The sequence below is a fragment of the Phacochoerus africanus genome, chromosome 5 (assembly GCF_016906955.1).
Source record: "Phacochoerus africanus isolate WHEZ1 chromosome 5, ROS_Pafr_v1, whole genome shotgun sequence".
Lineage (NCBI taxonomy): Eukaryota > Metazoa > Chordata > Mammalia > Artiodactyla > Suidae > Phacochoerus > Phacochoerus africanus.
Genome location: NC_062548.1, coordinates 114343043 through 114487221, shown reverse-complemented (window position 1 = coordinate 114487221; position 144179 = coordinate 114343043).

Sequence of the window (144179 nt, the reverse complement as noted above, 5' to 3'; positions counted from 1 at the left end):
GGCTCTGGAATCCTCAGCGGTTGATCTGGACCTTGTCCTCTCTCACACTTATCATTATTATTAGTGTTAATTCTTAAGGGAAGCCGGAGAATGTCTGACCTTTGTTTGGAAAGAGAGGAATTTTGGTACAAGGGACTCCAGCTTCACCAAGAGCAGTAAATACAGGGGAAGGAAGGGAGAGACACACCCTGCCGCAGCCCCATCCTGCAGAGATGCAGGGTCTGCTCAGGCCTAGCGGCTGGGTAGAGACCAAAGTTCTACCCATGCTGGAGGGTCTGGCCTCTCCAGCAGCCCAGCTCCTGGAGACATGCTGGCCTCACAGAACTTCTCTTATCCCGGGCCAGGCCCCTCCAGGGGTAGAGTCAGCCCAGCCCAGTGTGGGGGGGCATCACTTGGGTATATGGGGACCCTCTGCCCCTCTGGCAGTTGAGCAGGGACTGTGAGAAGATGGGCTACAATGTGGGGGGTGGGGGGTGGGAGGTGCCAGTTTAAGCTGGGTGTGGGGGCAAGGTGTGGTTGAGGAAGCAGGGCCACAGGAAATGAATTAGAAAATGGGCAAGCGTCCCAGGGCGCAATCCTGGGCGAATGACACAAGGGTCCCCCCGAGTCTCCGCTTCCTGTCTTAAAGAGGCTCCGGTTTTCCTTACCCCTCAAGGAGTTCTGCACCTGACACACAGTAGGTTTCAACAAACACTTGTTGAATCAATGGATTATTATTGTCGTTGCTGTTACTCTTATCTTTCAGCTAATCCTTCATTAAAGCTCTCATTTTAAAAATCAAAAAGTGAGGTCAGCCCTGGCCTGATTTAATCATTCTAATGCCCAAGAGGGTCTGAAGAGGGAACTGTGTGGGAGCACCCGAGGGCAAGTGGGGGGCAGGGGCAGCAGCTCTGGGCAGTGCCCAGAGTCTCTCGCCTGGCCAGGTGGGCAGCAGTGGAACGGAATAGCGGGCGGTACCTTGGTGGTCCTGGGGCTGGGCATCCTGTAAGGCTTTGACCTGCCACTGGGGCATGTGGCGTGACAGTGAGCTTTGGGTCCAGCCACAGAAGCCATTCTCGAAGTTGCAGTAAAAACCAGCCGGGAGTTTACCTGCAGGGAGAGCACAGGGGCACGGTCATTTCCAGGGCTGCTAAAAGCTAATTATGCCAACATCAAGTCGAATTTGCCAGGCAAGACCAGATTATCCTTGTTAGTAACAGCTCCCCAGCCAGACCTTCAATGTCTAATGATGCTCATAGTGAAGAGAGGCCCAATTCCCAACTTGTACACGTACTGCTTTAGAATTTTCTGGTCTTCGGAAAACAGTACAAATAATAAAAACCTCCACAGCATGAGTATTGTTAACCCAGTTTGACGTATGACCAAACAGATGCTCAGAGATGTTAAGCAACCTGACCACGGTCACAGTGCCAACAACAGGTAACCTGCTGGGATGAACCCAGCTCTTCTGCTTCTAAATTCTGTGCTCTTTACACAGATCCACTATGACCATGACCCTGAAGAAGCCGGCGTGCAACTCACTGAAATACATTTCCCAGGGTCGGCAAGATGGTAAGAATGAGGTGGTGGCAGTGGCAGTGTCGGCAGGGAGTTGGTCTGGGTCTCTTCGGTCACCCTTGTCTGCAGAGACACCTACTGCTCAGAACTATCTATTTGCTCCCCTTTATGTTCCAATCCCCTTGCAGTTAAGTGAAGCCACATGACATGTCAGTGGCAGCGATGTGTGTTTATTCCGGATTGAGGCTGTGAAAAGCTCCAGCGTACTTCTCAGCCTCTCTCCTCCCCTGGGGAGGCAGCCAAGGAGAGTTCTCATTGTTCCTGGGGGCGCTGCTGTGTGATGGTGGCGCTCCTGCCAGCAGGAGATCCTGCCGGGGAGAGTTCCCTCCCACCCTAGCCCTTGGTGGACAAGTACTGCAAATGTTATGTTAACCACTGAAATTTGGGGATGGTTTATTACTGCAGCATAACCTAGCCTATCCTGACTAAGCAACCCTGGTCCCAGGGGCCCCTTTATATCATCTGTTGGCTCAGCAAAAAGGGCCTTGTTATGCTTTTCTCTCCAAGAGCCTGACCTCAAGTCCCATTAAAGAGGCCACAGTCAGCTCTACAGACCATATATTTCTCCACCGCCACAGAGGGAGGAGGGCAGGAGAAGAGGGGCAGAGAGCCCACTGTCTCCAGCCTGCTGTGAGGATGGCCGCAGGGAGGGCTCTCTGGCCCATTCCAGGCTATCCCGATAGTGCCCAACAGCCCCGCCAGGCTTGTCTCCACGCGGGAGCTCTTGGGCTGGACCCGCTGCTCTCAGTGTCCTTCCTCTGTCGCGGGCTTCTTGGCAGCAGCAGGCTGACAAAGAGGACCCTAACGTTTCCTGGCTGTGACAGCACCTTAGTGAATTATTACTCATTTCCCCCTGATTCTCTGTGCATTTCGCATGGAGGCAGAATTATAAATTAAAACAGGCTGTCACTGACTTTGAGCATCTCTTCCCATTTATACCCCCCTGAAGAAATCATTCCCCCCTCAAGCCCCGCATGTTCCTCTGATTAAAAATCCAAAAGCTAAGGAGATCTTTCTGTTTTATTTTTTATGCCCCCCTCAAGGGATCTCACATTCACTTCTTTTGCAAAAACGAACTGGTAGCTGGAAGTGACCTTCCACGAAGTGTCCTTCACGCGCATGCTTTAAACTGGGGACCGTGATAGAAAATTCCAGCAGGCGATGGGCTCTCGGTAGAAGGAGGAGGCAGGGCTGAGCTGGGTCGGGACCACGTCTGGCTTCCTCCCTTCCCTTTTAGGAGGTGGAGGCGGAGAACGTAGCTTGACTTATGGGTGCTGGCACCTCATGAGCACCAGACACCTGGGCTCTGGTCCTAGCCTCATCACTCTCGGCTGTGTGACCATAGGCAAGTCACTTCCTTCCTGAGTCTCAGCTCCCTCGTCTGTAACATGGGGTAATATTAGTGTGTATTTCACCGGGCTGTTTTGAGGACAAAGCAAGGGAGAGGGTGTGCAAATACTTTGTAAACAGAGTGGAGCAAACACAGAGCCGTGGTGGCATCGCTGATTATCATTCATACCTGGGACAGGGAAACTCATCAGGGGATGGGCTGAAGCAGCCCTACTGCCCGAGGGGGCAGAGGCAGGTCCCGCAGCTGCCTGTCTGGAAGTGCCTATGTCTTCCCCTGGCACAGGAATGAGGAAAGCCATTGCGATTCTCCACCCTCTGGAAGCCCATCCCCATCTGAGCTTGGTAAAGGAGCCAGGGTGAGCTAGGACTGGAAACCCCTTTCCTTTTGGCTGACTGAATAACAGGAGATAAAGTAGGCAAAAATAGTTAGGTCAAGGGACAATTTATGTGACAATTAAAACCTTGAAGAGTGAGCGCGGCTCCAAAGTTTCCACTACTGTAAGCACATCAGGCCTCGTGCTCAGCGAGAAGCAGGTCCTGAGAAAGCTGGGAGGGCGGTGTCAGCAGGAAGCCCCTGGCGGATCAGGCTGGGCTGGGGACACTGCAGAGCACAGCCTTGGCGCTCAGCATCAGCGCTAGTGTGTCACCCTCTTTGTTATTTATTTATTTATTTTTGTCTTTTTACCATTGCTTGGGCCCCTCCTGCAGCATATGGAGGTTCCCAGGCCAGGGGTCTAATCGGAGCTGTAGCTGCCGGTCTACACACACCACAGCCACAGCAATGCAGGATCCGAGCCATGTCTGCAGCCTACACCACAGCTCACGGCAATGCCAGATCCTTAACCCACTGAGCAAGGGCAGGGATCAAACCCGCAACCTCATGGTTCCTAGTCGGATTCGTTAACCACTGAGCCACGACGGGAACTCCTGTGTCACCTTCTTTGATCATCCCTGTCTCCTGCCTTCCACCCCAAGGGCCCACTCAGTGCTTGGCATGCCATAAGACCTCAGTTCTTATTTGCTGAATGAAATGAGTATGGGTTCAACCCCTAACCCTTTGCCACTCCAAATGTACTTCAGGGACCAGCCACATTTGCATCACCCGGGAACTGTTAGAAGTGCCAAAGGGCAGGTCTCCCCTCCCCGCCCCGCGCCTACTGAATCAGAATCCGCGTTGTCAGTGCTCTCCAGAATGACTCCCGTGCACCCTGATAGGAGTCTGAGACGCACTGCTCTAACCCACCCTCTTCTGGGGCTGCGGCCAGATCTTTAGTTGGCGGGACGACCAAATCGGCTGTGTTTGGGTCAATCAATCCCACAACATTTGGCAATTATGACACCTGATTCCACTCTAAGAGAGACAAATTGGTAGAGTCATAGAGATGTGACCTCAGCAGGAGCTGCCAAGTATAAACTCCAGGCCAAACGACATTACTTCTTTCCTTCCTGTGAGACGACTCTGTTAACATTTTTGATAAATATGTGTTATACATTTCCTTGAAAATATAGAGCCATGGGAAAAATGCTCGAAGAAATACATCAAAATATTATGGTTATCTCTGAATGTCTGAGAGGGAGGATTATGGGCATCGTTATTTTCTCCTGTGTACTTTTTTGATTTTCCAAATATTTTACAACCAACATGTTTCATTTTACAATAAAGAAGTATACTTAAAAAAAAAAAAGGATTTTGCCTGACAGGAAGAGAATCCCCACCAAGCAGATGCGATTACTGAGTACCTGGAGGGGAAGGGAACGGTCTGCAAAACCCAGCGAGTCAATGACCCATCCAAGGGATGACGTGGGGCCACCCGGCCCTTTTCTGGGGCACTGCATGCCACTGAGGCCATTGCTCAGGACACACAGGAAAGCTGAAGACACCCTCAATGCGTTACAGCATCCTGGGATGTAAACATGGGTTGGCGATGTTGAATGAGAAGGAGGGAAGGTGGACGGTGGGTGAGGGCTTGGAGGATGGGGTGTGAACGGACCCATTCACATTTGGATGGAGAAGGACAAGGGCAAGGCCAGGTCCATTTCAGCTCCCCACTCATCCCAGCCAGCAAAGCTGCTCAGGGTCAAGTCTGATAATCTGATTGAAACTCTAGTGTGTATGCGGAATTCTTCATGGGGGGTGGAGGCTAGGAGTTGATAGAATACAACCTGCTTTTTCCCTCTGAGTTCCAGCCACGGCAGGGCTTGATGGAACACCCTGGCTCATGCTTAGTGACCGTCACGGGGGTTCCTTAGAAGACCTGGGCATCCGCACAGGCTCAAAGTGACCACCTGCTCAGAGAAAATGTTCTAATAGGCTCCAGAGCACTTGGGAAGGACCAGGTGAGGTCAGGAGCATTGTCCTTAAAGTATCATAGCCATCAACACATCGGCAGGCATCATGTTCCAACTCATATTCCCAATGAGGAAAGTGAGGCCTGGAGAGTGGAGATGAATGATCTGAGTCCCCCCAGAAAGGTGGTGGCAGAGCCCTGGATGCCCCCTGCCTTCTCCTGGCCCCTTCCTCCTGGGTGACATGTAGCTGGGCTGTGCTAGAAAGCACTGGAAACTCACAAAACAAGTGAGTCTGGCTTGCAGTGGCTTGGCGTGTGGGCTTTGGCATCAGACTGGGTCTGAATCACTGTTCAGCCACTGGCTAACAGTCTGATCGTGGACTCCTGGCTCCTCACCTCTAAGAAGGGTGTAATAGTCTCACATAGATTGCTGTGAGGATGAAATAAGTTAAGACATGAAGACTGTTTGGAGAAGCTCCTGGCATATCGAAAATGCTCAATATATGTTAGCCATTACTATTTCTACTGTTGCTATTATCTTCTTGGGGACGGTTTTCAGAATCAATATCAGCCAGCGTGATAGGGAAAACTCAAAAATGCCAGAGAGAATGGGGCACACAAAACAGGAAAAGGATATTTTGCTGAGAGTACTGCCACGATCAGAATAGGAAAAAGATCAGAATAATTCTCCTTCTAATTGAACTTCTGTTAACTGACTTCTGTAGCGAAGAGCTCGGTGGGGGTGTTCTTCAGGGCGGAGCTGTCATCATGACAGCTGGTCAGAGCAGCTTTTCAAGTGTAGCTGAAAAGGCCCAGGCACCTGCCCTCCTCAGGGGAACCAGGCTGCCCTCAAGCTTGGAGTTGGCCCTGAAAACCCATTATTGGCAAGCCCCGAAATGATGGGAAAGTGCCTCGAGCCCACAGTAAAGGGCTGGATCCTACAGGCTCAAAGCTCCTAATCATGGCTCTGTTCCAGGCATGCTGTGTGACCCTGAACAAATCAATTACCTTCTCTGTGCTTTCATTTTCCCAGTTGTAAATCAGGGCATGGACTGCCCGACCTGTATCTCAGCTGGGAAGTGGGTATCAAAAACTTTAAAAAGGCCAAAGCAAAATCACACAGCTCAAAGGTACTGCTGAAAATACTACTGCAAAATATAACTAGAGAGACACACACAGGCCCCTGTTTGGAGCAGCAAGGGTGGGCCCGGCTTCCTCTTGGTCCACGTGCGTAATGAGAGCCTTGTTAAGAAAACCACGAGCAGAACAGTGTGGAACAAGCAAAGGGCTTAGCTGCAACTCTTTACTGAGCTTTATCTAAACAACCACAATTCCACACTTGGAAAACTTCACTGGAGAGTTTTGTATAAAAAGAAAGATTTTCAAATTGAAAAATGGATTTCCTCATTGCTTTGAAGGCAATGAGGTCCTACTGTACAGCACAGGGAACTATATCCAATCTCTTGGGATAGAACATGATGGAAGATAGAATGAGAAAAAGGATGTATACATATGTATGACTGGGTCGCTATGCTCTACAGCAGAAATCAGCACAACAGTGTAAATCAACTATACTTGAATAAAAAATTTAAAAAATTTTTTCCTAAGGGAAAGTCTGTCCTGCAAGTGACTTGAGGGACACCATTAACTTTGCAAAGCTATCTGGCAGCCCACTGCATCTTGGGGCCAGTGTATCTGTGAGCAGGAGCGTTCGCTGGGGTGTCTGGGCTGCACAGCTCCCCAGGCTGCTGCAGCGTTTCCCCACTGTGACTACTTTGTTTCACTCCCTGCCCCTGTGCTGGATTTTCAGCACTTGGAGGACAGGGGCTGTCTCGAATTCTGCTCATCTGTGCTCCAGGATCTAGGGCACTTTTAAGCTCCCATTATATGTGTTCTGTAAGTGTCTGTAGTTTCGCTGGAAAAAACCTGTGGGGTTTTTGTCCTTGCCAGGCAGCTGCTGAGAACACTGTCTTCAAGTGGAGTGAGCACCAGGCTGACCGTTTTAACTGCCCCAACTATCAGGGAGACCTCAGCAATTAGTTTCCTCTAGGGAGCCCAGGTTTCCCAACTCATCTATTCATTTCAACCAACAAAGATTCGGTGTGCTCCTATGCTGCACCAGGAATTATTTGAGGTCTTGGTATGGGGCAGAGTACCAGACCAGTCTGTCCACTGTGAGGGAGACAGATATGGAAACCACCTGCATGAAATGTGATGGATGCACACCTGCTGGGACAGCTAACATAGAAAGACAGGTAACAGTAAGTGTTGAGGATGATATAGAGAAATTGGAACCCTTATACCCCACTGGTGGGAGAGTAAAGGTGCTGGAGCCATTCTAAAAGACAGCGTGGAAGTTCCTTAAAATGTTAAATATAGAGTTATCATATGATCCAGCAATTCTGCTCCTAGGTAGGAAGTGATCATAGAGTTATATGAGCCAGCAATTCTATTCCTAGGTAGGAAATTTCATTTCCAATGGAAATGAAAATATCTGTCCACACAAAGACTTGCACATGAATGTGCATAGCTGCATTCTTCATGATAGCCAAAAAGTGAAAACAACCCAAATGCCCATCACTTGATGAATGACTAAACAAAACGTGGTACAGCCATACAATGAAATCTTATTTGGCAATGAAAGGAATGATGTATTGATATATGCTACAACACGGATGGACCTCAAAAACATGCTAAATGAAGAAGTGAATCAAATGTTTTCTTAAGTTGGTCTCCCAAGGCTATAGAAATAAAAACAAAAAATAAAACAATGGGACATGGGAGTTCCTGTCGTGGCACCGCAGAAATGAATCTGACTAGGAACCATGAAGTTGCCAGTATGATCCCTGGCCTCGCCCAGCAGGTTGAGGATCCGGCATTGCCGTGAGCTGTAGTGTAGGTCGCAGACGTGGCTTGGATCCTGCGTCACTATGGCTGTGGCGTAGGCCGGTAACTGTAGCTCTGATTTGACCCTTAGCCTGGGAACCTCCACATGCTGCAGGTGTGGCCCTAAAAAGCAAATAATAATAGTAATAATAAATTTGAAAAAAACCCAGTGGGACATAATCAAACTTACAAGCTTTTAAACAGCAAAGGAAACCATTAAAAAAAAAAAAGACAACCCACAGAATGGGAGAAAATAATTTCAAACAATGCAACTGACAAGGGCTTAATCTCTAAAACATACAAACCACTCATATAACTCAACGGCAAAAATACAAACAACCCAATTGAAAAAATGGGCAGAGGCCCTAAATAGACATTTCTCCAAAGAAGACATATGGATGGCCAACAGGCACATGAAAAAATCCTCAATATCACTAATTATTAGATAAATGCAGATCAAAACTATAATGAGGTACCACCTCACACTGGTGAGAATGGCTATAATTAATAATTCTACACATAACAAATGCTGGAGAGGGTGTAGAGAAAAGGGAACCCTCCTAAATTGTTGGTGGGAATGTGAATTTATACAACCACTATGAAAAACAGTATGGAGGTACCTCAGAAAACTAAATGCAGAACTACCATATGATCCAGCAATCCCACTCCTGGGCATATATCTGGACAAAACTTTCATTCAAAAAGATACATGTACTCCTATGTTCATTGCAGCACGACTCAAAATGGCCAAGACATGGAAACAACCTAAATGCCCATCGACAGAGGAATGGATTAAGAAGATGTGGTACATATACACAATGGAATACTACTCAGCCATAAAAAGAACAGAATCATGCCATTTGCAGTAACATGGATGGAATTAGAGTTGCTCATACTGAGTGAAGTAAGCCAGAAAGAGAAAGACAAATACCATCTCTTATCACTTATAAGTGGAATCTAAAATATGGCACAAATGAACCAATCTACAGAAAAGAAACAAACTCATGGACATAGAGAACAGACTTGTGGGTTGCCAAAGGGAGGGCAAGGCGAGGGAGTGGGATGGACTAGGACCTTGGGGTTAGAGAGGCAAACTATTGCATTTGGAGTGGATAAGCAATGAGATCCTCCTGTAGAGCACAGGGAACTAAATCTAGTCAGTTGTGGTGGAAAATGATGGAGGATAATGTGAGAAAAAGAATGTATATACCTGTATAACTGAGTCAATGTGCTGTATTGCAGAAATTGACAGAACACTGTAAATCAACTATAATAAAATTTTTTTTTGAAAAGACCACATATTATATGATCCCATTTATAGGAAATGCCCAGAATAGGCACATCTATAGAAACAGATGGAATCAGTGTTCGTGTAGGACTCATGGTGGGTGAGTGAGCAGTGGGGTGGGGGGGGATTGGAGGGAAATGAGGAGAGATTGCTAGGGGGTTCTTTTTGGGGTGATAAAAATGTTCTAAAATTAGATTGTGGTAATGATTGCACAACCCTGTAACTATACGAAAAACACTGAGTCATACACTTTAAATGGGTTGATTGTATAGTGTGTAAATTATATCTCTAAAAAGCTGGAATAAATGTTACGTGGATGGATTAGGGCGTGCTTCCAGAGGAAGAAGAACCAGTTGTACTTGTAGGAAATAGAAGAGGTTTCCCAGAGGGCCCGGCTCTTGAGGTGGGTGATGAAGGGACAGATATGACTCGAGAAGGGAAGGGTCAGTCCAGAGAAGGGAAAGAACAGAAACCAAGGCAGGGAGGCGTGAGGGCGCTCAGCAGTGGTCTGATCTGGCTGGACCTGTGGTATTTGGAAGGTTGGGAGGACGAGAGAGGTAGGGTGGATGATGAAAGAAAGGCTTAAAAAGTGAGGGCTCACGTCATGTGACGGAGTTGGGCTTTAGCCTGCGCATTTCTCTACGCACGAGGATGCTGAGAGCATAACTTATGAGATCTTGCTTGCTTCTTAACTTATATGACGTTTTAAGGCCATGGGTCTGGGCCCTGTCTTTTGAAGACAGTGTGTGTAGCTTTTGAAAGTCACCACTGAGAGGAAACAAGTGGCATTGGACATAAGGGAGGTTGTACAAGCTTGCGTGCCTCAGGTGGTGGGGAGGTGGGGGATAGGGCCCTGGGGTGGGGTGGGCTGGGCTGGGGTGGGAGGGGGCAGCCCCGTCTACTCACTGCACAGTTGGCCCTCGTCTTCTCCCTGGGCACAGTCCTGATGGAAGTCGCAGGCCTGCCCGAGCTGGAGGACTGTCCCGTTCCAGCAAGTGAAGGAACTCTGCAAGGCCATCTTGGAGCCCAGGGACGTTCCTGGAGGGCACAGAGACACACATCCCCGGTCAGCTTGGGGGGCAGAGAGAGCACGCCCCCCCCCATGACATTCACATCTCAAGGCCTGACTGAGTCACCCGGAGTCAACGCAAGGAGGCTGCGAGGAAGCAAATGTGAGCTGTGTCCTGTTTTATTCACACCTTATGATTAGGCCTTGTTTCTCACCATGTGTTTTCATGAATGTGCATGTTTCACACACCAATTACTTGTCATTCCCCAAATATCTTTTACAGTTTCTTTTACTTGCCTTCATTTGAAAAATATATGCCTATTGTTCAAAGTTCAAAACCAGGGTAAAAATCAGCAAAACAATGCCCAGAATCCCACTACCCAGAGGCCATCATTTTTAACATCTCAGTAGATTTCTCTTTGTCTTTTTTTGGCCTATACTTTGAAAGTGTATATAGTTGTGTCATATGTATATATCGCTTAAATTAATCAAAGGTCTATCACAAGCTTTTCCAAGGGCTTAACAATTCCTCATAAAAAGATTTTTTAGCGGCTACAATATTGCGTGATATGTACCATCATTTGTTTCAACATCATTCAATGATTGGATTGTTAGTTAGACTGTTTATAATAACACTTTGAAAACATCTTTGAGCATAAACCTCTGCCTGCCTTTCAGATTATTTTCATAGGATAGATTCCCAGAAGTGGAATTACTGAATCAAAGGGTATAAACATTTTAAAGACCCTTGATACATATTGCCAAATTGCTTTCTAGAAGTTAATCCAATTTACACTCTCACCAGCTGTGTTCATACATGCATGTCCCTCTTACTAGATCCTGGCCAACCTCGCCTATTATGAATTTTAACTAAAAGTGTTTCTCTGGTGTTTTATTTGTATTTCTTTGATAGCGAGGGTCAATATTTTTTTCCCACATGTTACTCGCTTTATTTTACTCTTACAGGGAATTGCCCCCTTCCTTTTGCTGATTTCTCAGTTAGGTTCTTCATGCTTTCCTATTGAATTGTATGAGGTTATTACAAGGATGTGAAACCATTTATTACATGCTCAGCTCCCCCCCGCCCCCCAGTATTTTACGTGCATTTTCATTCTGTTTATAATCCATCTTGATACCTGGGAGTTTAAAATTTGTACAGAATCCAAACCTATCCCTATTTTCCTTGGTGAGTTCTTCTTCTTCTTTTGTGCTTTGGTGGGTTTGATCCATGAGGGTTGGGAGGTAATGTGTTGGGGTGGCCTCCATAGTCTTTGGGTTGCTCTCTCTTGCTAAGGTTGCCCTCTCATTAGGGAATGTCTTCCCTAACTCTCTTCTTTCAGCAGCGGGGATGCAGATCTCACGCCCTCATCTGTGACATTTTCATGGATTCTCCCACTCTTCCCCAGTCCATGCACCACCCTTTCCCTTGGGCTTCCACAACACATTACTTCTTCTTGCATTTCACGTGGAGGACAATCTGAAGTGATGTCATAACTAACCGTTTGGATGCCTGGCTTCCTTACCACACTGTTAAGAGACTGGAAGGGAGGGATCAGGTCTTATCTTCGTGTACTGCAACAGTGCCTGTGTAGACAGATTGCCTCACCCCAATATTTGGGAATGGAACTCCACTATCTATTACTGTGGAAGCCAGCACCATGTACATTTTATTCTTGAGAATACAAAGGCTCAGAGTGGCTACACGGTTTGCTGAGAGATTGGTGGAAACCCATATTTTTACACCTTGTTCTCTATTGTTTCTTTGTACCGTGTTTGTCTGTGGGGTCTCCTCCAGGTGATGGGTGATAATGGGTATGAAAGGGCAGAGAGTCAGTATCCTTGCCCTCTATCACAAACCTGGACAAAGGAGGGGTCCGGCTGTGGGAGGGGAGTGCTGCTTTCGCTCTCTGGATGCCCCAGCGTCTATGCCCAGGGCCTTTCTGCCCAGAGAAGCCGTCACCCTCAGCCCTGCTTCTACCAGCTCCTCCCCATCTCCTTTCCCCAGACAGAGGCTCACAGGCTCCCTGGCACATAGCCTCTCCCATACCAGAGGGAACTTTATGCTTGTGAGGGATTCAATTAGACAGACGCCTGGTACTCTGATCTCTACTGCCAGCCCACACTCAAAACTAATGAGGTGCAACAAAAAACAACCACTCTGTCTTCTCGAGTTCTTTTTTTTATGGGGCCCGTAAATTCCAAGGAGGGACGTACCCTTGCCGAATGGTTTTAATCAAGGGCCTGAGTTTCCTAAACAGCATCATTTCTGTGGTTGTGAAATGATTGTTCTGGCTTGTGGAATAAGGTAACTGGAGGCCCTGGATGGTCCCAGCCTGTTCCAAGGCAGCGAGGATGGGGCGAAGCTTGGACAAGAAGAGCCAGCACCCACTTCCTGCTGGCACTTCCCGATGCCTTCCAGCCACTGGTGCTGGTCACTCTTGGAAACCACTGAAACACCAAATGCCTTAATCACAGAAAGGCTAGGGAGAGTTAAGGTCAAGCCACTCCCGGGGGAGTTGGTGCTTGGGGATCTTTTGTCAGTAAGTGTCTTCTCTATGGAAATTTATTTATTACCTTTGAAAGGCAATTCTTCCCAGAACAACAATACCAGTCATGGGGGCAGTAAACTCTCATCATGCCTTACCTATGCCCAGCATTTTAATAGCTTACGATGTGCTTTTCTAATCGTTCCCTGTTCGAACCTCAGAAAAAGCTGGCAGAAGAGCGATTATTATTCCCATTTGATTAATCAGAAGACTGAGGATTCAAGGGATTAGATAATGCAGAGAAGAATACCTTCTAAGCAGTAAAGCACTACAGAATGTAACCAGTTACTGCTAGCTGCTTTGCCTGAGGTCTCACTGCCTGTAAACCACAGGGAAGGTGCAGAACCCAGCCTTCCACCTGATCCCAGGTGGAGTTCGCCCATCACCTGGATTAGATCGCCTGCCGGAGCAGCAGCTTGACTGCCCGGAGAGTCACCTGGGAAGTTAGAAATGCTGTTGGTGTTCAGGCCCCATCTGGACAAATGAAACTGGTATCTCTGGAGGACGGGCCTTTGGCACTGGTGGTTTTAAAAGCTCCCTGGTGATTATCACAAGCATAGGATAGAGAATAACCTGGGAGGGCTGGAGGGTCTGCCCCCGGGCACCTGTGTGCCTTAGGTGGGTCTTTTACCTCCATGGTTCTCCACTTCCCCCTGGTACAGTGAGGGCGTGCCCTCCAATCCAACCTCCAAGACCCCTTTCATCTTTGACATCCCGCTTCTGGGGTTCTGAGCAATGGTTGTTGGTGGCTGTTTACAGGGCTGACTTGATATAGTCAGTGCTGTCTTTATTAATGCTGGCTGTTTAATGACTCCCATGGAGCTTCTGCCAAGTCACTCACCCAGCAAGTTTCCCTTGGCAGCCTCAGGTTGGCTTTTCCCATCTCAATCATCTGTCATTTGCATCCTGGAGCATCTCTCCTGAAACAGCAGGCCACACTTGCCTGCCCACTTATCTCCTCGCTGGGTGAGGTAGAAATCAGTTCAGCTTTGCACCTGAGACACATATGGCCCAGGTCAGGTTACATGAGCTGCTGCTCGACACCACAGGTGACTTATTGGGTTCACTTACTGGCAATGAGTCCTCCCTAATTGCACATTCAAAACAGAAACCCACATATACTCCTCTCCTCCAGTTGTGTCTTGGAGATTTGATGCTACAAAATCTACACGACTTTCCTAATTCAAATTTATTTTTTAAACGAATGTCAAATTTTAGGGCACTTAATTAATTTTTAATTATGGTGATTTATGTGGCATTAAAAACAGGCACATTTGTACCAGCCTTTGGGCCGTCTCCCACCTGCTTGCTCTTGCTTCACTGATGACGCTCGTTAGGGGGGGAGAAATTGAGGGCTGCATCGGTGAGGGGGGCTTGCTCTTAAAGAGAAGGGGAGATGATGAGGGGGAGGAGGCTGGCTTCTAGAGCTTGGGGAGGTCAGGAGCGGGTCTGGAGCCCAGAGGCTGGGCTGGGCTGGGCTTCCATTGGCCAGTGGAGACTCCCTATTTTGCAGGATGAGGAGAATCAGGTGCTCAAGGGTAAACAAGCCCAGAGACAAGAAAATGGATGGTGACATGACGAGAATGTAGTCAAACACCACACACAAGCTCACCGCCGCCGCTGCCGCGCTGACGTTAATGGGGGTGTTGGAAGGCCTGAGAACTGTGTAAATTAATCCTGGCAGAGAGCAGTCCTGCTATGGGCTTTGGGCCTCGTAAATTGTAGTCTGGACAACCTCATTAAAGAACTGGCATCTTGGATTCCTACTCAAAATGTAAATCGGGGGTGAGATGGGGGTGGGGAAGAGTCTGGCCAGGCAGGGCCCAGTGCGCTGGCTGAGGAAGCCCTGTGCTGGGAGTTGGGAGAGCTGGTTCGAGGCCTCACCCTGCCACTAGCGCATGAGCAGGTCGCTCCTCTGGGCCTCAGTTTCCTTGTTTGTAGACATTCCACAGCCAGCCAGTCGCATTTGCCACGAGCTTAGGCTATTGCCTTGATGGTGTCTGCAGACCCTCTCAATCAAAGTCGCACAGGGCCCCCCTGCAGACCTACAGAGGCAGAATACCTGGGGGTGGGACTCTGGATCCGGCATGTTCCACAAGCTCCCTAGGTGATAACTGGGGGCACCCAGAACCTCTAGTCTTAGGGAAATTGAGGGATCTTCAATTTCTTTTCCCCTTGGAAGGATGTTAAGCCTTCCAGCAGCACCCACTCTCTCACGGTGACAATTCCTTCCTAGGTCCAGGGTTCTCAGAGTTCCTTTCACTCCTAAATTCCGTTGCTGTTATTATTATTACTCTAGCAGGCCTAAGGCACCACTTTGTTTATTTTGGGTTGACGAGACCCCTAAGGTGCCAATAAATTAATACGAGGTCCCAGTCTCCTCTTCTACTAGCCAGGGGTATGAACTCTGACAGCTCACAGGCTTTTCTTTTTGTAAATCGGAGAGGGTGTCTAATTTGTAGGATTTTTGTGAGGACCAAAGGATACCGTGTACATAAAACAATATGTGGGGTTCTCATGAGCTAATTTTAGAGAGCATCCCATGGAGGGTGGGTGGGAAGTGATCAGTGAAGGGGTTGGACAGACCAAATTCTGGGGGCAGAGAACACCTTTGGGGATCCTCTACAGAGTCAGACCCTTTCAGCAAAATGGCAGAAACAAACCCAACATAAATAGTAGCTACAAAGAGTAACTGCAATGGTGAAGCCTCAAGATTATTTGTCTCTAGACTCGAGTTAGCTTTCTAAGCCCAGCTCCCTTTAGGTCCTAATTCTAAATCTTTGCTGGTTGCCACAGCACTCAGTCCAAATCGAGGCTCTGCACATCTGGCCCAGCCCACTTTCCCAGCATCGCCGTGTTCCTCTGCATCTTTAGCTAAAGACCATGACTTGCAGTTTCTTACACATGCAGCCATGGCTATGGCCTTTGCGTAACCGGATGCGGTGGGCTGGAATCATCTTCTCCGTCGGAACCATTCCTCCTAACTCAGATGTCACTTTCCCCAGCTGCTTGTTCTTCTCTCTTAAAGAGAGACGCATGCCTCCCTCTGGGGTGCTCTGGCAATCGCTGTACACTTTAACCGTGAACTCATCTCCCCCATTGGGCTATTACGTCTGCATTGCCAGCTTCTCCCAGTAAATTCTAAATTCTTTGAGGCAGGGGGTCCGTCTTACTTATTTTATCTCCTGGAGAGTGCCTGGCATGTCGCAAGCGCTAATGAAGGTGTGTTGAAGAAGTGCAAGATAGATCACCACGTTTAAGTAGAAGAATGGGGTGAGGTAGGATTTCCTTGCATTCTGGAAATTGCTAATTCCTTGAGGTTACACTGTAGAAACGCCACACACACAACCTCCCTTTCAGTCTGGATTATTGAACAACTATGTTCAGAGCTTCTACTAAGAGCCTGGGGTTAAAGTAGCGAACAGAGGGTGACATGGGTGACCCAGATTGATTGGGCCACATGAGTCCTCTCTGCGGTCTCTTTTGAGCTGGTCCTGAAGAATAAGAGAAGTCAGCTGTGTGAAAAGGTTGTGGAGGAGCAGGAACTACACTGCCAGGGGTGGGAGAGGATGCTAATGACCTAGAAACAAAGCATAGGCCAGTGTGGCTCAAGAGGGTCACAGCAGACCAGGAGGGTCATGAAGAGCAGCTGGAGAGGGAGGCGGAGGCCCCATTAGGCAGGATCTTGCACCCTGTGGGAAGAGGCTTTTGGAGTTTTGAATTTTGCTTATGGAGTTTAGAGCGGATATGGAAAATAATTTGATTTACTTTTAAAAAGGGCCATTCTCCGGTGGCTACAGCTCCAACTAGACCCCTAGCCTGGGAACCTCCACATGCCACAGGAGCGGCCCTAGAAAAGGCAAAAAAAAAAAAAAGCCATTCTGAGTGATTTAAGGAGAATGGATTGAAGAGGCCCATAGAAGTGGGAAAACCAGTTTGCAGGTCTTTGTAATCAACCAAGCAAGTGATGAAGGCATCCTGCCTGTGCCTGGTGATGGTGGAGCTGGAGAGACGTGAGTGACGTGAGTTTTGGGTTGGAAATGACCCTGACCGGGCAAGCTGATGGCCTGGAGGTGAGGCTGAGGGAAAGGGGACATCAAACTCTGAAACTATGGCTGCCAGCTGACATGACAGCCACTGAGGGCTTATTTCAAAATCCCAATTCCTCAGACAAAGCCAGTCTTCACATAAACTTAGGAAGAGCCACAGGATTCCTGTAGGCCATCAGTTGGAAAGCAGGGTTTCATTTTGTAGTTGAGCTCTCTGAAGAAATTAAAAATTTTCTTATCACTTGGTAGCCTCGATGCCCCTTGATTTTGTTGCATAGTCCTTTTCCCAAGGTTCCTCTATGCTATATTTATCTTTACTGCTTTGCTGAAAAGACACAGCAATACTTTTATTTTAATGTTATAAATGACCTCTGTACACATTTCCCATTAATCTCCCGGAAAAGCAATGACATTTAACCATTCTGCATCAGAGCTCCCCATATCCTAGGAACTGTGGAGGAGGGGAGAGTGGAGGAGTGGAGAGTGAGGCTGCCTGGGATTCTGGTCTTGATTCTAGCCTCTCAAATGCTGGTAAACTGTTTTTAGGGGAGTGATGTACCAGGTAGTTTAATGCTAAGACAGGTACAGGGGAATGAGATGGGACCTGAATATCAGAATTCGTGGTTTAGCCCCTGGGCTGGGCAAAACTCCCATCTCTCTCAGAGGCTGTTGGGGTCAAAGGAGATGGTTATGGAAAAGCACTCTGTAAACCACTGAGTGCCAGCCAGTGATTAAGAGTTTATGTTTATCATTAACCTCCTGACATTCATATAGGATCCCCCCAAAGCCACCAGAGGCTCGCCTCTCACTTCCTTTGTCCTTACGGAAATGTTACCTTCTCAGGGAGGCTGTCCCTGGTGACCTTAACTGAAGCCGCTCCCCTGACTCCACCCTAGATGCTTCTGGTCTCCCTTGCTGCTGTGTTACTTCTCCTTGCTGCCTACACTTGGGCACTACACACTTTCCTTAGGCGCTTTGTTGGTTGTCTTTCTCCTCCACTAGCATTAAAGGGATGGAGCTTAGTCTGCATTTTCACTGCTGGATTCCCAGTCCCCAGAACAGTGCCTGGCTCTCAGAAAGAGTCTGTTAAAAGAGGAGATGAATACATGTGCTTTAAGAAATAATTTTGGGCAACGGTTTCAGAAGCAGGATTTAGGTTTTATTCTCAATGTAGAATCGGTATTTCTGAGAAAAGGCCTTATACAGAGGAGTACGTCATGTGTCCCAGCCTCCGTGGAGACTGTGTCCAGCCATATGCAAACCCAATCAGGTAAGAGGCTCACGGCAGTGATCACGGCTTCTCTGTCTACAGACCGTGCTCAGCGCCACCAAGCCAATTCGGGATGATGGCTGCACCCTCACACGCACAAGAAAGCACTACCTGGGGGATGGGGGTGTTGGTGAAGCTGCAGTAGCCTGGGCAGTGGGGACCTTGCCACACATGGAGCAGGGCAAGAAGTGAGGGCCAAGTCACAGGAAGTCACGAGAGGTCGAGAGACTGTCAGAAAGTACTTCCCATTCCAGGCTCAAAACTAAGAGGGCTGAGACCAGGCCCTAAGCTGTCAGTGTTCCGTGGATGGGCTGCTCCCTGTCAGAGCCAAGATGAAGCAGGGTTTCCTTGAGGAAATGTGAAGAGGTTCTGTGTCACTCAGTTTGATAGGCAAGGAAATCTGGAAGCAGGTAGCGTCTCTTATGAAAAGATCAAGGTCACTTGCTTTGGCTAGGAGTCCAGAATCTCTGTCCATTTTTTGGTTTTTAGTTCTTTTCTAAGACTCTCATGTTGGCGTCTGACCTTCTCAAAACCTCAAAATTTGGAGAAATCTAGGGAAGAATGAAAGCTGCATGACAGGCAGGGAAGAAGAATAAAAAGTAATAATAAGAAAAATTATGGTCAATGGGTACCTATTATGGTACCAGCCATTTTGTGTGTGTATTATCTTTCACTTGCCTCTTTGAAGGGACATAACTGAAATTTACATGAAGATGAGTGATTTTTAAATAAGGAAAATAGCAAGTGTTGGCAGGATGTTGAAAGAAACTGGAACCCTATACACAGTTGGTGGGAATGTAAAATGGTACATTCAATATGGAAAACAGGATGGTGGTTCCTCAAACATTAAAAATATAATTACCATATGATTCAGATATTCACTTCTGGGTATATATTCAAAGGACCTGAGAGCAAGGTTTGGAAGTTATTGGTATATTCACGTTCATAGCAGCATTAGTCACAACACCCAAAAGGTGAGAGCCACCCGAGTGGCCTTCAGCAGATGGATGGATAGCTAAAATGTGGGGTATGTATACACACAACAGAATATTATTCAACCTTCAAAAGGAAGGAAATTCTGAGACACGCGAGAACGTGGGTGAACCCCAAGGACATTGTGCTAAAGTGAAACAAGCCGGTCCCCAGAAGACGGATACCGTATGACTCCACTTACATGAGCTATTCTGGGTAGCCAAACTCATAGATATTCAAATTCCACAAATAGTGGAATTCTGGTGTCCAAGGGATGGGGAGAGGGAAGAATGGGGAATTGCCGCTTCATGGGTACAGAATTTCACTTTTGCAAGATGAAAAAGTTCTAGTAATTGGTTGCCACAATATATATATTGGCCCCACCCTTGGCATATAGACGTTTCCAGGCCAGGGACCGAATCTGAACCACAGCTGGAACCTGTGTCTTAGCTGCAGCAATGCTGGATCCTTAACTTGCTGTGCCACAGCGGGAACTTCAACATGAATATTTTTAACACTCCTGAACTGTACACTTTAAAAGGGTTTTATGTTACATGCATTGTATCATAATTAAAAAATCCAAGAAGATGATTATACTGGTCTTCCTAATTATGATTATCAGCCTATTGACGATGTTGGCCTTGAAAATAAGCCCTCATTAAGATGGCAGGGCAAGAAGACATCAATACGGCCTAATGAGAAAAGCCCATTGCAGTGGCTCTCCAAGGAGTTCAGGCTCTTTTTCTTTCCTCTTCTTTCAAATCCTCCTTCTGTTTGGCTTCCAGTGGAATATGCTGGGGCGTGAGGCAGTGGATGCAGCAAGAATGTACTGGCCTGACGGTGAGGAGGCCTCAGATCGGCAATGACACTGCCATGCACTAGCTGAGTGATGCTGGAGCAGCCATGTGTCCTCTCGGCCTCAGAGTCCTTATCTGTGAAGTGATGGGGTTGAACCAGGTGAGTGGTAAGGGGCTCCCTCCCCACTGCTGTGGGTCAAAGTCTCAGCTGCCAACAGGGAAGAGTGGAGAAGAGTTCCATATGCAGGAGGAGGGCACTGGGCAGGCTGGGAGGAGCAGGGGGCCTGGTAACGGTGATAAATGTGAGTGGCAATTGGGAAAGCCTGCAGGGAGACTCCTAGATCAGCCAGAGTCCCCTCAGCCTCCACTCTTGCTATTTAATGTGGGGCACATTATACAGAGGGCTGCTGCTGGCCCAGCAGGTCCACAGGCATGCAGGGCTCCATTTCCACTTTTATGAGTATTTCCTGAACACCTGGGGGGACTCTGGCAGGTACTATATGTTTGAGAGTGACGTGCTATGGAACAGAGTTTACAATTTCTTTTAGAGAAAATAGGTGAGAATAGAGACAAGATTTGATGGAAGAGATCTGTGTGGACACCTACAGGACTGTTCATGCCCACAAGTCTTAGGCAGACCTGCCAAGTCGCAGGGGCACAGACATACGTGTTCTCTCTCAGTTCAGGAAGGATCCAGAGAGGAGGCGGTTCTGCTGCGGAACTCCTCGGAGTGTGAGAGTGACCCATTTTAGACGGATCTGATGGAAAGTTTTAATTGCTGTCCTGCATCTCCACTGATGTTTGCAATTTGCAAAACATGTGCAGAGGCTGAGCAAAGAGGACTGGTTTGAGACCAAATCTGAGTTCTGACTTCACCACTTGGTCTTTCTTACAAAGTAGTCGATTGCCTTGAGCTTCAGCATCCGCCTTGCAGGGTTGTTTCAAGATTGAGAGAAGCTACGGGTAAACCTGAGTGCCTCATACATAGGTGGTGTTCAATAAATGGCAGGTGATGAAGAAAACGTAGTCTGTACTCCTGGGGCCACCCTGTAAGTCAGGGCAAATAGGTGGACAGACAGTCATCATCAAGATCCTCACCTTCCGCTAAGTGTTCAAAGAGGTGTGTGCTGTGACAGTTTTAGAACCAGTCTGCACATTCTTTAATAACCCTCTTGAGAGGCTTATTGGGAGGTGGGGATCTCTGTCTCTGCCTCTTGAATCTGGGGGGTAGTGGCTTGTGTCTGTTTGGACCAATTGCATATGGTAGAAGCTACCATGTAACTTTTGAGGTGAGAGCATAAAAAACCATGCAACGTCCACCTTGCTTATGGATATACCTGGCTGTGGAGCCCAGAGCCTCCGTGTAAGAAGACTGACCCCTCCAAGCCTACCATGCTGGAGAGGTTGTATGCAGGCACTCAGGGGACAGGCCCAGCTGAGCCCAGGCTCTCTGCCGTCTTTGCCAAAGCAGCAGACAGACAGCAAAGCCATCTTGGGCCCTGCATGTCAGTTGATCCGCCAGCTGAATACCACTGTGTGACCTCTATCAATGCCATGTGGTCCCCCCAAATTACCTAGTTGAGCCCTGCCTGCACTCCTGGCCCACCAGATGGTGAGATCTGATAGTTTTTGCTTTAAGCGGCTGCACTCTGGAATATCTGGTACTCAGAAGCAGACAACCGGGGCATATGAACGGCACACAGAGGAGAGGTGTCTGACTATGGGGTAAAGGGAGGTTCTAGAAAATAGGCAACATTCAAGTTGTGCTCCAAGAAAGGGCAGGAGTTCACCCAGCAAGGAGACAGGACAAGGGAGCCCCAGGAAGAGGACAGGATGCTCAGGGAGTAGCAGGTGGTCTGGGGGGTTGAGACAAGCTGGAAAAACAAACCAGAAGGAATTTATGAAAAGCCTTGAATGAGTGACAGACCAGTGAGGTCAGGCCTCACATGCATTATCTTATTCAGACCATACGGCAACTATACGAAGTGGCTGTTATTATCTCTTCTGGGTAGATAAGAGCCCCCTTCCCCTCTCAGCACACATCTGCCTACTGGTGGATGATTGCAGGCCCTGGCTTCAGAGGAGGCTGCTTTGCACTGGCTTCCCCTTGGGGCTCTTGGCTGAAGTGCTTGGCACCGCCAAGGGGACAGGACAGGTGCCAGGTGGGGGGAGGGTGCAGGCTCAGACCACAGGGCTTTGGGCAGCTCTGCAGTCTGATCTCTGCATCTTCACCTGCATCTGTATACTCAATATGATAGCATGTTCATTTAGCCATTTTTTATACTGCTGTCTCTGAAATGCAGGAGTCAACGGGGGATTAGATTTTAGAAAGATGGGCCACATCAAATTAGCAAAGATTTCAAAAGAATATTCATTACCAGCAAGTGGGTTGGGGACTTTTACACACTGTGGGTGAGAACGTGAACTGATAGAACTTTTCTAGAAATGTTTGGAAATAGGTTGCAAGAACCTTAAAAATTTTGTTCAGACTTTTAGACCCCAAAGTTCCCCTTCTAGGAAATGTCTTTGGTGAAATGGAGAGTTATAAGATATTTAGACCCAAAGTCTATCATAAGCAGATGATAATACTAAAAGTAAAAACAAAGAAGTAAGAAATTCAATGATAGGGGAATGGTTATAAAAGTTGACGCACCTGTATCACACAGGGGATGTTTCTAAAGAATTTTTACTATCATGAGAAAGTTTTCATGATAAATTAACTGAAAAAAAAGAAAACCCACCTGTATCTAAGACTATTGGAACAGCATGGCAAAACCCGCTTATACACAGAAAAAGAACGACTAGAAGGAATAGATCAAATTGTTAACCAAAGTCACCTCTGACCTGGAGGATTCTGAATGCTTTGGGTTTTCTTTTTTCTACCTTTTCTGATTTCTGTAATCTATAGTGGGCATGTGTGACTTTTATAATAGAAAAAAGGCAGTAAAACTCTCCCAAAAGAAACATGAGAGAGTCAATCCACCCTCTCTTCCTAGACCAATGCCTACATTCTAAGGAGATCAATTTGCCTGGTGTTTCTATTCATGAAACTTTTTTTTTTACTTTTTTTTTAGGGTGCACCTGCAGCATATGGAGGTTCCCAAGCCAGGGGTCCAATCGGCATTGCAGCTGCCGGCCTATACCACAGCTGCAGCAACTCGGGATCTGAGCCTCGTCTGCAATCTATATCACAGCTCAGGGCAACGCCAGATCCTTAACCGAGTGAGGCCAGGCATCAAACCCGCATCCTCATGGATACTAGTTGGGTTTCTTACCATGGAGCCACAACGGGAACTCCCCATGAAGCTTTTCAAACACTTTCACATCCTTTATCTCATTAGTTTCTCACAATCACTCCAGGAGGCAGGCAGGGCAGGAATTCCATGCATTTTATTTTAGGTGGGAAAAATGATGCTTAAGAACGTACCATCCGAATAGAGTCTTTTATTTTCAGGAATCCACATCTTATTCACATCCCTGACCCACACCTAAGGAACTCCTGCGGGTACCATGAGCTCCATAGTAGGTGGGGATGGGGAAACAGACCTTATTCATGTCTGGACCACCAAGCTGTTGGCCTTTCTCAAGGCTACTGAATGCTTGAGATGTCTACGGCGGTCTGGCAAGGCTTCTAAATCATGGTTTAGACCCATACTTCCGACAGAGGCACAAATTGCTACTTCGCACTGCAGTGAATCTCAACATCTGATTTGCGTTGACAGCTAAATTAACAAATCAACTAAACTCCGATACATTTTATGTCCTCTCTTATGCCAGACTGAATGTGTTCCAGGCATAATACGGTGCAGAGGAGTTAGGATTTACTGGCTCAGGGGTAAACTGTAAACTATTCATCGCCTCCATTTCACTCACTCAGCTAGGAAGCAATTCCTGCCTCCATCTGTCAGTCTCTGAACTGGGAAGAGATGAATGAATCAGAGGCAGCTGACCTGGCCTGGCAGTCCCCAAGAGCTGGTCATTCACTCTGCAACACACTTCTTGGGCCTCTGTGACAATGAGTGGGATAATTTCACTCCTAATTCTGCCCTGCTGGTCAGATTTGGTTACATCTGCCCCCATGACTTCACTTTCCTCTTCTGAAGAGCAGTGACTCAGAATAATAAAGATCTTCATTTGCATAGCACTCTTCATTTTTTGAAGCCCAATAACAAAGTATCTCATTTGATAGGGATGACAACCCTATGACATGTTACTGCATACCTCCATTTTACAGATGAGGATGCTGAATCAAGGTCAGATAGGTTGTAGGGGGTAGAGAAGGACTAGAATCATGATTTCCTGGTTGCCAGTTCAGCACACATTCTAGAACCTTCTAGAACATTCTACAGGTGAAGTTTCTTACCCTGCCCGAAGAGAAGGACCTTATTATTCTTCTGAAGCCCTGGCACCCTCCCTCTGCTGGAATCTAATTTTCCAGGAGGGCTTCTGTGTTGGTGGAGGACACACTGACCAGGCAGTATGACTACTAGCCAGTCAGCTGGCAGCACCTCCATTTTTTAGATTTAAAAAATTTAAAAATATACAAGGAGATCCTGCTGAATAGCATTGAGAACTTTGTCTAGCTATTCATGTTGCATCAGAACAAAGGGTGGGGAAAAAAATGTAATTGTAATGTATACATGTAAGGATAATTTGATCCCCTTGCTGTACAGTGGGAAAATAAAAAAAAAAATAAAAAATTTAAAAATAGTGGCAATATACCCATAAAATTTGCCATCTTAACCATTTTTACATGAACAGTTTGGTGGCATTATGTACATTCACATTGTTGTGTTACCATCACCACTATCCATCTCCAGAACTCTCTTTAGCTTGAAAAAATGAAATGTAACCATTAAACACTAGGCTCCCTCCCTAAGCCTCCAGAAACTAGTTTTCTACTTTTTGTCTCTATGAATTTGACTAGTTTAGGTAACGCATGTAAGTGGAGTTGCAATATGTGTCCTTTTGTGTCTAACTGACTTCACTTAGCATATGTCCTCATGGTTGCAGCATGTGTCAGAATTTCATTCATTTTTAAGGTATTCAGCCTCATTATTCAAAGAATTCATTGCATACACATATCACAATTTGTTTATCTACTGATGGACACTTGGGTTGCTTCTACCATTTGGCTATTATGAACAATGTTGCTATAAACACTGGCATAAGAATACCTGATCATGTCTCTACTCATCTTTTTTTTTTTTAAAATGGCAGAGTAAGTGGGTGGCCTACATTTGCTGACTCATCATCACAATAATTTTTCAGGACCTCGCCCCCTTTCTTTTTTTTCCTGTCAACCTTATTGAAGAATATTTTATGTATAATAAGTCACATTCATTTAAAGCATAAAAATTGATGAAGCATGACAGTAACATACACCTGTAATTCCATCACATAATAAAATACAGAATATCTCCATCACCGCAAGACATTCCTCCTGCTCCCTTGCAGTCCATCCTTTCCTTCCATCCCTGGGCCCGGTGACTGGTCTGCATTTTGTCACTCTAGATTCGGTTGCATTTTAGATACATGGAATCATGTGGTATGGACTCATTCTCCTTTTCAGTTCTTGAGCATGCCACCCATTAGGTTTAGAGGCCAGACCCTGAAGGCTGGGTTGGGAACTGCAATGGGGAGGTTACTGATTGGGGCTAATGTCTAGATGTGAAGGGACTCATGACAAACTTCCGAGAAGCCAATCAGAGCCAGTGGCCAATGCCAGCTTCCAGGCTCAAGCCTAATGTGAAGGATTGGTGTGGCCAGATCCTTCTGTGTGGTTTTTTTTTTTTACTTACTCTGCAAGCCATTATGCAACTAATCTAGAATCTATTTCCCTCAAATTTTAGGGCCCCTGAATCCTATATCCTTACCTCAAAGTAGTGAGTTCTCAGAGGGGCCAGAGAGAAGAGAAAGTGACCCTATGTGGTCTGTGATAGCTCACCTGATGCTCACAGCAACCCAGCAATGTATGTTTCACTCTCTCCCTAATCCAGATGAGAAAGCATTTTCAAGGATCTAATAAATTGCCAGAGACCACTCAACAGCTTGGATCTGTCTTTCAGGTTCCAAAACCTGGGGTGGAGGGCTCCTCCCCTTTCCCCTCCCTCCTCATGGTGGAGATGTCCCTGATGATACAGACAGGGGACAGCAATGGTTTTTCCACTAAAGCCAGTGCCAACATCCTTTGGTAGCATTTCCTGCTCACTCCAGGCCAGTGTCAAGCTTTCCCGACCTGCATCATGAGTCAGATCTGCATCCTTGCAGGCACTGGGACCTTGGCAAAACCCAGCCCTCCTGGGGTTTCTGCCTGGCAGCTGCAGCTCAGCTCTGAACCCTGTGTTCTTCAACCTAAGCTCTGCTGATAATCCTCTGGCGAACCCAGGGCAGATTCCCCCCAGTCAAAGCAGCTACAGAGTCACCTCCACATGCTGTGTGAGACTATAGAGATAAATGAAACACAGTATGCTCTCTGGCCCTGAGTTCCCAAGTCAGATAAGTCAATATTGTTGGGGGGAAGCCAGACTAAACAGAAAGTGTGCCTACTTGCTTCTGATCACATCCTGGTTATTAATTAACCTGGAACTAACTACCTGTCAGAGCAGATTTCCCTGCTTAGCAATGAAGGTGGGAGCAGTTCCATCAGCATTTGGAAGAAATAGCAAATAGGACCACTGAAAATAATCATTTTGTTTGGATGGGGTGGGATGGGGGTAACAGCTGATTCTCTAAGCTGCTAGGGTCTGACCTCAGCTAAGACCTTGGTACCTTTCTTAGAGGGCAGAAAGGAGATTTAGGTCAATTCTGGGCTCTAAGCAAAAGATTTGGGGAAGCCTGTCTCCTCTTACATTTAAAAAGACTATAAAATAATTATTAAAGAACCGGGTTATGGTCCCATCTACTCCTAAGATGCAGGGGTTACTTGGGCACCAGGGGATAAGGAAGGGGCAATAGTGGGGTTTTGGGGGGGAGAATTTAACTTCTATTGCCTTTCAGCCTCCAGCCCTGGGAATAACAACTGCTCAGGAGCTGGGCTGCCATAAAGCTAACCCTCCACATCTGCAGGGTGCCTTCCATGAGTCACAGATGAGCTCTGCATCTGAAACTGCAAATTAAGAAAGTGGTGCTTGAATTTCAACATGCATCAAAATCATTCTTAAAGCCTCCAGAATCCTTCACAAAGTAGATCTAGATCCTGATAACTTGTACTTCTAATTATGCAAATTATCATAGTGTTTGTCCTGTAACCTCATCTCGAGAGCCTCTGCTGTAAGGGTTTGGCTGCAAGGAACAGCTGTGGGGCTTTTCTGTGTCACCCTGATGGTCTTCTCATTAACTTGATGTGGGCTGACAAACCGGTCCCTGGGGACGGGGGAAGTTTGGAGTGAGGGAGTCTACTCCTTTCTCTCAGAGAAAACACAGCCTCGGCCAGGTTGGGCATGGGTTGCAAGTGTAAGTTACAGGATTCTGCCCCTATCCCAGTGAGCCAGTCTCCACATCTCTCTGAAGCTGATCCGGCACATCTACACAGCCAGATGGTTCCCCAGGGTGGTCCATCTGGGTCTGCTTAGGAGAATGAATGAACTGCGTCTGTAAAGAGCTGGCAGCTCTCCAGAGAGGGCATCTCAGCACAATCGCCATCATAATAAATGCTTTCCATTCATACGGCACACTGTGGGTCCTCAGGACACCCAGGGGCCTCGGCTCACTAGGGCTTTACAACAACTTGGACAACCAAGTTGGCAGGAAACAAGGTGAGAAGGTGGCCATGTATTAATAGCATCATTCTATGCTGAAAAGTTGAAACTCCGCGGTACCAATTCACAAAGCCAGTTGGGACATCTCGGTTAGCCAGCTGGTAATAGGACCAGAGTTCTTCATACAACAGCAACACTAATAGCTCATATGGTCAATGTCATGGTTTCTAAAAGCACTTTGAGACATGTTATAAGATTTAGTCTTTGTAATAAGTCTGTGAAGTAGTGATAAAGCCACTAAGAGGCTTGGTTCTTGTCCAGATCACATAGAAGGAATGAGGCAGAGTGGGTCCTGAACTGGGCTTTGGATTCAGGCTGCCAGAGCTTGGCTCTTGGCTCCACCATGCACTGGCTCTGCAAGCTTGGGCAAGTGGCTTATGCTCACCCAGATTCAGGTTCTTAGGTATATAACAGGGATAGTAAGAGAAGCTTCTGCATAAGGTCTTTGTGAAGAACAAGTGAAACAGTGTCCATTCAGTTCTCAGTGGTGCCTGACCCGGAGGAGAGCTTGATGAATGATGCCTGCATTACTATCATCCCACAAGAAATGGTTACAGGGCTGTCATCGCCCTAAGCGCAGAGAAGAAAATGGAATCTGCCTTCTTCTGTGAGGCTTGCTGGGTCCTAATTGCCAGGAACCAGTGGTTTCCCTGGCCCACGGCACAACCCGCCCCTTTACTCTTGACCCCACTCAGACTGGCGTCTTGCAATAGGCCTTAACCTGAGTTTTGGTCTCTGTTTGTGGCCTCATCCAGGGAAAGTCATTTCAAACTGCTTGCTTGTGATTGCTGCCTCGTAGGCTGAGATTCATGGGGCCACATTGGCTTAATAGTCCATTACGAATCACAGTGGGGAAATCAGAGCACATTATGTGGAGGCAATTGACATGATGTCTGCAGGGGTAGGGGGCAGTGGCTGAAGAGAGAAATTTGTTTATACATAAAACAACTCCACATCCACAAAGCAGGGTTCCGCCATACTGGGGCTGTTTTAAACTCTCCAGTGCAAAAATTGCTGGCAGTCTGTTTCCTGGCTGGTGGTCTCTCCTTTCATTATTTCCAGCTCTTGAGGAACACCTTGAAGGTGTCATGAAGGATGCGTAGAGGCTGGCCAGGCGATAGCTCATGGAGAGGGACCAGGTCATCAGGGAGAGGGATGGAGATACGGTTTATGCACTCAACACCTGGAGATATGGTGAAGCATGTGGGTGAGACTCTAAGCTGGACAAGGAGAACTAGTGCCTTCAGGGTCCTTGTCACCACGGTTACTTGAGAGGGCTGGTCGGAGGGACCTGGCTGAGAGCATCCCACAGGCAAAGCGGAGTAGGGACCCCAGAGAATGATTGCGAATTGGTAAAAGTATGTCTGGCAGGCAAAGCTGATGGACTACTGATTATAGGGAAAAGGCTTGGGCAACTGGCTTACTCATTTCAAGTCTTGCTTTTCATATCTATAAAATAAATACTCCCTGTCCTGCATACCCTACAGGATTGCCGGGACCAGAATCGTCCTGTTACAAAATTCCAGGGCATTCTCTGTGAGGTCTACATGGGCACCAGGTTGAAGTGATGAGATAGAAGCCACAAAAGCCCCAACTTCCTATACCCTGGGAGGCCACCAGCTTCATGTCATCTGATTGAACCAGGGACAGCCAGTTCCTAGGTTAGCCATAGCCTTTGAATTACGTGGTCCGGCTCAAAGAAATAAGCTAGGGAACTTATTTCAACTTGGGAAATCTGACCAAACACGTGGAAAAGCTCGATTTATGGCATCAATTGCAGCTGAAAATTCTTGAAGTGGCATCAGGCTGGAGAGGACAGGATGGGCCAGGTGCTCTTCAGTTGCTTCAGGGGGAGCCTGAGGTGGGCTGAGGGAGGCAGGCACCTGTTCCTTAAGTAGAGGGCTGGGTGGAAGAAGAAGAGAGGGCTGCCACTCAGTTGAGGCTGATCCACGTGAAGAGCAGATGTTGGCTTTAAAAGCCAAGATCGCTCCCACTGAGGACCCTGCAGCCCTAGCTGTTCAGACCCTCCTTAGCCTGGCCCCAGGGTAGTCAGCCCTACCATCACCCTAGGCTTGGCAGCCCCTGCCTCTTCTAGCGTCTCTCAGTGAAAGGAGGTAGAAATTACGACCTTCTCAGAGCCGGGAGGTGCAGTTTTATGAAGAGGGCAGGGAGGGAAGAGTCAGCCATCTGGCTCCTGGTCCCAGGGTGCCGGCCATCAGCCATCCCACTTCACGTCTGTCTGCGCCCTCCCCGCCTCCACTGAGGTGGAGCCGATAAGGAGCTTGGGGAAGAGCAAAGGAGATGCCTGTGTGAAAGCCCTCGGTCAGCCTCATGAGGGACATGGATTTATCACTGTTTCCAGTTGAGGTAAGTCGGCAAGGAAGAAGGGCAGAGATGCTTTTAAAAGCTAGGTGGGGGCCAGCGATACAGGAGGGGCCCTGTGCGCCAGTCGCTAGCTGGGTGGACCACCAGGTTCCGCAGGAAGTGCAGCCGTGGGGCTGCTGCTCGAGGCCACCCCTTGCTCGCCCACATTGCCCCCCAAATGTCACAGGCCTGCCCTGTGGCGGGTCCTGTGTACGTTAAAGCGAAGGCACAGAGGACAGCATGTCAGGTGGGAAAACTGAGGCCCGAAGGGTTGTGTGAGATCTGAGGCTGGCTAATTAATCAGCGAGTAGCAAGTCGGGCACTTCAGATCCATCTGTAGAGTAGTGACCCCAAGGCACTGAGACTGTGATGTGTGAGAGGAAGAGGAGAGGCCAGAGGCTGGTGGCTGGGGGGCAGTGAGGAACAGGGGCTAGGGGAAGGGGGCAGTGCCTGCGGGAGGGGCATCTGGGAAGGGAGAAGAGTGAGAAGGGGGTCAAGGGAATGGAGGTGAGTGGGCAGGATCACTCATTCACTGTCACAGCTGGCAAAGGGCTCACCAGGCTGCTCTCTCTCTTTCCAGGGCATCTGGCTCTGGGCACCCCTGTCTCTGGGCCAAATATACCTAAACAATTGTTCTGCCCAGATGAGGAATCGGAGGCCCAGAGAGGGAAGGGGGCTTGTTCTGAGTCCCCTCGTATTAGGGGTTGACGTAGCCCCAGTTTAGGATTCCGGATTCCAGGTTCTGCCTCAGTGACCTCCCATTCCTCCCAGTCGCCCCCTGCCCCACTGTCAATTTTTCTTTTTCCTTTTTTTTGTGTTTACATTTGCAATTACTCCAATTTCTAGGAAAGAGAAAAAAACCAAAACAAAACAACCCAATGTGATTGAAGAGAAGACTCATCCTGGAAGTTTCCACCCTGGGAGCACAGAGCTTTCATTGTCTGGCGCTGTGCACAGCGAGTCCCCCTCTCTAGAGGGCAGAGGGCAGGGCGTTTACAAGGTGCTGTCTGCCCTAAAGCCGCCTGTCTGCACAACAGGGGAGAGGTGTTTTGTCCATTACACACTTGTGTTGAGCTGTAAATGACCCCGAGGCAGGGAGCTGAGGTTTCAATATTTTCTGGTGGAGGAGGTCACGGTCAAGTGAAGGAATCAAGGAAAAGTATTTTACTGCAAACTTTCTCTTACGTTGAAATTGCCGACAACAGACCATTTTGGACCCAAGAACATCACAATTTCACGTGACTCAACCTAATGCGCACGGACGCTGCTGAATTCTTCATGAACACCCCACAAGGAAGACAATTCACTGCCCTTTGCCTGACTAGGCTAGTGAGACTCAAAGGCAGGGAGAGAAATGAACCAGTGCTCAAACGTTCTACAAAGGACAGCCACTCGGCCCCTATTTACAGAAGAGCCTTAACTCTGAGACGGAGGCACTTCTTCCACTTACGGCTCAACCACCTGCACTGTCCCCCCCCCACCAACACCTGCACCTTTTGTGCAGCCTTCAGGTGGTCTCAGGTGCCAGCCGCAAGGTCTTTCAGAATTTTATTACTGAGTGTGTAGGGGCCACAAAAAGACTGGAAGCGTGTCCAAAGAAGTCAGCGGGTTGTGAGAGGCTGCTTCTTGCGCTGGCTCTGCAGCAGTCTGTCCTGTCTCAAGCGTTCGGGTTCTCTCCATGCTGCGTGGCCCCTTCCCAGCCATGTCTGAAGGGCAGCCCCTCCATGGGCTAGCCGAGCACCCATGATTTGGGTGACCTTGCTCGAAAGGCCCACCTGAGCCAGTCAGACGCCTTTCTTCAGAGTTTAAGAATTGAAACTCAGAGGCTTTGATTATCCCTGCTTCGTGGGGCAGAGGTGAGGTGCTCTCACACCTCCTGCGACAAGTGATGAAGAGTCCCTTGCTTGTCGCCTGCAACATTCTGGTTCCAGTCTCAGGCCATGAATACCCTTCCAAGTGCTCCCATTTTTCTTGGTGGGGATGTGCGTGGGTGTCTGATACCTGCCCTAGCAGCGGACTGGTTTTGGAGGCCTTTGCCCAGCCCAGGAATATTTTGCCATGTCTCTGATGAATAAGCTTAATCCTTTCTATCGTATGGAGCTCTCATGGGTATCATTTCACTGGATCCTACAACATGCCTGTGATGAAGGCCGAGGTGGGCATCTTAGTCTTATATTCTCAGAAGGGGAAACAAAGTCACATGCAGGGCCTCAAAGCCAGGTGCCTGGCTTTCCAGTCCAGCGCTTTTTGACGTGATGTCTCTGGCTCCCACGTTTCCTCCAGTAGGATAAACCCTGAGTTTGTAAGTCCAGGACTCTCAGCCCATCCTGGCCTGTGTTACCCTCATGTGTGCATGCGCACACGCACGCCCTGTCCTTGACGGTCTGCAGGGCACACCATTATGCCCTGCTCTTCTCCCTTGGCTGAGGCTCGTTGCCCAATGGGCCTGAGCAGTAATTGAGTGGCTGCACTCGAAGGGAAAGCCTTTGAGCCACAGGAAGCGGTTCTGCTGATGCAATCTCACCTAATTAAGAGCCACGGAGCTGTCAGACACACTGCCTTATGGATTAGACATAAAACCAAGACCCTGAACTCTCCAAACTCTTTTCTTCTTGCTCCACACCCTGCCCATTCCCTGATGTTTGTCCAACATTTGGGGAATCTTGCATTACCCCGAGGTAGAACATACATACAAAGCCAGAGCTCGGAGGGACCAAGGTTCTCTGGGCACACTAGGCTCCTCAGTCCTGGGCCATGGTGTGCTGAAGAAGCCATGTGCCTACTACATCTCTTCCCAAGTCCATGTCCAGTGACTCAGGTGGTATTTTAAAAGTGGCCATGATTACCACAATCCAATGATCATTGTACAACTGGGAATGCAATAAATTCATTGAGTAATAATAATAAAACAAATTGGCCATGATTACATGGAGAACAGACTTAAGGTTACCAAGGAGGAGGGGGAGGGAGTGGGATGGATTGGGAATTTGGGGTTCATAGATGCAAACTATTGCCTTTGGAATGCATAAGCAATGAGGCACTGCTGTATAGCCCTGGGAACTATATCAAGTCACTTATGATGGAGCATGATGATGTGAGAAAAAAGAATGTATACATGTACGTGTGACTGGTCACCTTGTTCTGCAGTAGAAAACTGACAGAACATTGTAAAACAGCTGTAATGGAAAAAAATTAAAATCATTAAATAAAATAAAATTGGCCACGGTTGAGAATGATTACTCTGCGGAAACTGGCAAATACTAAAATCAGGTACCCCCCCGTCCCAGGCCTCTGGAGAGGCAGTTGTTAAACACATGCCAGCTAATCACTACCCAGGGTCCCCAGAGGTACCATGAGCACCTGCGTGGGGAGTGTGGGTACAGGCTGAGGGGGCAGAACTGCAGACCCCTCAGACCTGAGGCAACCCAGGGCACCCTGCTTTTGTCTGCCCCACGGAATAAGAGTAGTGACCTCTACCAAGCACTAAACGTGTGCCACGTTCTGTGCTGAGGCTTTACAGGTACTGACCCACTTTAATCTCCTTATGACCCTAAAAGTAGGCCACCTTATTAACTGCCTTTTTTGCAGATGAAGAAAACGAGGCTCGGTGAGGGCAATTAACTCACAGCAGAGCACACAGCTAGTAAAGGCGGCACCAGAATTTGAATTCAGGCAGTCTGAGTCTTAACTCTCACTCTTAAGCTCTTTGCTCTATTGCTTCTCCACATTAGATTTAATTGGGGGGAAAAATCCCAGGTTAAGAAAATGCTAGAAAATTAATATTTTCACGAAAGTTTTAATTGAGGGCCCTGAATATTCCTTCCTACCCTCCTGCACGCTGCTGCCCTTGGTTCTAAATTTAGTAAAAGCTGCTTGCTCTGAGTTGCCTGAATCAATAAATGATACATATACTTCTGAAGCCCCATGCTTGCTCTATTCCTCCTGTCTGATTTTGGGACGGGAGACTGAGCAGACCCACTGGGGTGGTTCAATCACTCAATCATGCTGAAAATGACATCTACATAAATAAAGAAAATCAAGCACACCATCTGGGCTCTGCACACAGCATGGGCTCCCGTGCAGCTGTTGGGCGCTGTTTATTCCGGGCTGTCTTGGACAGGGAAGGAGAGACCTGAGTTCAGCTGAGGGTAAAGAATCTGTCAGGTTCCTGGATATAAACCCAAACCTATTACTGCCCAAAGCCTTCCCCAACATCTGGACGCCCTCTGGACTCTCCCAAACCTACCTCTCCTCAAATTCTCCAACTCCCACTCTCAGGACCCTCAGACACCCCCACCAGTCACAAGCCCCTGCTTCTCCCCCCATCAAATTGAATGAAAAGAATGTCGGGCCCATGGCTGTCACTTTGTTCTTACATATGAGTTCTCGTGCCTCTTAGGTTCTCTATATTTAAAAGTAGGGTAATGAGCCACCACGTGGGAGAGGGCGAGGAGCATGAGATAACCCACCCAACGTGCTTGGCGCGGGGTCTGGCACCTGGCCAGGACTAAATACGGCTCGGCGCTGATGAAGGGTGATGATCACGTTCAGGCTTTGCCCTCCTCCCTTGTCACCATTCTCACGGTTCCTTCACCTGGACGGCCCTCCACATCTCTCGGCCCAAAGTTCTGCCCCCTGGCAAGGCCCAGGTCACGAGGTTCTTTAAAGGCTTGAGTGGCTCTTCCAGGGAGAAGTGATCGTTGTTTTCTTTCACATACTCTATCACAACACTACTTCCGGCTCCTAGAAAGATCAGTTAAATTACTTCTGAAGTCTCAGCAGTCCTGGCAGTCTTTGCATGGCAGATGGTTTTGCTATTTAGGGTCACGCCATGGCCAGATTCGAATCTCATTCTGTTCTCCTGGTCACAGGGGAGTGCGGAGGCCAGTCCCCTGCCCTCCCTCTTCACACGGGGTACTCAAGGCACGCTGCGTGAAGTGTGAGCTCCGGTTGGGATTCCACCTGGCATGTTCTTTTATGCCAACAAGTCTCTTTTGCAGAGTCTGCAGGCTGACCTAGCAGGCTCTCTTGGAGGGGTGGGTGGAAAGGGCTCTCTTCTTGCGGGTGGTGGTCGAGGGTGTATCTGAGAAGCTATCCCTCCCTTTGATGTCTGGGGAGCTTAACGATATCTCATTGGCTTGGTCATTTCCTGGGTCTTTAAAATACAATAAGTACTAGTTATTGACTCTCTCTATGTACTCATCACTGTGCGAAATGCTATTTACTCCACTCAGCATCTCTGTGAGATAAGCACTATTATTATCAGTATCTTACAGATGGATGAGTTGAGGCGAAGAGACGAAGAGGAACGGACCAAGTTCACAGCTGCTGGTAAGGAGCATGATGAAGACTTGGGATCAGACGGTCAGACTCCAGAGCCAGAGCTCTTAACCAAAACGATACTGAGTTTGGTAGCTCTGAAGTTTTGTGCATCTGTCTGGATGTGCTATGAACAACTTAGGCAGATGTGGGAAAAGATTCAATGATGGGCTCTGTTCTTTGAAATAGGAAAAGATGTATTCATAAGATTTTTATCTTATTTATTTGGAAATTTAATTCTCTGAATGATGACTGATAGGATTCCTCACATTCTATAACTTGTAATAAATGTTCTAGTCTAAGGTGAAAAGGAAAGCTGGAGAAAGATCCCTCACTCAGATAAATATTTGCACCTCGCGGGGACCGTTCGGGGTTCAGCCTGCTTCTGAGCCGGGCTCTCCATCTTGTCTGTCTCCAAATAAGAACAAAAGTCCCCGGAGTTCCGCCCCGGGGAAGCAGTCTGGCTGACAGGAAATTTTTCCAAGGGTTCCAGAGGAACCATTTCCATCTTAAGTTTGCTCGAGCGTCAGCAAAGTCGTTTGTGCACCAGCTCCACTCGAATGTGGATTTACTCTGCCTACGGGTGCCCACCTTTCTGGGCAGCTTCTCGTCTGCATCTCCACAAAATCAACGCTGTGTGGTCTCAGAGAGAGGCAGGCATCGATGCCACCTCTCCCGTTCGGAGTCGCCTGCTCTCTTTTCTGTTCCCACAGCTTGCCCCACGGTGGCACTTCATTCTCCTATGACTGGTGGTCGTATATCCTTCTTGACGATGCCATGAGCTCCGTGAGGATCAGCCATTCCCTACTACGCACGTTCCCAGGTGATGAATACGTATTTGGGGCTTAATACGTAAACGGTTCCAGTATAGGACCTCTTCAACTAAGGGGTGAACCCCGAGAAATAGTCTAGGCATCCCTAGAAGGATGCGCCAAAGCAGAATTTCAAAGGAGCCTTTCAATTCGCACTGAGGTGCTGGCACTCAGCAGCTGGGACTGGGGTCTTCTGTGGATCAGCAGATCAGGGCTTGTACTGCTGACAGTCCCCACACCTTGACAAGGGGATAATTTAGGCTGGCCTACCGCTCCTCTACCCCAGATCCTAACCTCTGTCCCCTTCAAGCTCCACTGACGCCGCGCAAGTGCAATGTGGCTTTCAGATTGCATCCCCCCTGCCCCCGTCACAAACACATACACACCAGGGTTGCTGGCAGGGTGGCAGGGTTGGTGTCCCAGCCTTTTCAGTGAGGAGCTTAGTCAATTAGCCCAGAAATCCTGTTCCCTCTTCACTGGGCACTTTCCTGCGGTTGGGCCAAGTCACGGTATTTCATTAGGATAATAAAAGGAAGAAAGTCAAACTCTCAGAATGTGAAAATCTCTCACATAATAAAAGCTGACTGGTAATTTATGGCTGTTCCACCTGAGGGTGACTTTGGGATCAATACACTCTCTAGTGGGCCCTCCCGAGACTCAGTGCATAGAGGCTCTCGGTGTCATTAGTGGGCTGCACCAGCCAGCTCACCTCCCCAAAGGTGGCCAGTGCCACCCAGCTCATCCCCAGACTAAAAACTTCCCGAGCAGACTGTCTGGTTGGGTGTCTCACTGCCTCCACCCCTCCTCTCTGTCTTGGAGACAATTCCACCCACCACAGAGTTTACGCGGCTTGGCCCTTTGGTGGCACCTACGTCTTTGCAGACTTTGTCCAGGTGTTTCCTCACTGCTGGGGGGAAGAAGATGTGCCTTTCAACTCCCTTCTCACGTCCAGGGTGGTGGTGTTCCCAATCTGAAAGCCCGATCAGATTGACAAGCCGTGAGTTACGGCTTCTCTGGCTTTCTTGAATGTCCCCGGCCTTCTGCAGTTCACTGACCTCCCTGCTCAGGCAGAGTCCACACAGCCATGAGGGCATTTTCTGGGTCCCAGTCTCTGTTTCAGTCTGAGGGGGCTCCGTTTCCTTTCTTTCGGGGTAATGAGCTGCTGCAGAGTCTGCATGCTGTCCTGAACTGGCCATCCAGTCCTCCCCCATCACAGGCCTGGCCTCCGCGCAGAGTAGGAGGTACAAAAGGCGCGTGTTACCCGGAGCTTCTTACACAAGGCTTGCCCCTGCACACAGTGGGAACTTTTCTCTAAAGTCATGTATTAAACTTATATTTTCCAGTGACTTCATGTTAAGGTTTTATTCATTGGGCATCTTCCCCGTGTACGGCTCTGTGGAGGGTATCAGGTGCTGCAGAAATACAGAGATGATCCATAGACTCTTATCCTCAAAGAGTAGCAATCTTAAGGGCAGATGTGACAGGAGCACAAATAACAAGGAATTGTGGTAAAACATAAGGAACATAATGGGGGTAAAAATAAAAGCCCTGCAGACATTTAGAGAAGGAAAAGTTATTTTGAGGTTGATGAGATGGATTAATTATGCTTAATTTATATGCTTTATAGCTGAAATGCTTGTGTATGAGGTTTGTTTAAAGAGGGGTGGTAGGAAGCCCATTTGTTCTGAGCTCTTCCAAGAATCACGTGTTTCTCTGAATTCCCCGCTCTCCACACACCCTGTCACTGGGGCCTGGAACCAAAGAAGCTGCCAGGGGCTCAGTGAGAAGACCGGCCACATCTGAGGGAGGCCCCCCCGAGGCCACGCTGTCAGAAGTCGAGCAGCAGAGTCACCCGGATCCCCTTGCTGGAGAGACTCTCTTAGGAGCTGTGGGGAAACTGTTGAGCCTCAAATCAATACCCTTGATTGGCAAAATAGGTCCCTTTGCTGTTAGCAGCGGTGACAGCTTTCAGCCGGGACATAAACCAATTGTTAAAGACCCCTCAGCATTATTCACCAGGGTGGGAGAATTGGTTTTGGTATCCGGGAAAAACAGCCGTTTGGGTAATTACATTCTGCTTCCCCGACTCTCCTCTAACGCATTAGCGGGAGATAATATTCCACATTCTAAGTCCAGAACCATCCCACAGAGCTGCTATTAAACAGCTGTCACCTTCCTCCCTATAACTGGATGCATTTCTCTGCAGGAAGAATGACTCCCGGTGTGTGTGCGTGTGTCAGCTGCATCAATCCTGGCATGCAGGAAATGGACTGCCAAAGGCAGAGGCAATGCATTGTAGTGGCAAAAACACGGAACTAGTTGTTGGGAGACCAGATTCTGGTTTCAGCTCGGTTGTGACTTGCTGTGTGACCTTGGGTCAGTCACTTAATTTCTCTGGTGCTTAGGTTTCCTAAGCTTCGAAGTAAGGAAGCTGGGATAGGTGATTCCCAGGAGATCTGCAATTTGGGCTCACTGGCTGGGCTCTTTTTCAACAAGGCGTGGGCGCTACCTGCCTTTTACTTTGGGCTGGAAACTCTCAAAATGGCTTGGCTGCATGTGCCTTGGATACTGTGGTCCACCTGCTGCCAGCAACCCCAGAGAGTGAAGGCTGTGGAGGCTCTGGGCTCAGGTCCTTTGTTCCTCACTGACTTATGGCCTAAGAAGACTAGAAACAAATTGCACTGGGCTCAACCATTCCCTCGCGTCTTTGCTTTCCAGGATCTGTGTCAGACCTCTGGCCCCACTGAAGGAACAGGAAATTAGGGAGAGAAGGGTGGAGAGAGGTCACAAAGGCTCAGGGGTAAGAGAGCAAGTGGGAAGGGCTGGGAAATGGAGGAGAAACTGAGATGGGAGAGAGCGGATAGAAAGGGAGAGGAGGGATGGGCGGGATGGAAAGCGAGAGTTAGAAGAGAGCAGGCGAGAGACGGACAGGCTTGGAGAAGGAGGCCAAACACAGGAGAATGGCGGAGGTCATGGAAGGAAGCGCTGGGAGTTTAAGAGATCACTTCCTCCTTCCTTCTTTCCTTCCCACAAACACTTACTAGCAACGCACAGTCTAATACACAATATTCTACATCAATAGTCTAGGTGCTAAAGATGTAAACATGAGCAAAACATGGTCCTGGCAGGCAAGGGGTTCGCAGTATATCAGGAGGAGGCAGAGAGGTTAATGCGTGGAAAGGGTATCATAGGAGGGATGTGTAGGTAGCAGTGGGAGTGTTCTCTGCTTGGTGGGGAGAAAGGGGGTAAGGGAGGCTTCAGGGAACTGTGTGGGTCTAGTGAGGTGGGAAGAATGTCTGTGCTCTTCTATATGCAGCTTCCCCGCTACAGCTTTGTTGAATTATCTTCACAAAAGCCCCTAGTTAGTCACTCCATCCTCTGTATTTCCATGGTGCTGTGAAACAACTTTATCTGCATTCACCTCACTGCATTACAATCACTTCCTTCCAGGTCTATCTTATTCACACTAGACTGAGCTCTTTAAAGGCCAGGAAACCTGGATTAATTGATTTTATATTTATACTGCCCAGGATCCAGCATAGTGCCAGCAAACCTCCAATGCCAAAAGAAATAACAACCCCCTCCCAATGCAACACCCCTAAAACAATAACAAAAACCACATCGAATGAAAGTATTAGTCATCCATAATTTTGCTTCTACTGGTCCCCATTTACATGGGTTACCACAACAACTAACTTTCCAGCCAGTATTCCCATCACGTCACTGCCATTTTGTATGGAAAAGGAAAAGATGCTTCTCCGAATGCTTTTATCAACATCTATACCTGGCCTTTCCTCTTTTCCCCTCCTGTCCCTTCCTTTCCCTTTTGCATCTGCCTCTTACCCTCTCCAGGGATCCTGAGTAGAAGTGGGTGAGTTTCAGTTTCCCTTTGACTTGGCTGTCTATTGACTTTAGCTAAGAGTGAGGGGTTTCAGGGATCTTGTCTCAGCACAGCCTGGGGTGAGCACTAACATAATGAATGAATGGCTCTAGGAATGCTTGTTTCCTGGGAGCACAGAGCCCACTTTGGCTTCCTTATTCCTGGGGGCCCTCATCCATTGCTGCTGGGCTGTATTTTGAAACTAGTCAATCTGGGGAATTAGAGGCATGGCCTTTTCCTTGGAGTGTTGCTTCTCTGAGTTCATGCCACTCAGCCCCAAAGAAGTCAGTCTCTTAACTTCAAAGTTAAGTGTAGGTAGAGGCACCTGCCCTCCTCCCTCACTCCCTCATGAAACCTTCACTTCTACTGGGACCTGTCCTCTAGGGCTATGAGCTCCTGGACCACTGTCACCTCTGGATCTAGGGGGCAGGTTTGATGGTTGTTTAGACTATACTTGGCTTGGCCTACATATAGGTTACTTAGTCTATTTTTCTTAGGTTAATTGTGTTTTTTAATCTTTGTACACAAGCCTAGGGACCTCAGTGATGGACACATTCTAAAAACAGAAATACATAACTCTTCAAGTTGTCATTCCCACTCTGAAAGCACAATTCTTGGAAAGCTGGTACAATTCGAGTCAACAATTCACACTCAGTCATCTCTTCAGAAAAGTTATTAGGAGACGTATAGAAGAAACCAGATTGCAATCTCTTTGCGAAAAGTATCAGGAGAATATAATACAGCTGGAAATTGGGGTCCTGTTGCTGCAAACTCACACCCCCTCCCTTATGAGACCTGCTTCTTCCTCTCATCTTGGGAATGAGGTCATGAAACTCTCTAATAGTCTCGCTGAAATAAACCTAAGCCCTTAAAAATGTCACCCAACCTCACAGTCCTTCATTATTATGGGCCATAAACACATATTCAAAATTGGAAAAATCTAAACATTACGGAGTTAATGTTCTACACTGAATTGCAGCCTTTCATGATTAGTGATTAATTAAAGGAAGGTTTTCCATCCAGATCCATATGTCTAAGACAGCCACCCCACCTCCATGGCAGACACATGATGTTCTCAGATCTGGAACAGAAATGCCCAGCTCGGGTAGTGGTCACAGTGTCTCATGGACGAGATAGCTGAAAAGGGACACAGAGTGGCATGAGGAGAAATGGTGATTTCTCTGAGATGCAAGGCAGGTATTGAGCTAGGGAAGTTGGTTGTCACTGCTTGGGAAAGCTGGAAGCCCCTAGCATACTTGCACTATCAGCTCTGAAAGAAATCCTGCCAGTTCTTTCTGAAGAACACACTGTCCTTGAGGAAAGAGCCAGCTATCATTCCTTACAAGTGCCCTGGTTTTCACTGTCAAGGAAACAAGGGATCCTTGCCAGGCTCTTCCCTAGCAAAATGAACAAAGGAGAGCTGGGGCTAGAGTCATGGTCAGGAGGCCTCCCAGTGGCTGGATGAAGCTGCTCTGGTGGAGATGGAAAGTGGAACAGAGAGCGAGGGTGGGTAATGGAGTGACCCTAACATGTTGCTTGTTCTCATTCATTCATTCACCCATTTATCTTTCTTCCATCAAGCACATCTTTACTGAGGACTTTTTAGGCTTCAGGCATTGGGCTATGGTGTGAGCTGGTAGGACCCATTTTGGTGAGTGGGGGTTGGAGAGGGGGAGAAATATAGAACTCTAAAGAGAGAAGGAAGAGAATTTTTTGAAAATTTCCTATGCCAATTTGTTACACAGGTTGTCTTATGGAGTCTAAGACCATCTCTGTGAAGTTGATATTATAACAATTTTCATTTTATGAAAGTAGCCAATGCTCAGAGAGGCTGAGCTAGGTAGTGCTATGTGGCTCCAAAATCTTTTTCATTGTAGTGCACAGTGCTCAGAGTGTAGCATCTTGATGGGCAGGAACACATTCTTATGGTTGCTGGATGAATCACGAGTTGGTAGACTAAAAGGGAAGTCACCTGAAGCCATGAGCGTGGATGCCTTAAGGCTAGTTAGTGCCAAATGAACTGTTTAAATGATGCTGCTACAGGAAGTGCTCATGGATGCTACTGGGGGATGAGAGAGTTGTCATGGTCCCTGATGAATGGATGGGGCTGGGACCAATAGAATGACCACCCCTGGCCTTTTCAGAGGACAAGTTGTTGATCTGGTAGGTTGGAGGGTAGGATTTAGCCAGAGGCCAAGATGGAGAAGGCTGGGCAGGCAAGTTGGGGCAGAGAAGAAAGAATTCAAGGTTTTTTGAACTTGACTCTACAGGTTATAGGAATCTCAAGCAGGAAATAAATGAAGAGGTGCTTTCAAAAAATGAACTGGCCATCACAGAAGCCAGGGTGGGTTTGCCTTAGGTCATGATCTTTTGTCAGGAGAGACTATTGGGTGAACCACAGAGACATACACAAGTTCAATGGGGCTCTGAGCCTGACTCAGGACGACAAGCCACGTGCAAAGGAGCAGGTGTTGGCTGGACCATCTTAAGATTTTAAAGTATTTGGAGTTCTTTGGCTCCCATCAAAATTGTTGTGGGAACTTTTCCCATGAAGGTCATTAAAAACGGCCACAGATAGCTCTCCCCAGGGATTCTTTAGCTGGAAGCACAGTTGGGCAATTGGAGTCAGGGGGTGTGATAATATGATAATATTATCATGATTATGACCATTATGATTCAAAACATGACACTGTTTAGGGGCATTGTCTGAGGTTGCTTTTTTCCCTGAGCTTTGGAGACCTGCGCCCTCACTCTCCTCCATTTAAAGGGAGTTGCTATTGCTTTCTCCAGGCACTGCCTTGGATGGAGGAGGGAAATTACACTTGAAAATACAGATTTTCAAAAGTAAGATCTGGACTTTTTGAGAGTGAACCATATCTTCGAGTCAAAAAAATCTGATCCTTGCATCCCTGGAACCAACAATTGATAGGCCTTAAATGACGTAGGTAAAGACCGCAGCATGAGGCATAACATGCAACGGTGTGGAATGGATGCCCTAGATTGGGAACAGACAGAAAAGGAGACCAAGCAAGTGGCCCTGCTCGGGCAGCAAGATCTGTGCATTTCCTACCTAGGACCTGGACTGGTCAGGGTTTGGGAAAGAGACAAAGATGAGAAAGGGTCAGAATTTGCAAGCAAGATGTGTGTGCTCTGGGTTAGTGCTAGTCTGCTTCAACAGGGCCAGGAGAACGGAATGAGACAGCTGGGAGGTTGAGGGTAGAAAGGGCCCTGAACCCAGAGCAGCATGCGAGGGCTTCAAGAGCCTCACTGTCTTCCCGAGGAGAGCCCAGAGGTGGCTGAGTAGGTGTGGGCAGAGCTGTAGAGGCTTGTGGATGGAGCAGGAGTGTTCCTTGTGGATCTGTAAGCAAGGACTCCCCCCTTCAGCCACACTCACGGGCCTGGCTCGATGACCAAGGACCAACAGGCAGTGAATGGATCTCTTACACAGACCGGAGTGGATAGCTCTTTCCTTACCAGCTGGCACAGAAGCCTTCAATTTTTACTTGCTCCCCAGAGGAATGGGAAGACCAAAGGGGAGAAATCTGAACTATCCAAAAGGGACAAAGAAAATTTCTGTTCAGAGTTGACATTAAGAGTTGAATTTAGATTAAGCTGTTTGCCAGCCATGGAAATGGGGAGGGCGGGTCCTCCTAAGAACCAAGTGAAGTTTAATTTTTAAGTTTTGCACATGGACTATAAAACTCACACCCTCTATGTGATGTTTAAAATCCTTTCCAGTGGGCTGATTCTCTTGTATCATAACTGGTCTGGATTTTCTTTCCCCACCACAGCCCTCTTCTTAAGTACGCCATTTCCTGGGGCTCAAGATGGGCTGGTCCTTTCTTTGAAAATACAAGCTGAGATATAAGGTCCCATTATGCTTATTAGCCATTTAATAGTCTATCAGGATGCCATGTACTCTGTTTGGTTCAATTAAGACCACTGATGGAGCATCTGGTCTGTGCCAGGCTCTGTGCTGGATGGTGAGGATCCGGGATGAGGCTCCTTGGGGAGTAGGGACCAGAAATGTAGATGTTAAAGTTATATTCCAATCTTTCCAATGCTCAGAAGTAGCAGGGAGAGACTGGAGGAAAAATGGGATAGGACGTAAAAAATCACGACTTGGCCACTTGGTAATTTTAGAACACTAACTTCTTTGGATTTCAGTGTGCTAACCTGTAAAATTAGCAGGAGAAGAAAGACCAAAAAAAAAAAAAAATCCCTTTAGGCCCTGTCCAGATGCTGAATTATATGAAACCTGTGATTTTCAAAAGTGAAGAATTGTAGAGTTAACGGAAGCCCCAGAAGGCAAGAGAGTTGATAGAATACAGCAACTACAAGCACACTTGTAGAATTGCTGGTCGATTCTCTTGTAACATCTTCAGAGCAGCAGCCACGTCCTACCTTAAGCAAATCACACGGAGGTGAGTATATTGATGGTCACCAACCGGGTAGTTCTAGAAGCATCTGGGACCCAGAGAAGGAGTTTCTAGATGGTGTGTACTGGAAGGTTCACTCTAGCAATAATAACAATAATAATAGCAATTATTATTATTATTGTTATTGTTTGGCAGGAGAGAATCTGGAATTTATTTATTTATTTATTTATTTATTTATTTTTGTCTTTTTGCTATTTCTTGGGCCGCTCCTGCGGCATATGGAGGTTCCCAGGCTAGGGGTCAAATCGGAGCTGTAGCCACCGGCCTACACCAGCGCCACAGCAACGCAGGATCCGAGCCGAGTCTGCAACGTACACCACAGCTCACAACGCTGGATCGTTAACCCACTGAGCAAGGCCAGGGACCAAACCCGCAACCTCATGGTTCCTAGTCGGATTCGTTAACCACTGCGCCACGACGGGAACTCTGAGAATCTGGAATTTAAGTTTATGCTATGGGGTGTGTTTTGTCTTTGCCTGCACTTACAAAGTAGAACGTCCATCTAAAATAAAGCAAATATCTGAAATCCTCTGATTTATTGATAGATTTGCCTTGTTTACAATTCTAGCTGCTGATCTCAATTTTCCACTCTACTTTGCATTCACAGACACTTTTCCACATTGCTCCCCATTGACTCATTTGTTCATTCACTCATTCAACATTCTACAGAAATTCACACAGCCCCTGTTGTATGCCAGGCTTTGATCCAAGTGCCAGGGATGCAGAGATGAGGCGGAAGGCATGCAACCTGGCAGGAGGGGAAAATAACAGAAGCTAAAGTCAGATAGGCCATATGGTACTTGGATGATTCCCCCTGAGCCCCATGAAGCCTTGCTGGAGCTCTGTGGCCAGAGCCCTGGCCCCCTCTCATATGATCCTTAAAGAGGCTGTCCGCATGGGAACCAAGGGCTGGGGTCGGGGTGTGGTGGGAGGAGTTGTACACCTGACAAAAGAGTCCACTAGTAGTGACTGTGTGACTCCTTTGCTATTTTTTGTCTCTGAAAAGAAATAGCCAATGATTAAAGATGCAGGAACCTCATACATCAGTGAGAACTCTGATGAAGTTGCACCAGATAATATAATAATGTGGAGGTGCAACTAAAGATTTTTAAAAATCTAAAAACGCCCAAAGAATTTGGGTTCTTTAATAAAGTCTCAGCATTGATTCTGGAAGCTTGGATTTCCATTGTGGAGCCCATTTTCCAGGTGATGGGGACATGGAAAGCCCACTTAATGCTTTTGGACAGATCTGGTCCAAGGAAGGGAGATTCCACCTTCCTTAATCACTGCAAGCTCAGAACCTCCAAGTCTGGCCCAGAAAGAAAACTTCATGGTGGGGATGCGGGCTTTGCTCCCTCCCTTCCTCTTTATTTTCTCCCTTCCTTCTTCGTTTTCTGAGATTTGTCTTTTCCTTGGAGAATCCTAAGGCTCACTGCTGCCATCTTCAATCTGGTCTCAGGAGTGCCATTTAAACCCTTTGAAACTGTGGCCAGTGCCCAGACAAAACCCTTGGAGTACAACCCAGATAAGCTGGCAAGTTAAACGCAACTTTACTAAAGACTGAGGAAGACCTCGGTGTGCACCACGCACTCAGGCCCTGGCTGTGCTGACCCCAGAAGAGAAGAGAGGTTTTCCAACCCGGCTAGTTTTCCTTCCTAGCTTCTCCTGTCTTCCTACGCAGCCACTGCAGTCTCCGCTCCACCACCCAAGAGCTCACTCCAGTTTCATTTCTTGACCCCCAGAGGAAAATGCCAGACCCTCTCATCTACCCAGATCCTTGCCTTTGCCATGTGATGGGCACCAGGAAAGACTGCAGTCTTAGGTGAGATCTCACGCTCAACTAGAGACAATGGCCTTGCCCTTGAGGCCCTCTTCAGGACCTCCTGGTTCAGATGTACCTCGAACCCCCTCACGGTTCATGAGCACGTGTGTGCCTCTGTGTGCATGCGTATATGTTGGCGGGTGAGGTCTCCAAATGAGAGAGTGACAGGTACATGGAGGGAAAGGAGGAAAAATAGGGGAAGGGGGAAAAGGAGAAGAGGAGAAAAAAAAAATCTCTGCTTAGATGAGGAAGGAAAGTGGGGAAGACTCCATGTGCACCCAGCCTGCTTGTGCCAGTTGCTGTCCATGGGTCCAGAGCCTCAGACCTGTGCCTGGAGTGAAAGCAGGGCAGGCTCCACTGATCACTGAGGTGGCCACGGTGATCAGAGGGCCGTTCTGTGGCTCAGTTTTCTTCTCCTCACAAGGAAAGGAAGAAATGAGATAATAGACAAACAAAAAGACAAAGACATCCAGAGTCTGGGAGAGACAGAGGGACGTGAGGCTGAGAGCGGGGAGATGGAGGGAGAGGCTCGTTTGCCAAAACAAACAACCGAGGAGGGAAAAGACCTGTCTGCCTTTACTTGTTTATTATCACGGAGCAAACAAACGATCGGGCTCTGAACGGAGGAAACGCTTTTGGTGTTACACGGAGCCACAGGAAGGGGATAGAGAGAGAGGAATGGAGAAGAGGACCACGCCTGGGGAAGAGTGACAGAGAATGGCTGGGACGACAGGCCTCTGCCATTGGTGTCCATGCATGCTCAGGGGAGAAAACGTGAGAAAGAGCACGGGCTAGCCAGCGAGCGAGAGTTTGAGTCTGCACCCTAACAAGACAGAAAGGTATCACTCCTGAGACGGTAAGGTAAGAAGGAAAACAGACACCCCCTCCTTGTACTTTTCTGCTTTCTATTCTAATCCACATAATGTAATTCTTTTTTTTTTTTTTTGTGATTGGAGGACTCATCACTTTTATTTATTTATTTATTTATATTTATTTATTTTTTAAATAAATACACAGCCTTTATTTAAAATTTTTTTAATTGTTATTTCCCCACATAATGTAATTCTGAGCATTTCTCAACCCAGCTTTATACATTCATAAACCCAAGTTCAAAGGACAGAGGCTTTGGGCTACTCACAGGCTCTCCTCAACCTCTTGGGACCGGGATGCAAGGGGAGCTTGCCCATTCCCAGCCCTCCCAGAGACCAAAGTGACCTTCTCCAGGAGTCCGTACTACAGCTGTTTTCAGCTGTAACAGCTGGTTCACCTGCCCTGCTCTGTGTCCCTGAGCCATAAACCTACAGACAATCTGCCTCCTGACCCTAGGCTCAGGCTGCCTGCCCCTGTAGCAATGGGCAGCTCATCAGGGCCAAAGTTTTCATTGTATTTACATTTCCCCAAAGATTGAAAGGATCTGCTTATAAAAGCAAAAGAAAGTTGAGGCATTCAACCTCCATGGGCCTTTTAAGACAATAGACCTATTAGTCTATGTGAATTTCCAGGAAGAAGCCTCTAATTAAAGCTTATGGCCTCTCAGCTGCCATTGGCTGGCGATATGGCTTGTCCTTCCTGTTCATTAAAGCAGAAGGGCATCCTGGCGGTGCTGTGGTCTCACAGAGCCTGTGCCCACCATCCGGCCCACTCTCCCAGTGAGCTCGGGAGGATCCCAGTGCCACCATGACAGCCCCATCACCCCCTTGAGTGTGACTTGGGATCCAGACAGGATATTACACCCGAGTTCTTGAAGGAAATGATAAGACTCTGGTCTACCAGTTGCATAAATGATTAACGACGGGTAATTAGTCGGTGTTTGTTAAGCCTTTTATAGACACAAAATGCTGGCTAAGAGCTAAATGCAGAAGCAAAAGCAGCAAAAGCCAGAAGATTTTACATCCACCCACATGCTGCTCACAGAACCCCAGAATGTTGGAGCAGAGGGAAGAGGGAGCCCAGAGATCATCTGCCCTGTGGTTTGCAAACTGTGCATTGCGGGGCTTTCAGGGCAGCTGCTGAGAAACTGCCTCCCAGTGTTTCTTCCCCAAACAAATCACAACTAGAAAGGCAACCAAAGTTCCACAGAAACTTGCAGCATAACTTGAAAACCGAGACTATCAAAAACTGCAAAAATAACTATGAGTAAAGAGAGAAAAAGCATCACAAGCCCTCTTGTGTGCCCAGTCTATGCCCATCAGCCAGCAAACAGCTCCCTCAGCCCAGTCACCATCCTCTACTCTGGAAGTGCCCAAGGCCCTGAGGTGAGGAGCTCTGCCTGCAGTCCCGGAAGAAAGGAAGTAAAATGTCTCCCAGATGGTCAGATAAAGGTTTAATACCCCCCCCACCCATCCCTCTTCAAACACAAACCAAAACCAACTCTGAGATCACTTTTGTCCTTGAGAAAGTTTAAGAAGCTTTAGACCAGATAAAAGTCACAAATGAACCTATCTACAGAAAAGAAACTCATGGACTTGGAGAACTTGTTGTTGCCAAGAGGGAGGAGGACTGGGAGTTTGGGGTTAGTAGATACAAACTACTGCATTTGGAGTGGATAAGAGATGAGATCCTGCTGTATAGCACAGGGGACTATATCTAATCACTTGTGATGGAACATGATGGAGGACAATGTGAAAAAAAGAATGTATATATGTATAACTGGGTCACTTTACTGTATAGCAGAAACTGACAGAACATTGTAAATCTAATATAACGGAAAAAATAAAAATCTTAAAAAAAAATCACACCCCTTAAAAAAAAAAAAAAAAAGGAAGCTTTAGATCAATGCACAGGGGACTTTGCAATGTGATATTTGGTTAGTCTGGCCCTGCCCTGGTACCTACATTTTAGGAACGGAGCCTTTCTCCGCCTCATTTGGTAGCTTAGGGCCCCACCGCTGATGCCTTGTGTCGCCTGGGTTCTGCCCACTACTCTGCCCATTCACGGCTTGCATTGAGAGGATCCCTTCCCTTTGGCACCAGCTTTCCAGTGGGCAGCCCCAGTACCTCCTCTTAGCCATGTCCCTCTTTCCCCTGGAATGGTGCTTCACCAACATGCTCTCTGATGTTCCCCAAATGGCACAAGGGTGAAGTCACCTCCCAGAATCTGGGGGATCACTATGAGCAGGAAAGGTCTTTTATCTTAAATTTATGTGCAGTTTGCATTGGAGCCCAATATATAGCCCTGCTAGTTTTAATGCACATGTCCCCCACACCAGTCTGGAAAGATGTACCATGTTGATTCTGTGCACTTGGACATTCCCAGTACGTCGCTGCACATCTCCGAGGTACCAGTGTCCAAGCATGAGAAGAGCTGGCCCTGCTTTCCCTCAAGCCACCTGTTGGATCCTGCCTCCTCCCAATTTGCCCAGAACCAAATGCTTTCAGCCACTTCCTGTCTGGACAAGGCTCTGGAGGCAGGGAGGTCAGCCAAGTTGGGGCACAGCATTGAGAGCAGAGTCATCTTGTCCTCCTGCAGCGGACACCCTAAGACTTCTCGGAGCACCTGAGTTGTATGGTTCCCTGCTGTTTTTCTGGATGACTCTTACCAATTGTTTATATCATGGTTAATTAAGAGTTGTCAAGGCCACTGGATCAATACTGTCACGAGACACTCTTTTGGCGTAGGGGAGAGGAGACCTGACCTTGTGTGATTTCCCACTAGGTTCCAGGCACGGTGTCACATGGCACACATGCTAACATATTTAATCCCCACACGGATCCTGAAGCAGGTACCCTCGTCTTCATGTCACACATGAATGATCTCGTACCATGAGATGTAACGGACACATAGCACTCAAACAATTCGGGACCCAAACTCACATTTTCCTCATCCAAATCCTAGCCTCCCTCCACTATTCATGATGTGGTGTCCCTGTTCTTTTGGTTGGATCTTTTTGCCCATTTCACTTGTTACGGCCTCTACCAAAGAAGAAAAGAAACAGAGGAGATGAGGTTGGAATATACTCACTTTGCTGTTGGCTGTTTCAGGAAGATGGGGAGGAGGCAGGAGAGCTGGTGGATTGAAACCAATGTCTAGGTGACCTTTCTCTTATCATCTCCAGAATTAATTATCTGAGTCTACCCTGTTTGCCTCACAGCTACAGGTTTTAGGAATGGCTACAAAGGGGCCTTAGAGACCCGAAGAGAGAAAACAGCCTCACCAAACCCCTCATTCATCACTGTCTGGAGTGATAGTCTCATTAATAACTGGGGCTTAATCCTCCACATTCAAAGAGACTCCCATTACCCAAAACAATAATTTTTTAAATTACCCAGGCAGAGTGGCAATTGCACGTTGAATACTAAGGATGATTTAAAACTAATAAATACTTTTGGAAATTCCTTGAACATTTTAATGAATTAAAAGTTATGAAATATTTATAAGCAGTAACAACACCATTTAGTACCATTAATAAAATAAATACATTAGTCAGAGAATGAAATTCATTACTGTTTTACTACCAGACATTGATGTCAATGACTGAATATTGCTCCAAATTACTTGTAAAATAGACCAATTATTTTAGTGTGATTAATCTTTTCAATTATTTCTTTTATGTAGTTGTAATTTGAAAGTAATTTTCTTTGGGGAGTACAATGACCTCAGCACACTGGTTCCTTATTTATTTATATTGAAAAACCTTTTGTGTCTGCTCCCATTTCTGGATGGTTTTCAGTGGTCAAATATTTAAAATAGTAGCCCAGGCAATCATTACTGTTCCTAAGCACTTTGTGGGGCATTTCTAATTGGCTTGATTAGTGATTCTGAATGAGCCATTCCAAAGCAGGAAGTCTCTGCCAACAGCAGCTATACATCAGTAGGGAAAGGAGGGGCAGACAAAGTTCTCTTCTGGTTCCACCAGCTGGGGGCCTGGCTCTTTTAGACTCCATGCTTCATCTGCTTGAGGAGGCAGTGTGATAAGCAGGTCAAAGGATTTTAGGTCTTCCCTGGGCCTCAAGCATCCCCACAGGATTAAATGGTCCTTCTCCTTTGTGGGGCACAGTGGATTCTGTGCACCTGATCACAAAGGAGAAAAATGACTTCGTTGGAGACAGAAGCATAGAGAAGCAGCTGCCTGTGAAATCAGAAGGTAGATCTGGGCTGTCAGGGTCTCTGTGGATAATGGGGTAAGCCCTCCCTTGGCACAATGGTTCAGACACGGCCCAGAGTCAAAGTGAAAGGTAGATTCAATTTATATGCCAATTAGGGAACTATTAGGGAATATTAAGGAATTATTATTAAAATTATTATGTATGATAATGATATTGTGGTTCTTTTAAAGAGTCTTTATTTTTAGAGATGTATACTAAAATGTTTAAGAAAGGAGAAAACAATCTAGGATGGTAAGAGAGCAGTGGAATGCCACAGCCAGCTCGTACTTGTTGGCAAGAGCTGACTGTCAAATTTTCAGGAATTTTGTGAGCTAGTCGGTAAAGAGTTATTATTGAAAATTAAATCCTACAAACTTACAGTTAAACAAAATATATTATTTAAAAGGTAATATATTAAAACAAAAAACAACAACAAAATAAAGTGAAAGGTGGGTGTAAACCTGCAAACATACAACATACCCTGGGCTAGTTGTGCAGAATTATTCAGCCCTGGTTCCAGAATAAGGACAGTCAGGGGACATGGGACAGAGAGGGCGATGGTGTTTATTGCGCCAAGCACTGTGCTAGGGGCTCTACACATGACATCACTTTTCATTTCCCAACAAACCTATAATTATGTATTATTAGTCCCATTTACTTATGAGACCAAATTGAAACTCATGGTTTAAAAAAAACCCACAAAACTCTTCTGTGCTCAAAAGAGTAGTAAGTGATGGAGCTGGAATTCCACACTCGTTCTGTCTGATGCCAAAGCTTGTATTCTCTCTCCTAGGTTGTAACAAGAAAACCTTTATTCAGTGCTTACCACGGGGAAAGCGCTGTTAGTTGCTGATTGGGATGCAGAGATTTAAAAAAAAAGACACAGTCTTTTAAAAAAAAAATAGAACCTAGCATCTATTGAGGAAGACACATAAATAACTCTGGAAAGAAGTAGACTGTTCTAAAACAGAAATATATAGAAATAGAATCCTGAGCTGGGACTTCTTAGAGAAGATAGCATTTTAGCTGAGATTTGAAAGATGTGGGGGACTCGGAGAGGCAGCTATTGGGAATGCGAGAGGGGGCAAAGCTGGAACAAAAGCTTGAGGGGAGAAGGCCTTTGGGGAAACGGGAGTGGATCTTCGTGCCGAGATGAAATCCCCACTTTGACACTTATCTTTTAAATGGCACAGTCCACTGATAAATTATGGGCAAGAGGTTTTAGGAAGAGGGAGTTAAGGAGGTGAGTGTTTGGTAAATGGGGTTCACCCTCTACCTGGAGGATGGACACAATGAGGACCAGGTGAGGACACCAGGCTGTGGCTCCGATTTCTCCTCAGCCTTCACTTCAAAGCAATTGCTCCCACCCCTGAATAGTTGATTCGGTCCCTTGGAGTGACCAAGCCAGGTGGTGGCCACCTCGGTGCTGGAAAGGCAGGCAGGCTCCTATCACCCACTTGGCATTGGTTAGCAGGAGGCATCAGAAAAGCCAATTTATTTTTTTGGCTTCCCTGGGGCACATGGAAATCCTGGGCCAGGGCTCGGAGCCACAGTCATGACCTAAGTCACTGCTGTAGCAATGCCAAATCCCTAACCAACTGTGCCGGGCCGGGGATTGAACCAGGGTCCCAGAGGTTCCCAAGACGCCATCGATCCCATTGCACCACAGCAGCAGCTCTGGGAGCAGCTTTATTTTTATTTTTACTTTTTATTTTTTAATTTAATTATTTTATTCTATTTTATTTTCCCACTGTACAGCAAGGGGATCAAGTTATCCTTACATGTATACATTACATTTTTCCCCCCACCCTTTGTTCTGTTGCAACATGAGTATCTAGACATAGTTCTCAATGCTACTCAGCAGGATCTCCTTGTAAATCTATTCTAAGTTGTGTCTGATAACCCCAAGCTCCTGATCCCTCCCACTCCCTCCCTCTCCCATCAGGCAGCCACAAGTCTATTTTCCAAGTCCATGATTTTCTTTTCTGTGGAGATGTTCCTTTGTGCTGGATATTAGATTCCAGTTATAAGTGATATCATATGGTATTTGTCTTTGTCTTTCTGGCTCATTTCACTCAGTATGAGATTCTCTAGTTCCATCCATGTTGCTGCAAATGGCATTATGTCATTCTTTTTTATGGCTGAGTAGTATTCCATTGTGTATATATACCACCTCTTCCAAATTCAATCATCTGTTGATGGACATTTGGGTTGTTTCCATGTCCTGGCTATTGTGAATAGTGCTGCAATGAACATGTGGGTGCATATGTCTCTTTTAAGTAGAGTTTTGTTTGGATGTATGCCCAAGAGTGGGATTGTGGGGTCATATGGAAGCAGCTTTATTTTTAAAGGCTTCAGTCCAGGTGAGGCCAGAGAAGTCAGGTAGCTCAGGGCATCGTCTGCAACACACCTCCACAGCCATCTTCTCCTTTGATGCTCACAATTAAGGTCAATTTTGTGATAGCCATTGACATAGTGATTCCTATTTTAAATTAAAAAACAATCAGTGTACCAATTCTGGGGGAGACCTTTAATGTCTCTTCTGATCCACAGAGTTGGCTACTCAATGGCAAATTAGAGGTGGAAAGGGGGCTTAAATCCCCATTATCTGGTTCAGTGCTTGTTCTTCAGTCCTTCTGAGAAAGGCAAATTGCAAGTAGTTTGGAGGAAGACATCTCTATAAATAGAGGACCTATTCCTCCTTGGGAGCAGTGTTGGTCCCAAGCAGAATGGGGATCTTAATGCCATTACACCAAAACTCAGTCTTAAGGCAGAAACAACTTTCTATCAGTGTGACTACATGCTCAGTTTAGCATTGCTTAGGAGACGTCTGTCAAATGAATGCGTGAATGCATACATAGATGGATGGATGAGAGAGTTTTCTGTTAGCAGCCCCAAGACAGAGTGCCACAGTAATCTTCACTTTACAAGCACAGACTGAGGATCCTGCTGGGGCATTGCTTGCTTTTGGAACAAAAAATGCCCAGTTTGGGCCAGGCTGCCAGGAGCCCACGAGGTTATCCCTCATTTTACCCAGCTGGATTTTGGAGCCTACTCTAGACGCTAATTGGTTTCACATGGCTGGTCAAAGATTAGAATATTTTTTTTTAGCTCTCTTGTTTCCTCTTGTCCCTTTTTCGTCTGAGGAGGACATCCTCCACTGCCCATCACTGTCTTTGATGAAGTAAGAAGAGAGAAAGGATGCCACACATTTTTTTTTTTTTTTAATGGAAACATTCACACTAGCTCCATATGTAGCATCTCAAAGCCAGGACCCATAGTGACAAAAATCTGTCTTGTGCAAATGGCCCGTATTCAAAGTACAATAGCCTTGGGCTTAGTCTGAATATTTAAAGAAGGTATGGTTAATGTAACTATATTTACCTATCACTTTTTTTTTTTTTTTTTTTGCTTTTAGGGCTGCATATTCAGCATATGGAAGTCCCCAGGCTAGGGGTTTAATCAGAGCTGCATGCAGGTGCCGGTCTACACCACAGCCACAGCAACGGAGGATCCAAGTGGCTTCTGTGACATACACCACAGCTCACAGCAACACCTGATACTTAACCCACTGAGTGAGGACGAGGATCAAACCCCCATCCTCATGGATACTAGTCAGGTTCATTACCACTGAGCCACAACGGGAACTCCAGCTATCACATTTTAAATAAGTACAGAATAACAGAATTAAAAGCTGGAGTTAATAAGAGAGTTAAAAGCCAGATTTTCCAGTGGTTCTCAAACTGTACTTCATGAAAACCCAATTGGAGGGCGTCTCAAGGTCTGTGGAACAGGTAAGTTCCCCACCCTCACCTCCTCTGGGCAGCTCTGCTTATGTAATTTTATATACTGGACTTCTATGTAAGACTTTGTTTGAATTAAGGGTTCAGCCTCTAAAAAAATGTTTGAAGACTGTGGATCTAGTTTAAATGCCCTCATCTTAGGCCCAGAGAGGTTAACATATCTGTGCATCCCCAACTCTTTCAGGACATGTGTTTTAAGGTATCCAGGATGGTCAGACTGCATTTGACACTTTGGATTCCTCTCCTTTTCTGAACTATGGAAGTTAGTGAAATAACCCGTCGTGGGTAACATGAGGATTCTGAATGGGTCAAAGAGATAAAGTGTATGAAAACGTCTTGACAGGGTAAAGGGACCAAGAGTGCCTCTTGGTGAGAAATCTGTTAGTGAGCTGAAAGTGGCTCTGACCTGGGAGAGCTCAGCTGTGGTTCTTGCAGGTTCCCGAAGAGAAGGGGAACTGTGGTGACCTGCAATACATGTGTTTAGGCTTACCCAGGAGCCATTTATCTATTCCTTGATTGTCATGCCTGGGGGCCCTCTGTTGATCAAAAGGTGGCGATCCACAAAAACCGCCTTTGACCAATCTGGGCAGGGACAGGAAAACTATGACTTGGCTTCTTGGGAAAATTAAGAACTTGTCAACTATAAGATTGGGGTAGAAAGCACATTCAGCTAATCAGTAATTTAGAGTGTCAAAGTTGGAGGTAAATCTTTGGGTGGTTGTACCTTCAATTGCCACATGGTGAGGGAATGAGATTAGATGCTTTTTGGGATCCTTTCCAGGAGTGACCTTCCACAGGTAGCAGCAATGTGTGGTAGCGAAGAGCACAGATGCTGGAGCCAGTTGGCCTCCATTCCAACATCAGCTGTGAGACTTTGGGTAAATTACTTAGATCTCTGTGCCTCAATTTCCCCATCCATATAATGGGAGTGATGAAAATAATAATGCATTCCTCACAGTATTTTGTGTAATGATTAAATGAGTCAATATACACAATGTGCTTAGAATAGGACCTTGCACGTAGAAGGTGCTTGTATTTGTAATGTGTATTTTTATGAGTTGCTCAGAGGCACAGTGATCTTTTTCAAATCCTTTTCAAAAATGCTAGTCCTGCTCTTTCTGACATGTGTTTTTCTGTAGGTTTCTCTGAACACGAGAGGTCCTGAAGCACGTCCTGCTCAATTTATTGCTCCGGACTGTCTGCTGAAGGAAGATCTTCATGAAAGGGTTAAGAGTTTCTTGGGGGTCCAGGCATGGGCATCTCTAGGGGCCGATGTCCTTCCATCAGGCAGAATCTACACACTGCTCTTTAAGATGAGGGAAAAACATCCTCCTAGTAATTTTCACTCACTGCTACTTTCTTTTGGAAGTAGTAGAGTAATAGCCCAAAGCTATAAAAGCAGGAGAAGCATTTATCAATTGATTGATTAACCAATCAGTCAACGAGTTTCTACATAGTGTTTCTTATGTGTTTAGCATGGTGTTAACTGGCCCCTGGAGAAATAAAATAAATATAAAACAAGGTTCTGAACCTCGTTAGGGTTCCAAAATGACTAATTGAGAAATAATTATAAAAGAGCTACTAAATTTATACGTAGAGAGCAAAGTCTTCCGAGATAAATTTCTTTAGTTGTGAATGACATTCTGGAGGGTTTGGGCTCCAAGCTGGATCTTAAATGATGAGTCATTCATTGTTCATTGTGGAAGACCTGGGACCAATTGCGCCACTCCTGGCACAGAGTACAGAAAACCAGTCTGACCAGAGGACAGGAGATGTGGGAGAACAGAGGGTACGACTTCGGGCAGGAATGAGGGGTGAGATTGTAAAGAACCTTGGAAATCAGGCAGAGATCCTGGGGCTTTCCACGCAGGACTGAACAATAGTGAAAGTACCAAGGTTGAGTCAAGATGATCCTGATGTTAATCCCAGCTCACCATCAACCAGCTAGGTGATTCCCAGCCCATCATTTTCCTGGCCCCAGGAAATGAGTGTGGTGGTCCAGTCTAGCCCCTATACTTCTGATGTGGTAGACAATAAGTTACTGAAGTCTCATGAACGTGCCACAAGGAAAAGGAATTCTGGGGAGATTTATCTGGCAATGTGTGAGGAATAGATAATGGTAGCAGGGAGACCAGTTATGCATACACAAAGGCTGGGATAAGGTACATGGCTGAGGAAATGAAGTCAGAAGGATAAATTTGAGAGGCAGTAACAACAGCATCTAGACAGCAACAGATAGAATGTAAGGCAGTCACAATTCTAGACCTGGGGCTTGGCCATCTGGATGTAAGGATAAGAGGAAGAATCAAAGATAATTTCTATGATTTCCAGTAATAAATGAAACTCCAGCCTCTACAAACTCCATTAAGGCAGCAGACTGCAATGGACAGAAATACTGACTTGGTGATCAGATTGACTTGGGAGTGAGTTTGGCTCTACCTTTCCCTAACTGAATGACTGTGGCAACTTTAGAAATTTCCATCAGCTTCACTTTCCTCATATGTAAAATGAGGATAATAGTACTTATTCTATAGTATTACTATAAAGCCCACAGGGGATAAATAATACATATACAGGGATCAGTACTTTGCCTTTGCACATGGTAAGTACTCCACAGATGTTAGCTTTTATTGCTTATTAACCAAGCATCTATTAACTGTTAGTCACTGTGATAGATATCAGAATTGAGATTGGAAAGAGGCATGCTCTCTGCCTGATGGTACCCACAGATAAATATCATCTCCTATATGAGAAGAACTGTCCCAACATTCCCTGTAAGGCTTCTCCAGTTTAATTAGAATAACACCTCTTTTCATGTGGGACAAGGAAGGGCTGTAGAGTTCTATAGAAAGTAGACTGGACATCCTGCAAATCTAAATACACCCTGGCTAGCATGTCATCAGTCCTGATCACCCCCTTCAAAGATACTACTTCTCTCCTCTTAGTTCCTTCCCTTCATGACCTAACTAAAGCCAAGACCTCAGAAAACACAGATCTTTGTCTACCCAATGCACCAAAACAGCTCCTTCCATTTAAATATGAGGGTTTTTGTAGAATGCTTCTTATGTTTGCAGTGTGTCCACACCAACTGATGTAAAACTGAATTTGCTCCATTATGGGAGGAAGAGTTGGAAGTTCTCAGGGAGCACTGGTATCACTTTTTTCTTTTCTGCTTTAACCATCCACAATGATCCCTTCACACCCCATGGTGGCCACAGGATTGCAAACCAGAGAAGGAGCACAGAGGACACCTGCCTACCCATGAAGACCACTTGTTCTTACAGCCTGTGAAGGAAGGTAGCTGAGCCATGAGAACCTTCCTCTTGGTCAATCTGTTTTCCTTAGGGAATCAGTAGCAGACTTCTTATCTCCCTCCTTAATAGAGTGTCCTGCCAGAAGAAACACTTTCTGGATCATTAGCAAAAATTAGAGAGGTCAACTCACTTGGTTTCATAAGGGTAGAGAAGCAGAAAAGAAACAGGTCTTATAAACTGTGAAGCAGATCACGGCAACATAAACTAAAGAGGAAGAATTTTATGGTCAAAGGAAGTTGTAGGAGTAAGGAAGGAAAACTTTGCACAACTAGTTGAGATTCTTAAAAGGTACAAAGGATTTTTGCAGGAGTATTGGTGCTGGGCCTGATATCTGGAGTTTTTAAGGCTCTTATTCCCATCTCCTGATGTTGTTCAAATGAGATCAGGCCAGTTCCGGGAACTAATATCTTCTCTGACATATTTCTGTTAACTGGCTCTATTTTATTTTAGCACATGGCCTCTTTTGGGCGGTATCTAGACCCTTGACATCTGTAAGGATGGATGATGTCCAAAGACGTTCACAAATCCCCAAGTTCATGGGTGCAGAAACATCTGTATAACCTCCTGGCTTTCTCCCAAACCACATGTTTCTTACACAGTACCTCACATCACAGGCTAAACTTCAACTTGAACTGAAGTTCAATCTATCATGTTATGGTGATTTTTTTTCCCCATACATAAATCAGTTTCAATTAAAGGAAAAAAAAAACCCACTTTGTGAAAGTTCTTGCAAGGTCAGCAATGAATGAAGAGCTATAGCAACATAAGAAGCTGGGTGGCCAGTGGGCTCCCTACCTAAGGGAGTCCCTTCTGTTTACCAGCTCCAGATTCACAACTGGGCCTCTCTATGCAACACATGGCTGTGTGTTATGGGCCTTTGTGGTTGTTCATGAACAGTCTAAATTGAGACATTGAGTCTGGGAGTGCCACAGGCTCCATTCCTATCCATACTTCATTCTTAGGCCTCTCAGAATGGGAGGTTTCATGACACAGGTTCACTCCCTTCCCAGGGAACCTCTGGGAAGAGGCAGGCACAGCAGCAGGAATGAAAGCAACCTTTTTCTGAATATTTGTATAATTCAAGCCCACTTTTTTATACTTTCTATATCTGGGACATAATAAAGGATATTTATTTATAATTATGACCCTAGGTCTTCTGAAGAATCAAGGAAAGATATCTATGTCTATGTCTGTTATCTTACATCTCAATGATCTATCTCATCCTGCTTATCAATCAGAATTGAGGCAATGTATAATGAAAGATACAAATAAAATATGATCTTAAAAATATGAATAGAAGATCAAAAACTCTGTTGAGGGAGGAGGAAATAAGCTTATAAAAAACCTACACAGATATAATTACTGTGACTGGGTGTTATGTTTAGGTTAGAGTTTCCTGGAAACAAAGGCAAAAAGAAAAAAAAATCATCAAACTGTTCTTCGGGAGAGAGATGCCTTTCCTTGGTAGTACATCTTGAAATAAATTCACAAAGTAGGACTTTTGCAAAAGGAATTCCATGACATGGTGGACCATGCCCTAATGAGTTTTACAAAATAAGCAAAATATTCATATATAACCATTTCTAATGTGGTCACTTAATAATAGCTTAAATAAAATCATTACAATACACAGCTGTAAATTTTGCCTCAGGGAAAAGTGTAAAGTAATAATCATTATCAAGTTGGTGGGATGAGAAGTGAGTAGATATATAAGTGAAACAAAAATGGCAGAATTTGTAATTGCTGAAAGTGGGTTAAGGGTATATATGGGAGTTCACTCCACTATTCTATTCATTTGTATACATTTGAAAATTTCCAAAAAACAGAAAACCAAAACCCAAAAACAAACAAAGAAAACAAACCACAGCTGAAAGCGTTTGGCTGCCAGGGAAGTTAAGCTAATGTGTTAACTAACAAAGACTATATTTTACTTGATAAAGTTTTAAGTAATGCAAATATAATAATCTAGTCAATCTTTGAAAACCAATTGGCTGGCTTATGGAATACTTGGTAATATTCAGAATCAGCCCCAAAGCACTGTAAACTTTTCTATATAAATGTGCATATTCCCAGCTAATTGTGGGAGTAGGTGACTGACCCACTTAAGACAACAAGCTACCAAGGAGTGAAGGGGAAAGCCAGATTCAGATACCTTCACTGCAGTTCTTCAGGGCAAAGAAGTCCACTGCAGACAAGCTTCGGTTTCCACTCGAAATGTATTCCAAGGCCACTCGGAATGGGTTCTCTGGACGCCCAATTCTTCCCTGCAGCACAGTCCAACTGGTTGCATTGGAAAGTAGAGAGGAAGAGCATAGAAAAACAGTGATGAGAAGCAGGCCTAACCTGCAGAGAGGTCCTGCCCCTGTACAGACTTCAGGGCCCACATTCTTCATGGGCACCAAGGGATGGAACTCTAAGTGGCTTTGAGGATGGTGATTCTAACAGCAACACACACACATTTGTTTCCTTCCTGTGCAGCTAACTCGGAGATCCAATCCTTAAACCCACTGTAGCCACTGGTATTTCTTTTTTTATACTTCGTAGGCAGCTGAAGACCTCTGGGCCATTTAAGCAGCTAGTCTTACAGGGGAAAAAAAAAAATATATATATATATGAAAACCTACCAGCAGAGTGAAAGAATACTCTTTAAATCATTTATCAGTGTATTCATAATTATCTCTGGAAAGAACGCTTAGTTTTTGGAATTTTATCTGATCCCAAAGTCTCAGAGCACTCAGGTTTGCTATATAGCTATTTAAGGGAAGCTAGCAAATACTATTTATTTACTGCAGGAAAATTAAAGTGCACTGAAGCATGTATTTTGGGGTAAAAGTTATCCAAGATTGATGTGGACTCTGCAAAAAGGTACAAACAGAAGAAGACAGAAGCAGGTCAAATGATGAGCTCTGCATCTATCTATAATCAAGGACACTGACACCGTTGGAGAACAGAGAATAAGCTAAATGAACATTTTTACACCTCACTATGGCTATTAGCCTCTTGGAATAGTCTCCTGTCACTGGTTGGAACATCGAATTTACTTTTCAACATTGACTCAGTTTTTTTTATAGATATAGTTATTTTGACAATTTTGTGTGGAGAATGGAAATTACCTGGACTATTTCGTATTTTCTTTCCTTTTAAAGAAAAAGCAATTTTATTGAGATGTAATTGACATACAATAAGTTGCATGTACTAAAAGCGTACAATTTGATGAATTAGACCGTATATATTGATGAGTCCTGGCATATGGACACACCCATGAACTCATCACAATGGTTCACAGTGTCTTACCACTAGGTTAGGCTTGGGGATGGCACGAAAAGTTTTAAGAATCTTAGAGAAAAACTAGCTAGTCTTTTAAAAAAATTTTAAGCACCCTCCAAACCCCCAAGTAGAAAGTGATCCTCACTATAAAAAAAATATTAAAAATCCCACATTCAGAAAAGTTGTTAAAGGAAAGTAAAAGTTACCCAGAAGCTCATCCAGAGATAATCACGGTGAACACCTCTGTGGACAGCCTTTTACCTACAGTTTTACACAAGAAAAGCCATTCATACATATGCTCTCTGTGACTGCACTTTGCCACTCCATGGTACCTCAGAAGACAGTAAAGACAGATTACATGATCAGGTCAATGACTGCATTTTCAATGATCTGGCATTGCTCCTGATTTCTCTTCTTTATGATCATGCTGAAGCTAGCCCTGTGTGCTTATGTAAATACTGCCTTAGGACAAATTCTTAGAACCTGGCTCAAAGTGTACATATATTTAAAACTCTGAGGCATAGTGTCAATCTTCCAACAGTGAATCAGAGGGCCCATTTCTCTCATTAGCTTGCTAACACTGGATCCCATCAAATCTTTTCCGTCTGTTAACTTTTGGTGATGAAGGCACTGCCTAAGGCGATCAGCGGGCCTCCGGTGGGGTGTTCCTGGATGGCAGTTTTGTGTCTCTGGTTCCTGCCATGTTGTTGGGCATGCAGTGGGAGTCTGCTGAGTGAAGAAGGCAGTTTTGTTCCCTTTTTTATGCTTTCCTGTAGTTAATTCAGATCACTGGAGCCAAAGCTTCAGCCATTTAATAAAAGTGTATTAAGTTTCCCCACAATAGATGCTGTGGAAGCGATTATTGCTGTTGTAAAGTTTGCTCCCTGTAACTATACCCAGCAGGATTTCTATCCAAAATAAAGCCAGTGCGATTGAATAAGGAAAAGGAGGTCTTTCTGTTTAAATGTGGGACTGTCAAAGAAATAAAAAATTTGAAATAAAATGTAAATGAGGAGTTCTTAAGGAAAAAAACAAAGAGAGCAGAACTTGACTTGTTCTTCTTAAAAATAAAGGACCCTGTTTTTGAGGAAAGATGGCAGTGAAAGACATGACAATTCACATTCTTCCAAAATCGTAGCTTTGCTCTGAGGAATGATAGATTTTAACTCCAGGTACACAGTGGCCCTTGACAATGATTTCCATTTCTATATTGGCACTAGCCCTCTGGATAAATGTGTCAAGAGTTTTAGGAATTAGTTTCTGAGTTACTGATGCAATAACTTTTGTCTGAAATTCTCTGGCCTCCCATAGTTTACAGCTGCACTTTAATAACTTTCAGAGCACTTGCCAAACATGATTTTATAACCAGGGAAGTTGGGACTAAAAAAGGGCAAGCTTATACCTAGGGTCAGATTTGTTTAAGAGACAGCAAAACCCCCTGAAAAACAAACCCCATGTTCTCTTTTCTCTCTGTCTCTTTTTGTTTGTTTGTTTGTTTATACCCCTGTGGTCATAAAACTCGCTCGTTTGGGTTCTGTTTTCCTCTTTGGCTGGTGGCAACTATACTTGTGCTTGCAAGGGGTAAGGTTATGTTCTAACCCAGAGCCTCCTAAAGACAAACATGCAGCTGTATCCACGTGCTGGGGATTTGTGGCCATATTGGCACTGTGCTTCAATCGATCAAGGTGACAGTGTGGGGAGCCCACCTGCACTTCGGGAAGCCAGAAGCACGGCATGCATGGCCTGTCACCATCCATTATCTTCCAGTGGTCTCTCTGGAGCTCTCCACTTCCAGTTCTGGCTCTGTTGACTTTGAACAAGGCACTTTACTCTGAGTGCCTGAAATTCTGGATGTTTTCTGATCAATTGTAATCCTCAACCAGAGAAAGTGTCTCTGACTTTGTATGAATTTGCTAAGAAAAAAAAATTGCTACATATTTGTGCCAAGTGGCTACATCATAATGAATAAATCAGAGTCCACTGAAAAAGGCTGGAGATTGGTCTGTGAATATCAATGTCCATTTCCGACCTGGAGGCTGGAGGTCATGTATACAAAGGCCACTAAGTTGGGAGCTGAGTCCCAGATTCTGGTTCTGATTTTGCATGGGGTAAGGTTACTCCCTGCACTTCCTTGGGTTTTAGTTTCTTCATTAGCAAAATGTGGCCAGTGAATTAAAACTTCTTCTTATGCCACAGGTGTGGCCCTAAAAAGCTTAAAAAAATATATAAAAAAAGGAGTTCCCGTGTGGCTCAGTGGTAACAAATCTGACTAGTATCCATGAGGATGCAGGTTCGATCCCTGGCTTTTGCTCAGTGGGTTAAGGATCCAGCATTGCCATGAGGTGTGTGTAGCTCGCAGACGAAGCTTGGATCTGGCATTGCTGTGGCTGTGGTGTAGGCCAGCGGCTATAGCTCTGACTTGACCTCTAGCCTGGGAACTTCCATATGCCACAGGTTCGGCCATAAAAAGCTAAAAATAAGCAAACAAACAAAAACAAAAAACTTCTTCAGGGTCTCATACTGGTTAGATGCCCATACTTCTCTATAGCCATTTGCCTGGGTCCTAGCAACAAAACACTTTTCCAAACCCCTGAAAGCTTCATTGATGGACCAGTAATATTCTACAGAAGGTGGATGAAGAGTGATTAGTCAGAGAATCACAGACTTATTTCTCCAAAGAGACTCAGTTCCACCCCTTCGGAGAGAATGGAGAAACTTGCTCAAGGTCACACATTTGGTTAATTGTAGACCTAAGATTAAAATAAAATGTGAAAAAAAAGAATGTGTATATATATATATGTATAACTGAGTTACTTTCCTATACAGGAGAAATTGACAGAACATTGTAAATCAACTATAATAAAATTTTTAAAAATCAAATATATTATTGCTCCCAGATGGCAAGAACAGAAGATGATATGGCCTAGGGATCAGTCTGTATATTTAGCCACATTTCATATCTGGAGAATCACAGAGATAAAGAAGGATATCTTAGCATTGCTAGAGGGAATCACCAGTCTGGGTTTTGAGGGTAGACAGGCCAGCTAGATAGTGATATACATTGTCAGAAAATGCACACACAAAACAAAAAAATCATAAGAAGATTGACATGGAAATAAAGACTCTCTAAGGTTCCCACTGCTCCCTACCAGGTTAGCTTCTACATGTTTAAAGGCAACTGTCTGGCACTTCCGATGTGAGGGCAAAAGCTGCTGATGAGACTGAAGGGTTGGCAGATGTGTCTCAAAAGAATGAAGGCACCAAACTGTTTTAAACCCAGAGTGAAGGGGCAGTTTTTGACAACACTTGAGGGCCATGGATGGCAGCTGACAAGACAGAGGAATGTACATTACTTCCCTGCTGTGTGATTTTCCAACAGGCATGATGTTGATGTAGGCTGGCTCACAAAAGTGAGCCCTCAAACCAATCTGTTAGTCAAAGGAATGCCCTTCTGCAGGGTTTTTGGCCACCACAGTATCAGGAAGCCTACATTCAGTTCTCAGCTCCATCATCAACTACGTGACCTTAGGTAAATGATGCAACTTCTCTGATCTCCTGTTGCCTTATTTTTAAGGTGGAAGTCATAATTCCTAGCTTGCTGGATTGCTGTGAAGATTTGTGAGAAGGATGTACACAAAGGAACATCCTTATTGAGGGCTTAACAAGTGGGAGCTGTTCTCATAGAAGACCAGAGCTTTCTTCATGGAACAGCACTGGTCCATGAAACTATCTGCATCTCAACTTATCTAGAGATTCAAGTGGGAGAGGAATGTAGCTAAAAGAAGATGAGGGAGGCATTAGCAATTTATGAATAGCAGCCATCTTTTGTCTAAACCAAAAACATTTTAGTTGAGATAAATTATGTTGAAACACCCTTATAACAAAACATATTAGGATTGGACTATGATAGCAGATCAGCCTTCTGTCCAGAACTCTCGAAAGGCCCCCCTCTCACTTGGAGTAAAATCCTCTTATGTACCTTTGCATCTTTCTGTAGCATGTGAAACGACGCCTTGTGTCTAGATCCTGGTTAGAATTTGTTGAATTGAATTCCATTTCTCAGGTTTTTACTGATACATTGTTGCATACTAGATAATATATTACATACTTTTAGGATGCTCATAGCATACTCTTCGGATGCTCTGCGGATCCTAAGAGTTTGGGATTTTAGCTTTGCACTCAAGGAGCTTACAGACTAGTGAGAAAGAGTAAAAATACGTAGAAATTTAGAGTGAATGGTGGTATAGAGGCACTGAGTGAGTGGCACGGGCACTCTGTACTAGTGAATCACAGAGGGCAAAGTGATGTCTCAGATCCAGTGATCAGGAGAGGTGTAACTTCAGGATGGGTTATGAAGAAGAGGCAGGACTGGGGAAAAAGGCAATGTAGAAAGAGAGGCTGGCACGAGCACATGAGCAGAGCCCATACAGACTGTGTATTCAGAAAGAGGTGGTCCTGTCTGGTGGGAGTCAATGTTTTCCACTAGTCTCTACAGGAAGGAAGTCCTCTGTGTCTTACCACTGCCCCCTACTGCCCCAAGCTCTACCTCCTCAAAGCCCGACTGATGACTCACTCATCACTGTGTCTCCAGTGTTGATACATTGTAGACACTCAACAGATATTTGTTCAATGAGAGAATAAGTGCAGCAACAGATTTCTGTCAGACAAAATTCTGACATTCTTGGCCAAAATTTATATAGTAATGGAGCTGAGTTAATCTGGAAGTTTGGGTCAGTTATTATTAGCTGTCATCCATTGAAGTGATAATGATGCCTAGAATCTAAGGACTGGAGAATTAGGGGAGTTGAAAGAAGTTTAAGGATTGATTCATGGTACAGCTCTTGGCTCCCCCTTTGTCTACAGGCACCATCTTTAAAGGGGCAGGGCCATGGGAAACCATCAAATTAGCTCTTGTCCAAGGACCTAGAACCCAAAGAAGAGTTATGGTAATTGAGACATGGAGGGGACCTGAGTGCTCAACAAGAAAGGTCCCATCTCATGCATGAACTTCCTCTACAAGACAGGTTGGCCTTATAAAAGCAAGCAATGTGAGTATTAACAACAGCAACAATTCCAAAGATAATAATCAACAGCAGTTAACATTTATTGAAGGCCTACTGCATGCTCTGCTTCTAGTTGAGTTTTAAACCCAGCTTCATATGACTCCATAGTCTTTATGAACACTATCTTAAACTGTCCCTTTTGAGCTTCTTGAAATTAGAAACCATGTCTTCCTGAGCCTTTGCTTCCACTCTGGCCCTGGTGATCACGGCTGGGAACTGGAAGCCAAAAGATGTGGTCATCCCATGTTCTACAGTGGCTACAAGAGCCAAGACATTCAGGTGGCGACTAACCCCTTGCCAAGATAGCCAAACTCATGGGTTAAGTTGAGGATGACGGAAACCACATAGACAACTAGCCACATACTTTACCCACGAAGCTCAGTCATGAGATTATTATTATTACTGAGCAGAACACTTTCAAGATTCAGGCCACATAGCTGACTTTCTTTTACATGTCCCTTTGCGAAGACACTCTCTTGACAAATGTCCAGACATGGGTGTGAAGGTATGAAGATTCATTAGAAATAAGGAACTAAGCCTATGGGAACTTGCCTAGATCAATACGGAAAAAAAAAAAAAAAAAAAAGCCGATTGCACATCTATCCCTAATCTTATCCTAAAGCAAAGAAAAAACACATATAACTTTCGAGTCTTTTTTTTTTTTTTAAAATAGACCTTGTAGTAATTCTGCAGCAAATATAAACCATTCAGCACTATTTTTATTGTTTCCATTAAATCAGCCTACATTTAAAGCATTTTTATGGGAGGTAGTAGGGGGGAAAAATGCCAGATCAATGTAAATTTTACTGTAGAGTCTTTTGTTGCTAGTTAATTTTCTGTAATAATAATACTTGGTATGTGGTGTGGGGTCTTTTATCCAAGTAGCCTTGGCTTTGTTATTCCCTGCCCTTCAGAAGTTAGATGAATGCGCCCTGGCAAGGACGGATCTGGATGGAAACGAGGTTTCAGGTTGATTCAGGATGTGGTTCTCGCCAGCCCATGGTGGAAAAGAGCTGCCTTGAGGCCGATGGGGGCTCTGGTGCTGCTAGAGGGGAGCTGTGGGAGCTGAGTGTTGCTGACACAGGGATGGGCTCACTGGGGACTTGGCTGAGACCTTAGCATTGGCAGCTGGAAAGCAGTTGGGATTTCTTTTTTTTTCTTTTTAGGGTTGCACATGCGGCATATGGGAAGTTCCCAGGCTAGGGGTCGAATCAGAGCTGCACCGCTGTTGCCTACACCACAGCCACAGCAACACTGGATCCGAGCCGTGTCTGCAACCTACATACAGCTCACGGCAATGCTGGATGCTTAACCCACTGAGCGAGGCCAGGGATGGAACGCACATCTTCTTGGATACTAGTCTGGTTCTTAACCCACTGAGCCACAACGGGAACTCTGCAGTTTTGGTTTTTATCAGAGTTGCTGTATGGGTCATAGGAAACTGGAAGGTGGCCCAGTTTTCCCAAGGTGGGGGCTAAGCAAATGTTCCCAAACTGCATTTGCCCTAAATCTTCTGTCATGCTTTTGAGCAAAAGAGAAAAAATTGAATGCTTTTGGGCTCCTTTTCCTGATCTCTCTTTAGCTTCTTCTAATTTCACCTCCTTCCTTCCTCCCCGCTTCCCTTTTTCCCTCTTTCCTTAAGGAGAAATATACTATCAAAAACACAAACTCTGGAGACAGAGTTCCTGCCTCATAATCTCAACTCTGTCTCTTACTGGCTGTGATATCTGGCCAGATACCCACTTAAGCTCTCCACACCCAAGTTCCATCATGAAGAACTGGGGATATTGGAGTTCCCATCATGGCTCAGCAGAAACGAATCTGACTAGGACCTATGAGGATGCAGGTTCGATGCCTGGCCTTGATCAGTGGGTTAAAGATCTGGCATTGCTGTGGCATGGGGTAGGCTGGCAGCTACAGCTCCAATTCGACCCCTAGCCTGGGAACCTCCATATGCTGCAGGTGCAGCCCTAAGAAGACAACAAACAAAAACCTGGAGCTATTACTAGAGCTTTATAGGATGTGGTAAAGACCAAGCGGGTTAAGTACTCGGTTGGCCCTCAGCAAACGTTAGCTCATACTGTTACTGTGGGTTTCTTTTCTCTCCTACTACACCCACTATGGCAGATGACCTTACAAGGAACGACCTCACAAGAAGGTGACAGAGGAAACTAACCTCATGCAATGGGATTTCAGAGGTCTGGGGAGAGCCTTCCACCCCAGAACACCAAAACCTTGGGGATTCCATCCAGTGTCGCACGTGGAGCTGAAGAGACAAATGCACACCTGCGGATGCTCCAGGGAACACAGGGCCAGGCACTCAATATAGTTTTCATTTGTGTGTGTGTGTGGGGGGGGTGTATTTACTTTCTGCCTCATTCCAGAAAGGGTTTAAGGCAGCTATTTTACTTTATCTCATTTAATTTTCACGACAAATGCCTGAGACAGATATTATCACTCCCATTTTATAAGAGAGAAAATTGAGGCTCAGAAAGCTTATAACCTTGCCTGTGTAGTAAATGGTAAGAGGCGATATGAACTCAAGACCATTTATCTTCAAAAGTGTTGCACTTTCTATGATATTGCAATAGGTTTAAATTTATGTTAAATGTCAACACCTAGCTTTTTAGAAGAGCTTTTTAGTGGGAGTGGGGTGGGGGACATTAGTGTTTGGAAAGGCTGTATCCAGGAAATACTTTGGCTTCTCCCAGTGTTGCCTCAGGCTACGTTATTCTGTCTCCCCTCAAGTTCCACATCCATCAGAACCAGGCTCGAATACATGGTTCTGGGAGGCAGACATCCACCCTGGTCCCTGGCGGAGAGTTTGCTCTTTATTCTACATCCAAGGCCAGGAAGAGGAGACTGAGAGTTGACAGCTGACCCCTACATCCCTGGGGGGGGACCTCACCCCTACATCCCTGGGGGTGGGGCAGAGAGGAGTGGGCTGATCAGGCCACAGTTGCAAAAAAGAATGTTAGTAGGAGAAAATGTTCTTACATGACCTCCATGTGACACATTTACTTGCTGGATTAGCATAATCTCTACATTTTATATTCAATGGAACACCCTATGCCCCCTGACTGTTCAAGGTTATTGAATGTAACCTTAAGCAGAAAACAACCTTGAAGAATGTTCAAGGTTCCTCTCTAGCACTCCTCTCTTTTCCACTCCTACCACTTAAGTTAGTTTAGCTTATTCCCAGTTTTGTTTACGTCAATTGTAACTCATTAACTTGGTGTAACGTGAGCAAGAAAAATTGGAATTGCTTTGTAAAGATGAGTAGTGGTAAGTCACTAAAAATAACTGCTGTTTAATTAGATGTGAATGGGGCAAGAGAAAAGACCAAGGAAAAAAAATCTTAAAAATCCCCCCCCCAAACTTCAGATTAGTCCACAGGTGTTCTAAAATTATTTCCATTTTAGAGAAACTGAAACTAAAAATCATGGATGTGGTGTCAGGGTGTCATAAATGTGATTCGTATAGAAAGACAACGCACGACTCCCAATAAATAGGCCCACACAGGATGCAAGGGCTTTGGCCCTACAGCAAGAGACTGGTGAATTAGCATGTTTAGAAACTGCAAGTTAAAATGAAATGTTTTAGGCTGTAAGTTGATCCTCAGGCAACTACTGGTTCAACCTTATTGTCCAAAAGCATGTTCTCCCTGCTTTGTATTAAAAAATACACAGAGGATTCGCTAGAGCTTTTCTTTTTTTTAAAGAAGGGAATACTGATTATTTAGGCAAAAAGTCAAGTGAGAAAAGACTCCTTCAAATCAAGAGAATCCTGAAGCTCCCCTTTCCCTTTCTCTGAATTTTGCTTTAGGTCCCATGCATACCGCCACCTCCTCCAGCATCCGATGAACTTCCCTCATCAGAGGGCTGGGTGGAGGGACCCCCCTGGTTTCTAGACAGGGGAAGTGAGAAGGGAGAGACACTGGTTGTTGCCCTGCATTCCAGTATTCCAGAAGTCATTTAAAATTACAGGGGGGAGCAGAGGAGGAATTTTTCTGGTGGGGTTCCCCCTCCACAGGTTTGTCAGGTAGTCTCTCTGACAAGGTGGGTGGTAGCTTTTCTCTGATTAGAGTCTCAGGTGATCATTTTGCCTTTGGAAATTTTTCTGTGAGATCTGGGCACTTCATCCACCAGCAGCCAGTGGGAATCTGGAATCTGGTTTCCTAACTCTCTCCTCCTTCCAATAACTTTTTAGCACCATCTGTTCTTTTCAGATACAATTCTTTCTTTCAAGCCAACTCACTGCAGTTAGTTCTTTTGTTTTTGTTTTGTTCTGTTTTAAATCCTCCCCAGAGCCAGATAAAGGAAGATAAAGACAGCACTGAAACCTGAAATGTGGCCATTTTCTGGAGGATTCCTCCTTCAGCCCAGCTGCCTCCGCCTTGAGCCCTGAGTCCTGACTGCAGCGAGGGTTGGGCTTTCACCCTGTGTCCCTGCTTTGAGGCTCAGGATTTCCCAGGCCTGAAAGCTATCCCCCTTGCCCATGCTCAAACGACAGTGAATAGCTCAGCCCGCTCCCTAGAGATCCAGCCTAAATGCCACTTAATGCGTTAACGTATTGATTGGTTCAATATGAGCTCAAGCCTCTGCGCCAAGCAAGATGCTGACACCCAAACCCAGAGGCTCCATTTGAGTCATAAATCTCTGGCCCAGTCAGTCCATTGTGTTGAAACCTTCTATGGCAGGGTAGACCCGACCATAAACCTCAGTCCTGTAAACAAATTCTGGGGCTGGGAGAGTGATCAGCTGCAAAAAGATGGAGGGGCCTGGCTAAGTGGGGTCAGAACTGCACAGACTCGTCCCCACTAAAGATGACCCCCCATTTCACACTCTGCTCCTGTCCTGCCCCTTTGCTGGGTGGCTGTCCAGGTGTGTGGAGGCAATTGCCAGAAGCACTGACGCATCACATCCGAGCCCCTTGGCACAGAGGGGCTCCATGGGCCTGCTACGGCGCCTGTCCTGCACTGCGCCGGGTACAGTAGATGATGATGTTATCGTGGGGCTGAACGCATGCCTCTTGGAAATCAGCATGTCTCAGCCTCTCATGCAGCAGGGAGGTCTGAGGCCAGAACTATTCACCTCTGCTCTGAAGACAGAGGAGGGTTCTATTCTATATCATGTGTCTGGAATAATTTCTTTAAAACTCCGACCTGCCTCTGGTTCCCTGCAAATGCCACGGCTCTTTCCTGCCCTTGTGCCTGTGCTCGGGGGGGTTCCCTGCACCCAGCATCCCTTTTCTATATTTTCTCTCCTGGGCTGTTCTTCATTGACTAAGGAATCCAACTCCCAGGTTGGCCCCAGTGACAGGTACAGGGGAGAAGGGCAAGACCTGCCTGCCTCCCCCGAGGCGTTTGTAGAAAAGCTTCTTGGAGGCAGTGACATCTGTTAGTATTGGCTGGTCTACTCTGGTCCTAGACAGGAGGCTCAGACAGGGTGGGTGTTTTGTGTGGAATTGTGTCCCTCCAAACGATATGCTGAAGTCCTAACCCCAGGGCCTTAGAACGTGTCCTTAACTGGACATAGAGTCTTTACAAAAGTAATAAGCATCAGGATGGGCCCTAATCCTATAAGACTATGTTGTCATAACAAGGGGAAGTCTGGACTCCGGGACAGATGTGCACATGTGCAGACGAAAGCAGAGGTAGGGGTGATGCATCTACCAGCTGAGGAATTCTCAAGACAGTCAACAAACCACCAGAAACTGGGAGAGAGGCGTGGGACAGCCCTCAGAAGGAACCAACCCTGGGGACACCCTGAACTTTGACTTCCAGAACTCTGAGACAATAAAAGGCTGTGGTTTCAGCCACCCAGTCTGTTCTACTTTGTGCTCTGGGTTGGTAGCCCTAGCAAGCTAATGTGGGTGGATAGTTCCAAATCACCCCCACGGAAGAGAGAAACAAGCTTTAAAACATTTTTTACCAACTATGGATGATGAATGGCATCCGCTTTCTACGTGACAGCCCGCCCACCCCCCACCATGGACAGGCATCACATTGGCTCCTGAGAAAATAACTCATTTCTCTCAAAGAAGCTCCACTTTCCCAGGGGCCAGAAAGAGCGCTGGCCATTTTCCTACACAGTTACCTCTGCCTCCCGGATGAGCGATATCACCTTCACCTTCAGGGAGGTCCCGCTGCAGAACGATACTGGGAACGGCTTGCTAATAACCCAGGAATCATGGGCCCATTAGGTTCGCCTGAGTAATCCTCATACCTTTAAGCCATGCTTGAGGAAACTAATGGAATTTGAACTTCAGGATTCTACTGTGTCAGCCCTGGGGGAGCTTTCCAGAACGGAGCAGACAGACCTGCTTGAGAGGCCCCGAGACTGTGCCCGTGGTATGTTCACCTGGGAGCCAATTTCTGGGCTGAAATTTCCACCACCGATTTTCATCTGACATTAAAGGGTCACTTCAAAATAGTGACCTGGAACTTTTAAGGGATGCTGAGCCTGCACTAGAAGCAGAGCCCATGGGGGAGGCAGAAATATTTGGGCTGGGTTTGGGGTGGGCAGGAATCCCCAGGCCTGGGGCCAGGCTTTCCTCTCCTCTCCTGCCTCATCTTGGCCTTTGAATATTTACCATAAGAAAGCCTTGAATGCTCCGAATATTTTGACATTGGCCCTGGCTCTATATACTGGAAGCTGCAATTTTCTAGAAAGGGCAGGTTCCCAGTTTTTGGCTGGTTCAGTCCTTCATGGTACAGTTAATCAAGAAGGGCTTGGGGAACAGTCACCTATAAGACAGGAATAACCCATCTTCCTTCACCTGCCTCCCAAGGGGTGTATGCAAAGTGTCTCAAAGAAGGCTGCCTGGACACCCACGGTATTGTAAATGTCAGCATAGCCACTGGTGAGCCTGCAATGCAGTTTTGTTAAGACCAAACTAAGCAGAGGCCTCCAAAGAGTCAATAAAAACTGACTCCTGGGGATGAGGTTATAAAACCCATCTCTTTGCTCGGGCCTTGTACTGATAGATCATGGAAGCTGGAGTCCATCCAAGTGTTTGGCATGTTTCTCGTGGCACCCAGAGGGCAAGTATTCCTCTCTTCTCCTTCCCAGTCTAAGGCATCCTCAAAGGACAGAGGCCTGCAGGAGTGGACGGTGACAAAGGCTGGGAAGATGAAGTCCAACCCAGGAGCTCCTGGCTCATGTGAGCTCTGTGCATGGTTCCAGAGCTTTGCCAACAGCTTGGAGCAGCTTCAGAGACATCACTCCAAGCAGCCCTGAGCCTTTGATTCAAGGGGCTGGTGGCCTCTGCACCAAGCAGGTGGCAGACACTCAGCTCTGGCTTTCATGCTCAGAGGGCAAGGGCTGGGTGGCAGGCACCGCTGTGTGGGTCCTGAAAGATGTGAAAGGGATCTGGGGTCTGCTAGCATCTCTGCCTTTGGAAACCTGCCAATGGTGTCATCCAAGCAATGCTGGTAACAACTGTTATATTGCTGTTAGATTATTACAACTGTTAGAATGCCCATCATTCCTTGGACACGAAGGAACTCTTCACGGCTATCTCATTTAATCCTCTTAGGGGCTGTTGCCCCATTGTACAGATGAGGAAACTGAGATTCCAGCAGGTGAATTATCGTGTTCTCAATTCAGTAAGCTGAGATTCAAACTCAGGCCTGTGAGACCTCATGCCCACAGCTGTCCCTCTCTGCCCTGGCTTCTCACAGAAGCAGGATGCAGCCTGGGCCGCTATAGGAGGTGGGGTAGGCTGGCCTTAGATGCTCAGGGATTCCACGACTTCAGAGCTGAGAGGTATCCCAGAGATGGCTGGGATAGAGTACTTTTTGGAGGGCCCACTGTGTGCAGAGCACAGAACTTACTGTGTGTATATGACTCCTAATCCTTGTAGCCTCTTACTGACCTGAGTGAAGGTAACTGGGACCCTTTAGTTCTCACCTACAACTTGGCTCTGTGTGTGTTTGCGGTTTGTGGGCAAAGGGGCTGAAGACTCATGTTGAATTAAATCCTATGTCACAGAGTCCTTTAGTATCAACTACAACATCTAATTCAGAAGATTTTATTACTTATTTTCCTCTATTATAAAGGTTTTGAGCATGACATATACTCCGGTTGATGTGATATCAAGCATTGGTAAAATTTAACATCTTATTTTTCAAAAGTTATATATATATATACACACACCCCTATGTTAATAGTACCTCCTGTGAATCTTTACGCCCGTGGGGTGACCACACTCTGTTGGGAGATGCACTTTAGTCCACTGTCCTGATAGATCAACACTCAAGGGATGAAGACTCTCCGTGCTTTGGTCCAGTCCACTAACTGCCTTCTTACAGGCCGTGCCTGCCAGGGCAGGCCATCGCCAGGTAGCCCATGAAGGGCTTCTGACAGAGGCCGGGCTACCTCCTCACCAAGGTCAGGGAGTCTCATTCCCTCCTGGCCCAAGGTCAGGACTTGGAGCATCCAGGTAGCGGGCCCGGAGTCCTGGGTTTTCTCTTTCCCTCCCAAGCCCCTTTGGTGAATTCCCCCTTTCCCAGTCTGAGCTCTGTCCCCGACCCAGCCCACTGTCGCACAGAAGCAAAAGCTTCTGGCCCACAATTAAACCTTCTTTCAGCAACTGGTGACTCAGGATACAGAGCTGTGCATTTCTCCCAAACAAACTGCTGTCACCACATACAAAGCCCTAGTGACATCCTGGAGGTGGCTCCTTTCGCTGCTCCCGCCCCTAACATTCTGTCTTAGCCCCTTCACTACACCCTCCTCCAGGGGGTCCCTGGGAAGAGGGTAATAGCTTGCTGTCACCCCAGCTCTTCTCTGTGACATGGCTGTTGCTCCTCCAGTATCCTCGTTCTGTCCTTGGTGGTGGGGGCCCTTTCCAATACTGCACAACCCTCAGATGGCATCTGCTTTTACTTTCCCCCAAATATCACAGGGCTCCCAAGGGCTTATTTGAAAGATCTCTCCCCTCCCGGATCCTCTGACCTGGATCCTCAAATCATAGTCCTTTAAGCTATTTCCCACAGAAAAAGTCCCAGTGTCACTGGTCACATGTTTCCAGCTTTCACAACAAGCATATGGAACATGCACATCCTAATGCGTTAATTTCTTGCTTCCTATTAGGGGGTCGGGGTAGATGGAGGCACAGTCCCTAAACTTACAGATCCTTGTGAGGGGAGATTCCTAACCACCCCCCACCCAGGTTCCTTGGTGGGACTGCTTTTTAGACCTGGTACCTTCAAACTGGACCCATGGATAAAACCTCACATGCAGGATTCTAAAAGGAGGTGACACAAGTTGAGTATTCAGATCAGCCCAACCCCGGGGGCCACTGTGTGGAAATAATGGAAGTCTTTTAACAGAGGTGTCTAAGAGAGCGATTAAAAGGGAATTGCAATTATCGAGCCCAGAGGTACGATTTCAGAACTTGCCCATAAATCCTGATTTGACATGAAATTTAAAACTCCCCAATGGTCTCCAATGCCTTATTAAAAGGGCTTTAATAGTAAGAAGTAGAAATAATGAATGATAATCGGGGTATTGTTTCTGGGAGTAGGGGCAGCTCTGAGGGCCAGGCTGGCAGGGAACCACAGCTTTGCATTTGGTTGGGTTTTACATTCCTCACTGCTTGACAAGAGATCAGTGAAGGAAGGGAGGGCGGGCTTGGCAGAGGGATGCGGAGAGGAACCCTGGCAGAGCCATTCCCCTGTGAACTCCTGCTCAGGCTCTCCTCAAAGCCAGGGGTGCAGTTGGCCCCTTGCCTGCTATGCAGCTGCTCTGGGTCAGGCGCTGACCTAGAGAGGCGGCACGGCACCGAGGAAGAGCACTGGGTTGAGAGTCCAGAGATCCTGGCTTGAGACCCAGCTTTTTCACTGGCTTGGGGTGTTGCCCAAGTCACTCCGCCTTTCTGCTCATGGGTCCTCTATTTTAGAGGCTCCCTCACAGGATTGTTGGAAGGATTACATGGTAGATGAAGGGGAGAGTGCTTTGAAAATATATGTTATCACAGATTTCTATTGTTTTGGTATCCAGGACTTGCCTCGATATGGTAATTCTCTGGACATATTTTAAGTTTTGTTCTTCTAAAATATCGATAAAAAGGGAGTTCCTGTTGTGGCACAGTGGAAATGAATCCGACTAGAACCTATAAGGATGCAGGTTTGATCCCTGGCCCCACTCAGTGGGTTGGGGATCTGGCATTGCCGCGAGCTGTGGTGTAGGTCCCAGATGAGGCTCAGATCCCACATTGCTGTGGCTATGGTGTAGGCCGGCCGCTGTAGCTCCAATTTGACCCCTAGCCTGAGGACCTCCATATGCCATGAGTGTGGCCCTAAAAAGCAAAATAAAATAAAATAAAATAAAATATCAACAAAAATACAGCTAGATGACTCCTGAAGCTCCTTTCAGCTCCTGGATGTTAGGACAATGGCAGTGCCTTGCACTGGTTTGGCCAATGCAGGGAATACTGGTCAACCCTCTCTAGGATTCGGTTCTGCATCTGCAGACCCTTAGGGTACTGTCTTCTCAGGCAACTGCTGGACACTACGCTTTATGTTAACTGGTAATCAACGGAATCTCTCCCCTCCCATCCCACTCCTCATTCCACAAACTGTTTCCAAGCCAGATTTTTCAGATCCTATAGATTATGTCTCAAAGCAGCAGATTGTTTTGAACCTGAGCACAGGACTACCACCTTTGCGGCAGCAAAGTTTAACTGGCTTGGTTTACAGGATTTAGAATCCATCACTTGCCATACTCACTCCCCTACCAAGTTTGGTGTCTTCAGCAGACTGGCCCGCTTATGAAATGAAATGATGAGTATATAGTTCTGGCACTGCAGCCACCAGGGCATAGTTCTGAGCCACTGTTGATTCCCTTCTGCGTTAAAAACATGGAAGAGTCAAAAGTCATGGCAGAGCGCTTTCTCATTTCTCTCAGAGACACCTGCCTTTCAGACAGGCGGGGCTCACTTAAAGATGCTTCTTTGGATACACGTGTTTGGTTTGCTGCAGCCTCGTCCACCAGAATATTAAGGGAAACACTGTTAAACGTGGGCTTAGATCAAGACACGGTCTGTCACATTCCCTTAGCCTCCTGCTCTCACACCCCTTCCCAAGAAGATGTTCTTCGGGATTCGTTCTAGGTGAGCCTGTGCTGACCCTTGGAACCACCTCATTCTTTTCTAAAAGTTCCAAACCACTTCGTCAGCAACTTGTTCAAAATTCAACTGAGATTACTATCTTTAAATTCCAAAAAATATTCTGATTGACTCCTGATGTAAATAGGCTCCTGAAAACATAGCCCTGAGATCCCCCCATTTAAATCTAAAAATAAAATTAGGGACATCTACGCAGATTAGCCTCGTTTTCTCTTATACAGAAAGCATATAACCATTACTTCAACAGCCCATTTGATACAGGTTATGCAGGTGGATATAAATAACTGACTTTGGACAACAACGAACATGGCCCTCCAGCATGTGGAAATCCTGCTGCAGAAAGCTAGCAAGTGTCTCAGCGGCAGGGCAAAGGAAGAATAGCCAGGAGTCCTACCCTCAAGGAATTCTTTAGTTTGAAGACTAAAGAGGTAGTAAGAAATAGGAAACAGATAAGCTCAAGGCACATACAGCAATTTCACTGAAGTCAACACATACTTACTGAGCATATCATGTACCACGCATGTGTTGGGTGCTGGATATGGCCCACAAGACATAGTCCCTGCCCTAAAAGAACTTATATTTCAGAATTCACAGGTTGAGACTGCTTAAGTGCTAAGAAAATTCAAGAGCCCAGCTCAGCATGCGACAAGGTTAACCGAGAGGAATTCAAAGTAAATAGAGGCAGAGGAAAGACGGTCCACGTAGGCATCATGACATGAGAAGAAGCAGCACTTAAGTCTTTCCAGGTTCTGTCACCTTATTGCGCCAGACTCGTAAAGTTCAAATCCTTGAGACTGAGAGAATGGTGAAAATGCCTAGAGAGAAGCGTAACTCCAGTTTAACAAGGAAACGATAATGTTACAGGTCAGGGAATCTGTTTTAAATAAGATTCTTGTTTTGACAGTGTCCCTTTAAATGAGGGGACTCTGGGGACTCTTCTTCGCTCAGCATCTGCCACTATACACAATAATTAGCCAGCGCCACGTTTTCTTTGTTGTTCATTAAAGATTAACGAGAGACAGAGCTTCAGGCCTGGTTAGATGGAGAAACCCTGAAGGGGTCATTTGAACCTTTCATATCTGTTTCTTTTGGAAACTCTGATGAACACGTTTCCACTATGACAGTGGTGTCTGCCTTCTAACCCACAATATGTCTTCAGTGGAAACTGAGACGTTCCTGGCAGGCTGTCTCCCACCATCAGCTTAAAAGCACAGGCAAGAAAGGAGGCAGAACAGATGTTTGGAGCTCTGCAGTGGGTTGAGCACGTTTCCTGCCGGGGTGACAGGCATTTTCAGCAAAGAGTGTCTCCTTACTTGGTGCTAAGTTCCTAAGGAACCGTCAAGCAGAAATGCCAGGTAGCAAGGCACCACCGTGCAAGCACAGCAAGCTCTGACCAATTTGGAGGCAAGGCCTCCTTTACCTATTTATTTTGTTCTGTTAGATTTCTGTTAGTTCTCCTCCTGCAGCCACACTGGGAGAGTATGAGAGGTGATAAAGTTTGTTTAACAAAAGGGATGAAAGAAAACTAATAGAAGTTTAAATACCTCTGGTTAAAAGTAGGCAGCTGAAAATAAGGGAGACAGGAATAATAAAGAAGATAGCAATAACGAATGCCATTCTGAAATTTAGGAGGCCCTGGCCCTTTAAGATTCGCTCACATGCATGGGTTCAGGCTGATTTAGATCTTGCTACTCAGAATGACGCCTGGTTTGGTCCACTTTCTGTTCTTCTCTGTCTTTCATTTTCTGAATTTGGCACCGTTTAGCATCTTGACAATGCCCAGTACCCAGAGGAGCTTGAAATCCATTAATACATGATGTTGATGATGCCAATAATCAGAGCTGGGAGCCGTGAATGTATTATAAGCAAAGCATTTGAATAACTGCAGAGCCAACAAGGCCCAGAGTGACATTCCTCCATCTCTATCACTGATGAGCATAACCTTGGGACATGTCACCCCCTTCTGTTCCCTGGGGATACAATTCAGGCCATGGCTACAGCAAAGGTCAAAGGAACGAATGCCTCATTACACCAAATATGCCAGCTTGTGTCTTTCCGAGTCTTCCCTGGGAACTCTGACCTCCTGAGGCCCCTTCCCCACACCTCTCCAACTCTCCATTCCTTTCACCCGGAGCCCCTTTGCCCTGAGACACCTTAGGATTTGAGGCGGAATGAGAATCTATGAAGGGATGAGCTGAAATGTTCCCAGCCCATTCTCAAGATTGCCTTTAGTAAACACGAGAGCCCTCTCAGGCTCAGAGGCCTCAGCCTGACAGATGATTAAAACCTCTAAATTCAAGCCCACCCATCACCGATTGTGCCTCCCCTCATATGCAGAGCCTGTGTGGAGCTGAGAGGGATGCGCAATTCATGAGCCTTCTGTATTAAGAAATTAAAGCAGGAGTTCCTGTCGTGGCACAGTGGAAACGAATCCGACTAGGAACCATGAGGTTGTGGGTTCGATCCCTGGCCTTGCTCAGTGGGTTAAGGATCAGGTGTTGCCATGAACTGTGGTGTAGGTAGCAGACATGGCTCAGATGCTGCATTGCTGTGGCTATGGCGTAGGCTGGGGGCTACAGCTCGGATTCGACCCCTAGCCTGGGAACCTCCATATGCCGTGGGTGAGGCCCTAAAAAGACAAAAAAGAAAAAAAAAAGAAGAAGAAGAAGAAGAAGAAATTAAAGCAGAAATTTCAGGAACAGTGACAAGGAGGCAGAGCTTCCTGCTCCCCCAATCCTATGGCACACTCTGATTTTTGTCCATGTGTCATCTGTCCCCATCAAGAGCACATCTGATTGTGTGCGTGGAGTCCACGTGCATCACCTGTGCTCCATGCTCAGTCCTGGGCTGGGAGAACTGTTCCTCAGCCGTCCAGCTGACATGTCGAACTGCCTAAAATTCATAACTTTCTGGTCTGAGGTAGTTCTTCATCTTCTTAGCAGACCATGTTTTCCACCCGGTTTCAACCATAAATAAACCTGTGAAGTGAATTCATCCCCTATGGGTGACACATGCAACATCCCAGAGAAGAGCTGCAGAAGATCTGGCTTCCTAATTCCATCTTTGTTGCTGTCCATGGTCAACATTTACATAGTTCTTATTAGGGGCTGAACCTTATGTCAAGCACTTCTATCCTTTTTTTTTTCCCCATTCAACCTTCACTGTGTGAGGTAGGTCTATCGTGATGAAGAAACAGAATTGAGAAAAATTAGATGACTTGTTCAAGGTCACACAGCCAGTAACAGATAGGCAGTTTGAGCTGAGGACCCAGGTCTGTCCAACTTCAAAACCACGGCTCTGAACCACTGCCTACATTGCCTCTGATCTACGGGGAACTGGGCAAGCCCCTTTAGGTTTCTGGGACTTGTTTTTTTCTTTTTTTGGTCTTTTTTTTTTTTTTTTTTTTTTTTTTTTTAGTCTTTTCTAGGGTCACACCTGCAGCATATGGAGGTTCCCAGGCTAGGGGTCCAATCGGAGCTGTAGCCGCCAGCCTACACCAGAGCCACAGCAATGACAGATCCAGCCACGTCTGTGACCTACACCACAGTTCACGGCAACATGGGATTCTTAAGCCACTGAGCAAGTCCAGGGATCGAACCTTCAACCTCATGATGCCTAGTTGGATTCGTTAACCACTGAGCCACAACGGGAACTCCCGGTTTTTTCTTTATTTGCAAAATAGAAGAGTAGGTCTAGGACTCCCGGATCGCCCTGCAGTTCCCAAAGGCTGTGGATCAAGTCCCCACAACTCGCTCTTTGACCCAGCAGCCTTGTCTGCCCACATTCCATGCAGAGCTTCCCGGTCCTATGCCCTCTTCCCATGGGGACACTGACTTTGCTCTCCTATGCCATGTCATGGTGACCCAGCCATCACAGCACCTGGCAAACTCCTCTATCTTCTTATGCTTCATCTTGCATGAGTATAGATTTGAGAGACAAAGTAAGCCAACTAAAAGCCAACACCTGTGGGGTGCCTTGGAAACCAAAAAGCAACAGAGACCCTTATGAGTGGAGGCAGAAAAAGATGTACCACCATAGCCAAATGAGAAAGGGTGAGCATGCTCCAGGGTGGGGTCTGGGAAGATTCCTGGAGGCAGAAGTATTCAGGAAAAGACCCTTTTTATAGAACCTGCCAGGGGCTCAGGATGGGAGTGAGCCATGCAGCTGACGGGCACTCAGGATGCCAGTGGGAGAGGAGCACCCAACAATCTTAGCCAGGCTCTTCGGGAGACAAGTCCCCACCACTAGTCACCTTGAACAAATCTTTGGAACCTTAACCTGGAGTCTGGGGTTCCCTGGAGGAATAAGAGATTCATAAAGTATCATTTTTTTTTTAATTTTTTTTTACTTTAAAAGGGGTCCTACAATACTCTGATTTGAGAAATATTATCTAATCCATTATAGGCACTAATGACCTTGAGCGAGCCATTTCATCTCTCCCGGACTAGTACTTCATATTAAAAAAAAAAAAAAGGTGGATGGGTAGATGAGATAATTTTTAGTTCAAGCTGAGAAGACAAGCATTTGGGAGGGAGGCAGACCTTTCTGAAATTGCTGCCCCAGCCGACAGCCTCAAGGTCACCAGTTTGCTCAGTTAGAAAACTGAATCAAGGAAAAAGCAAGACTTGCTGATATCTTCTCTGGAATGGAATTGCCCAGGGAGAAGCAAACACAGAAACATCCGTATCGAGAGGCTGATTTATTTCTGTGGCTTCCACATCTCAACCCATATTCTCTAAAAGAAAAGAAAACCAGGGACTCGTTTAGTTGTCGTTTGCATTCTGGAGATAATGGAGGTGCTGTCTCATCAGCAAACCGTAACGTAAGTGAAGGAGAGGCGCAGACAGGTGGACCTGACGATGTGCAACTCAAGGAGGAAAGCGGTATTTATTCTCGTGTCCAATAAATGTCACTTGTCCTCTCTCCCGCCAGTCCTCAATATATACTTCACTACTAGCCTCTGGTAAGACAAGAGGATAGGTCACCTTTCAATTTGTTTGCCTGGCCAGAATAAGAGTGTCCTCTAAAATCATCTTTGATCTTTTTCTTTCTCTCTCTGCTCTCTGCAGAGAGCTTGCCCATTTTCACAGGTTAGGTGCTGCTTTCCGTGCAGATAACTTTCAGAGCTTCACCTCCAGCTCCGATCCAATGGTTCACCTGGCCCATCAACACTGCATTTCATGCTCTTTTGAACCATTTCTTCCTGCCTACCCTCCACCACATGGCACTCCCCTCAATCAGCTAGTCCTGCTATTTACTTTTCTACATGCCTCCAGGGGGTAGGAAACAACTCACAAGCCCAGGGCTTCCCTGATCTTTTTTAACTAGCAAGCATGCCTTTGGACCTCCAGCCTTGTATTTACCACCACTGGCAAGGCCAGTGGCTCCCCATCAAGCCTCATCTTCTTCTTTGGTGCTTGGGGCTGTGGCCTAGTATTATTGCTGAGTTTTGCTTTTCTTTGCTAGGACTCTTCTCTGGGTCCTTGATTCCTCGGGGGCTGTCCCACCTGCCTGCCTGCTCTGCTGGTGACCTATTTTGCTTGTTGGGCTCTGGATTCTCCTGCCTACTTCTCCACTGCCCATTTCTGGCTTCCTTGGTTGTCAGTTCTCCCTGTGTCCTGCTGCTCATCTGGTCTCTGCTTGGACCTTCACCTGAGACTGGTTTTTCCAGTCCTACCCTCTGCCCGAGCCTTTATCTCAGTCACCTAGATCATTAAACGTATATTCAATCTTCATAATTTACAGTTCAGGAACCTTCAGAAAAGCAAAGTACAGGAAGAACCCTTTACTCTCTACACGAGGAAGTCAAAGGGTTGAATCAGAAGACGTCTAGGACCTCTTACAGCTCTGGAATGCTATGATTTAACAGCACTGAGAAACCACTGAGGTAAACATTCACCTGAGAGATGAGAAACGGAGAACCAGAGAGAGAAGATAACTTGATCTTCTGGTGACTGAGCTGGGGTTTGAGTCCTGACTCTTGCCAAAACGCTTTACCATTGCCTCCCTCTCTCCCTGCAAGTAGGCCCTAGTTCAATCCCCTTGACCATCTGTTAGACTGCTTGTTTACTTGGAAATAAGAAGGAAAATCAAGGACCCTGGATCTCAGGTCACCCCTTGTATTAGCAGCATTGAGATGGCAGTGGGAACGTGCAACCTACTTATGAGAACAAAGTGTTTTTAAGGACTAAGCACATTGATTGTTGGTGTGCAAATGGCACCACTAATTACAAATAAGTCCTGTCTATTTATTAAAACAGGCCCCTTTCAGACATTTCCCACATGCAAACCATCCTTCCCCACAATTAGGGTAAATTAGTAAGGTTTTACTGAACTAATGAGACAATGTTTGTGAGGCTTGTCTTTATGTTCTCCAAGCTGTTTTGAGACAAGAGTCTATAATTGGGATTCTCGAACTGCCACATTCAAGGAAGGCTGCAGGAGAAGGAGGTTATCAAAACCCCCAGTCACTTCCAGGAAAACCACATGGAGGTATGGCTCTAGGCCTAGGGACAAGCACACACCTGCATGTCCACACAGGATACATGCACAGTCACACACCTCACACACATACACATAAACACACACATAAAGCAAAATCACATGTTTCTGGTCCCAGGTAAGCTTCCCCTTCCCTCACTAACAAGGAACTATACAGAATGCTATGGTGCTGACATGCTGGGTGTGAAATCTTGCCTGATTCATGAAGGATAATACAATACAAATACAGCAAAATAACAGCAAGTACCTTTTATTGCGAACTAGACTTTTGTTGGCAATTATCTTTACAATCTTCCAAAGGAAGGGCTATTATTCCCATTCAGTTGACGAAGACACTGATGCCTAGTGACCCAAGGCACAAGGTTAGTATGCTGAGCAGCACTCAACTCATTATCTTTTCACTCTGCCTCTAAAGCACATTCTTTATCCCTGGTCTAGTTTCTTCTGATAAAGCTCTATTTGATCACCCAAACTGGCATGCTTTTCTCAAAAACCTTTTTATCATTTTAGCATGAGATGGAGTTGAAACTCAGGTCATTAGCCTTCCCCTGGCCCCAACACTGATCCCTTGGATCCTTCAGATTTGCACCCTGCGTCTCCGCAAGAGACAGTGAGCAAGGAGTGACCTTAGGATGGTGCACTACGGTTTTAATCCTTCGGGTTTGGAACGAGCAGGCTCTCCAGTCAGAACCACTGTGTTGAGGCCCAAAGGAGGCAGGACAGAAGTGGCAGGGTGGGGTGGGTACAGAACCTGCTCTGTGGGTCTTTACAATCTTTGCCATGTGTCTGAATGCCTATATGCCAATCCAACAAGAAGCCAGGGGATCAGGAAATGGGATTAGGGAATGGAGCTCCAATTTTCAGGAAAGCCGTCTTTTAGCAATTTCTTCAAGTATCTGATTTTTGATGTGAAATAGGACTGAGTCCTCTTTTAGCATCTAAAAATATCAAATGTGGCACCCAAGGTCCAGGCTTCGGTGATCTAGTTTTTAGTTTTCTAGAAGGGATTTCCAAGGGATTAGCATGGGTCAACAGAAGATGGTTCAATAAAAATGATTAAGGGATGCAAGGGATTGTCAGAGACTATAAGACTTTGGGCATGGTGTCAGGAAGCATAAAGCACACACTTTGGTGGATCCATGAGGAAGAATATTAAGATGTCAGATTCAGTCTCAGGCCCCAGACACTGCTCCTTTGGTCTTTTTAGTCTCAAATCCCAGGATGCAATACGATATACTGCAGAGGGATGAAGGTTCAAATTCTGATTTCACCCACCAATAGCTACTTGACCTTGTGCCAATTACTTATCCTCTCTAAAAGTCAGCTTTTCCATGTGTTAAATGTGATTAGACTATAAGTTCCATGTTGACTAAATACTTGCCTTGTAAATATGCAGTTACTAAGTATTTGTTCATAAGACAAGAATTACTCTCATCTTAATGATGTTTGGTACATTTAAAATATTCTATCAGGTCAATCAATGTTAGCATCTTTCTTTTGCTTTGAATCAACTTTTGAAACACTTTCTCCTTCCTTTCCTTAAAATTCCTGAATCTGTTCTTGGGATAGTTCAAGAGGCAAACCTACACTTCAAAATGATAGTCCTATAGATGCTATGAAGAACAAATACAGACTCATAGAATTTTGTCCACAAGAGATAGCCCTCAGGTTGAAAGGAGAAACCCCCTGTTTACCAGATAAAGAGGCTGATGTGGAAGGAATTGATTTGTCCAAGACTATACAGCTAGTGACAAAGTATATTAATTGCAAGGCAAGGCTCTTTCTTCTTTTGGCTACACCCATGGCATGCAGAAGTTCCTGGGACAGGGGTTGAACCCTGGCTACAGCAGTGACCTGAGCCACAGCAGTGAAAATGCTGGATCCTTAACTTGCTAGGCCATCAGGGAATGACTTTCTTCTAATTAGACAGCCTCCAGCCTACATCCTGTGATCACCAAGTAGACAATTTCCAACCCAAATAAAAAGCCCAGATATGACACCAGGAAGAAAGACTCCTCCCTAACGCTGGCCCCTCTATCATGTGTATAGGAATGGAACTGCTGTGTTCTATTCTTGCAGCTGCTAACTTTGATGGTTCCTTGTATTAGAATTCAGCCTAACACCATGCTTGATACTGAGCATGCACTTACCCTGGTGGCAGGGCTTTTAAACTGTATGTGTCATGACATGCTTATTTTATGTATTTACCTGCTCCAAGTACAGTTGTAATTCTATTTGTGAAAATCAACAGAAGAGACCTCTAAGCTTCATAATCCTGGGGTCCAGCATCTCTGTAAGTTCATACTCCCTGGTTTCTCTCTTTTACCTTATACTCACAACCCACAAGAAGTAGTTTGCTTTCACTGGCTGGATTCGATTAGTCCTTAATTTGAGAAAAACCACAGAGAGCTAGATTTCCCAGTTCATGACCTTTGAGGCCTGAATCAACTCTGCAATTAAAAAATATTCACCTGGACCAGAGAGCAGCCAGCCTCTGTGTGCTTTGGTTGGTCTAATTCATGACGTTCCCCAATCTCTATACCTCAGCACTCCTCGGGGATTCCTGGGACCAGAAAACCCAGACTTTAGTTCCAAGTTTTAATGCCCTACTCTCTTACAGTATTTTTTCAACCAAGGACTTCAGAGAAAAAAAGTATAATTAGTAACAGATATTTTATTACCTTGTTTTTCAAATCATATTACTAAGAGGTGAAGTTCTCTGCTTTGGGTGGCACAAGAAACTAGAGAATAGAGGTTAAAGGAAGATTTGTCTAGTATTAACTAATTAATCTGTTGATCATTCCTTAATTTTATATTCACTCATCAGTTAAAAAATTATTTATTAAGTGTATGCAGCATGCTAAGCAGTGGGCTAGAATAGGGGAGGGGACAGGGTAGAGATACAAAAAAAAAAAATAGCAATGAGATCCTGCGGTATAGCACTGGGAACCATATCTAGTCACTTATGATGGAGCATGATCATGTGAGAAAAAGGAATGTATATACATATGTGTGACTGGGTCGCCTTGCTGTACAGTAGAAAATTGACAGAACACTGTAAACCAGCTATAATGGAAAAAAACAAAGATTATTAAAATATAAAAAGAAATACATGGTCCCTGCTCTCCATAACCCTATATTCGAGTGGGGAAGATAAGATATTTACTCATATGTTTATAACACAAAGCATTTAGGAACAGGAGTCACTAGGGTATGAGTTGGAATGTGATAGGCAGAGATGGGAGCGTGAGGGCCTTCCAGGCGGAGGAACCATCATAAGGAGACGTTGCAGGGTGGGATGGTGTGAAGGCTGATTAAAAATGAGGAGTGAACTTGCTCGGCTGGAGTGGAGAGTGTAGAGGATTCTCAAGATACAAAGCAAAAGACTTTACCTGCTCTACAAAGGAGTTTGGGTTTTGTTTGAGAGGCAGTGGGGGAGCTTCTGAAGGTTTGGCCTCATCAGGGAAGGGATACAAGTAAAGTAGTCCACAGGAAAACTGCCTTGGCATTAGCAATAATGAAGATATTTAGGAAAAAAGGGGGTTTGGGAAGAGTGGAGACAGAGCCATGTTGGTAACTATTGCAAGGGTAGCACAAGGGGGATAAGGCTTGAACTAGGCTGGTGACAGTCTGACTAGAAAGATGAGGCTGTACTGGAAAGGTCTCCAAGGCACCATGCTAGTAGAGCTGGCACTGTGTTTCTAAGACCAATGTCTAAGTTCCTATCTCCCCCAGCCTCTGTAATAGAGAGACAAAACCTAGTCAGGAGATGGAAGTGAAAGCATTTTTTTTTTTTTTTTTTCCATTTTAGGGCTGCACCTGCAACATATGGAAGTTCTTGGGCTAGGGGTAGAATCATACCCCTATGCTGGCCTATGCCACAGCCACAGCAACATCAGATCTGAGTTGCATTTGTGACCTATGCTACAGTTTAGGTTAATGCTGGATCCATAATCCACTGAGCAAGGCCAGGGATTGAACTTGCATCCTATGTCATGTTCTTAACCCACTAAGCCACCATGGGCATTCCAAAGGTATGTTAATGAAACCAACTTACTGGTATTTGAAGGTTTTTGGTATATGAAGGTTTTAGATGCTACTTAGAATTGATCAGAAAAATACTTGAGTACCCAGAAGCATAGGATTGCCCCTTGAACTGCTCCAGTTTCCTCACGATATTTCTTCAGTGGTTATTCTCATTTAAGGTACATTTTCCTGGAGTTCCCATCATGGCTCAGTGGTTAAGGAACCCAACTAGCAACCATGAGGTTGTGGGTTCTGTCCCTGGCCTCGCTCAGTGGATTAGGTATCTGGTGTTGCCATAAGCTGTGGTGTAGGTCGCAGATGCAGCTTGGATCCCGAGCTGCTGTGGCTGTGGTGTAGGCCGGCAGCCACAGCTCTGATTAGGCCCCCAGCCTGGGAACCTTCATCTGCCGTAGGTGCGGCCCTGAAAAAACAGATAAAAATAAGGTACACTTTCCTACCAATTTTTTCCTTCTAGCCTCCCACTCTAGGCCTGTGAAACCAGAGCTTCCTAACATAGCCGGTACAAATGAGGGAAAATCCTTTCCTGTTTAACATTCTGCAAAAGGCGCGGGCAAATCTGTGAAGTCAATCATCATGAATGAAGCCATTTAAGAGCGAGGCTGGTGACTCCTCTGTGCGGATGAATAACCAGGTAGAGTGAATCGCCACTAAAGGAGACTGCGGGCGACTCTCTTTCTGCTTTGTCACCTTTTATGACCCGCCTTACAGTCTCAGCGCCCTTCACGGGAATGTCTTGCTTTGCAAAAAGAAACAGATAATAACCACAGAGAGAAGAAATGCTAGCCCTGCAGCCTGTTATTAAAAAAGTCTGTGGAAATGGTATGCTGGCCAGACCTTACTTCTACACTGACAAACTTGCCCTGGCTGCTTTGTAATTACACACCCAGAACGGCAGCGGAAGCAATCTGGGGGCTGCGTGCTCTCCTCCATCACGGAACTTGGCAGGCAAAACAGTGACCAAGGGGGCTGCTGATGGCTCAGGACCCCTTTTGTCTCCCTGATTGTTAGTCCCTGTTCAGCCCAGGATGGTTCTAGCAGAACAGTGCCCAGTTGGTTCCACCCACTCTGCTATTCAAAGGGAAACTGGCTCCTATCCATTGGAAGTTCTCTGCTGGCACTGTAGACGGCAGCCCCTCCATCCAGAGGTCAACAGAGCGGTGAGAGGAAAAGCTGTCCAGACTGAGTGCAGACAGGAGGCCACATTTTGTGAGCCTGCCTTTGGCTCCAGATGAATGCTATTGAACATGCTGTTTAAGTAGTGCTGAGTCTTGACTTGATGAGTGATAGGGTAGGAAAGGGAGCCTTGTATGCTAATTTTGGCTCTACCACTGAGTCATCAGCACCAGCTATATTCATGCATTCTGCATTCAACATTCACTGAGCACCTGTCGGAATTGCTGGTAGCTAAGAACATTAAGATAAACCAGACCCTTGGGGGGCATCCTAGGAGAGGAGGCATTTGGAAGGACATTTGATCACTCTGTGCTTGTTTCTTTTAAAAGGAAAGGTGGTGGACATTATTTCTAAGTCCCCTTCCCAGTCTAACAATCCATGAATGGGTAACTGGGCTCTCTGACCCCACCAGAGATAAGCACTGGATTAGAGCTGCAGGTCCTGACATCTAGTTCATTCATGGTTTCATGCTCAGCCTGGCTGCTTCCTATGTCTCAGAAAACCAGAGCATCTGATTCAGGCCGGAGAATCCTAAGTGCCAGACCCTGGTCAAGCATCTGGAGCAAACTCTATCCAGATCACAGCCACAGTGGGGGTAAAGACGAGCCCTTAAATGTGAACCTCCCTACAAACCCCCATCTGCAAATCATAAGCTCTCTGAAACACCCCACTGTCTTGAGGAAGAGACTTTGTTTGCTAGAAAGTCTAGAAAAGCAACTTATTTTATAGCCATCTTCTCTTTCCCTTAACTTCTAAGAATGCTTAGAATTAGCTTTTAGGTGAGCTCCATTCTGAAACTTTTCCGACACTTCATTATGATAAAGCATCCATACTGGGGATCCTTGGGGTTTGTCTATGAGAAGGCCAAGGAGTGAGAGTCAAAGACTGAAGCCAGGTAGTCTCTTAAGAGCCTGAAGGTAAGGCAGATGTGACTTAGTCCTTCTAGGCCAGGATCACAGTAGTAACAGGCTGACTTTAATAACATTCAAGTCCTTTTCAGAAGAACTTCAAGGTCTGCAGCAAAATAGGTGAGTCCAGGGGGGTTACTTTCTCACTAGGAGAAAACACAGTCCACCTTCACACAGGGGCGGCCTAATGAAGCACAACAGGCCCCAAATTGGTGGGAACGACTCACTCAGAGGAAACTGCAACCTTGATCCTCCTGGAGGCCTCTCTGGTCCCAGGCTTCTTACCACAAATGATGAGCTGCACGTAGGCATTAGGAGGTTTGGATGTTTCCCAAGATGCTAGTGGAATGCGACACTCACCTCTCCCTTTTCCAGCTTCCCTAATGCTTACTTTCTGAGGACTTGTGCTGCTCAAGAAGTTTTATTTAGTTGTTTTTTTTTTTTTTCTTTTTGAGACTTGTTAGATATCCTTTCCACCAAGCTTATCAAATGGAAATAAGTAATGCCAGTGACATCTCCTGCCAACTGCTGTTTCTTCATGAGAGTCCCCATCTAAAGAAGAAGCATTTGGCATGGCCTGGGGTCATTGCTCCTCAAGGGTCCCAAGTCTTACTCTTCCTATAGATATCGGAAGCCTTTCATCTTAAAAGCTTTTTCAGGAACTGCTTCAGAAGTGGTGCCTGAGTCTATGACAGCTCTAAACCTCAATCAGAACAGCTTTTGGTACTTTTTTTTTTTTCTGCATCAAATCTCTGTTTAGTCTAAGAGATCTTACCTGGAAGTGTCATCAGCAATACAAGGGGAGATGGCTATGGGTGAGGACTGCTCCCCATATTTTTAGAAGGAGAATTGGAGAGCATATTAGTATGAGAAGAAGGAAAAAGAGGGTTTTTGTTGTTGTTGTTGTTGTTGTTGTTGTTTTCCCCCTGTGCTAGCCCAGGGAAAGAAATCTGGCCGTCAATTACAGACTATCTCTATGGGCCCCAGCATTCATTAAACTGTTCTTTCACATATAATTTCATTTAATTCTAGAAGGAGGAGGACAAGGAGAAAGCTGAAATGAAGAAAGAAGAGAAGGAGAAAGAGGAGGAGAAGAAAGAAGAGGAGGAAAAGGAGGAGGAAAGAAATGAAAAGTCAAAGAGGCTGTGACTTGCCTCTGAACCCTTCAGCTAGAGATGAAACTAGGATTTGTATCAGTGTTGAAACACCAAAGTCCTTGCTTCTCCACCACATTGCATTGACCTAATCAACAACCTGCATCCTTTTGTGATGAACTACATGGGAGCGATTAGCATCAGCTGGGAAGATGGTTAAAGTGAATGCCTGGATAATGCTACATCTCAATCTGTCTTCCTCAGGCTGCTTCAGCTGGAATCTGCAAGCAAGGCAGCCTCTTGTTATTGGTAACAGAATAAGCCTTTAGATGCACCTTTTTAGTTCTCCCTGCTTCTTCATGATCAAGCTGGTGTTTACAGGCAAATAATCTAAGCAATAAAACTGCCATAAACTGCAGCAGACCAAGCTAATAGAAAATGTACACTGTAGATGAAAAAGGCACAGGCAAGAATAATGGTACTGAAGAGAGAACAATTAAGAAGGGGTGAGTGATTCCTTAGGACATTGGGGAGGCTCACTAGAAGGTTTTGGCTGAATTTGCCTCCTGTATGTACAGGGATTTACACATTCTCACATGTTTGCTTTAAAAATGACAGAGCACAAATGGAAGAAAGAGGAGGAAAATATTAAAATATTAAGACATTACAGATAAGCCTAGTGTCCCCTTTGACCAGCAGACTCTCTTCTTCCCTTTCCCATTTCCATCCCTAGGGCTAATCACTATATTAAGTTTGGATTTATCTCTTCAGGTCTTTTTTCATATGTCTCAAACATACACACACCCAAATATGTATCCACAGAAATTTCCACAAGAAGAATAAATTGATAAATTACTTAGATAATGCAAATTTAATTTTAAAAAAAGAAAGAGGAAGAGGGGAAGAAAAAAATGGAACCTAAAAAAAATAAAGCTCACTTTTGGAATGAAGCCACTGAATCAACTTTTAGTGTGTCCAACAGATCACTGTGTTTGTCAGAAATAGACTCAGGTACAATCAGACTGTGAATGACATATCTGACCTGAGTTTCTTAACAATACAGCATTAAAGATCACCAACCTAAAAGGTGACAAACTGACAAATTATGTAAATATCAAACGGCACAAAAGAATACTATTATGATCTGTCACTGAAACAAACTCAAAGAATACTACCATGCCTCCGTCACTCAAATAAACTTTTGCAAGCTCCAGAGAGCTTAGTACCATACTTCCTTAACATTATGACTGTTTAATATCCATTGATTTTAATTTAATAAATTTAAGATTAAAGTTGTTCTTATATATTATGATTATCATTAAGGCAAAGGAACTAATTAGCAAAGTCAGAGAGGTTGCTGTAAAGACACATTAATCTGCCTGAAAGCAAAACATGAAAGGAATGAAAATAGGCATGTGCTGATATTCTTGGGCTTTTTGTGTCTAGGAGTTCAATTGTTTATCCATTCATTTGTAGTTTTTTTCATTCATTCAGCCAGCACCTATATCCCAAACACTTTGCTGGGAGCTAGAGCACAATGGCAAAGTGGGAAGACCACAGACTTTAGACAGAGAGAGACTTGGTTTGGGCCCTTGGCTTCAACACTTGCTAACGGTGATATTTCAGGTAAGTCACTCACCCTCTTTAGCTTTAGTTTCCTCACCTGTGCAGGAGTGATAATAACCAACTTGCTATTGAGGGCATTAGAAATAATATTCACAGAGCATCTAGCATGTTTCTTGACAGAGTAATATAGGCAGCAATAATTATCTGGACACAGCCTTATTCTAAAGGAGTTCACCAGCTGTATGAGTGGGACAAAGATAAAGAATTACAGAGGGGTTTCACTTTTGGAATGGTGGCATGAAGAATACCTGTTCCTCAGTGAAAGAAGCATAACTGGTGAAAATTATTTTTAAAAATTAAATCATTTAAAGGCGTTCCCGTCGTGGCGCAGTGGTTAACGAATCCGACTAGGAACCATGAGGTTGCGGGTTCAGTCCCTGGCCTTGCTCAGTGGGTTAACAATCCGGCGTTGCCGTGAGCTGTGGTGTAGGTTGCAGACGCGGCTCGGATCCTGCATTGCTGTGGCTCTGGCATAGGCCGATGGCTGCAGCTCCGATTAGACCCCTAGCCTGGGAACCTCCATATGCCGTGGGAGCAGCCCAAGAAATAGCAACAACAACAACAACAACAACAAAAAATTAAATCATTTAAAGCCTCTGGAAATTGTGCTAGGTGCATACAACAAATGAAAAAAACACTTATTCAAGAAAATCTACTCAAACTCAGTAAGAAAAGAGAGAAGCTGTGATATTCGAACCCTCATTCCCTCTCCCAACTCAACTTGATGGAAACTCCACTCTAGGCAGTTTCAACCAAGAATGCAGAGCTACCTTTTTCCAAAGTTCCTGATCTAGAGTTCTAGAAACTCTCCAGGAGGGTCAGGCCACCAGCATTTCTTGTATTTCCTTGCTATGAGTGGTAGAGGCTAAATTCCAGGCAAATGTGGGCAAGAGGTCAAGGCTTGCTTAGCCCAGCCAGCCCTAGTCATAGAGTGGAAGCTCTACTTCAAGCATGACACACTGAGAATATTGGGGTCTTGATTGCCATGACCACAGCTCACATGTAGGATGGAGGTTCCAAGCTACAAGTTGAGAATTAGAAGAGGAAAGTTGAGAAGAAGAGAAGCTACTAACCCTGTGCAGCACCCTGCCCATAAAGAAGGGCATCATTCCAAGAGAAGCAGGCCACTATATCCTGTCCCCATGGAGAAGCAGGCCATTAGAACAGATATCTCTAAAGTCTCATAAAAGGAACTGACTATTTGAAACAATGTAGAAAAATTCAAGCCTGGAGATGGTCTTGAAAACAATGGTGATTTTGGGTGCAAATGAGAGGAGTCAAGTAGGTAGATGAGAGCAGAAGGTAAACAGTAAGACAGTTGTTTTGCCAGAGAGAATCAGGGAAACAGATAGCTAGTAAGAGCCCACATGAATTCAAAAGAAGCTTCAAAGATTGCAAAGGGACCTTATATAATTAGGTCAGACTGTGGGGCAATAAATGCCCCCCAGAAATTTGCCAAAAACAATAGAACAATCAGATAACAATTAGAGGCAGCCAACAGCTGGATGTGATATCAGCAGAGGCAGACAGTTTAGGAGAGATCAGAGAAAGAGACAGTTCAAGGGACCCCTGATAATACCACTGTCAATACAGAATGTCAGTCTTGCATGACCAAGACTGCACCCTCTGAAGAGTGACATCAGATACTTCACACTGCAGAGGAAATATACCTCACCAAAGCCAAACAAAGTCATATCACAGGTTCTGGGAGTTAGGATTTCAACATATCTCTTTTGGGGGACACAATTCAACCCATAACATCCATGCACAGAGTCATTGTGGTAAAAATGCTGAAAGCCAAAAACAAAGAGAAAACTTTTAAAGCAGCAAGAGAAAAGTTAACCTATTACTTACAAAGGAACCCTGATAAGATTAACAGTTGTCTTTTCGTTAGAAGCAGTGAAGCCAGAGGGCATTGTGATGATATTTCAAAGTACTGAAAGAAACAACCAATCAACAAAGAATGTTATATCCAGCAAAACTATCTTTAAAAACCAAAGGTTAAATAAAAACATTTCAGGATAAACAAAAACAGAGAAATTATTGCTAGCTGACTTGTTTTACAAGAAATACTAAAGGAAATTCTTCAGCAAGTAACACCAGATAGCAGTTCCATACACAGAAAAAAAATAATAGTGGTAAAGGCATTATGTAATCATAAAAGACCATATAAATGCATATTTTCTCCTTCCATTAATTATATAATGGAGTTATATAAAAGGAGTTATATAAAACAATATGTATATAATTGTATTTTGGTTCCTGTAATATACAGATATGTAATATTTTTGATAATAATAATTAAAGGGTGGGGGAATACAGCAAAACTATAATGGAGTAAGGAAACAATACAGACAATAATTTTAATCTATAGAAACAAAGATAAATGGTAAATAAGAAGGTTGATATAATTAATGCTATAAATAAATACTTGTCTTTCTTTTTTTCTTCCAGCTTCTTTAAAGGACATACAATTATATAAAGTAATAATTACAACAATGTATTGTATTTGTAACATACATACACAATATATGTGATAATGATAACCATAAAACAAAGAAGGGGAAATAGAGCTAATGAGAGTAATACTTCACTGGAATTAAGATACTATAAATCTGAGGTATATTTTGATAAATTAAGATGTGTATCAGAGTTCCCATCGTGGCATGGTGGAAACGAATCTGACTAGGAACCATGAGGTTGCAGGTTTGATCCCTGGCCTTGTTCAGTGGGTTAAGGATCCAGCATTGCTGTGAGCTGTGGTGTAGGTCGCAGACGCGGCTCAGATCTGGTGTTGCTGTGGCTCTGGCATAGGCCGGCAGCTATGGCTCCGATTCGACCCCTAGCCTGGGAACCTCCAATATGCTGCTGGTTTGGTCCTAAAAGGACAAAAGACAAAAGACAAAAAAAAAAAAAACTGATGTATATGGTTAGCCCTAGAGCAATTACTAAGAAAGTAACTTCAAGAATATAAAAAATTAGATATATTAATATGTTACTCCAGAAAATATTCACTTAATAGAAAAGAAAACAATATGAAATGAAAAGAACATAAAAGACATGAGACATAGGGAAAAATAAAACGGCATTATAAAATTATGTATATCAACTATAACATTAAATATGAATGGATTAAACAATCCAATAAAAAGGCAAGACTGTCACATGAGTTGGGAGATGGAAACTAAACCCATCTACCTGCTGTCTGTAGGAGACACTCTTTAGTTTTAAAAATACAAACAGGCTGAAAATTAAAAGCTATAAAAATATATGTCATACAAAAAGCAACCATAAGAAAGTAGGAGTGGGAATACTAATATAGACAAAATTGATATTAAAACAAAAATATTCTTATATGTAAATATATCATAATATGTTGATCATTATGATGATGATCAACATATTATGAAGATATAAAATTTATAAGCATATCAACAATGGAGTCCTGAAATACATGGAACAAAAATTGATAGTACTGGAAGGAGAAGTAGACAATTAAAAATAATATATAGAAACTTCAATATTCCACTTTCAATAACAGATAGAAACTAGGCAGAAGATCAACAAGGAAAGAGATGAATAGAATAATTTTATAAACCAATGAGACCTAACAGAAGACCACAGAACATTTCATCCAACAATAGCATAATACAAATTCTTCTCAACTGCACATCAAACTTTCTCGGGGGTAGGCCACATACTGGGCCATAAAACAAACCTCAATAAATATAAAATATCAAAGTCACATGAATTATTTTCTCTGACCACAACAGAATAAAATTAGAAAACAATAGCAAAAATATACTTGGTAAATTCACAGAAATCAAACAACACACTTCTGAATAGCAGAGTCAAAGAAGAAATCACAAGGAAAATTGAGATGAATTCAAATGAAGAAACAATGTATCAAAACTTATAGGATGCAGCTAATGCAGTACTTGGATAGAAAGTTATAGCTATAAATGCCTTTATTAAAAAAGAAGAAAAAAGAGACCTGAATAGACAATTCTCCGAAGAAGATATACAGATGGCCAACAAGCACACGAAAAAATGCTCAACATCACTGATTATTAGAGAAAGGCAAATCAAAATTACTATGAGGTACCACCTCATGCCAGACAAAATGGCCATCATTAATAAGTCCACAAATAACAAATGCTGGAGAGGATGTGGAGAAAAGGGAGCCCTTCTACACTATTGGTGGGAATGTAAATTGGTACAACCACTATGTAAAACTGTATGGAGTTACCTCAGAAAACTATACACAGACCTATCATATGACCCAGCAATCCCACTCTTGGGCATACATCCAGATAAAACTTTCCTTGAAAAAGATTCATGCACCCATATGTTCATTGAAGCACTATTCACAATAGCCAAGACATGCAAACAACCTAAATGTCCATTGACAGGTGAATTGATTAAGAAGATGTGGTATATATACACAATGGAATACTACTCAGCCATAAAAAAGTACAAAACCATGCCATTTGCAGCAACGTGGATGGAACTAGAGACTCTCACACTGAGTGAAGTAAGTCAGAAAGAGAAAGACATATACCATGTGACATCACTTATATCTAGAATCTAATACACTGCACAATAAACCTTTCCACAGAAAAGAAACTCATGGACTTGGGGAACAGACTTGTGGTTGCCAATGGGGAGGGGAAGAGAGTGGGATGGACTGAGAATCTGGGGTTAACAGATGCAAACTATTGCCCTTATAATGGATAAGTAATGAGATCCTGTTGTGTAGCACTGGGAACTATATCTAGTCATTTGTGATGGAGCATGAGGAGAATAATGTGAGAAAAAGAATGTGTATATGTATGTGTGACTGGGTCGCTTTGCTGTACAATAGAAAATTGACAGAACACTGTAAGCCAACTATAATGGAAAAATAAAAATCATTTAAAAAATACAAAGAAGAAAGAGCTCAAATCAATAACCTAAACACCCACCTTAAGATCCTGGAAAAAGAAGAATAAACTAAGCCTAAATCAATCACAAGATGGAAATAATAAAGATTAGAGCAGAAATTCATGAAATCGAGAGCAAGGAAAAAAAAAAGAGGAAAATCAAAGTTGGTCCTTTGCAAAGATCAATAAAATTGGTAAACCTTTAGCTAGGTTGACTGAGAATAAAAGAGAGAAGACTAAAACCAGGAATGAAAGAGGGCACCAACCTTATAAAATAAAAAGGACTGTAATGGAATACTATTTTTAAAATATGCCAATTGGGAGTTCCTGTCATGGCACAGCAGAAATGAATCCAACTAGAAACCATGAGGTTGTGGGTTTGATCCCTGGCTTTGATAAGTGGGTTAAGGATTTGGCAATATATAAGGGATCTTACAGCATGCCAAGTTGGGTTTATGTATGATTGGTTTAGTATTTCAAAATCAATTCATGTTATATACCGTATCAGTAGAATAAAAAACAAAACTACAGGATCATCTCAATTGACACAGAAAAAGCATTTGCCAAGATCCAACATCCTTTTATGCTCAACAACTAGAAATATAAGGTGACTTCCCCAAGCTAAAAAAGGGCATCTGAAAAAATACATATATCCACAGATAACATCATACTCAATTATGAAAGACTGAATGGTCATTCCATTTCCATTCAGTTTTGTACTGACAGTTCTAGCCAAGGCAGTTAGGTAAGAAAAATAAATAAAAGGCATCCAGACTGGAAAAAAAGAAGTAAAACTATGTCTATTTGCAAATAATATGAGTTCACATATAGAAAATTCTAAGGAATTCACTAACAAATATTAGAACTAATAAACGAGTTTGGCAAGGTTGCAGGGCACAAAAATCAACTGTATATCAATACACTTGCTATGTATAATCCAAAAAAAGGAAATTAAGAAAACAACTCCATTTAAAATAGTATCAAAATATATTTAGAAATAAATTTAACAAAAGAACCGCAAAACTTATACTCTGAAAACCTACAAAACAATGTTGAAAGAAATCAAAGAGGATCTAAATAAATTTTTAAAATCCTATGTTCATCATTACTATTCTTATGATGGCAATAGTCCCCCAACTGATCTGTAGGTTATGCGTAATCCCTATCAGAATCTCTGATGACTTTTTGGTAGAATTGACAAGCTGATCCCAAAGTTCGTTGTGAAATTGTAAGTGACCCGGAGAGCCAAAACAGTCTTTAACAAGAACAAAGCACAGTGATCCACACTTCCTGATTTCAAACTTACTATAATGCAACAATAATCAAGGCAGTGTGATAGTGGCATAAGGATAGACACATAGACCATGTTTATGTGTGAAATAAACCCTCACATTTATGGCTAATTGAATTTTGAGAGGATACCCAGACAATTTAATGGGAGAAAAACAGCCTTTTCAAAAAATGTTGCTGAGACAACTGAATATTGAATGCAAAAGAATGAGTTAGAGGCCTACCTTGTAACTTGCAAAAGTTAACTCAAAACAGTCAAAGACCTAAATGTAAGAGCTAAAACTATAAAAATCTTAAATGGACACAGGTAAATCTCCAAGACCTTATATTTGGCAATGGAATCTTAGACATAACAACAACAACAACAAAATACAAGCAACAAAATAAAAAAGAGAAATTGGAATTCACCCAAATTAAAAACTTTTGCACTTCAAAGGGTACCCTCAGGAAAGTGAAAAGACAATTCACAGAAGGTGAGAAAGTATTTGCAAATCATGTATCTGATAAGGGACATGTGTCCAGAATATATTAAAAAACCCTTACAACTCAATAATAAAAAGATATAAACCAATTAAAAAATGTGCAAAGGATGCTATAAACCCAATGGTAAGGAAAATTTTCTGTAAAAGGCCATACAGTAAATATTTTAGGTTTGACAGTCATACAATCTCTATTACAACTACTCAACTTTGCTACTGGAGCACAAAAGCAGCCATAGAAAATATGTAACAGATAAGCATGGCTGTGTTCAAATAAAGTTTTGTTTATAAAAGCAGATGGCTGCCCTGAGGGTCATAGTTTGCCAATTCCTGCACAACAGCAGCTTCTAAAAAATAAAACAAAGAGGCAAAGCTAATAAGTTAATTTTGCCTACCCATACCCATACCCATATTATGACAGGTGCTCATTGCCTGATGTAAAGAGAACAATTAATGAATACTGTTTAACGAATCAACAAAGAAATAAATGTGGCAAGGTAGAGGCCTCATATCATATACGAGACCCCAAGTATTCTGATGCTAGATTCCACACAAATCTCCTGACACTCTGTGTTTTGGGGCCTCCTTACTGAAAGCATCAGGGGGAAAGCAGCCCATTCGGGGCGGGGCTTGTTTACAGTCTGTCAGCATGCCACTCGGAATGCAGCTGGGCTGAAATGCAAGGTGAAGACGAGGAGGCTATACTGCAAGGGGATGGCTTTTTTCTCTAACTGGCAGTAAGAGTTCTTGGAAACAATCACGTCCACAAAGACAAATCTGGAGATGCCAGATACAAGAAAATTATTATAAGCTACAAGCCAGAAAAGGACAACACTAAGCTAGCTGAAAGTGAATGAAAACTGATGTAGGTGATTCAATCAAATGGTTTCTAATGCAAGATACGAAGGGACCTAGGAGTTTGGAAAATCAAACCAAATGATAAATATGAGAAGATAACATGCTTTCGGGTTGTCTCCCCCAAGACCCATTAATGTGTACTTAAGGCTGTGTTTATGAGACAGAAAACAACAGTGTGAAAAGCAGAACGCTCAGGCTAATGGATTAACTGGGAGATGGAAGTCAATCCTCTTGACTCCCATAAGCAACGGACTCTGAATTTTAACCAAAACTAGATTACAAATAAAAAACACTGAAGTGATTAATTCTCTTCATTTATAATAATCTATTCTAGGCACATAAGGATTGACAAATCAATTTGGTCAAACCTTTCTTCTTGCTCAGAATTCTGTGTACTGTCTCCTTGTCCCTTGACTCAGCTGACTAACAGGTGTGTGTACCACACCAACTGCAGGTGAGAACAGCAACCGGGAATTTGGGGGTGTTTAGGTAGGTCTATGCCTCTGGTGATGGCTGCTAGTAGATTTGGGGCTCCCCAAAGCTCCAGGGGTAATTCTTGTGATAAAAACTGAATCAGGAGTTCCCATCGTGGTGCAGTGGTTAACGAATCCGACTAGGAACCGTGAGGTTGCGGGTTCGATCCCTGGCCTTGTTCAGTGGGTTAACAATCCGGCATTGCCGTGAGCTGTGGTGTAGGTTGCAGACGCGGCTCGGATCCCGCGTTGCTGTGGCTCTGGCGTAGGCTGGCAGCTACAGCTCCGATTAGATCCCTAGCCTGGGAAACTCCATATGCCGCGGGAGCGGCCCAAGAAATGGCAAAAAGACAAAACAAAACAAAACAAAACAAAACTGAATCAATCTGAGATTTATAAAAGAGCCCCCATTGAAGCTTCCAGCAAGCAAAGAGGGATTGAGGGCCTCCTAGGTATAAGGTGTTTTGGGGACCCAGATGTGAATCAGATATGCAGTCTGTCTCTAGGAGGTCCCAGGCTGGAAAGGAGAGAGTGTTCTGCCCCATCCCATCCCATCCCCATCCCCATTCACTGAGTGGAGGAGGCAGCATTTTAGCTGGCCCCTGAAGGATAGCATCTGAGGGTGGACATTCTAGCATAAAAGGAACTTTGAGGAGAACCCCCTCAATCCTTGAGGCCCAGGTATCAGGTAGTTGGGCAGCTCCCTGATACACTTATTTCCTGGGTTTGTCAGGGGACACATAACATTAGATTATATGATAACTAGGTCATTTATTTGATGTTTAAACTTGGCCAGTCTCCATTCTATCCCTGACTCTTGCCACAGCACTAATGATGGTAAAAATGACTGTGTTCTTATGATTCCATTTTCTCTCTTTGAACGGATCACCCAATGGTAAATTAGACATAGTCATTTTTCATTGCTCTGATCCACTGAGCAGCAATTTATTTGTAAGGGATTCATCAAACATGCCCTTTCTCCTCTGTCTTCACTTCTCAGTGAAGTGAAGGTGAATAAGCAATAGGCGCAGCCAGGAGCCACCGACCATTTCCCTGCTCTGGGAGGGAACATATAGTCACTAAACTCCTACCCAGCTGGACCATCTATGGTTTTACACAATTAACAAAAAATGTTCTTTTTATCAGAACCATAGAGAGAATCTGTTTCCCAAGTGACCGAACCATGTTTAATGGCCAGAAGAATCTGTTACAACAATATTGGATGCATGGGAAGGACTACGGGACGTCCCTGTAAGAACTCTTTCATTGGCTAAGTGACTGTTTCTCAGACTCCTCTGGTCTATAGCAGTGTTTCTATTTATTTATTTATTTATTTATTTTTAATTTAAAAATTTTTTTTTAGGGCTGCACCCACAGCACATGGAGGTTCCCAGGCTAGGAGTCAAATCAGAGCTGCAACTGCCAGCCTCTACCACAGCCACAGCAACGCGTCTTCAACCTACACCACAGCTCACGGCAATGCCGGATCCTTAACCCACTGAGCGTGGCCAGAGATCATGGTTACTAGTTGGATTTGTTTCTGCAGCCCCACAACGGGAACTCCTGTAATGGTGTTTTTTAAACTTTAACGTGCATGTAAGTCACAGGAGGATTTTGTTAAAATTCAGGTTCTGATTCAGTAGTTCTAGGGTGGGGCTAAAGATTCTGTATTTCTAACAAGCTCCCAGGTAATGCTGAAGTGGACCACACTTTGAGTAGAAAGGTTCTAGAGGATTTTGATGAGGAGACAGGAGACCGGTATTAGGAGGAGTGATACTCTGACAGAGTAACAACTTGACCTAACTTGTGTTCTCCCCAAGTGCTGACCCCAAGGCCTGGCTCAAAGCAGATGCCTAGTAAGTGCTTGCTCACTGATTGATGGATTTTATTATTGTGTTAAAGGTTAGAAGAAAAGGTTTCTCTCTCCTTCTTCACAACCTTGAACAATTAAACCCAAGTGGTTTCTCCTACCTGCAATATCACACCCTATCCTGCTGGAAATTCCTATTAAGTCTTTCTGGATCTCTTAGCCCACTTTTAATGAATGTCTACTACAAGATGTTTTAAAACTCAGAGCTTCTTTGACCCCAATTTTCCAATATTTGGAACCAGTCAATGGGTGTTTGTAAGGAAAAGTGTGGAGAAGTGGTGGGCATAGGAATGCATATTTTTGCCTGTAGTTTTGTGTGTGTTTCTTTTTCTTTCTTTCTTTCTTTTTGCTTTTTAGGGGCTGCGCTTGTGGCATAGTGGAAGTGGCTTGTGGAAGTTCTCAGGCTAGGGGTCGAATCGGAGCTGCAGCTGCCTGCCAAAACCACAGCAACTCAGGATCTGAGCCATGTCTGAGACCTGCACCACAGCTCATGGCAAAGCTGGATCCTTAACCCACTGATCAAGGCCATGGATAGAACCCACATCCTCAAGGATACTCATAGTCGGATTCATAACCTACTGAGCCTGCAGTTTTATAAAGGACATTTTCCATGCCACTTCACCACTTGCACCTGTCCAAGTGTATTATCCTTGGTTACACTTCCAAAGGAAATGCATAAATTTTTTAACTGAATATTTTAAAAAAACCTCCTAATATCAATCTCACATAGCTATCCATATGACACACTCCAGGTAGGCACGCTGTCCTTTAGAAAAGAGGATGGTGGAGTTCCTGTTGTGGCTCAGTGGTACCAAACCCGACTAGTATCCATGAGGACATGGGCTCGATCCCTGGCCTCACTCAGTGCATTAAAGGATCCAGCGTTGCTGTGTGTAGGTCACAGACACAGCTCGGATCTGGCGCGGCTGTGGCTGTGGCCTAGGCCAGCAGCCATAACTCCAATTCAACCCCTAGCCTGGGAACTTCCCTATGCTGCAGGTGTGGCCCTAAAAAGACAAAAAACAAAAGACACACACACACACACACACACACACACACAAAGGCAAGGCTGAAGAGGCATAATGGACTAGTGAAAATAGGATCGGGACTACAATAGGATATCAGGGATAGTTTACTCCTGTTCTTAAGGTGACAAAGTAGAATCAGTTTCAAGGCTTCGTCCCACACCTGATTTGTCTTCTAGGAATATCAGACTCATAATGATTGCTCTCCGATGAATGATTTGCATGACTAAAATGGAAATACGTTCATCAATTTAAGGCCTGGATTGCCATAATGTGTTTTTTCCTGACTGTAATGTGCATGACTTGGAAGCAATGCTAGTTGCATCATAAATATGTCAGCTGTCAATATTTGGACTGGCTTCTTTGACCTAGCTCTAAATCAGTCAATGAGTAATAATAATAGTTTGGTCTTTAGAGTTTGAGAAGTGCTGACAATCTACATGATTAAAATTCATAAGACAGGCATTTATCAAAGTAACACTGCACCCACAAAGGAAAGGCATTGATCAGTCCCCAACACGTATAATATCCACTTACAATGGAGACTTGCCTTCCAATTCTAATGGCCATTGCAGGCTCGTGATTGAGAGATGAAGCAATTGTGTTTTTCCCATTAGGTCAGTAGGGAATCCACTTGCAAAGGAACAGTCAGTTTTGGATCACAGACCATTAGAACTGGAGGCAACAACAGAAATCTCCCCAGCTCAAAGCTGTCATTTTCTAGATAAGGACACTAAGACTAGAGGACAGGACTTATTTGCTCAAGGTGGCACAACTATTTAAGGCACTCAGTCTCCTGGCTGTTAGGCTAGTACAGTTCAAGAAAACTTGGAAGCTGCTAGTTTAGTGGGCTATTACCATTTCTACTAATAGATTTTTGTGGCTTTGACCCAAAACACAACAGAAATGAACTAATCAATTAAAGGAAATAGAGTCTCTACTACTTGCCATTCATTTGTTACACAAAATATGTACTGAGCCTACCATGTGCCTGGCATGCAAATGATTAAATCCCAAATCGTCATTGAACTCTCTCACTTGGAATGTCAAAGCTCATTTCTCAACATGCAGACTCATAGGAGTGTTTAGCAGAACCAAGCCATTCTGCTGAATCTACTTCAAGAGTAATGCCTTTATGCATCTGTCAGAGGTGGCCTTGCCAGATGTTATAAACAAAAGGATAACTGAGAACAATGTAACATCACAAAAGTTTTGAAACTTCAAGTGCAGTACTAGGTGCTTTCATATCATGATTTCACCTAGCTCTGGAAATTACACTGTGAAGTATTGTCCCTCCCCCTATATAATTCTTTTTAACATAAGAATACAGAAATTTGTAAAAGTTTTAAGAAGCCAATCCAAGCTCACAGATGTAATAAAAACTGAAGCTAAGATTTGACTACAGGTAAAGTTGACTCAAATACAAGCTTTGCCCCATATATTTGCCAATTTTATTGAGGAACTGTGTCAAGAGCAGCCAGTTAGACAGATCTAGGCAATTTTAACCCTTAAAGTAGTGATACAGATTGAATGTTTGTGTCCACTTCTCCCGCCAAATTAATATTTTGAAGCTTAAATCCCCAATGTGATGGTGTCTGGAGGCAGGGCCTTTGGGAGGTGATTAGGTCATGAGGGTGGAGCTGTGATGATGGAGTTAGTGGTCCTATAAAGGAATGAAAAGACCAGAGCTTCCTTTATGCACCTTGGGAGGATACAGCAAGAAAGTGGCAGTACGCAAACCAGGAAGTGGGTTCTCACCAGATGCTTTGATCTTGGACTTCCCAATCTCCAGAACCTTGAGAAAATGCTAGTTGTTTAAGCCACCCAGTCTGCAGTATTCTTGTTATAGCAGGCTGAGGGTACTATCACAAATATCAAATGTGGGATCCATTTGGCCATTGAGATTCTTTCCTCCCACTTGTTAACCACTTAATTTTCCACCTTTGTCTTGAGTATTTTATTTTTATGTATAAGATATGGCCTTAATAATGCTAAGATTTGATTTTGAGTATAACTTTGGTCCAAAAAAATGATAGCTAGAGGCAAGAAGGCACAGCAAGCACAACCAGAGAGCTTTTTTTAGCAATGCAAGAAGAATGTAGAATCCATTTATTACAAAACCATCGGTAAGACTTGAACTTCTTGGTAATATGATAGTCATTTGAAAATTTTTACTGATATATTCTAACCAATTTTGCCACGTCTTCTCGAGTGAGACATAGTGAACTGAAAGAAATGAGACAGGAACCCTTCTAACTTCCATCACTTGTGCCTGTTCCCAAGACGCCTGGCTTCATAATGTCATCATCTTTCAGCTGATATCTCCACATCAAATTATCACCTCCAAACTCTTCTCCTACATCATTTTCATTAGCTTCTTTAAATTAATCTGATTCAACTGAAGCTATTAACTGAGACATAGCAGACGTCAAGAGTTCATCTACTGGGCATCATGAGGTCTTTGAGAAGAGCCCTTTTCAACAGAGGCCAATTTTGTTGCTATCATACTGATGTTCGCTCATCAGCTGATAACCCTCTATTAGCCCATCAAGTTCAGCTTTTAATGACCAAACCGTATCTGTGACCGCAATTCAATTTACACTCTGCACTTGTGGTTCCTTGATACCGTGGAATTCTTTAAACCTGCTTGATTAGCTACCTGAGGTAAATGGCTTAGTCATTTTAAGTTTTATGAAACATCTGTGCACTTTGATCATAGACCAGTCAGAGGAGATAATGGCTCTGGACTCCTCCTCAAACCATAAGGAAACAGAGACCCCAAGAGCTATGTGCCACAGAATTCAGGGCAAGTGAGAGAGGTAGTTAGGGCCAATCCATCGCTGATCCCAAGATTTAATTAAATTGGGGCCACTTAAAGGAATCAAGCAGCTTTGGTGTTTTCTAGGCTGACCTTTTGATGCTGCCTCTGACGATGGTCTATTCTATTATGAAGTGGAATCAACCCAACTTATTTGAGCTCTTCCTCTGTTCCTCTCTTCCTCTGTTGGGGTAGATGTACAAACACGCTACAGCTTCACAACTTCTCTTCCCTCTAACTATCCCGTTCCTTACTCCTTATTCTTCTTCCTCCCTTCTTCCTTCTCTTGCTTACGGACTCTAAGTATATCTATTTTTAAAACCCCATGTAAGCCCATGATTCTACAGAGAAATGTGGGTTTGAACATGCATAATTTGAGAAAGAAGCACAGCCCCTGACATGTGGAAGCTGGCCTAGCACTCACAGCTCGGCCATATTATTCTCTTATCAGACATGAACACAGAATACTGAGCTCAGACAAGGTTACCCTGAGATCAGGATAAAATGAGACAAAGCAAGGCTATTTCTAAGCACAGACAAAAATAAGATCATTGTGCTGCATACAAAATACCAAACACCCCCCTTTCTCAACCAAGATGAGTTACTCCTGCTTCTTTACCAATTACAACTACAGCTTTAAACTCATTCTAGTCTTCCCTCCCAAGAGAGATTTATTGACATACGCAATCAAAGAGTTGCCCTCGCTTTTGGACAGTATCCAATTTAGAGCAACCCCTTTCTCCCTAACCCTCCTTCAAATCATTCAACCAAAGCCCAAATCCTATAATGGGTTCTAACACCCTCTGACTGAGACACCCCAGGTTGCCTATGATGTGTGTTCTTCTGTACTGCAACTAGTAATAACTCCAGCGTATTTAGTTACAGGTGTGCTTCTGGTGGCCTTTGCCTAAAGAACATTGACAGTGGCAAAAATAACTCACATTTAAATAGCAATTTACATTTTAAAAAGCTTTCACAACCATGATTTTATTCAATCTTCACAACTATGAGGAAGATGGGAAGGAACTGTTACGCATTTTCCAGGTTAGAAAATTGAGGCCCCATGTAATTAAACGGGTTGTATAAGTTCAAACGTCTATTAAGTATTGGAATCAGGGATTGAACCAAGTCTGCTTGTTTCATACTCCGTGTTTTCTCTGCTTGGCTGGTCTTAGAAGAAAGAAGTCCCTCAACTATTTGTTATTTAGTGCATCACCAACTGGAGATTGCAGGTGGGAAGGGAATGAGGTTGATGGGGGAAACCAATATTGTGGGATAAACCTGAAATATCTTTCAGAAGCACTGGTTTTGTTTTAATACAAATTTTTGGGGGAAACAGTTCAGTATTTTTTAAAAGAAGGCTTTTTTTTTTTTTTTTAAAGGAACTTGGAATTAAAACTCAAGAAAAAGTAAAAGATAAAAAGAGAGCAAGAAGCTCCCACTATGGCTCAGGGGATTAAGAATCCAACTACTGTGGCTCAAGTTGCTGTGGAGGTATGATCCCTGCCCAGCACAGTGGGTTAAAGGCTCGGGCATTGCTACAGCTGCAGCTTGGGTCACAGCTGCACCTTGGATTCAGTCCCTAGCTTGGGAACATCATATGTCATGGGTACAGCCATATTAAGAAAAAAAGAGAGAGAGAGAGAGCCAAAAAAATTGTTACTTGTTGCAAGTGACTTTAAAGCTAGTCTCCCAGATCCTATCCTTGCCCTCCAGGGGTCTGCATTTAAGGACATGTAGGTACTGAGGATTCCATCTAATGTTCAATCCATTTCTGGGTCAAAGAGCACAAGTGAACACTCTGGATTGACATTCAGACTCTCTGGTTATAGTGCTGAGGGCAAACCTGTCCTCAGGACCATGAGGGTCAATGGAGTAGGGTTCAGTGTCCCTGAGTGCTCTATTGATTTGGGGGAGGGGGATTGTGGACTTGTCGTGGAAGCCAGTTCTTCTCTAATCATCCAGCTTTCTGGAGCTCGGCTGTTTTTTTTTTGTTTGTTTTGTTTTGTTTTTGTCTTTTTAGGGCTCCACCAGCAGCATATGGATGTTCCCAGGCTAGGAGTCCAATTGGAGCTGTAGCTGTGGCCTATGCCACAGCCACCGTAACGTAAGATCCGAGCTGTACCTGCAACCTACACCGCTGCTCATAGCAACACAGGATCTTTAACCCACTGAGCAAGACCAGGGATTGAACCCACGTCCTCATGGGTGCTAGTCAGATTAGTTTCTGCTGAGCCACGATGCGAACTCCAGCTTGGCCGTTTCCATGCCAGACCTCCCTGTGGGACTCAGGCCAGAATCTGGCTGCTCTCTGGCCTGGATATTACTGCTGAAAGGCATGGGGGTGGGGGCAGAAGACAGTATGGGAATTGACCTTGACTCTAGGCCATGTCAAAGTCCAACAGTTACCCTGGGGCACCCTCTGGTCTGTAAGAGGTAAACAAGCCTGCAGGGAATTTGAAATCTGACCACATGCCTAGGTAAGCTCCTTTTAACAGATTTACGCACACATACAAGCTTTCGAAAACCACCATCTCCTCTCACATCTGGAATTCATCTAGACCCCAGGGGCTCTAGTATTGAAATAACATGCAGGTACTTTAAATAGAACGAGTGGAAATTGTCAAGAACTACCTGAGCCAACAAATTGCTTATATTATGTTATTTTTAAATGTATAACATAAAAGTGGGTATAAATTCCTTATGCTTATAGCTCTTGCATGACTATCAAAACCAAACAAAATAATTCAATAATTATTTGCATATAAATACAAATGTTCAAAACCATGCAATTCAAATTAACAGACAATTCATTGTGATGGAAGTGCTGTTTACTGAAACAATGTCACCGCTTACAGGACAAATAGGGCACAGATTGCTCTTCCTCAGGATCTGTTTTGGGTTGAATTTTATCCTCCAAAAAGACAGGCTGAAGCCCTACCCCTGGGTACCTGTGAATGCTAACTGATATAGGGTCTCTGCAGATGTAATCAAGTTGAGGTCATTAGGGTGTCACAATCCAATGGGACTGGTGTTCTAATAAGGAAAAAAGAGAAAGCCACTCAGAGAGAGGGCCACGTGATGGCAAAGGCAGACTAGAGTGACGTAGCTATAAGACAAGGGATGCCAAGGATCAATGGCCGCCACCAGAAGCTAAGAAGGAGCAAGGAAGGATTCTTCTTAGAGTCTAAGAGGGAGCATGGCCCAAATGACACCTTGATCTCAGGTCTCTGGCCACCAATATGGATATGGTGAGAGAATAAGCCACCCAGTCTGTGGTCCTCTGTTACAGCGGCCCTAGGAATCAAATCCAGGTCTTTTTAGGTTGATATACCCTTAATACATAGGCTGTGTGATGAATCAATATTCCGAAGAGTTGCTATGCCACTGCTGCAAACCCTTCTCTTATCAGGTCTCTTGGCCCTCAGGGACCTGACTCTGCACCAGATTTACCTCACTTCTTCTTTCATGTGTCATGACAATTAAAGCACCTCTCTTTTGTGCCACAGTGATTGAAAACACAAGCCCAAATGTAGAGATAAAAATGTCTTTCTTTAGGATTATCCTCAAAATGAAAACAGATCATTTAAATTATTATAAAGAACTCATAGACTCTTGTATATCCAGGGACTCTGACTGAGGGGGAGAAATAGCTAGATTTTTTTGTCTGCTTCTCATTCCCTCTTGCCTGCCCTGGTTCTTTGTTTCCTTTTGGCTTTGGGCCCTGTCAGTCACTCTTGGATCAAGAGGCACTGGTTTAAATACTTACTTTGGACTTCTACTTTCCACCACACTTGACTTCACCTTGACCCTGTAGTCAGGGTCTGAGTGGACAGTCTGCAGCATTGCCCACCTGATCACTGTGGGAGGCAAAGCTTAGCACACCCTGCTCCAGGCCTTGCCCATGTCAACATCATGGCCAACAAGCGGACCCAGACCTCTAGGGAAAGCATTGGCCTCCCTTGCATCTCACTAAGGAACTTAAACACACAGGGTGATAATAAATCCATTGAGCAACCAGTCATTCTGGGTCCCTCAGGGGGAACTATAGAGTGGATATCTACCTGATGGGGTCTGTAACCATCAGAGATGCTGTCTCCCTCAGCAGTACAGAATGTTCAGCTGGGGAACATGCAGGAACAGGGCAGGCATGCAGGAGCCATGGGGGTCTGACTGGCAGATTAGTAGGTACCAGGGCAGCTCTGTATTGGTGCTCTTTTAGGCTCCCTGACCCTGGAGTAGCTGGAGAAGTGATGAGGAACTGGTAGGGCTCAGAGACCTGGCTACTTTCCAGATGATCTGGAAATACATCAATGTTTTAATAACCAGCACAGTTGAATTGGGGTGGACTACCAATTGGTGTGAACATCAGTCCTGATGTGAGCACCCCAGAAGAGCCAATTACATGTTTCTATGAGTGTTTTGAAAGGGGCTAGATGTTTCTCAGGACCTTGATTTGGGTGTTGTGATTACACTGAGATGAAGCAGTAACAATATCTTTTCAAACACTGACGAGAACAGGAACAGTCATCGTTCCTCTGAAGGCCAGCAAGGCCACTCTGATGTGTCCATCTGGCCCACTGAGAAAAGAGTAAAAAGTTATGGTCATAGGAAAAAAAAAACAGTGTTCAGTTTTGTTGTCTTGAGAGTCACAAATCATTTCCACACAAGCTAAATGAGCACTAATTTAGAAGCAGATGTCCAACTCCTTGTGTGGATCTCAGTGGTTTCATCATTCAAATCTTTGCAGGAAGCAGGCTCATAGGTGCATCAAAGTGTACCTAAGATCACTAATGACAAACCCAAATCATGCCTACCCTCCACTCTCCTCCAGCAAGCATCTTTCCTCTCCATTTTAATCCTCCTGATAATGTCACTTGACCAGTAAAAAAAAGCATCTGTTAGGAAAATGCACTGAATCAAAAAACTTCATAGTACAGGGAGTGTTTGGGTGTTAATTACATCAATTGTCCATCAACTCCATTGTTACTCTCTTTCCTCTGATACAAAAAAAAAAAAAAAATTGTTGAGACTTCTAAGCATAATGCAGTTGAGCCAAAAGTTTTCCTATAAATATTGATGGGGATCCTGGCTCCTTTATAGCAGTCATAGCCAAGAGCTCAGGGCAGCTGGCTCTGAGGCAGTGTGGGGCACTGGGGAGCATGCTGTCTTGGGAGTCAGGAGGCAAGTTTTATACCAGCTTTGCTACAACGTGGGTGATCTTGATTACTATCCTTTAGCTTCTTTGAGGTTCAGATTCTTCATTGGTAAAAACTGAGATATATTATTCATTTTCCAGGCCTGGTTGCTGGGACAATGAATAAAATAATGAAAGCGCGCCTAGATTTGGAAGCATATGGAAATTTGTGTGTGTGTGTGTGTGTGTGTGCGTGTGTGTGTGTGTGTGTGTGTGTGTGTGTGTGTGTGTGTATACATATACCTAAGACCCAGACCCCTACCCACTTTAATGAAATGGACACTGGGCTGGACATCAGAACACCTGGGTTTTAGCCTTGGCTTCTTTGCTGTGTGACCTTGGACAAGCCCCTTAGGCTTCTGGACTTTAATTTCCTCATCTACAAAAAGACAATTTTGGACAAATGATTTCCAGTGTCTTTCCCAGGCCAAAGGCCTGTGATTCTAACTCAGAACATGAAAAGGGTAAAGTCATGACTCTACGACTGGCCAAAGTTAGGTGTCACATGGTAGTTACAATGAGAAAAGGATGCAGGCATTAGGGAGCACTTGCTGAATGTCCTGCTCAGAGGATGGCTGTGGGATGGAGAATGAGGGCCCAGGCCTGGAGTGACATGCTGGCAGTAGGGGGTGGTTTTCCCTTTCCCTGGGACACACTCCTCTTCCTTCTCTCTTCTTGTTCTTCTCTTCTTGCTTCTGCTTCCTCACCTTTAGACCCCATCCCTGCCAGGAGGTTGACCAAGGGATTTCAGAAGTGTTGGGAAAGGGCACTGCTAAGTCTCCAAGCTGAACCAACCACTGGTTCATTCAGCCTTTCAGAGGGTGTGGGTGTGAACTGACAGTAATAGAAAATCAGGGCCCTTTCACTAGTGATGAAATTAATGGATGATAATTCAGGAAGGAAGTGGAAGAGGCCATTTAGTCCTATAAACACAGGAAGTCCTTATGCCCGGGCATTCTGAGAGGCTTGAGCTCATTGATAATCAGGCTAATAATAACTCCTCGTTCAGCTAGAATGTTCCTTCTGAAGGTGCTGCACCTTCCCAGCTATAATTTCATTCTTATTCACATTGCTCCTACAAAGCTGCTCTTATTAGCCCCAATTTGCAGATGGAGAAACTGAGGCACAGAAAGGGAAAAAAATTACATAATGATTGGCACTGAGTCTCCTATTTTCTCAGAAGTTTATATCAAACTATAATAAAGAACAATATGACAGCTATTGAAATATTGATTTATCCTGCTCAAGCAATTCTTTTTTTGTTCCCTTTTTTCCTTAAAATTTTATTGGAATGTAGTTGACTTACTGTGTTGTATTAGTTTCAAGTGTATAGCAAAGTGAATCCATTCTTTTTTCCCACATAGGTTATTACAAACTATTGAGTAGATTTCTTTGAGCTCTGTAGTAGGTTCTTGTTAATCATCTAGTTCACACAATACAAAAGAACTTACCTATTTGTTTATTTTTTTTTAATTTTTATTTTTTTTGTCATTTTGCCTTTTTCCAGGGCTGCTCCCGCAGCATATGGAGGTTCCCAGGCTAGGGGTCTAATTGGAGCTGTAGCCAGCGGCCTGCGCCAGAGCCACAGCAATGTGGGATCCGAGCCGTGTCTATGACCTACACCACACCTCACGGCAACGCCAGATTTAACCCACTGAGCAAGGCTAGGGATCAAACCCACGACCTTATGGTTCCTAGTGGGATTTGTTAACCACTGCGCCACGACGGGAACTCCCTATTTGCTTATTTATTGTGATTTTTATTTTTGCTGTTATAGTTGATTTACAGTGTTCTGTCAATTTCTACTGTATAGCAAAGTGACCCAGTCATACATAGATATACATATTCTTTTTCTCACATTATCCTCCATCATGTTCCATCACAAGTGACTGTATATAGTTCCCTGTGCTATACAGCAGGATCTCAGTGCTAATCTGCTCTAACTGCAATAATTTGCATCTATTAACCCCAAACTCCAAATCCATCCCACTCTCTCCCCCTCCCCACTGGCAACCACAAATCTGTTCTTCCAGCCCATGAGTTTCTTTTCTGTGGAAAGATTCATTTGTGCCACATTTTAGTTTCCAGATATAAGTGATATCATACAGTATTTTTCTTTCTCTTTCTGACTTACTTCACTTAGTGTGAGTCTCTAGTTCTACTCATGTTGCTGCAAATGGCATGGTTTTGTTCTTTTTATGGCTGAGTAGTATTCCATTGTGTATATGTACCACATCTTCTTAATCCATTCATCTCTCGATGAACATTTAGGTTGTTTTCATGTCTTGGCTATTGTGAATAGTGCCGTAATGAACATACTGGTGCATGTGTCTTTTTCAAGGAAAGTTTGTCTGGATATATGCCCAAGAGTGGGATTTCTGGGTCATATGGTAGTTCTATGCATAGTTTTCTAAGGTACCTCCATACTGTTTTCCATAGTGGCTGTACCAATTTGCTAGAGCAATTCTTTTTTTTTTTTTGTCTTTTTGCTTTTTCTGGGGCTGCTTCCCATGGCATATGGAAGTTCCTGAGCTAGGTCTAATTGGAGCTGTAGCTGCCGGCCTACGCCAGAGCCACAGCAATGCGGGATCCGAGCCATGTCTGTGACCTACACCACAGCTCACAGCAACACCAGATCCTTAACCCACTGAGCAAGGCCAGGGATCAAACCCGCAACCTCATGGTTCTTAGTCAGATTTGTTAACCACTGCACCACGACAGGAACTCCAAGAGCAATTCTTAAATGAAGAGGGAAGAGGACAAAAGATGTGCCATGGTATAGGGAGTCAGGAGCTCCCAGTTATGCACTTTTTCCTTTTCCTGTCATTCCTTGTTCCTTCTCTTGCTTAGCTTGAGGCACTTGAGAGACGCTTGGATAGGAACATGAGGGAAACTGGGGAATGTGGAAAAGCACTGGTTGAAGCAAGATGCAGGGCAAGCAAGTAGCCAAGTCTTGACAAACCAACGGTCGTTTTGATATAAATGACCTCCCTAGAAAGGTGGGAATCTCACTAGCTTTCTTGGAATGTTGGGGCTGGGTTACCCAAGGCCTCCAGTTTAGATGGTCTTTTGTAAATGAACAGATGAAGGCTGTGCCTAGGGGACAACAGAGGGCATGGCTGGGGCATCCAGGGCTGCATTATGACTTTTAAGGACTTGGGCACTTTAGTTTTCATGGGACCCTTCCTCTACAAAACAAGTTAAAAACCCTATTTTAGAAGTGTATTTTGTATACATATATTCGTATTTATATTAAAATATTTAATTGAAACTAAAAACGCATTTTCCGGCCTTTTGACTTTAAAATAATTAAAATATTTTCATGAGGCCCTAAGAGTATTGTGGGCCATAGGCACTGTGCCTGCTGTGTCTCAGGGATTAGTCAGCAGGCATGACAGTATTCCTTGTCTCCTAGAGCTGCCGGCTACAGTAGCTGGCCATTTGGGTCTGCCCAAGCCTGCCCAGGCCAGGCTTATCCACCCAAATTCATAAGATCAATCTCAAAGCATCAGTTGGAGCTTCTGGGAGGTTCAGATGCACCACTGCTTTTGCAGAGGAAGCTACTGAAGCTCAAAGAAACCAAGGTCAAGTTATCAAAGAGAGAGGGGCCAGGATTTGAACTTAGGTCTGTCTGGCCCCAAAGTCCATAATTTGATTCCTACTTCCCATTGTGTGTATTTGAGCTGTTACTGAACACTGCTCTCCAGACCAGAGGTCTTCCTGTCTGGGACCTACATCGATAGATAGATAGATAGATAGATAGATAGATAGACAGACAGACAGACAGACAGACAGACAGACAGACAGATAAATAGGTAGATAGATATTTCTATAGAACTACATCTGTATCTTAGAAAATCTGGAAATTAGTAATTTAGCAAGGGTGGATAGGTGATCACAAGGAGAAAAGTCTAAAAACAGTTCTACATAATGCAAAGGGAAAGGTCCCACAGAGAAGCTCAGAGGGACAAAGAAATCATCCCTAGAGGATTAATGTTCGAGTAAACTGTGAGCTGCTTATATTTTTACCCCATTACCATAACTTTCAAATAACTGTCTCAACAATAAAAAGGCAATTACTTAGGGCCAGGTGCATCACAGACTAGGTGACATGATCTCTGAGCCATCAGAGGGTTCCCTTGTACAGTTTCCCAGTGGCAGTGCGATGGCAGAGGAGGAGACCCTGGATTAGCAGTAAATGGAACACTGTGCCTCCTTGAGGGAGCTCTGGATCAATTCTCAGAGCATCAAGTCTCAGAGGACCAAGAGGCCTGGATTTGGAATAAAGTCTAGGTATGACCATTTACTCCTGTGTCATAAGGAAGTCACTTCACTTCTGCAATCCCTTTGTTGATGAAAAAGTTCATAACAACCCCAGCCTTACTGAGCACATAGGTTTTTATGAGGCTGAAATGAAATAAAGGGTATAAATTGGGTTTGTAAACTACAGAGCACTGTCCAAATGCTTGAGATATGACCCTGCCCTCTAGTTCCCTGTTCTCAGACTTCATTGTGTCTGTTTCCCCACAGATACACTGAACCAGGGGTGGTCACAGCTTTCTAAAAGCTGGCCCCATCACCACCAGGATCCCCAAGCTGGGTTGCCATACAATGGCAGTAGATTACACTAATTTGTTTTATTTTATTTGACATACTTGGAATTAAAGCTTTTTGAAAGCACTATGCAAATGTATGCAAATAGCCACATTGCATGCAAAATAATGTGCAAATAGTGTCCCTGTGTTGGCTTAGAAAAATCTGGTGGCCAAAGGCTGTTTATATCCTCCCAAGAATCAGTAAGAGTATGTTAAACTTCAGTTACTGTTCCAGGTGTTTAAAAAACATGGATGTTAGGGAACCTAGTTGAGTATGTGGCTTAGCAGCTGGTTATGATCATTTTCCAGTCAGCAGCAGGATATCTGACCTCAACTAGGCAGTCTTTCTTTCATTCAATAACCATTCAACAATGATGGTGCCAGGCAGTTACTGACTGGAAGAAGAATAAGGTATGAGTCTTTCCTTAAGGACTCCTTGGCAAGGAGGATGCCAGAGTTGGCTGTTAAAACACAGCTGGGACATCGGTTTCCTGACACACATTTATGGCTGGTGCCCAGTTCTGTTATAACTCAAGTCCAAGCACCTGATCGAGGCACTCAAGACTCTTTATAAACCTAGACCCAGGTGACCTTTCCACCAGCATCTCTCACCCTACCCCTCTTTGCAAGAACCTGTGCTTTCCCTGTGTGTTGAGTACACAGTATTTAGTATTCTTCCAAACATGTTTACCCCTCCCCTGCTCTGTGCCTCTGATGTTGCTTATTTCCCAAATACCAAAGAGCTTTATTATATCTTTGCTTCTGGCTTGAACCTCCTGTTAGTAGACAGACAGGCGCACTTTGCTAACTTATGCTTCTAAAGCCAAAGACAGAGTAGGTGAGTCTTTAGTGATCAATAACATAATCTAATACCACTGTTCTACAAATGGGTAAACTGAGGCCAAGAAAAGGGAAGAGACTGGATCAAGATGGTAGAGTTAGAATCAGAACCCACGTGTCCTGACTCAACTCTCTATAACATCTGCATCATGGTCACGGCTCACAGTCAAAGGCAAGAAAAAAAAATCAAGTTGACCCATTTCCTCGGGGCCACCTTAACAAATTATGCTGTGTTGTTAAACACTTCCCTGGGTGGAAACTAGTGAGGAGACACTAGTTCTGGGACAAGATCATCCCCTCCAGGGGGTTAGTCTGGATGCTCGCAGGGATGTGAAACCAGTCTTTGGAGAATAGCTTACGCATACAGTCCATTAACTCTGGGTTAGGCACAGTGTAACCTTCTTCCACCCCTTCAGCGTCTGGACAAGAGGTTTTCAACCCTGGCTGCACACTGACATCACCTGGGAGATCTGAAACATATCAGTGCTCAGTCTCCTTCCTGACCAACCAGATGGACACTCAGCAGTGAGACCCAGGTGGCAATACTTTCAATACACCTGGAGAAGCTAGGCTGCAGAATGGCAAGATGAGGCAGCTCCCTCCCCGTGCCCAGAGACCCTCTCTATGTCGTCTGATTCTGCCACATATACACCCTCCCGCTTGGTTCATTTATCATGGTGGTAGCACAGCTGCACCAACACTGATGCATCATCATGCCACCTCCTGCCTCCCATCCTGGGCTGAAGGAGCAAGCAGGGCCAGACGTCCCTTAACACTGACCCTCAAGGGCCAGGTCCTATTACTTGTCCAGAGGCCATTTGCTGTTGTTTTTTTAGAGCAGCCCGTTATGATTTCTTGCAGGAACCTCTCTGGTAGGTTTATCAGCACCCAGGCAGGAGGCATTCAGACTGAGCGACCACAACATCTGGGTAGGATGGGGAGAGAGTGCACACAGAACAGGTCTGCTGACATGCGGTGCTTTTGTCAGATTGGGAAATTATTTTGAGAAGCACAGCAAGCAGTGACTTCAGGAGGGGGAAAAATCCTATGTGTTTATTATAATGCAGTCCAAGACGATTGCCCTGAATGAACAAATAGAATTGGTCCTGGTTTGCTGAGCACACATAAAAGAAGAGAAAATGGAGTCAGGCCCTGCCCTTCTCTCTACAGTCTGTTTCTATTAGGAATTGACACGATTCAATGGCGCCTTTGGTAAAAAGAGGGTGGCTAGGGGAGAAGTGCGGAGATTTCACCTTGAACACAGATGCCACTTTACATCTCAGGATCCTCCAGGTAAGCTCCTGGCTTCGTTTCCTACTCAGAAACCCATCCACACCTCTCGTCTTTGGGGTGGAGGGCCTTACCACTCTCAACTTCTCCCAGCCTCTTTGCTGCTCGAATTTGTGTGGATTTTTCAGCACAAGAGTATTGTCTGAGTGCAGATTGGGGAGAAAGTGATGTTGCTTTTAATGCAGTTTCAACAACTGGTGAAGTAAAAGGGTGAACGAAAAGTGATGAAGAGTTGGAAACTATTTATTTTTTTAAATGACAAAGGAGAGCCACATTTTTAGTTTCTGGTATTATTGTTTTCTTTATAAATTTAAAGCCAGATGCAGCAATTTATGGTTTATTATTCTTTCCCGTGGCGCTTGCTAAAAATTTCAAAGTTATACCATACTGACTTTCTTTCCCTTTGTATTTCACTGCTAGCGGACACAGTTTGAATCAAATCTCTAACAAAGACAGAAGGCTCAGAGCCTGCTTGTTTGCTGAAACTGCTGGAAACCTTTTTGATTTTCCAAGAAGCCACAGAGGATGCAGGGGCTTCTGTAGTCCACAGACTTAATATACAAAGTCATTTAGGAGAGAGGCTGGTTTGGTTTGGCTGGTAACGTGAGTTCATTTGCAATTCTCTTTCCTTCTTATCAGGCTTGAAATGAGTATTGAAATTCAGAAGAGGGTGTGTGTGCCTCTTGGGCGTGTTAAGCCAGAGGGTGTGTGCTTTCTGTCTACACTCTGGGGAGGGGATGGCTGGCCATGCATCATTTTTTACAGCTGTATTTGCACAGGTGGGAAATAACAGTGTCATCTTGGAATAGCAGACACAATGATATACGTGTTTGGGGGCATCTACAGAGCACAGTGAATCATACAACATGCGAGTCAGCCCCACTATAAGTCAATCCATGCTGCCCACCAAAAGCTCCTTAGGTAAGTGGAGAGGCTGCCTTCGGATTACTTTGGAAGATGAAAAATATCCCCATATATATTCAGGCCAATAAAGCAGCCATGCAGGTAAATAAAAACAAATCCTGGAATCAGTCTCAAGGTTGGAAGAACCTTTAAAGATGTGTAGACCAGCTGCCCATCCACATGCCCATGCTTGTATCTCTTAGCGTCTTGGCATGTTCTCCTCCAGTTTCTGGTTTGAACCCCTTCCATGATGGGGATCTCACTGCCTCCTCCACAGCAGTTAACCCATCTCAACTTTCCTTCTTTGCATAACAATCTTCCAATAGCTGCAGACAGCTATCATGCCATGTAATTTGTTTATTTGTTTATTCATTAGCTGAACCTGCACTGAGCATATACTATGTGCCAGAAACTAGGGTCTGGAGATATGAGGTGGAGAACATGGGACCTGCTCTCACAACATGATAGGGAACCAGATACTTTATCCGCTGAGTTGACTATGCTGTGGTAAGTGAAGATGTAAGCAGAATTCGCTGGGGGCCTACGGGAAAGCATATTTACTTACTTGGCGGGAGGGTGGGTGAGTGAAAGCAGTGAAGGCCTCCAAAGGTGGTTTTGGTCTTGGACTCTGAGGATTACACGTTTCCTACCTTCTCTTCAAGCTATTGGGCAAATTCCTTCTTAGGAGATTCACACATTGGGGTTTGCCCAGCCACGGTGTTGGGGGCCCAGTAGGCTCTGCTAGTCTTGACTGTTATTACTTTTCTGCTCACAGTCCAGACTCAACTTGCAACCTGGGGGCACTTCATCTGAAGCAGGAAAACCCTGGGAGAAGACAAGGCCCCTGGGGTTTGGCTGTAGGACCTGAGGGCTCATGGATGTTAGTTTCTTCCCCAGTCACTGCCCTGAAGGACTGTCTGTACAGATGAGGCTCTTGTGTCAAAACGCCCATCTGTTTCACAGAGATGTGGATTGCCAAGGGAAATCTTGAAGCTCCTTTGCAAGCATTTTGTCTGCAATGTTACATATTTGGAAGAAAGGGGCCATGGTAAATGGGAAGGCTCCTTACTTGTGTGGATTTGGAGGAAAGGTCTGTAATTATCACCCGTTGGACTCCTGAGGTACCTGTGAATTGAGGACTCTCTTCTTGAAGATGGGCTAATGGAACAGCTGCCCGTTAGTACAGATCATGCCTGGGCACATGGCATTGGAGAAATAGGAAGAGCAAGTACTAGAGCTGGAAGTGAATGACATCAAGCAAAACCCTGAGGGCAAAGGGGGAAGATGCTGTCACCCTCCCACCCTCCTCCTCCCTGTTTGACAATAGGGCCCCAGTGACCCCCGGGGGGGGCGGGGGGAATCAGCATCACCAAACACCTATCTTCTCTGGGGTCATGTGGTGATGAGTAAAACCTATATGGGATGATGGGTTCAGACACCAAGGTTCAAAGTTACTCAGATAATTATTGTGTGCCCTTAAGGATGCCCCTTAAACCCACTGAGATTGGGTAATCTCATCTGTGAAATGGCTTTGGCAGTGACTCTAGTTCAGCAGAGTTATGAGAACACCTGTGGTCCCAGTTGGGTCAGAGCTCTGAGGGTCCTACAAGTGCTGACTGTGGTGATCCCAGGACACCAGCAGAGACTTGCAAGGTTCGTGGAAGTGACTGCAACAAGGTCCTTGTCCTCACAGGATTTTTAGCTGTGTAGGGCAGAAGGAGCAACGCAAAACTAATGTCACTATAAGGATACATGGGAGAAGGGTAGACAGATCAACCTCTGGAAATTGGCACTTGGGGGAAAAAGAAGAAAATGAAGGGATACTTCTTTAAGCCTATTTAATGGATAAAATAAAAAGCAATTGTAGGAGTTCCCGTCGTGGTGCAGTGGATAACGAATCCACTGCGGAACCATGAGGTTGTGGGTTTGATCCCTGGCCTCGCTCAGTGGGTTGAGGATCTGGCATTGCCGTTGAGCTGTGGTGTGGGGTCGCAGATGCAGCTCAGATCCTGCGTTGCTGTGGCTCGGGCATAGGCCAGTGGCTACAGCTCCGATTAGACTCCTAGCCTGGGAACATCCATATGCCACAGGAGCGGCTCAAGGAAAAGGCAAAAAAAAAGAAAGACAAAAAAAAATTGTAAGTGGAAAAATACGTTACGCTTCTCTTAAATCTACTACTTCACAGAGGTGGGAGAAAAGGCATAAAGGCATTTAAAAAAAAATTTTGTAGGGCTATATAGCCTATAAATAATGAGCGGTGGAATCTGTTAACTTGAAAACAGAAAACATAAGGAAATGGGGCTAGGCAGTGTTTCTCAGGTAACTTTCCTCAGATTACCGCTGCTTTTGTTAAATTCCATGCTGCTAGGCCCCATCCTATACCTAATAAATCAGAACCTCTGGGGTAGGGCCCAGCATGCTGCACAGTAGCAAGCTGCCTGGACAATTTTTATGATATATAAAGTTTAAAAAACTCTGATTTGGGTGAATAAACATGTACAAGGAGCATCTGCTTATCAAAGACCCAAATCAAATTCTGTGGGCTTTATATGTTAATATTAATTTCATGGTTTCAGTATTTATAGCATAGTTATGTAACATATTTGCTTGCTCTAAGGAGTAAATGATATATTTTCAAGTCCCCAAGTTTATTTCTGAATGTTACATTTCGAGCAGCCTTACTTTACATGCCTGAGAATGGTTTTAGGTTTTAGAAACATATATACTGGAATAGGAATGACCTCAGGCTTGCTCTACTGCAAATGGATTTCCAGCTCTTCCCCTGCAGTCTGCCTCTCCCCAGCCATGGCCCCCTAGACACCACGGACTGATCAATCTTTCTGAAGCACGGTTCTGGCAAGCAAACAAACCCCTCCCCCCTCCGCCCGCCACCCCATTATTGGCTCCACACTGCCTATGGGAAAGAGAGAAAACTCCTTAGCTTGGCTTTAAGGCCTTTCACACCATAGTGCCCACCTGCCTGCTCACCTTCCCCTCCTATTTCCCTACACACACACCCAGACGCCAGCCCATCTAGACTACTCAGCATCCTCATCCGGCATTTTCCGTCTCCAAAATTTCAGCTCACACCAAACTTCTTCAACTCAATCCATCAGAATCTTACCATCCTTCTAGATCTTTCTAGACATCTAAGTGCTGCTTCTCTGGAAGCCTTTTCTGATTTTCCAGTTGTAAGTGTTTTGTCTAGATCCAACAGCATTTTTTCTGTGCTCTGCCCATGGTCTTATAACATACAACCTGGTATTGTGTTTATTTGCATCCTTGTCTATTAACCCTAAAGTTACTGAAGAGCAGAGCCCGTAACTCACTCAAGTCTGTGTTGTCCACAGAAAGGAACATAATGACTGACCTTTAGGAGGCCTACGTAGGACCTTCTGCCATGACTTAAAAAACATTTAAATTCACTACCTTGCCTTCAAGATGGTCACCTGGTCTCCCTACTTCTGCCTCCTTACCTCCCACCACTTCACCCCTTACTCACTCCACTCTAGCCATGCCTGGCTTGTTTCCTTTTCTCAAACAGGCCTTGCTCTCTCTGGCTTCCAGGCTCCTGCTCCTGCCATGTGTGCTTTGCCTGGAGTGCTTCTCCAATGTTACCTCCCTAGAGAGGACGTCCCTGAAGTCCCCTCTAAAACAAACTTCTCTTTCTGTTACCCCACCTTCTTATATTCTCTTTACAACCCTTTTACTATCTAAAGTCAACTAATTTATTTTAGTACTTCTCTACTAACCCTTCCTAATAATAGATGAGCTTCTTGCATAAGGAAGCACTCAAAAAATAACACATAATAAAACCACTGGGTGAAAGCATGACGAGAAAGAGGATGTCTGCATGGTCTCAAACTATCTCCTGACAACATCTAATTGATTATAAAGGAGAAAAGGGTAACTTGATTACAGAGGAGAAAACACTCAAATATCACCCTCACTAAGTATGAACTTCTCCAAGAATAACCCAGGGTTAACAGCCCCAGTGACAAAACATTTTGACATCATGTACCTTCTTGATATGACACACCTTGTATTTTCCTCCTAGTAATGCAGCACTTCAATCTAAGCATGGCACAGTTGACAATCTCAATTTGAGTGACATTCTGCAGAATACCTGACCAGTAGTTCTATTCAAAAGTGTCAAGGTCATGACAGTCAGAGACTAAAGGATTGTTAGACTGGAGAAAAATAGGAGACATAACTAAGCATGATACAGGAATTCAGATTGGCCCCTGGACCCGAAAAAGAAGTAGGAAAACTGGAAAAAAAAAAATCCTGATACTCTCTATAGGATTTCTAATAGAAATGCATCAATGTTAATTTCTTGGTTTCAGTATTTACACTATGGTTATAAAAGCTGTTGACAGAAGGGGAAGTTAGGTGCAGGGTATGTAGGAACTCGGCACTATTTCTATGACTTTTATTTAAGTCTAAAGTTATCACAAAAGAAAATTATTTTTCTAAAAGATATAAGCTTTTGAGAGCAGTGGCTTATCTGTCTTGTTCTAGAGCAGTACCTTTTACGTAGCAGGGAACAGCTAATTATTTGCGAATGGGAGGAAGGTGAGAAGAAAGGAGATGGAACAGAGGCAGGGAGGGAATGGGTAGAGAAGAGGGAAGGAGGTGAGGAAGAAGCAGTTGGAGGAAGTGTGGGAAGAAGGGAGTGTGTGGCTTTGGGAAGCCGTGAGGGGTCCTGTGAAGAAGGCGTGAAACACAACAGCCCTGCGAAGGTCTCAAGGAAGAAGCTCATTCACAGCATCTGTCACATGCCATAAATACACAAAGGCGTGGGGACACCCCCACCCTGGGGCTGTGGTTATTTATCTTCGTGTCCTGTGAACCTAGTGCCCATGCCACATTCTAGGTGTTCAATAAACATTTATTGAATTAGATTTAATTAAAGTACTTAATGACTTGGATTAAATGCAGTGGTTGGATTAACAAAGGCAAGTCTCTCCCAAGAGAATTCTCCAGCTCTTGGTGGGCAGGTTAGTAACTTTGGCTACTGAATGGAACTGGCACAGTTTAAGGCCTGGGTCCTGAGGGCTTGGGCAAGTGAGTCTCTATGGGCTGTTGGAAATTGGAACAAAATTAATTCAGTGAAACAGCCATCCTGGGATGACTTACAGAACTGAATTTATCTTCAAGTGCAAGATATATAAAATTATGTGCTGTGCTTTCCTCCAAATTTGACCTAAAACGGCCTCAAAGTTTGGGGTGTCTTTCAGCAGAAGGAATGAAATTCCATTGGTGAATATTATTTTAATTCCATGTATCAGCAACTATTGTGTGCCTAGCATCTAGTTGTATACTTCTTTAACTGTTCGCAATAAAAATCCTTTGAAATTAATTTTTCTGCTTCTCAGATAAGGAAAATAAAGCTCAAAGAGTAAAATGACTGGTCCTAATTTACACTGCACTAAAGTCATGAAGCCAGAAACTCAAGCCTCTTCTCATCCGAAGCTCTTGAAAAGGGTCTTAGACATTCTCTACTCTAAACTGTCTCACTGTTTTGCTCCATCTTTCATGTAGCTAATAATAGGTGTTAGCAGGTAAGACAGACTAGACTTGAAGAGAAAGAGGCCCTTGGCTACTGTTTTGCACAAAGTGCGAAAGCCAGGAGGCCAGTGGAACAGTGTAGGTGTCCAGGGGGCCTGTCAGCAGACGGAGGGCCTCTCATATTATTATTAGCTGTGGGATCTCTGTCAGGGCATTTGCCCTGCAAGAAATCTGGCTGTGCCATCTGTCAGGTGATGAAGATATGGAAGCCTCTCCTATCCCAGGAGAGCGGCAAGGAGGGGCCTTACGTCTGGTCTCCAGTTGCAGACTCCCATCATCCTGAATGCCAGGGACAGACATGGAAATTGTTGTGCTGTGAAATGCTGAAATGCTAAATAAATAACTACATCAGTCTCAGAATCTATTATCTTTTCTCCCCCTCACTGCTTCTATTTCACTGTCTCTCTCTCTCTCTCACTCTGAGTTTTCAAATAAGAACTGTTTGCTAGCTCCACAATCAAAATGATCTAACTGGCTGCAGAAAGGAACATGCATGATGTCCTCAGGGCGTGCCTTAGTTGGAACAAGGTCAAAAACCACTTGACTGACCAAGAGGAGTAAGAGAAACAGGAATTCAAAAGCCTCTATTTATAACTGCGGAAACTGAACTTCTGAGTCGTGCTCTTGACCAGGCAATTACATCACGGAAACAGCCTGTCCATGCTTGGGTGGCTCTTGGAAATGAAAACAGACTCAACTGGGCTCTTGGCTCTTAAACGGACCCTCTGCTCTATGGCTTTCCCGAGGGCCCTGTGTTCGTAGCATTGCGCTGGTGCAACGAATACCGAAAACAGTTTGAGCCCTAAAAGTTCTAGATTAGACTGAGCCTCTTTTGCTTACTAACAGCCTGATGTTGACTAAGTTACCCCAATTTTTCACCCTCAGCTTCTTCACCTATAAAATGGGATTGGCACTTCACGTCTGTTAGGACAGCCATAATCAAACCACCTCCACAACCAGAAAGGAACAAATGTGGGGGAGGATGTGGCGAAATTGGAAACCTTGTATGTTGTTGGTAGGAATATAAAACGGTAGAGTCCCTGTGGAAAATAGTTTGGTAGTTCCTCAAAAAGTTGAAAATGGAATGGCCATGTGATCCAGCAGTTCCACTCCTAGGTATATCACCAAGGTGACTGAAAGCCGGGACTCAAACAGATGCGTACACCGTTGTTCACAGCAACATTTTCACAATAATCTGAAAGTGTAAACAACCTTCGTGCCCTTCAACAGATGGATGGATAAACAAAATGTGGTTTATACATATGGTGGATCTTTTTAACCTTAAAAAGATAGGAAATTCTGACACCTGCTGCAATAGAGATGAACACTGAAGATACTACACTAAGGGAGATAAGCCAGACACAAAAGGACAAATGCTGCGTGATTGCATTTACATGACGTATCTCGAGCAGACAGTTTGATAGAGACAGAAAATGGAATGGTAGTTGCCAAGGGCTGGGAGGAGAGGGGAATGGGGCGTTCCTGTTTAATGGGTGCAGAGTTGAAGTCTGGGAAGATGGAAAAAGTTCGAGAGATGAATGGCGCAATGTGAATGCCACTGAACTTTATACTTACTATGATCACTCTTACTGTACGTGCACTTTACCACAGTAAAGAAAAAGAGACTATTCCCATCTAACTTGCTGGTCTGTCTTAAAGATTAAAGTAGATATCATGTGCGAAATAGCGAGAGCAATGCCTGTCACTTGGTAGCTGTTCAGCGCATTTTGGTTTCCTTCGCCAAACAGCATGTTTAATTTTCACAGAGCCTTCCTCTGCCTACTTAGTCAGGAGGTTATATCTGAAAAGTGGCCACACGGATGCAGATGGCACAGAGTAACAGTTCTGCACCAAGATGATCAGACTCAAAGAAGGAAGACATTCATTACAGGTCAGTCTGGGGACCCTGCTTCCTTCCATTTTATGACAAGAATAATCTATTTCTTGAAGCAAAGTGAATGCAGAAAGGTACATCTGAGGGAACAATGGAAATAAAAACAGGAAGGGAGAAATACCGTTGTAGGTCTCAAAAGTGAAGGAAAGCATCCTTACCTATCGGGTCCACAAACACTTTAGCACCAGTGTGATTAGGGTGTGGGAATCAGAATCTCACCCACTTTACTGAATGGTGCTTCGGGGTGGGGAGCCACCACGCCTGCCCTGCCCACCCATGCTCAGGTGACCTTCAGAAACAGGATGAGGAAGTAAACTGGAGGGCAGTCCCTGCTTGAGGCAGGAGTGAGGAGGGGCCCTGCAGCTGGCCAGAAATGGACTTCTAAGTGATGATGCCAAAGAGTGCTTCTCTAAGGCTTCTCCCAAATCCAATTTTTTTTTTTTTTTGGCTACTTCTTTGGACCGCTCCTGCGGCATATGGAGGTTCCCAGGCTAGGGGTCGAATCGGAGCTGTAGCCACCAGCCTACGCCGGAGCCACAGCAACGCAGGATCCGAGCCGCATCTGCAACCTACACCACAGCTCATGGCAACGCCGGATCGTTAACCCACTGAGCAAGGGCAGGGACCGAACCCGCCACCTCATGGTTCCTAGTCGGATTCGTTAACCACTGCGCCACGACGGGAATTTCCAAAATCCAATTATTGATGCATCTGTGGTCTCTGTGTTGGAGAACAGGTTGCAGCCTGCAAGGTGTCAGGGAGAATTCTTCCAACAGAAGCCCAGGCCAGGCCCTGGGCCCTATAGCATACCTGGCCAGCTGGGACTGTCCCTCTTTCTCTCAGATGGTGCCTTTGAACAGTGAATCAGGGAGCTTAGGCTCAAATCACTTCTTAAAACCTATCACATCTGAGAGGGCAACAAAAATAAAAATAACAGTAGTTTATCAAGGACTTAGTATGTATTAGAGACTATAATTGGTGTTTTGTATATACCTGTTACATTCGATCCCCTGTGTTGCTGGTATTATTATCCCCTTCTCGTGAGCACAGAAACTGAAGCTGAGAGAGGTTAGGTGCCTTGTCCAAGGTAAAAAAAAAAAAAAAAAATCCTTATTTCTTTACATTTCCCCTTCTGCCCCCTCTTAACTTTGGAACATCTTGAAGGTACTGTTAACATCTTTAGAAAGTTTAGGAACATCTCAGATGTAATGCTTACAAATAGTCTTTGTGCAAGCCATAGAGGTGTGCCTGGCATATAGGAAAAAGGTTCAAAGAATGACAACTGGAGATTTGCAGTCTGCTTTTTTAAACCAATAACCATACTGGCCATGTAATTCCCACAGTATTTTTACAATATGTGTGTGTGCATAAATTTAAATATATACATATATAATGTGTGTGTATAAATATATATGCACATATAAATATTATATATAAACACATAAATTTAAATATACATGTGTGTATATATATATATATCTATATAATGTGTGTGTATATAAATATAAATACAATACCTAAATGACAATCATTTCAGGTTCAGTTATGCAACTTGGGACACACAGCCTCAAATGATCATCTATAGCTTGTTTGATTTGTTTCAAAATCAACCAGGAAAGCATCTGTCCAATCACACCCAGATACTCAGCCTCAGACAAGCTATTTTATGTTATATAGACCTTTCCAACATTTCTGTCAAGGGTTTTGTAGTAATTTATCACCTGCTCTTCCCAACACTCTGGACTAGGGAGATGCCACTAATCATTACAGCTTGAATTTGTTTTCAGCTGTCTTTCTTTTGAGGGACTCTATATCTTTAAAGGTACTATATCAGTCTTACAAATACCTTCAAAATGATCTTGAGGCTTGGAATTTCTTATTGACCTATAAAATGCATTGGAAACTTCCTATTGTTCCCTGTGGATTGAATTAGGAGACTTCTATGGTGTCTACCACTAGCAGGCTTGGATGATAGTGACTTCATTTCACAGACAGTGACTGAACAATTGAAGCATAGCTGAGGTTTCCATTAAGATCTAGGTCTCCTGGTGCTGGGGAAGATTGTCAATGATAATAAAAGTTGCTGACGTTACTGAGTGCTTACATAGTGTTTGGGGTTTGCCTGAGAGGAGGTACGGTTGCTATTCAGCAGTCAACTCCTTTGGTGTTCCCTTCTCTCATGACTCAAAATACCCACTGATGTGCATGTCTACACAAGAATGCCTGACTCTACCTCACTGTATTGTCCCCAGTCATGTGGGGCTATGGTTCTCTATTTTATGGGGCATAAAGGATTACTTGGGAAGTGTATTAAAATATAGGTTTCTGGGACCCGCCTAAAGCTTTAGCAGGTCTGAACCTATCTTCTAAATTATCAATCTTTCTGATGCCTTCTAATACAGGCATCAGGGGAGTATACTTTGATAATCACTGACTCAAGACTTTCAACATCATTCTTATTTTCTACTGAAATTTTCCCCTTCATTCACTTCTTCAACATTCACCAAGAAGTTAGCATAATGAAGAATCACATTTGGATGGTGCCTTTACAGTTTGAGACTCAATTCTACATACACCCTCATTTGAAGCTCAGAGCAGCTGTCTAAACTCCATCAGGTAGGTATGGGAGGAACATGGCAGACACCTGCCAAGAGGATCCTGATCTCCATCCCATACATGTGTTGGGATGGAGACCCCATGAAACCTGGGAACGTGAGTCCCCTCTCCTAGCCAGGGAACATTTGTTGACTGGCCCAAACTCATTACCTTAGGTAACTGATTGGCAAAGGATGGGTATGTTCTAGCTAACGCCATATAAAAAGAAGTACACTGGGGAGAATTTCCCTTCCTGTACTAAAAAACAACTTCCTGAGGTGAATGCCTACCCCTTCTTTCTATTTCTATATAAATAAATAGCCATCTTGTGACCTTAAAGCAACAACCATAAGGATGAAAACCAAAATGTTAAATACAGTGGAGCAGAAAGATAAAAAGAGTGTCCAACAATATCACCTAAATTGTGACAAAAACCTCAGAAACTGCATACATCTGACCTTGTTCATAAGTAAGGAGAAAAACCCTCTGTTGTTTTTGAAGGTTTTTTTCCGTTACTATGATTTAGAATTTCTCTGCCACTTTTGGCTAAAAGCATCCCTATCTAACTGATCCAGAGGAATTATAATGATTAAAATCCTTGTTTTAAAGAAAACAGCCGCAGAGAAAATTAACTTGCTTAAAATCTCTCAGCAAGTGAACAGTGTGTCCTGGACTTGAACTGAGATGGACTGACTCCAAATTCTGAACCATCCACCCTGGAGCCTCACTCTACAATGAAGGTGTTCCAGTGACTACCTTGAAACAGAAGTGGAAGGAACCCGGTGAGTGGGGGTCTGAGCTCCTTATCCCACTCCAACCAGAAGAATCCTTATTAATCTATCTCATAAATTAGACTTTCATATAAAATATAAGTTAAATAAAGGGTTCTTCTGATTTAAAACAATAGTTTAAAATAAAATGGCATTATGCGATGCTGTTTCCTCTTATATGTAAGGCATTATAGATGCAAAAAAAAAACCAAAACCCTGTAATACTTGACTTTTGCTTTTATCACATTGTTACCTAGTTGAGGAGCTAAGACATATACACATACCATGCTGAGGAACAATGCAAGAGTTAAACTAAAGCTGCTTAAAGCAAGGGCTATTTTTTTGCTATAATAGATCCCTGAAAATAGTGTTATAAGGGAAATCATTATAAAATGAATCCTATTTTCCCCATAGGAATTATATCATAAAAGGGTTGTGCTCCTAACCAAAGACATAGGATCCAATTAATTATAAATATGACCAAATAACAAGGCTCAAGAGTAAAATGTAACATCATTGGAAATAATAAAATGATGTTCCAACTCCTATAAAATGGGAATAAATATATTGAACAGATTATAGCACATTTGGGCTTATTATATAATCAAAGTAGTCATATAACATGAACATAAAAATCTATACCATAAATCTGATCTAAAACTAACATGCTTGCAACAATAAACCGAAAATGTGTAATGAGTGATAATTTTATTTGCTTCTTTGAGACTTCAGATGGTTTTACAGGATAATTTAGATGCTCACTTCTCTTATAAATGTGAAATATCCAAGACAATTAGTACTTATGCACTGTTTTGTTTTGGATTGACTCCTGCAACAAGTAGAAGTATTCCAAATATTCCCTTGAAAAACCATGGAAAATGATGACTGTTGTTCAGAGGTCCACACGGCAGGTTGTGGTATTACTAATACTGAAAAAAATGTTTTAAATGTAAAAGTCTACTGTTGCTTTGGTTTATTTAAAGCTCCTTATGAAGACTTCCACTTCTGCCCATGAGGATTAACTGCTACAGGGGTTGGCCTCCTGTCATAAATATATATAGTGGTTTCAGATACTGAACAACAGGCAGCACAAGGCTGTGGTACACGAGGGAAGGAAAAGAGTGAGATGAGTCTTCTAATTTCCCCAGGTTATTTCCTGGAAGCTGCTTTCAGGTTGCACTTCAAAGAGAGCAAACCCAAACAAAGCAGTGAGACCTTGCTGAGTTGAGGCAAAGATGGAGCTCTGGGGAAGCCAAAGTAGCTATGGTTTTTAGGCAAGATACCAGAGCAGAAGCTGGAGAGAAAGAAAGAGAACAGAGTTAGTCTGGAAATCTGCAGAAGTCCCCTTTGGTTGAGTACTAATTCATGCACGCATGCATGCAAGAAAACCACCACAGGACAAGAATAGAAGCACCAGGAAGCAACAGGCTAAACAATTCCTGGAACTGAGGCCAGGGATAATCTGTATCCCAACCAGCCAGTAATATCATTCAGTAGAATACTGAGAAGAATCACAGTTTAGTAGTAATAGGATTAAAATAGTCTTACAATAAAGTTAAATACAGTTAAACTTAAAATAAATCCCTGAAAGAATCAAACTGATCTGTTAGTTACTTAACCGGATGTCAGAACAAAATCCAGCACTCTTTAAAGGAATATAGCAAACATCCAGTTCCCAACAATGTAAAATTACAATGTCCAACATCTAACCAAAAAATTTACTAGTCATTCAAAAGAAGAAGAAAATATGACCCATAATGAAGAGAAAAATTAATCAATGGAAACAGATTCAGAAGTGAGAGATAATAGAATTAGTAGACAATAATCTTAAACAGCTATTATAAATCTTATAAATATGCTCAGTGATGTAAAGCAGGGTGAAACTATCCAAAACGATGCTCGGAGAGAAAAAGATCGGAAAAAAACCAAAGAGTGTCAGTGAGCTACGCAACAGTTATTAAACAGTTTAACCCAACATATATGGAACTGGCATACTACAAAAGGGGATAAGAATTTGAAGAAATAGTAGCAGAAAGATTTTCAAACTTGTCGAAAACTATAAATCCACAGATCCAAGATGCTCAATGAACCCCAACCTGAAGAAACATAAAGAAAATCACATTAAGACTTATATCAGGAGTTCCCGTCGTGGCGCAGTGGTTAATGAATCTGACTAGGAACCTTGAGGTTGTGGGTTCGGTCCCTGCCCTTGCTCAGTGGGTTAACGATCCAGTGTTGCCGTGAGCTGTGGTGTAGGTCACAGATGCGGCTCGGATTCCGCGTTGCTGTGGCTCAGGAGTAGGCCGGTGGCTACAGCTCTGATTCAACTCCTAGCCCGGGAACCTCCATATGCCGCGGGAGTGGCCCAAGAAAAGGCAAAAAGACAAAAAAAAAGATTTATCATATCAAATAATTCAAAACCAGTGATTGAAAAAAAAATGTTTAAAGCATCCAAAGAAGAAGGTTACATTATGTCCAGGGGAGCACACATAAGAATGGCGGCCAACTCCTTGTTAGAAGTCGTGCCAAAGGACGGCAGTGCAACATCTCTAAAACGCTGAAGGAAAAAACTGTCAACGCTGTACTCTACATTAAGCGAAAACATTTTTTAAAAACGAAGGCAAAATAAAGAGTTCTGCAGACAAACAAAAGCTGATAGAGACTATCAGTTTAGGACATGTTAAAGGAAGTGCTTCAGGCAGATGAAAAATACCAGATGAAAATTTAGATCTACAGAAAGGAAAGAAGAATGCCAGAAATGGTACATATGTAGGTAAATATGAGACAGTTTTTTTCATTTTTCAATTCCTTGAAAACATCTGACTGTTTAAAGCAAAAAATAATAACTAGGTATTGCGAGGTTTATAACACACGTAGAATTAAAATGTATAATAACAATAACACAAAGGCTGGGAGGTGGGGGTTGGACATACTACACATGAAGTAGTATTATTTGAAGGTAGGTTTTGATAACTTTAAGATGCATACTAAAAGCTCTAGAAAACCCACCAAGATATAAAAACAAAGAGGTACACAGCTAATAAGTGCCGCTAAAATTGAATTTAAAAAAATTCAACTAAATTTGAAACTTTTCATGGTCCCAGGGCACCTGTGAATAGTTCCTCCCATATTCTTTACAAAGCCATGAAAACATTAGCAAAACTTTAGAAAGGAATGTTCAAACCTTTCTAACAGTGTTGGTATCTTCGTTCTTAGTACCAGCTGTCATTTTATGTCCAGAGAGTCATGGAAACCACACATACACACACAACTTTATTTGGAGACTGACTGTCAAATATGCCACACAAATATACATATAATAGTATTCAAATACATGTTGATGCTCTCGTGGTACAAACTGATTTTAAAGTGCTATTATATTGATAAGACTTGCAGTCATTACGATTTTCTAAATCAGTTAATGTTTATGACTAAACAATTAACTTTTACTACATGGGAGGCATTAAAAGGGTTCCTTTTGAAAAGGCCAGGAATCATGGAACTCCTCTGTTGGACTAACAGAGGGCTTGGCCTTGAGAGTTTGAGATTCTTTCTTATAGGTAGTAAGCGTATAGGTAATGGTTATAGGTAATGATTTCTGAATGGTATGGCACATGATAGCAATGCTCTCATACATTTTAGATTCGATGAAAGTGAGGTAGAAAAAAGTCAAATAGGTTGTTCTGAAGCTCAGTGACTACAACTAAATTGAATAATCACAAATCAATCACCCAGTTGTTAACTTGGCTGGCATACAATTCTCTGTTTGGATCACGGAGTGACCAGACCACATATTATACATCTGATAATTTGAGTTCATACTTTTATTAGATAAGCCATTTGTTGATTGGTTATTATGATATCTTTAGTGGACATCTGTAATTTTGTGTGCTACACCCTCAGCGTTCCTTCTTTCTTTGGGAACAAGCCGCATTTTCACTTGATTTGATTCTGGTGGGGTTGTTCATAACACCCCCCCCCCCCCACCAGCACCACCTTCTCCTTCTAAGCTGGTAATACCATTCCCCTCACATACAATAATTGATTCAGTTTGGGCACATGGCCAAGAGCCAATAATTTTCCTTTCTGGGGAATAATATGGATGCCGTGTGTAGGAATGACTTCTTTTCCAGGATTCTGAGCACTAAGAACCATGTTTGATCACAGCTGCCAGGAAGTTCAGTGATAATAGAAAAAAATATGAGGCAACAGAGTTGAGGAATAGAAACAGTCTACTAACAGTATTTAATCTATTGTTTAATTAAACAGCAAGCATATTTCGAGTACTTAAGTGTTTATCACCCTTCTTGGTCTTGAGGATATGGCAGTGAACAAGCCCTCTAAACACTTACATTCTAGGGAATTCTTGAGCCCTTTGACAGGGTGCAATCTGAAGCCTAGTCCCAGTATTTTAGACTTTCCAGTTACATGAGGCAATTAAGCTTCCCTTTTCATTAAATTAGTCTACTTTAAATTCTCTTCCCTTGAAAGAGGTCAGATATGCTATTAAATCTGATTTTAAAATCTGAGAGGATAATTTATAAAGAAGAGCCTGGAGTTCCTGTTGTGGCTCAGTGGTTAATGAATCTGACTAGGAACCATGAGGTTGTGGGTTCGATCCCTGGCCTTGCTCAGTGGGTTAAGGATCCGGCGTTGCTGTGAGCGGTGGTGTGGGTCGCAGACACAGCTCAGATCCCACATCGCTGTGGCTGTGGTGTAGGCTGGTGTCTACAGCTCTGATTAGACCCCTAGCCTGGGAACCTCCATATGCTGTGGGTGCGGCCCTAGAAAAGACAAAAAAAAAAAAAAAAAAAAAAAAAAGAAACCAAGAGCCTGGTTGAAGACCAGAAGTCGAAGGAATCCTCTAAATATTTCTGGTATAAAGCTTATCAGCTGGACCACTGCTTCTCTAAGTTTGGCTCAAAAATCCCTGTGGAGTTCCCGAGTGTTTTTCAGAGGATCGACAAGGGCAAAACTATTTTTATAATCATATTTAGATATTTTTTGCCTATTCTGCTCTCATTCTCTCGTGAGACTATGGTAGTTTTCCAGAAACTATACAATTTATACTAAGCTGGACATTAAAAAGATTTGCAAAAAAAAAAAAAGTACAATACCCCTCCTCTCTCTAATTTTATTTTAGTTTTGATAAAAATGGTTACTTTTCCTTAAAATATATTATTTATGTTTACCCATAATGGATTTGTTATTATTTGCAGATAAATTAAATATTTAAAAATTTTCTCCATTAAATAATAATATGATAAATGCAATAGATTTAACCCACACAAACAAAAATCTTTGGGGCCCTCAATACTTTTAAGACTGTCAAGTGATCCTGGGACAAAAAAGTTTGAGACCTGCTGATCTAGACCAGAGATGAGCAGTTGGTGGGTCAACAGATCCATTTTGCGATGAAACTGAGGAGTCACAGAGATACAGACTAGAAGAATACGAGTGAAATATAAGCTCATGAATATACATTTCTCCCTTCTATCCTTAGAGATGAAAATTCTGGTTCAAACTGAACCGACACAAAACAAACTGCAATAATTGCCTCCCCATTAATGGCACAGACCAATGTGTGTTGAAGTTGTCAGCCCTAATGAGGCCTGAGAAAGTAAAGGTGATGCTAAGAAGCTTTCCTACAGAAGCTATTCTCACTGCCAATCTGACTGACTGGGCTGCATCCCGTCAACAAGATAATGAAAAGATTAATGTTCAGTCTATTCACCTCTGTGGATTTTTTGAACGAATGTAAGAACTTATCTAAATCAGTGGTCATCAGCCATTTGTGCCAAATTCATTTCTCAATGCCCAGAATCTTTGATTTGGGGGGATGGAGAAGAGCCAGCGATGTCAACAAGAATATCAAGTAAGGAGGCAGCAAGCGGTCTTTAGATATTGAAGCTTTCTTTAGCCTAAGTATTTTCATAAGGTCCATCTCACTTTAAAATTTGACTTATATTTCAAAAAGCTGAAATGACTGTGTTTCTGTAGCCCCGGCATTTTTTACAGGCATGCTCCAACTCCACAGCAACAAATCCCTCCTTATTCTTTCCCAGCTTTGATCCTCTGTGCAGTTCTCTTAATGGCATCATCCTCCTTGTCACTGTAAGAGGTTCCAGCTTACAGTGTTTGACTTCTCCTCTCTTGCCCATCCTAGCCACCTCCTTTTCTCTAGCCATACCCACTCCCAGTTTTCACTAAGTTGGTGATTCTTGCCAATTCTACTCAGTTTTTCATTGAGATCCCATAGCCTTGGATCATCTACTCCTTGATTGGATCCACATGATCTGCCTGACAAAGAAAATGAAACTTCTCCGAAGAACATCATCCAGAAGTTCTGAGTTCAATAAGACATTACCAGGAATGACAGGAAACAGGGCCAAATGACCCAAAGCCAAGATAAAAAAACAAAGAGAAAAACCGACTTTGACGTCTGGTACTAGGGTTATTGAATACATACTTTAAAATAATTATCTGAACAATGGGTTTAGGAAAATCAGTGAAATACAAAGAATTTCATCATAGAACACCAACCTATGAAATAAGAATCAAATGGAAATTTTAGAAGTGAAAAATATATAATAACTGAAACCAGTAATTCAACGGATGGGTTTAATAGTAGATTGGACACAGCAAAAGAGAGAAATTAGTAAAAATTAGTAAAAAAAAATAGTATTTTCTATTGACCTAGAAAAGAGGTCAGTAGAAAATACACAGATAGAATCACAGGGAGAACAAAAAGAAGGAATATATAGAAAAGAGTTAGGAAGACATATGAGATACAACGAAAGGTATGAAAGAGATGTAATTTGAAGTCCCAGAAAGAGAAGAGAAAAGGAAAAGACAGGGAGGGGCAATATCTAAAGAAAAACAATTTTGAAATTAACAGAACTGTTAAAGAATGTTTCTTTTTATAAGCCCCAAACAGAGGAAACATAAAAAACATTTAGTCATATCATAATAAAGCTACTTAAAATCAAAGACAAAAAGTGAATCTTTGAAATAGCTAGAGAGGAAAACACATACTACCACTAATGAGGTATCAGTAAAGCGGAAAACCAACTTTTCACAGAAGCAAGGGAGGCCAGAAGAGAACAGTGTGACAAAAGTAAAGCACAGAGGGATTTCAGCTGCGGTGCTGGGGATTAAGAATCTGACTGCAGAGGCTCAGGTTACTGAGGAGGTGCAGGTTCTGTCCCTAGCCAGGTGCAGTGGGTTAGAGGCTTTGGCACTGCTGCAGCTGCAGAGTTGGTCCTGGCCTGGGAATTTCCACATGCCACAGTGCAGCCATTGAATAAATAAATAAATAAATAAATAAAGCATAGAAAGAAAATGACTGTCAGCCCAAGAATTATTTGCCCAGTGAAAACTGTCTTCAAAGATGAAGGCAAAATAAAGACAGTTTCAGTCAAATCAGCTGAGAAGTTTTTCCCCAGCAGACATTCACTAAAAGAAATATTAAGAAGAGCTCTTGGGAGTTCCTGCTATGGCTCAGCAGGTTATGAACCCTACTGGTATCCATGAGGATGTGGGTTTGATCCCCAGCTTTGCTCAGTGGGTAAAGGATCCAGTGTTGCCATGAGTTGTGGTGTAGGTCGCAGACGTGGCTTGGATCTGGCGTTGCTGTGGCTGTGGCTGTGGCTGTGGCAGGCAGCTGCAGGTCCGATTTGACCCCTAGCCTGGGAACTTTCATAAGCCCGGCTGAGGCCCTAAAAAGAAAAAAAAAAAAAAGAAGAAAAAAAAAAGAAGAGCTCTTGAGGCAACAGGAAAATAGGAAAATTGTCCCAGATAGAGGCACAGCAATGTAAGGAATTCAAGAGCACTGGAAAGGAAAAATATGGGGGAATATTTAAATAAATACTGACTATTAATTGTGACACAGTAATACTGTCTTGAGAGATTTAAAATATATGTATAATTAAAACATATGCCAACAAAAGGACAAAAGATAGGGTAGGAATAAATGGAATTTAAGTACTCTAAGGTCCTTGCCTTGTTCAGGAATGGTAAGCATATTAACTTAAGATATAGTCTAGTGATCTCTAGGGTAACAATTAGCAGTGCAGTAATATAATACACAGTATTTTTCCACAAAGTTTATTCTATGCCAACATGGCTTTACCAGTGACTTCTTCCAAACAGTTAAAGATTTGGTAAACCAGTTTCATACAAACTCAGTAGCAAACAAAAAAAATAAGAGAGACTTCCTATTGTGTTTTATAAAGTTAGCATAACTTTGATAACAAAAGCTAAGAAGGCTTACAAAAAGAAACAAATTACAGGCCAATCTTTCTCATGAACATAGATGCAAAATATTAGCAAATCAATATGAGGGACATAAAGTAGATAATCCATCACAACAAGTTGAGCTTATTCCAAGATATAAGGTTGATTTAATTCTCAAAATTCAATCAGTGTAATTCACTACTTTGATAGAAAAAAGAATAAACATTATCTAAATTACTTGATAAGATATGGAAAAACCATTCGATACAATTCATCACCCATTCATGATTAAAACCCTCAGCACCTTAGGTATAGAAGTTGTGGCAGACTGTATTTTCCAAAAATGGCTGCAGCAATTACTTCTGTTCCTCCATGCTCTTCTAGACCATGGAGAACTCTGTGACTATCTTATTCAACAGAATCCAGCACAAATGATGCTGTGTGACTTTTGAGACTAGACCATAAAAGGCAATGCAGCTTCCACCCTGACCTTTTGCAGGATACTGGCTATTGGAATTTATTCACTTTGCTCAGGAAAGCTCAAATTAGCCTCTATGGAGGGAGTAAATGGAGACATCCCCAGCCAACAGCTAAGCACCGGATCTGAGTGAAGAAGCTTTCACATGATTCCATCTCCTTTAAGTCTTCCAACTGAGGCCCCAGACATGGTGAAACAGAGATAAGCCTTCCTTACTGCTGTCTGTCCAAATTTTTGACTCAGAATCTTTGAGTATAATAAATGGTCTTTTTTTTTTTTTTTTTTGCCACCAAGTTTTGCGATGCAACCATAAGAACTGGAATAGAAGGAAATTTCTTCAATCTGATAAAAGACATCTTCGAAAACCCTACAGCTTACATCATATCTAATGGTGAGATACTGAAAGCTTTCCTCTGAGTTAAGGAATGAAACAATGATATTAATTACTACCACTCCTCATACACATCTTATTAGCCCTCTTAGTCAACACAATAAGCAAGAAAAAGAAATGAAGGGCTTAGGAAAGAAAAAATAAAACTGCCAACTTTGGCAGATAATGGGATAGAAAATTTGAAATATCTATAAACTTTTAGAATCAATATGTAAATTTATCATGGTCTTTGGATATAGCATCAATACATAACAAAAAGTTGTATTTTTAAAAACTAGTCATAAAAGAAAAATAATTTTTTAAAACAACTTTTACAAAAGCACTTAAAATCACATAGGAATAAATCTAAAGAAATACTGGCAAGAACACAAAACTACAATATATTACTGAGAGAAATTAAGGAAGATTTAAGTAAATGGAAGGCTCTATTATTATCCTAATGGATCAGAAGACTCAGTATTGTAAGAATATCAGTTCTTCTCAAGTTGATCTATAGATGCCATCCCAATCAAAATCTCAGCAGGTTTGTGTGTGTGTGTATTCTAAAATGTACCTGGAAATGCAAAGGGCTAAACAGGCAAAGATAATTTTGAAGAAGAACAAAGTTGGAGCACTTAGAATAACGGATATTAAGAAAAAAATACAAAGGTACCTTACTTGAAGCAGAGTGGTATTGACACAAAGACAGACACACAGAGACCAAATGAATAAAATATAGAGTCCAGAAACAAAACCTACACTTAAAATCACATGATTTAGGAGTTCCCATCGTGGCGCAGTGGTTAACGAATCCGACTAGGAACCATGAGGTGGCGGGTTCGGTCCCTGCCCCTGCTCAGTGGGTTAACGATCCGGCGTTGCCGTGGGCTGTGCTGTAGGTTGCAGACGCGGCTCGGAACCTGCGTTGCTGTGGCTCTGGCGTAGGCCAGTGGCTACAGCTCCGATTCGACTCCTAGCCTGGGAATCTCCATATGCCATGGGAGCGGCCCAAAGAAATAGCAAAAAGACAAAAAAAAAAAAATCACATGATTTATAACAAAGATGCCTCTGAAGTACAATGGGGAAAAGACCATCTTTTCAACAAATAGTGATGGCTTAATGGGCTACCTATGGAAAGGGAGTCTGCATACCTACTTCATGCCATAACATAAAAATCCACTTTAAATAAATTATAATCCTAAATATGAGAAGCAAAACAATATAGCCTTTAGAAGATAACACAGGAGAATATGTGTATGACAATGATGTAAATAAACATTTCTTAAACAGGACATAAAAAGCACTAAACATAACCCCAAATTGGTAAGCAGGAGTTCATAAAAATCAAAAATTTATGGAGTTCCCATCTTGGCTCAGCAGAAATGAATCTGACTAGCATCCATGAAGACACAGTTCAATTCCTGGCCTTTCTCAGTGGGTTAAGGATCCGGCATTGCCGTGAGCTGTGGTGTAGGTCGCAGACATGGCTCGGATCCCACATTGCTGTGGCTGTGGTATAGGGCGGCGGCTACAGCTCGGATTCGACCCCTAGCCTGGGAACCTCCATATGCCGTGGATGTCACCCTAAAAAGACAAAAAAAAAAAAAGAATCAAAAACTTTTCATTAGAAAATACTATTGGGTAAACTTTGGAAAGGCAAACTATGAACTGGGGGAAAACATTTGCTAGATTCACGATGCATACATCTGATAAAAGACTTTTGCTGAAAATATATAAGGAACTCCTGAAATCAATAACAAAAAGAATACAGTATAACAACAACAATAACAAAAAAAAGAGCAAAAGATTTTCACAGGTCCGATAAGCATATGAAAAGATGTCCAACATCATTGTTCATCAAAGACATGCAAATTTAAACAACAATGAAATACCACTTCACACCCAGCAGAATGGCTAAAGACAAACCCACAGAACAAAATAAAACTCAACCCTACCAAGTTGAGAATAAGGAGCAGCTGCAAGTCTCATATATTGCTGGAGGGAGTATAAATTGGTACAACCACTCTAGAAAACTGCTTTAGCAATATCTTCCAAGTCTGAACAGACACACAGGTTTGACCCTCCTAAGTAAATATACAAAAGAATTGCAAACATTTATGCACTGACAGCCATATACATGAATGACCTAGTTCACCGGATAAACTGGGGTACATTTGTAAAATGGAATATCATATAACAAAAAATGAATTACCACTACATCCGACTACATGGAAATAACTCACAAAACCAGTTAATACTATCTATAGGATCATTCATATAAAGTTGTATACATTTTAAAAACAGGAAAACCTAATCTATAGGAAAAGAAGTCCAAACACTGATTATTTCTAAGGAATCTATAATGACGGGGGGGGGGAGGGGCAAAGGGGAGCTTCACACATACTAGGAAATGTTCCATAGCTTGGTCTGCATGGTAGTTACAGGAATAATTTCATTTTTGTAAAAACGGACCTGTGCTTTTTAGTTTATGTATATTGTATCTCATTTAAAACATTTAAAGAATAAAAAGGAGTTCCTTGGTGGCCTAGTGGTTAAGGACTTGGTGTTGGGTGTTGTCACTGCTGTGGCTCAGCTTACTGCTGTGGCCTTGGAGAAGAAAAACATGAATGGGGGCTGGGGGTGCAGATGGCGACACGGATGACTTTCCATTCCATAGCAGATCTGTGCTGTTTCTTTTCCCAAACGCCCCAGTGGGCTCCATGCAAGCGACGCATGTAGAGTTCCAGTTATAACTGATTAACTAACTCTCCAGCAACAATACCTATTTTGCCTCTGGGAAAAAATTGTGAAATCAGGGATACACTCTCTTTCACTAGACAGCATTACAGCATAGAAACTGACTCCTGAATTCATTCCTTATTCTGTTGGATTGGGGAAGTTTAGTTCATGTTGGTTTTCTGTAGGAATAAAAGTCAGTGTGGAGGCCGGGGGGGGGGCGGAGTTGGGGGGGGGAAGATGGCTGTGGGGAGGGGTGATGCAGCAAACCAAGTTGAGGTGAAGGCAGAGGAACACAAAAGCCTGAACTAATTGTCTACTCAAAGTGCTTGGCCAGTCGGGCCTCCTGCCACTCCTGCCGCTTGTCAGGGCCCAGGCTTTGGCATCGCTTTGAAGGGAGACCTTAGGGGACCCTTGAAGTTCCTGCAGAAGAAGCTGCTGGCTCCTCTGGCTAATCTCTCATCTCAAGTCCCCTCCTCTCCCCCCACTCGGCCATCAGCTCTACCTCTGATTCTTCAGCTGGCCTCCGGGAGCAACAGCGATGGAGGGGAGTGAGAGGCCACAGTGAGGAAGGCAGCAGGCAGGCCAGAGGCCAGGCCTGGAGAAATGCCCGCCCTGCCAAACCAGAGGCATATCTCAGGACAACCAGGCCTCAGGGAGCCCAAAGGTGGCGCCGAAAGAGGCGGGCTTCCCTTTGCCGCAGCCTCCACGTCATCTCAGCTCACTCCACTCCCATTCGACTGATGAGGAAGGAGGCTCAGAGAGGTGAAATCCCTGCCTGAGGCCGCAGAATCTGAAGCGGCAGAATCTGATCCCAGAGGCCTCCCTGCTCTGCAAGCCTTCCTCCCTTCTCCAAGGCCTCACACTAGTGAACACTGGGGCTGCCTGGCGTAGCTGCAGGAGACTACACTGCCAGGCCCTCTCAGCCAGCACCACAGGGAGGCAGATGGCCCACCGCACTCCCGCCCCTTGGTGAGTGGCCGAATGGATCCCGGCTCACCCTGTGGAGATATCGGTGAACCCCTGGGGCCAGTCTCCATTTGGCTCTGGCCTCTCAGTCAAAGGTTTGAAAAGGCTGGCTGGAAATTTAAGACAGCCGAGAGCACAGTTGGCTCCCACTGAGTAAAGAGCACTGAGCCCCTGATAAAGGCTCATTCATCTCTAGGAGCTTCATGCTTGAAAGGCTCTGAGCGCCTGAAGAGAAATTGTGCAAACTGACATCACAATAAACAGAGAAAGCATGTCTATAAAATCCCAGCCAGGCGGCAATGCGACTGGTAACATCAAGTTTCACCACTGCAATGAAAGGAGAGTCTCAGTTGTCATGTAGGGCTAACTGCAGACAGACAGGGTGGGGACCAGAGATGCCAGCCAGGGAGCTGCATGCCCCACTGGCACTTGCTATGGGAGGGACGGTCACCAGACTCCTTGGGAATGATCTATTAATTTTCGAGGCTCTGATCAACAGGACTTGTTACTCACTTTCCTGATGATAAACTGAGGCTCAGATTCATGGCTTTAGTTGCCAACTCAATTGCTGCCCTCTTCT